Raw genomic sequence first — 122,935 nt, 5'->3', positions numbered from 1 at the left:
GTTTCGAAGCCAAGATTAACAGCACACAAAGAATGGTGTTCTTTATAAAACTAAAGCTGTGTTGAATGGTTCACCAGAGAAACTCAGTTTTGGCAAGCAATTATTTCCAAGTTTAATGACTTCATAGGAATAATGATTATAAAGGAAACTTGGAACAAGTGCTGGAAAATCATGTCATCAAACCAGCAAAAACCTTGAATACTTCAATTTCTGCATGTGACCAGAATTAATGAAGAAAATAATATCTAAACATATATATATATTTATATATATATACTAATAGCCATATATACTAATCATATATAGTAGATAATTATATATTACATATATGGGATGGTGGTACTGAAGACTGCCCCTTGACAGCTTTGAATTTCTCATTATAAAGGTAAAATAAGAAACAAACAGCCTATTTTTAAATAAAAACACGGTTCACAAGAAGAGTTTAAAGAAATTGTTTTAAGTCTGAACAGACTTGAGCTCACTATGAATGAGCGATTACATTGTTAAGGGATAAACGGAGGAGATACTTGTGTTAGCAGATACCTTGTGCTAACTCATTGACACCATGTATTAACTGAAAAGACATAATGCTCTCATGGTTGAGAACCTTTCCCACACACAAGCTTCTCTATCAAAGTGTTTTTGGAGACTTTTGTGGCCATATCACTGTTCAGTGGGAATGTAGCAACTCATCAAGAGTTTTCCAAGAACAGTTTTCCAATTTCTAACATTTAGGTGATTCTTCTTAAACATTATCTGGCTATTATGATCACATTACTTATTTGTATAGTGATGTGTCCGAAAGAAGCAAAATGAGAAATTGTAATCATTGGAAAGGAAAATTTTTCCTCTACCATTCAAGGTTTTTTTTGGCTGGTCTTAAGAATTAAATTGATATGAGACAGCTAAACAGGAGAAAATGAAATTTAATTATGTACATACGGGGACTCTATAAGATTATGAGGCCCACAGGCAGTCAGGCATTTGAGCTAAGAAGCGGGAAGGGGTCTGGGGCTGCAAAGGGAAGAAAGGCAATTCATAGGAAGATGAAAAAGTCAATGTTTGGTAAACAATATTTGCTGAGCCTTCCAGAAACAATAGGACGATAGAGGACTTGGCTCAAACAAGACTAGCTAGGTTCCTCCCTGTCTATCGCACCTAGTTCATATTATATTATAGTTATCTGTGGTGATAGCTCTCTCTGGGAGCAGATCCTCTGTCTCTGTCTAAATCCTTTCAAGCAGTTATGGAAGAAGCAAAAAAGAAAAACTCCTTGAGTTGTCTGTTTCTTAAAAACAACCAGCCTAAAGTAATCCACAGGCCAAAAGACACATTTGAGGAGGAAAATTTTGCTTCCCTAAATAATAAAACATTTAACACTTACGATAATGAAAATTATGCTTCTCATTCAACTCCACCCTCTGAATGCTGTTCACTGTTGGAAAAAATTTGGCATAAATTTGACACAATATAGAAATCCTTATGGAGGTGTAATGTTTCATATAAAATTTTCAGTTATATTTTCTGAAGACCTTGATATTTTTAAATGCTCCTCAATGAAGCAGAATTTTGGAAAAGTCTATTCTCAGGGTATTTCTGTGCAAGCCTCAATATTTAGAACATCTTTCTAGCCAATTTTCAAGACATGGAATACTTTGAATTACTTTCTCCCATTTCTTCAGGCCTGTATAAAATTTTTTCCCTATCTGTGTCAAAAGTCAATAAACATTAGTACATAATTTGGCCAGGCCTTTGAGCTTTAGCAAGTTCAAGTATGATCCTACACACCAGGATCCAACCTCCTACTGCCAATGATTGGATAACATTTTTGAATTAGAAATGTTCTAGAAGTTGAAGCAAACACTAAGGCTTCTCATGGCCATTCAAACCAAAAGCACAGTTTGGCTTCAATTAGGTTTCTTTGGCTATTGTGCTGTTTGGACAGGGAAAACACATGTAACATGCTATTTTCCTAAACTAAGGCTGGTTTTGTTTTATTAGTATAAATATGTAAAAATTTCATGCATTTATATGCTTAGAATGGTTTTCATATTATCTATTTTGGAACTAGAACATTTTTAGATTTACAACTTAATAGAAATACAAAGTTACAGTTAGAGTAACAACTGGGGGAAAATATCTATAGGAAAAGGAGATCAAACAGCTAGATCTTCCAAGTCTTACCATTTAGTCATAACTACGTGGTATAAGACTGTGAAGGTATGAAAGCAGAAAACGGACAGGTTGGTGTAACTGATTAGCTTTGGAGTGTGTGCTCCACCCATAATGATTTTTTTGAGAACAGTGGAGGACTTGGCAGGCGGCCATATTTGCACCACATGATCCTGCACCCCTGGTCAGAGGTAATTACTGCAGAGATGGTTCCTGCCTTAAGCTAGCCTCCTCTGTTTCTCTTGCCCATTAATTTGGAATTGGTCTCTGCATGTAGCTAGTAATAAAATGCATAAACCATGGGGTTTTGGGGTATGTGTGCAGGGATGCAAAGAAAAACTGCAGAGAATAAAGGAATGAAATAGATATTCCGAAAGAAGCAGTCAAGAAGGACCATGTAAGACCCAAAGAGTGGGAAAGAGTATCAGATCCTAGTAAAGTCAAGCTGCTTGTGTTCCATGAAATACTCCCGTGTCCTTCCAATAATTTCCTGGTTTTTTTTTTTTGTTTTGTTTTTAATTAATTAATTTATTTTTTCAGCGTATTTATTTATTTTCATTATTTTTTATTTAATTAATTAATTTATTTTTTCAGTATTCATTGTTTTTGCATAACACCCAGTGCTCCATGCAATACGTGCCCTCCCTATTACCCACCACCTAGTTCCCCCAACCTCCCACCCCAGCCCCTTCAAAAACCTCAGGTTGATTTTCAGAGTCCATAGTCTTTTATGGTTCGCCTCCCCTTTCAATTTCCTTCAACTTCCTTCTCCTCTCCATCTCCCAATGTCCTCCATGTCATTTGTTATGCTCCACAAATAAGTGAAACCATATGATACTTGACTCTCTCTGCTTGACTTATTTCACTCAGCGTAATCACTTCCAGTCCCATCCATGTTGCTACAAAAGTTGGGTATTCATCCTTTCTTTTTTTTTTTTCTTTATAAACATATAATGTATTTTTATCCCCAGGGGTACAGGTCTGTGAATCGCCAGGTTTACACACTTCAGAGCAATAATTTCCTGTTTTGATTAAACCAGTTTTGTTTGGAACCAATAGAACTTCTGTTAGACAAAGCACCATCATTAGAGGGTTCAATATGTAGGTTGTGCTAAATGTCCAAAAGAGAACTGGGAAGATTTCTTGGCACATTTCCCATCTCAACCCAGGGTGCCCAACACTCCATTTCCCTGTCAAAATTTACTCCCACTTGTCTCATTCACATTACAATGCCTCATTCACAGTATAATATAACTCAGTGAAAAGATTTTAATGTAAATTCCCCCTTCTCTGTATATATATTTTCCAGGATCAAAGTCATATGCTAAGGAGGAAAGATCAATAATTATCAGATGGCAGAAAAGCTGCCCTGGAATCTTGGAAGCCACTTACGGTAATTTCTCCCCCATCTTATATCTAGAATGCACTGGCAATCTATATTAGCCCCTAAGAGTTGTTGTGCTGCACAACCCCAGAGAGCACCATTCTCATGTGTTCTCCAAGAATGCCAGTCTTGCTGACTTTGCCTATTTCTTTGAATTTATGGCTTATTTTGGGGATTTGAGACTAATATCTCATACACACAATATATTTTTTAAAATATTTATCTACTTGAGAGAGAGAGAGAATGAGCAGGGGGGAAGGGCAGAGGGAGACAGAGAGGGAGAGCAAATTCCCTGCTGAGCAGAGTCCAATGAGGGGCTTGATCCCAAGACCTGGAGATCATGACCTAACCTGAAGGCAGACACTCAACCAACTGAGCCACCCAGGCGCCCCTCACATGCACACTATTATCAACCAAAGTTTCCATTACCTTTACTGCTGCTTTGGGCTCAGGTGAATCAAGCCCAAGTAGAATCAAGCATTTTGGAGCAAACCCAGTAACAGCATATAGTAAAAGAGTCTACTCATCCAACTTCTCTGGAGATTTGATCTGCATGGCTCCTTAAGCAAGTCAACCTGATGGTTACAGTTATTCTTAAATCATCCTTTGGCTACATAGTGGCTCCAACACATGACAAAGTAGTTATATACAAGCACAGACAACTAAACCCAAGGTCAAAGACTTAATCTATGATACAGATAGTAACAACTTCAAGAGGAGAATTGTTAAAAGAAAGAACATCAGACCAACAATATTTAGGGGTTTACATGACATAATAGAATGAAATTTTTAGTTCTTGGTGCAAAGTATTATAGGCAATCAAATTATCTGTCATCTCCACAGCTTTCATCCAGGGGCTAAGTGATCCACTTTGAGAGGTTTTTTTGTTTGTTTGTTTTATTGGGTTTTTTTCTCTATTTAATTTCAAAATAAGGTTCTATTGATTGATGTGAATTTTAGCTTTGATGGACATTTATTCTGTGACTCTGGATGACAGCTGATGGCCTCGTGCCCTTAAGACCAACGGATTCACTACTGCTGGTATAATATACGATCCCTTCATTCTGTGAACAGTATCTTCAGATTGTCCAGAGAAGCCACATGTACACACAACATGAGACAAAGAGTGGTTCTGACAACTAGTACTATTGGGAAAAGGGCCCCTTAAGACTTAAGTGATAGAAGGCTTCAGGGATATGGTGGGACTTTCTCTGGCCCATTTTAGTTGTTTCAGTATCTGATATCACTAAATATTCTACATCATCATTTTTCTCATTCATTTACATTTCTCAGGCCTTCGAAAGATCCTTGAACACATCTAACAAAAAGTCCAATCCTTTAGCACAGTCTTTGTTCCCTGGCCTGTGCAGCAAAGGCCATTTGTGTTTTGAAATACCAGCAACTGTCCCATTTCCTCGGTCAAGGGAAAATACATGCCTTGGTATTTTCCATTCTTATTTGGATCTAATAATGTGAGGCAAAACAATTTTGCAATCCTGACTCCTTCATCAGGAAAATGACATAAGAATCCACATAACAATCACAGTACAAGGCATTTAGGAGTGCTGTATTTTACACACTATATTTAAATGCTTCAGGAATAAGAATAGAGTCTTAAAAATACATCAGGTCAGGAATTGCTTCCTCCTTTCTCCAGTCGTTAAATGCAAACACATGCATAGTGACAACTCTCAGAAAAATAGCCCTAATGAGAATTTCTCCCTTTCCCAAGGGGTGCCCTCTGCCACCATCTATTTATGGAATAATAGTGGGCTCCCTCCTTCATTCTCAGATCCTACATTTAAAAGAGCAATTTCCATTTTTAAAGTATTGCTGAAAGGAAAGAAGTCATCTTTTATCACAGTCAGGAAAGGTCAGCAAGTCAGTAATCCTCCATTCACTTACTGACAGAAATATCCTTCCCTCCCACAGCAGACCAGATAAGTGATTTATTTGAGATTGGCATTAATACATAAAATGTTCAGTACACCTAGCTATGCCTGGGCAATCCCTTACATGGTCCAGAGGCTTCTTTTATTACCTGCTAAGGCTGTGAATTGAATCTGTTGGAGCAAGCATTGTAGATAGGATTCCCAATATCCTCTTAAGCACTCTTCCATAATATCTGATCCTGTCAAGGCCAAAATATTTTCATAACGAAGATGAACCAAGAAGTGCTTTTTGCTTCTGTGCCCAGATGTTGACCTTTCCTTTGCATTTGGGTGCCCACACACATGGATGACCCTATTTCCAGAAGTTTTTTTTGTTGCAAACTGCATGTTTGTTTTTTAGTCCTCTAAATATTCACTAAGTTTTATTGTGTCTTTAATATGGTCCTAATGTTGTACAACATCAAGGGACATTTCTAAATGTATAATCTGAGACTTCACAGGTCTTCTAATTCAAGGACGCAACACAAGCATTGCACACAGAAACAATAATTTTGCCTCAAATTATGGAATACTTGCAGTTCTCAAAGTAAGTCCACTGATTTTATTACAACCTGAAACTTTAACAATATAGAGTATATAGCAATATTTTGACCAAAATTAATACATGGTTAAACAAAATGATATATGTAAGAGTCAGTCTGGGTTTTCCTGTCCAATTGTAGGCTTAATGTTCTCTTTTGGGAAATCTCTACCTGTGACTTGTATCTTGTACAATCTAAGACATCACTGGTTGTAAGACCTTATGTACCAATAAGAAAGGAAAAACCAAGATTGTATGGAGGAATGGTCTAACAGGAGTCCTCTGATTAAAACTGTGTCTAACCAAAGGCTATAGCTTCAGTATAAAACTAAGCAACTCGAAAGAGTGGCTACAGAGAAAGGACCAGCAAGGGAAACTTAAAATTACAACCTCGACACTGGGTGGCAAATTTGAACGACTAGTCAGTACTCATGCAGGTTTGAGGTCTAAATTCACACTTTTAGTATGGTCCAAGAAAACTCAAGCAGAGAATTTAATTTAAAATGGTCTCAGATGGATTGTGCCTGAAGTCGGCTGGCAAAAGCAAATGAAAATTCTCTCTGGAAGTCCTTAACTTTGACCTAAGCTGACAAAGATTGAGGGTGCACTTGATTACAAGAGACACTCTGATTTCACAGGTGCAATAAAATATGTTTTAGGATTAATGAAATATGGTTATTACTTATTTGTAAGTGATTAAAAGACTTCACCTCAGAATTAGCTCTTATTTATGATTAAAATATCTGAGATTTAAGAAGAGTTATCATATGTCTTAGTTATTATTTTTCAGTGTCTTTAATTTTAGGAGACTTATCTATTCATCTTTTGAGATATGTTTCCAGCATAGCAATCCCAGGCTACTATGTCACTTATTCACAAAATAATAATGGTGAAAATATTAGATAAGAATTTAAGTAGTTCATTTGAAAGATTTGTTCTCTATAAAAGCAAACATTTAAAAAAGTGTGGTGCTTAATGGCAGCTTAGGTTAATGGAATTCAGATAAACCAGAAGATAATCATGTAGGGGTGCTTCCATATGAGATGTTTTAATTAATATTGTTTGTTTTTAAATCTTTATTGTGAAATAAAACATGCACAAAAGTGTACAAATTAATATGTGGAGCTCAGTAATTTATCATGGAGTGAACATCCATATAACCATAACCAAGACCCAAAAAATGAAATTGTCATGCTTCTCTCATCACTGTCCTCCCCATTTCCCCCACTCTAGAGAGTCATCTCGTTTCCTTTTCCAAAAAAAAAAAAAAAATAGCTTGACCATGTAACTATTTCACCCTTATATATTACAGTTTTATTTAGTCTGGTTTCTGAACCCGGGAAGATGGACTCATGCAGTAGTTGTTTTGTTTCTGTCTTAGTTTGTTCAACATTACGCCCTTGAGATTTATCTGTATTGTTGTGTGTAAACTGTAGTTTGTCCACCTCACTGCTCTGTAGTATTCCATTATATGAAGATGCCACAATTTATTTATCCAGTCTACTGTGGTTGGACATATAGTTTGCTCTTGCTTTGGACTACTACAAATATTGATGGTATGATTATTCTCGTATAGATCCCTTAATAAGCTGTACACACACTTCTGCTGTGTATTTATAATTTGGAATATAATTGATGGGTTCTTGGGGGAATTCACAAGTTCAAGTTAATAAGTATTTCCAAACAGTTTTTGAAAGCAGTAGTATCAATTTGTATGCCCATCAGCCATGCAATAACGTGCCAATTTTTTCAGGTTTTTTGTTTGTTTGTTTGTTTGTTTGTTTGTTTTCAGTCGTCTGGCCTGTGGAAAATTTTTTCAACGACTTTTAAGAATAAATAAAAATTTGCATATAGCATTGTTGGATTAAACTGTCAGGATTGAAGACTACTGACAGGCTCAGACAATGAAACAATGACAATAAGGTAAAATTCAGCAGGAATGATACAAAGCTACTTCCTCTGATCAAGCACAATACAAGGAGACTAAGTGTCACAGAATTTCACATGAAAAAGATGGTGGGAAGTTATGAAGGTGTTATGGTCAGTAAAAAAACTGGTATCCAAATCTGCACTAAGCAGGGTCAGTTTTCTCAAAGCAGAGCTTGTATATGCCCAGGCCCTAAGGAAAAGTTATCATTTCTCCCTGTAGATGATTGTTAGTTAATGAATAAGTTGAATGAAGGAATGCCTAAATAGTTTGTGTTCAAAGCTGAATACTAGAGAAAGACACTCAAGAGCAAAGCTCTTCTGAGCATTCTTCTTCTTTTCTATCTCAGAGGACAGACAAAATTAGGTGACAATTATCAGAGGAGAAACAAATGATTAAACAGGAAACAGTGAAATCAAGGCTAGGATCTTTTGGAGACACTGATGAAACAATAGGTTTTGTATAAATCATTTAAGTCTTAGTTATGATTTCTGGAGAACTCCCTTTCCCTGTTCTATTTCATCTATTTTATTTTTTTAGGTTCCTTTTTTTCTTCCCTTTTGTTCTAAGTTCACTTTTTCTTTCTCTCTTTTAAAAAGTGTCAGTTCTGTGTTTTATTTAAAAAAAAAAAAAAAAAAAAGGACTCCTGCAGACAAAAGCCTCCCAAATCAAGAAGTCCGTCTTCTGGTCATACCTTGCTTAACTTAGGCACACCCTTCCACAGACAGTCCTATTTCTCTTCAGTTTTCCCCATTATTCATTTCACCCAGTGTAGCATTCTAGTTTTTTTTTTAAGAAAATAATAAATTTTGTGGGGGAGATGTTTGATATATATATATATAAATGAAAAGTCAAATAGAATTTTAAAAAAAATTCATGCCCATAGAGAATATTCCATGTAAATAAAGTCACAGCTCATAAACTTAATGACTATTAGCATCTCCAGACTTTTCTTTTTTATGTTTATTCCAATTTCTAGGCATAATCAGCTTCTTGTTTTGCACCATTTGTATTTGCATGCCTCCTTGAAGCTGAGGAATAAATGCCTGTATCATTGCTATTTCCCTAGGTTATTTTGGTTCAGTGGTCTGATGTGCGTGACGCTTCATAAAATTAAGAAATATCTTATTAATGCCTTCATTTCCCCTTCAGGTTTTTTTGTCTGTATGATCTATGCTACAGATTACATTTACTGTAAACTTAATCTATTTTTAATGACACTTGCCAAGAAAACCATGGCTTTATTTTTCTGTTTACTTGGTAGTTGCCGAGCAAATAGCAGCGGTCTATCACCGATTCGGAAGGAAGGTGGCGTGCTAAATTTCACCATTTATCAGTTTTCCCTATGTAACTGGCATATCAAAGAACAGTGCATTTTAAATCATCTAGTGCTTGCCTGGGGTTTCTTTTTTTATGAGACAAAGAAAAAACTTAGTTGGAATTTTATAGCATCTTTGAAAAAGAGTTGCAGCTTCATAATAATGACTTATATTTTTAGTGTGTTTTAACATTGACAAAGCACTTTCAGAAAAATAATCTCATTTCATCTTCACAAGAACAAAGCCATTCAGTATACTAGTTAGGATATGGCCTCTGAAGCCCAGCTCCATAATTTCAAACCTTTCCTCTGTCATTTATTGTCTATTAATATGACCCAGGGCAGTTCATTGAACTTTTCTCTGGGTTACAGTGTCTTCTTTTGTCCAGAGAGGATGATAATAGAGCCTATAGATTTATTGTGTGCATGAGATGAGAGAATCATTTATATTTATTAGTTATTGCCGCAATAATATGAGTACTGATATAAATCCTTTAAGGTATACAACTAAAAGTTTATAGTTGGAGGTTGGCTATACTAATCATACCTGGTCTCCTGAATAGGTCTAGGAGTTGGCTGAATGTCAGTTGATCTAGAATGGCCTAGGCTGGAATGACTGGATGTCCTTAACTCTGTCTAGATATGTCTTATTCTCTAGCAGTCTGTCCTGGACAGATTCCCATAGCAAAATAGGGCAAGCCCCATTGCTAAAATTCACGTCAAATCTCTGCACAATCTCACCCATGCTAATGTTCCATTGACAAAAATAAGTTAAGTTGTTGAGCCCAGGGTAGGTCAGCCAACTAGTGATGGGAGGATACTGAAAATATATTTTTGCAAAGGGCACAAATACAGAGAGGGGTAAAACATTGATGCTATCACTGTAATCTACTACAACATGTGGAACATAACAAAGTACTTATATGACAAGATTCAATAAATGTATAACTCTTACTATTAGGTTGATCCAAATGAAATGATCATTTTTATAAATAAAAATGATCAGATATCAGCAATTTTATATGATTCAAGCTCAAATTACCATTACAACTTCCTGTAAAAAAAGAATTACCATCTACAATTTTCAGTGGAAGAATCTAAAGCCTAATTAATTTTCAAGGTTACTCATCCCATAAATTTTAGCCTTTTATTTCAATGTAGTCTTCTGACTCTAAATTCAGTTGTCTTCTCTTACATTACAGCAACATTATGAGATTCTTGGTGATAGATAAATGATTGTAATTATGACATGACTTTATATATAATACAGAGTCATAATTTTCTAATTCTTTTTTTTAAACAGGCTTTAATTCAATTTACTTTTCTTTAAAAAACTCTGTGGTGGCCACATCTGGAACCTGTGTTCTCTGCAGAGAAACTCTGGTGTGAGTCTTTACAAGATGGTCAGTGAATTCCTAATAGGGAGACTTGGTGAACACAATCTCTTTCCAGAGGTCATAGGTGAGATAGCCACAGGTCTTGGAAATGACATCAAAAGAGGCCTTGGTGAGGCTGCCTAGGGTGGCAGTGCAGCACTGGGGTGAGGGGTAGCAGGTGTCAATACCGGCTGTCATCAGCAGCTTCTTGGGCAGCGCCTCTGGGAGCAGGGAGGAGGCGCACCAGCACAGAGCCACAGAGGCCAGTCAGCCTTGCATGGGACAGTACAGGGCTTGCCGATCTTGCTCCACCAGTAGCTTTGCCCCACAGGGACAACGGAAAGTCTGGCCAGGAGGATGGCCCCACAGATGGCAGTGGCTACCTCCTTGGAGCACTTAACATCCAGACCAGTATGTTGATTGTAATCGCCCATGACAATAAATGCCTTGAACATGGTCTGCTGGCCAGCACGGGTTTGCTTTTGCACAGGCATAACCTTCAAAACCTCATTCTTGAGGGATGGTCTCCAGGAAAAAGCCAATGATCTCAGAGCCCTTGATGGGCTGGGAGAAGAGACAGATCACCTCCCAGGGACTTGATTGTCATGCCCTTGATCAGGCGGCTCCGCTTGTGGATGCACTCCTTGTCCTTGGCCTTGCCTCTGAGAGCTCCACCCCCGACCACGGCCAGGACCAGGTCTGGGCTGCTGCTGCCTATTCCTCCAGTGAAGCCTTGGCAGCCTCCCATTCCAGGGCCCCAGGGCCCTCCAGGCCCTCCTGCTGCACCAGCGTCATCTGCTATTTGGTGTTTTCTCAAAGAAGCAGCTAATTTCCCAGCTCTTTATCCTCATAAAACTCATGCCGTGCCAGTGAGTACAGGCATCTGAAACACCTGGTCTTTTGCCAACACTAATCCTGTAGCATTCCATCTCCTGGTTACTAGCTCCCAGAAATAGAAATGAAGTTGGTAGTAGCTAAATGCTATATTGGTACTCTCAGAAAAGCCATCTCAAAAGCATTTGAGAATTTATGAGTTATAGCTAAATACATTATTTCATGCTTATCTCACTTGTATGTTCCTAAACATGCTGGCTATGGTATTTTTTCACATTTATTTCTTGTTTGTATATCTAATTATATTTTAGCCAGTTAAATAGATACATTCTGTATAAATACACATTTGGATTCTTTTTACATATGTGCCTATTACATATTTAACATTAAACTATGCATCGCAGGGGCACCTAGGTGGCTCGTTGGTTAAGCTCTGCCTTTCACTCGGGTTATGATCCCCAGGTGCTGGGAACCTGCCCCAGTAGGCTCCCTACTAAGCAGGTAGTCTGCTTTTCCCTCTCCCTCTGCCTGCTGGTCCCCCTGCTTGGATTCTCTCTCTCTGTCAAGTAAATGAATAAAATGTTAAAACAAACAAACGAAAAAACTATGCACCACAATGTTTCTAGAGATGCTCTGTGCACTTTCACATGGCCTCTATTCAACAAATTGCCTTAGATTAGTAAACAGACGTATAGTTACAATACAACTGATGTCCCTATGTGTGGATTTGGATGAGTCAATTAAATGAACATCTAAATCAAATTATTCTTACATTTACAAATCATGTTTCATATAGCTCAGAAGGAGAGAATATTTGCAAGGAGCAACAAGCTATTAAAGCTCCTCATTATAATATATTGCTGCTGAATTAAGTTTCCTTATCTGTCAGTTAGTATCTTATTTATAATGAATCTAATTTCATTCCTCCCTTTCTACTCACACTAGGGTCAGGATCTCGGAAGGACTTTTCATTCTCTGAAAAACTGGTAATTTCAAGACTCCAAAATTCTGTTACTTAATGCTTTTTAAATTAAATGATTGCACATATTTATTTTGTTGGTGTTGTCAGATCAAGACAGACATATATTTATTACTGGTGTAAACAGCCACAGTATCTTATCAGCACTAGTGATGCACTAAAGACTCACACTTTAAAAAAAATAACATATAATGTATTATTTGCTTCAGGGGTATAGGTCTGTGAATCCTCAGTCTTACACAATTCACAGCACTCACCATAGCACATACTCTCCTCAATGTCCATAACTTAACCACCCTATCATTCCCCTCCTCACCCCTCAGCAACCTTCAGTTTCTTTCCTGAGATTAAGAATCTATTATGGTTTGTCTCTTCCCTGGTCCCATTTGTTTCATTTTTTCCCCCTCCCTTCCCCCCATAACCCCCTGCCCTGCCTCTCAAATTCCTCACATCAGAGAGATCATATAATTTTTCTCTGATTATTTCGCTTAGCATAATACCCTCTAGTTCCATCCACGTCATTGCAAATGGCAAGATTTCGGGGGGCGGTTAGTGATGGCTGCGTAGTATTCCATTGTGTGTATATATATATATATATACCTATATATAGCATGAACTATTGGGACTTCATCAAGATCAAAAGCTTTTGCACAGCCAAGGAAACAGTCAACAAAACTAATCAAAAGACAACTGACAGAATGGGACAAGATATTTGCAAATGACATATCAGATAAAGGGCTAGTATCCAAAATCTATAAAGAACTTATCAAACTCAACACCCAGAGAACAAATAATCCAATCAAGAAATGGGCAGAAGACACGAACAGACATTTCTGCAAAGAAGACATCCAGATGACCAAAAGACACATGAAAAAGTGCTCAACGTCACGCGGAATTAGGGAAATACAAATCAAAACCACAACCTCACACCAGTCAGAATGGCTAAAATTAACAAGCCAGGAAATGACAGATGTTGGTGAGGATGCGGATAAAGGGGAACCCTCTTACACTGTTGGTGGGAATGCAAGTTGGTGCACCCACTTTGGAAAACAGCATGGAATTTCCTCAAAAACCTGAAAATAGGGGCACCTGGGTGGCTCAGTGGGTTAAAGCCTCTGCCTTCGGCTCAGGTCATGATCCCAGCGTCCTGGGATCAAGCCCCTCATCGGGCTCTCTGCTCAGTGAAGAGCCTGCTTCCCTTCCTCTCTCTCTCTCTGCCTGCCTCTCTGACTACTTGTGATCTCTGATGGTCAAATAAATAAATAAAATCTTAAAAAAAAAAACCCTGAAAATAGAGCTACCCTATGACCCAGCAATCGCATTATTGGGTATTTACCCTAAAGATACAAATGTAGTGATCCGAAGGGGCACATGCACCCGAATATTTATAGCAGCAATGTCTACAATAGCCAAACTATGAAAGAGCAAAGAAGACTCACACTTCTTAAGCATCCTGTTTTCTGCAGGGGGCCCGAAAAATGTGTGTGCATGGAACACCTACCATATGCCATCTAAAGGAAGTATGAGGAGAAGGGGACACATCACAGTGTCTATAGTTGATTCCTATTTCTGTCTTGTACTAATTGGGTGACTATGGGAAAGATATTTAAGCTCTATATTCTCTAATATTTGAATAAGCTGTAACACACAGTGTTAAATGGTATCATATGAGATCTTGTGTACACTTAAGTGCCATGCAGTAGTTGGTCAAGCTATGAACTGCAGAATCCAGAGTCATCTGAGAAATGGAGGCTGATATATCTAGTAAAGGAGAAAATGTAAAACAGCCCACACAGCCTCTAAAGCTGAGGAAGTTACCCATCAAATCTTCCAGTTATGGTACTTTATTTTAGGGGGATTCTTTTTTTGCATATTATAATTACCACAGATTATTTTGATTTGAGAATGTAGACTGCAGTGTTTTTTTTTTAATTTCTCTTTTACTGTGATACAGCAAGAAATGCATTTTTATTTTAGATCATTATATACATGCTGCATACTTATATACACATCTGAAAGAAAAGTTTCATGAACTGTTGCTACCTGCATTGCTGCCTAATATTTTCTACTCTGCCTTGTTCTATTGTAATTTAAAAAAAATTTTTTTAAAAAAATGGCTGATCAGTATCCCAGCAGCAATGTGTCACAACATATGTTTTAAAATACTTTGAAGTAGGACAGATCAGAATTTAAATCCCAAATCATCCACTTACTAGTGTAGTGACTGTGAACAAATTAAACTCTCAGATTCCTCATTTGTAGAATAAGAGTTATAATAGGAATAAACCTTATCTCATAGAGACATGGTGAGGATTATATCAGATAATTAATATAAAGCACAAAGTATAGTATGTGCTCATTATTTGGGGTTTTCAAATCACTATCTTTAATTGCATTAGAGATAAAGTTTTAAAAATGTATCTGACTAGGGGTGCCTGGGTGGCTCAGTGGGTTAAAGCCTCTGCCTTCGGCTCAGGTCATGATCCCAGGGTCCTGGGATTGAGCCCCGCATGGGCTCTCTGCTCCGCAGGGAGCCTGCTTCCTCTTCTTTCTCTGCCTAGTTGTGATTTCTGTCTGTCAGATAAATAAAATATTTAAAAAAAAGATTTTTTAAAAAAATGTATCTGACTATATTCTATTAAATTCAGAAAGGTCAAATAATAATCTGGACATTTCAGATCTCAAATTTCTTACTCCCTTGACTATGTCATATAGAGAGAAATCAAATATTATTTTAGGAGGTTTAATATCCATGAAGACACCAACTTAATATCTAAACACCACTGACCTAGTTTGCTGGGAAAGGGCATGAATGCTTTGGAAGCATCATTCTGGAACTTGACAAGTGCCTCACTGCACAAAGCCATTCAGGACACTGGCCTGGTATAATTTAACTCTGTTCCTGAAAGCTCTAAATCCAGGCCAACATTTGTAAACACCATCGCACGACTGATTGCAGTGTCACCCTGGTCTCTCTTCTCCCTCCTTACCCTCCTTCATTTCCCAGCACGACTCAAAGTTTAAATTTATCTGAACCTTCCAAGTGTGTCTAAGAAAAGTGTATCATTGTCTAAGCCCTCCCTGGGCTTAGAATACTTGGCCAAACCCAAATGTCTTATTTCATACCAGAACTCTCCCCGTTCACTACTAGTGCAAGAAGCAGAAATTCAACTTAATTTAATTTGTATTTTCTCCCTAATTTAGTAATGCAAATTATTATTTTCTGCCTTGTAGATGCTATAATGCACAATGCAACTGAGACCCTGTTGGCTAGCAACCCAAATAAGTGAATCGGTGGAGATGGCTACAGGGAAGCAAATGACATGCTTACTTAAAATTCATTTCTCTTTAATGACAAGAAAATTTAATTTCAAATTGCAATCTACAGGTGTTTGCTAACAGACCTTTCCAACCATTATGTCATTTCTTTTTTTTTTTAAAGATTTTATTTATTTATTTGACAGACAGAGATAACAAATAGGCAGAGAGGCAGGCAGAGAGAGAGGAGGAAGCAGGCTCCCCGCTGAACAGAGAGCCCGATGCGGGGCTTGATCCCAGTTCCCTGGATCATGACCTGAGCTGAAGGCAGAGGCTTTAACCCACTAAGCCACCCAGGCACCCCCCCCATTATGTCATTTCTTATCATCCACCCTCTTTTGCCATGCCTTGTAAATACTGTTGACAATGGGTTTCAAAACATTTTGCTGGTATATTTCTAAGTCCTATCGATTGCTTATCATGTCCTCTTGATATCATCTGAAACAATGTGTTTTTATGAGGAAACTGGATGATTACTTAATTGCAGTGTTTCTGTTTTCACTGTACATGCTACTGAATAGAAATGAGAATAATATAGTCTCCTACATAAAATTCCCTAGCTAAGCTAGAAATCTGATTTTCATATCTCACTCATCAGGTAAATATAAGCCAAAAAAATCCTCCATCTGAATGGAAATATTTCATGCCTGGTCTCTGATGGAAAGAGAAGCTTATTTTGATCCAACCTATTTCAGTTACTTTTCCATTAAAAAATCCTTAAAAATATTTTTGTGACCTGTAAAATGTTCAGGCAGCCTTAAAGATGAAATAAATTTAAACTAGCAGGAAATCTCCTTAATAAAATCACTTAAGTGTTCTGTTTTTAATTATAAGAACTTTGGGAAAAAAATCACTGTGGAATGAGATATAGTCAGATTTCAGTGAGAGAAATTTTAGGATTTGGTATCTTAATAAATTGAACCTCAGGAAAAATATGGGAAAGGTTTATCATTCACAAAGTAGTGTCTTCATTATGTGTAGGCAGTCTGTATTTTTTATTATTTTATTACATCTTTGTACCCTTATAAAAGGTGCTTAGTTGCAGGGTTTCTGGTTCAATGGTAATGACCCGTCTCTGCTTATCTATTGTATCGGGTATATTTTGGGCCTGTCACTTCAGTGATGCTGCGAGTATGCTGTTGAAATGTGTGTGTGATCTGGGGTGCATGGTTGGCTCAGTTGGTTAAGCATGTGCCTTCGGCTCAGGTCATGATCCCAGGGTCCTGGGATTGAGTACTGCATTGATCTCCTTGTTCAACGGGAAGCCTGCTTCTCCCTCTGCCTGCTGCTCCCCCTGCTTGTGCTCTTTCTCTGACAAATAAATAAAATCTTTTAAAAAAATGTATGTGTAATCTTAAGCCACTCCAGTTTGCCCAAATACAATGAAAATGGTCACATCAGTTCTAAGAACTAGAATTTGGCCCAAAGGACCAAACAAACAAACAAAAAAAAAAGCCTAAATGGATGAAACGGATATGAACAGAGTCATGAACACAAGTACCTATGTGCCTGCCAAAATAACATAAATGAATGAGATTGGTTGTATGAAAGACACATTGGAGAACGGCAGGGTCTCTGTGCCACTGGGATTGTAAGAATTTATTTGATCCTAAGCCCAGCTGCTAGGCTTATTTGAAAATGTGGTTTCAATGTTTCCAGGTCTTTCTATTTTCTATAAAAAGTTAGAAACAGATTCCTTTTTTAAAAAAGATTTTATTTATTTATGTGTGAGAGAGAAAGAGCACAAGCCGGGGGTGCAGCAGAGGGAGAGGGAGGAGCTGACTTCCCGCTGAGCAGGGAGCCTGACAGGGGACTCCATCCCAGGACCCTGGGATCATGACCTGAGCCAAAGGTAGATCCTTAACCGACTGAGCCACCCAGACACCCCAGAAACACAGACTTCTAAGTTGAAAATATTGGCAGCCATTTTAAAAAATTACTTAAACATTAATTTATAATAACTTTTGTTAAGGTTTTTTTTTCAAATTTTATTCTTTTCATTTTGGTACTTTAATTCAGAATCCAAATAAGGTCCACATTCTGCAGTTGTTTGATAGAGCTCTTAAGACTTTTTGTTTTTTGAGTAGCCCCACACTGGTCGTGTGACCTCACAACCCTGACGGAGAGTCGCACACTCTCCCGACTGAGACAGCCAGACTCCCCAAATTTTGTTAGTTTTTTTTTAACTTAGAGTCCTCATTCTTCCAAACTTTTAGATATAATTTACATATATTATTTATAGAGATTTTAAATACATACTATGATAAATTTTGATAATGCATATACTCATCTAACCTTTACTCCAAACAAGTTATAGAATGTTTCCTTTATCCAAAAAAGATTCCCTATTCTCAGTTCCAATCAATTCCCCACCTGACAGTTAAGAACAGTTTTGATTTCTAACACGATAACTTAGATTGACCTTTTCAAAAACTTAATATAAATGGAATGACACAGCCAATTTAGGTTTGGCTCTTTTTGCTCAATATGTTTTTGAGATTCATCCATGCTGTTACATTTATCAGTGGTTTGTTGTTTTGAGTTGCTTAGTAGTATCACATTCTATTCATCTCAAAGCATTATGTAGTCCAAGTCTCAAGATAGACTTGGCCTACAGGAAAATGGTAGGTTATTTCTGGATTGGAAAGAAGATAATGGGTGAAGGCAAAAAAAAAAATGCAGAAAGGATGAAAGAATAGATGATTATCGTGCTAGGGGAGTGTTCAAATAAAACAATGTAAAATAGTGGAAAGAGAAGGACTGGACAGGAGAAGAGAACAAAGGACTCCGTAGGTAGGCATTTCAAGAATCTGGGTGTGAGAGGGACATAGAAGCCACAAAGGAAGTGGAAAAAATAGCTGATTCTGTGATGTGGGTATTTTCTTGTTTGCCCAGTGTGTTGAAGTTGTTGAAGAAGCCAGTTTCTGGATTTCTTTTATAGAGAATTGCTCTGTGTGTAGCTGTAGATTCTATGTGTTCATTAGAGGAGGTGAATTCAGGAGCCTTCTATGTCACCATCTTGTACTGGAATCCTTCTTATGGCTTCAATGGTACCCTTGACATTCTGCTACATGGATGACAAAGATTGTGCTTTTCTTTTCTTTCTTTCTTTCTTTTTTTTTGGGGGGGGGTTCTGTTTCTTTCCTATCTTCCTCTCTTCTGATCATCTCACAGTAGCCTGACTCTTTAATGATTTACCAATGATTATCATTTTCCCAACTTGTGAAATTTAAGTTCACATTGTAAAATTATCTTTGTATTGATGATAGTTTAAGCACAGGTCATATTTTTCCTATTTATCACACTTAAGAGAAATAATCTCCATTCTGTTCTTCATCAGGATCTCATGCTCTGTCTTCAATGAAATTGAATCACAATTCCCTAACAGTGTAGAGAACTTCAAACAAGGCCATTGCCATATATGATCATTCAATAGTCATAGAGTAGATATAATAGAAATTACTTCTCCTTGAATCTCAATATTCTAAAATTACTATACTTCAGTCCAATTCTCTTCAGTTGATAATTGTTTGCCTCTATGTTCTGTGTCTGTGTGTGACAATTTAATACTTGAGGCTTTTTCAGTTCTGAGGTATTCCATAATTTAGAGGATTTTGGAATCAGTCTCTCAGCTATCAACAATGCTATCTTCTTCCATTCCTAGAGATGGCTTGGTAAACCCCTTCTGAATTGGATTACATTATATGAACTAAAATGTATTCAGTTATTTTCTGTTGCTAACAATGTGGACAAGAATCATTTTAGCCTAAAACTCAGTCCAACAACAAAATATTTTACTATGGATCAAGGCCAGAGTAGATAATGACATACTTCCATGTTGTTTAGAAGAATAGTTTTTGATAAGAAATACTAAATTAAACTTTCGTAAACAATAAGGAAATATATTTTCTTGCATACCAGGAAGACTAGAGGTAGTACAGGGTCAAGTATAGAAACATCGGTGATTCACCGATTCAGTAAAATATCAATTTCTTCTTTGCTTTCCTTAACAACAACTTCTTTTCAAGAAAATGCCAACAGCAACGGGGGTATTTATTTTCTTGTTTAGTAAAACAAATAAGAGTAACTTCTCTTCAAAACATGGAATAAAATTTATTCTGATGTGTCTAACTTAGGTCACATGACCTTTGTGGAGCAAGAATAATCAGAAGAAATTCTATGCTCTTATTCCTTTGGCAAATGGGAACTCCCTCCGGAGCAGGAAATGAAGTACATACCTAAACAAAACTGAGGTTCTGTTAGGAAGGAGTTAAGTGTGGCTTCAGGTATTTTCCATTCTGCTTTATTTTCTATTCTAATATCTCCTGAGATTTTGTTTATAACACATGGGCATTTAACAGCTATTCATGCCATTTAATGTGTGAAAAGGTGGGAACTGAAATTGCATTGGAGTCTAAGTACATAGTGGCTCACAAAATGCAGACACTGAACTTTTACACTGAAGAAATTACTCATAACTTTCAGAAACAAAAATCTTTCCAAATTGTTTATTGTAATTGGGTGTGTTTCCTGGCTGCAGAAATAAATAAAAGCTTATTTTAAATTTGTGCAATATGTCTTCAAACACCAGAGATGTGCTGAGTCATTGATAAATAATTCACGTAGCCTGGCAACAGATGAACCAATTTCTGATAGCTGCAGACATCTAAGTTTCCCCATACTTTTCCTTTTTGAGATTATCTAGAACAGATGAATGATGGGATTCTAATCAGGACCAAAAAAGGTCAGCCTCTTTAAATTTTCAGCAACCTGCTACGGTGAATTACAATGTCATGCCTAATCATATTGTTTGTGTCAAGAGTCCTCTGGTCTGCTGCATCTAAGTGCCGCAAATAGTTGCAAATAGTTGATATTTCCTCCAGAAACAGCTCCATTTGCAAATTAACACACCTCCTAAAGGAGAAGTGATAAGCTGGAAAATAGGATAATTCTACTCCAACTAATTTAAAAGTAAGTTTGAATTCATTTTATCCAGACCACTAATGTAGTTTGTGATTTTTATCTAATTTTTATCCAGCGCTGCAGATTAAAAGGTATTTTAGGGAGCATTATTCAATAATCTACCTGGTGTATTCTCCAATATCCCTGAGCAAAATAAATTAATCTCCCCACTCCCCTTGCCAAAGCCGATAACTTAGATTCGCAGAAATAACAGTTGTTATATGGTTTATGCAGATTTGAGTTAAAAGTTGACAGGGTGCCTGGGTGGCTCAGTTGGTAATGCATCTAACTCTTGATACTATCTCAGAGTTGTGAGTTCAAGCCCTGTGTTGGGCTCCATGCTGTGCATGCAACCTACTGAAAAAAAATTTTTTTTAATTAAGAGAAAAATAAAAAGATTTAAGAAAAGAAAAGCTAATGTTGACTGTAGAGTCAATAAATGTGCTTTGGTGACCTTGAATAACTCTTAAGAATAGAGCCAGAGAACAGAAGGTTGTTTTCACTGAAGTTCCACAGGTATATATCATAAAATATTTATAGGTCAAACAAACTGGATCAGAAAAGAAAAATAATCACATGACGAGCCATTGTCCCCTTGTATTATTCAGCTTAAATATCTTTTCTCAAAGAATTAATGTAAAAATTTTTTAAATTGCTGAATTAAATTTATATATAATGAAATAAGCATTAATGCAAGTACACAATTCAATGACATTTAATTGTAAATGTGCTTTATTTTTTATTGCTAAGTATTATTTCATTATATGAACATATCACTTTACTATCTTTCTAATAGACTTTGGGTTTATTTCCAGTTTTTGGTTATTACGAATAAGACTTCTATAAACATTCTCATATAAGGCTTTGTGTAATCAATATTTTTAACTTCAAGTGAATACCAAGAAGTGGGAAAAAAAACACCAAGAAGGGGAATCAATGGATTATAAGGGTGATGTATATTTAATTGTTTGAGGAATTGCCAACCAGTTTTCCAAGTGATTGTACCACTGTGGTTTTAATTTTCATTTTCATGATGTCTAATAACATTGAGAATCTTTTCATGTACTTATAGGTTATTCACATATCTTCTTTCAGGTAGCATTTAAGTATTTTGTCCATTTTTTATTAGCCATTTTTGAGAGATTTTTATGTATTCTGGGCACAAGTCCTTAGATATATGTGTTGTTAATATTTTCAACCTCTGTGTTGCTTGCATTTTTTTCATAAAGACAACAATTGAAAAACAGAATTCTTTTTTATTTCAAAGTCCAATTTATCATTAAGTTCAATGTTTTTTTGTGTGGTTGCTCTAAGAAATCTTTGCTGATTCTGTATTTGCAAAAATATTCTGCAATATTTTTTAAAGCTTTTACAGTTTTAACTGTTACATTTAGATCTGAATCTACCTCAAATTACTTTTTGTGTATCATGTAAGGAAGGAGTCAAGGTTAATTTTTTCCCCATATGGTTATTATACCCAACTTGTAGAAGATATTTTCCTTTTTCCTTTGAATTATATTGAACTCTTCCTTGAAAATCAGTTGAGTGTGTAAGTGTGAGTCTTTTTCTGGTAGATCTATTCTGTTCCTCTGATGTATTTGCATATCTATTTATAATACCACAATACCTCAAAATTGCAGTATTATAGAGAGCCCTGAAATTAGGTAGTCCAAGGACTTTAAAATAGAAATTTAGTCATTGATTTTAAATCTTATTTTTAAAATAAACATGTGAAGGTATAAATTTCCCTCTATATATCACTTTAGTAGCACCCCACAAACTTTGGCATGCTGTTTTCATTTGAACTTAGTTGGATATATTTTCTAATTTTCTTTGTGATGTATTCTTTTACCCATGGATTCTTTCAAAGTGTTGATTAATTTCCAAAGTTTGGGGAATCTCCTAATTACCCTACTATTATTGATTTCTAATTTATTTCTGTTGTTTTCGAAGAACATACTCTGTGAGTGTTTAGTCTTTCAGATTTATTGGTACATATTTACTGCCCGATATATTGTCTATCTTGATAGAAATTTTATGTGCACATGAAAACTACGTTCAGTAATTGTTGAGGTGATCTATAAATGTCAATAAGGTTGAGTTAGTTGATAGTGTTGTTCAAATAGTCTACAGCCCTATATGATCTTTTGCCCACTTGTTTTATCAATTACTGAGAGAAGGGTAATGAAGGCTACTAGAAGGCTACTATGTGGCCTTTTGTGTTTATTATAGTTCTGTCAGCTTTTATTTCATCTATTTTATAGTTCTCTTATTTGATCCATTCACTTTTAAGATTGTGATGTCTTCCTAATGAATTGGCAGAGTTTTATATTGTTTCATTTAAATCTACCTTCTAAGCTATTTCTTTTCTATTTGTCCCTTACATTTTTTTCAGTCCTCATTTATTGTTTCTTTTGTGTTATTTGAATATTTGTAGTCTTTTATTTAATGTCCTCTATTGGATTTTGATTCTTATATTTGTCCTACTTGTACTACTTTCTCTTGGGATTATAATATGCATCCCTAATTTATCACAGTCTACTTAGAATTACTATCATACTACTTCATGTAAAACTTGAAACTTTTAAAAGAGTATGATTCACAGGGTGCCTGGGTGGCTCAGCTGGCTGAGTGTCCAACTTCTGATCTTGGCTCAGGTCATGATTTCGGGGTTGTGAAATTGAGCCCTGTGTTGGGCTCCATGCTGGGGGCATGGAACCTGCTTAAGATTCTCTCTCTCCCTCTCCTCCTATTTTTCCTTTCAAAAATAAATAAATAAAAGAGTATGATTTTATTTTCCCTCCTATACTTTGTGCTATTTTGTTATATGTTTAACTTCTACATATATTAAAAATACCAAAATATATTATTTATGCTTTAAATATCAGTTTTTTCTTAAAGAAATATGGAGGCTAAAAGAAAAAGAGACAGCCTTTATATTCACCCACATATTTACCATTTCTATTACTTTTCATTTTTTTTTGTTATAGATTTGAGTTTTCTTCTAGTGCCATTTCTCTTTAGCCTGAAGAACTTTCTTTATCATCTTCCAGAGGTTAGGTCTCCTGGCAACAAATTTCCTCAGCTTTTGTTTATCTGAAAATGGTCATTATGCCCTACTATTTTTCATTTTTAAAGTACAAATTACATAAGGTAAAATTAATCTTTTTTTTAAAAAGATTTTATTTATTTTGAAAGAGAGAAGGAGAGAGAGCTGGGGAAGGGCTGAGGGAGAGGGAGAATCTCAAGCAGACTCCACATTGAGCACAGAGCCCAATCCCACAACCTTGAGATCACTACAGAGCTGAAACCAAGAGTTGGATGCCCAACAAACTGAGCCACTCAGGCACTCTAAATCTTTTTTTTTCTTATATAGTTCTGCTAGCTTTGACAAACTCACATAGTCAAATGTCTCCTTAATCAAGATATAGAACAATGTCATCACCCAAAATATATTCCCATGTGACCCTTTAAAGTCAACTCATCCACACTGAGGAGGGTATGTGCTATAGTTAGCACTGTGAATTGTTTAAGACTGATAAATCACAGACCTGTACCCCTGAAACAAATAATACATTATATGTTAATAAAAATAATGAAATAAAAAATTCTTGATGATTAAAAAAAAAGTCAACCTATCCACCTACTACCAGTCAAAAGCAACCACTGAACTACGTTCTGTCCCCATAGTTTCACCTTTTCCAGAAGATCATATAAATGAAATCATGCTCTATGTAGCCATTTGATGCTAGCTTCTTTCACATAACAAAATACATTTGTGATATATCCAAGTCATTACATATATCAATAATTCATTCTTTTTATGCTGAGTAGTATTTCATCATGTGGACACACCACAATGTGCTTATCCATTCTGCATTTGAGGAACATTTGTGTTGTTTCAAATGTTGGTGACTATGCATGCAGAAAGCCAATATAAACATATGTGAACAGATTTTTGTGTGAACAGATTTTCATTCATTTTGCTTGTGGAAATACATGGCTTGTACACTGAACTGTATAAGAAACCACTAAACTATTTTCCAAAGTGGCTGTACCATTTAGCATTCACTAATGATGTATTTCCAGGTGTTTCACATCATTGCCAGTATTTATCAGGATTCTTTTTTTTTTTTTGTCATTCTAATAGATGAGTAGTGATACCTCATCACGATTTTAATTTGGATTTCCCTAATGATTAATAATATTAAGCATCTTTTCATGCACTGATTTGTCATTTGTGTATTTTCTTTGGTGAAGTTGTTTGCTTAAAATTTTTTTCCATATTACTGATTTTGGTTAATATATTCTGGACATAAATTCTTTCTCAAATATGTGACTTGCATATATTTTTCCCTGTCTTTGGTTTGCCATTTTATTGCCTCAACAGTGTCTTCTGAAGGGCAGACATTCCAATAACGACCATACCCTCCCACACACATACACATTTGCTTCTGAAGACACCTAATCTAGAGTTTCACTTAAATTGCTAATTGAAATAACTTTCACGCTCTTCCTTCAGCACCACTTCTTCTTATAAATATTTAAATTATCATATTAAAAAAGAGAGACATAAAGAGAGGGAGAAAGTGTATGTAGTTAAAAAATTTTTTAAAGTGGATACTTAAGAACTCATTCCAATACTATGCACTACCTTGACATAAGGTAAAAGTAGGAGAGCCTCAAATGGGGTGGCTGTGAGTTCTCTTTCCCACTCTGCTCTCATGGAAAAGATTCCCTAGCCAAATAACACTCCCTATCAGATAGATCAAGTTAAGTTCCCATTTATTTCAGAAATAAGGTTCAGTTCACTGCCAAGTGGCAGAATTATTCAAAGGAGCCAATGACAACCAAGGTGCACTCCACCCTTTTGATACTACAAAGCCTGTCTCCCCACAGCCTCTGTTTTTTCACTCTATTTCCAAATGCAACCTCTTTGTGGTTCTGTATAGCATATGAAATCCTCCTTCCCTTGCCTGTGAGTGCATGTGATAGTAACAAATTATTGCTCTCAATCTAAAAAAAAAAAAAAAGCAAGCATTCCTTATTTTGATAAAGTTCAACTTACCAGTTTCCTCTGTTTTGTATTATGCCTTTGGTGTTATGTCTGAGAAATCTTTGCCTAACTCAGGGTCACAAATATTTTTCTTATATTTTCTTCTATCATCCTCTTTTTCAATGGATATAGAATTCTGAATTTATAGGTTTTCTTTCTTCTCTTTTTCTTCCAGCATTTAATTTTTTTTATTTACTTTTTTTTAAGTAAACTCTATGCTGACGTGAGGCTCAAACTTATGACCCTGAGGCCAAGAGTCACATGCTCTACTTACTGAGAAAGTCAGGTGCCCCTCCTCCAGCATTTTAAAGATGTTGTTCCATAATGTTATGGCATCAACTACTTTTGGCGAAAGGTCAATCACCATTTGTATTGTTTCTCCCATTAGTCTACTTAGGTTCCAACTTCCTTTTCTATCTCCTCAGAAGTGGCCCCAGATAAAAAGACAGATTGAAAAGCGACTCACCTCATGTGGTTCCTTCTCTTAAGTATCAAAGTTTTGAGCTATCTATGCTCAATACTTAGACATTATTACCACAATAATTTGTGAAATGTTATAGTACTTCATGATAAGAGGGTAAGTCTGACACCTGTTACTCCATAATGGCTATATGGAGAATTCCATCTTACTCTTATTTCTTCCATCCATGTATGAAAAAATCAATAATATATTTTTGGATACCAACTATGAGAGTGTGCTTATTATTAAAGAGGCAAAGACATGGTCCCAACTATTAACTAGCTTATAATTTTGTAAGCATATATATTTTTTAATTATTTCATTTTTTAATTGAAATATACTTGACACACCATGTTATATTAATTTCAGGTGTAAAACATAATGATTCAACAACTCTACACATTATGCTGTGCTCACCACAAGTGTAGCTACCATCTGTCACCATACAATGTTATTACAATACCATTGACTATATGTCCTACGCTGTACCTTTCATCCCTGTGACTTATTCATTCCCTATTGAAGGTTTATACTGAAAGAGAAAATAGGGCATAAAATACAAGTTTTTGCAAACTGTTCTTGAAACTCAAATATTTCAAAATTTCCAGAGTCATGGGTAGATAACTCTATAATAAATGTACAATTTCAAACCTCATTGTTGCTCAGCATTACCTTCCATTATCACCAGTTGAAGCCCTCACCCACTTCTCACAGTAATAATTCTTAAGTTGATCTCTCTAGTGCTGAAACAGTTAAAAGTCCTTACTATAGATCCACTCACAGATAGTATGATTGACCGTATTCACAGATAACTTTTCTTGCTCAAATTCAACCCAAATGTGTATATTCAGACCTGCATGAAACTGGCCAATTGGGACCATTCTCTAGCTCATAAGTATCAATGGAAGGAATGTACTTATTTGCTATTTGGTTGAAGTATTGCTAAAAGGATCTCCAGAATTTTGTTATTTGTCTTCCTTTTACTTTACTCTTTGAAAGACTGTTTGAGCTTGGAAATAATTCTTGAACACCTATTTAACTTTCATAACAAATATTTCAAAGGAATCAACACTTGTATTTATGGTTTTAATCACTCAAAGAGAATAATCAGGAAAAACCACTTTATTCTAGGTCATGTGCTAGACCTAAGGGGGCAGAGCACAAACATGAGTTAAGACTCATTTTTTACCCATGAGGAGTACACAGCTTAGAATGAGAGAAGGACACGTTAACAAATTTTGTGAATATAATTAAATTATAGTGCAATTATAGTGTTCTTTTGTGAGAGAGAGGGAAGAAGAGGGAGAGTGTTAGGGGTTTGGGGAGGTAGGAACATGTTCTCTATCTTGGTGAGAGACTAACTGGCCTTTTGGTTTAAAAAATGTGTAGAAGGAGGAGTCAAAATGGCGGAGAGGTAGCAGGCTGAGACTACATCAGGTAGCAGGAGATCAGCTCGATAGCTTATCTAAACATTGCAAACACCTACAAATCCAACAGGAGAGCGAAGAGAAGAAGAACAGCAACTCTAGAAACAGAAAATCAACCACTTTCTGAAAGGTAGGACTGGCGGAGAAGTGAATCTAAAACGACGGGAAGATAGACCGCGGGGGGAGGGGCCGGCTCCCGGCAAGCGGCGGAGGAACGGAGCACAAAATCAGGACTTTTAAAAGTCTGTTCCACTGAGGGACATTGCTCCAGAGGCTAAACCAGGATGAAGCCCACGCGGGGTCAGCGTGGCCCCAGGTCCCGCAGGGTCACAGAAGGATTGGGGGTGTCGGAGTGTCAGAGAGCTCGCAGGTATTAGAACAGAGAAGCCGGCTGCAGAGACAGAGCCGATGACTGAACTCTCAGCTCGGGGTTACCTTGAACTGGTCGCGGGCTGGGTGAGCTCGGAGCGCGGCTAGAGGCTGGGGATACGGGAGTGATTGGGTGCTGTCCTCTGGGGGCGCACTGAGGAGTGGGGCCCCAGGCTCTCGGCTCTTCCGGGAGACTAGGAGGCCGCCATTTTCATTCCCGTCCTCCTGAACTCTATGGAAAGCGTTCAGGGAACAGAAGCTCCCAAAAGCGAACCCGAGCCGATTACTTAGTCCGGCCGCCGATAAGGGCAGTGCAATCCCGCCTCGGGCAAAGACACTTGAGAGTCACTACAACAGGCCCCTCCCCCAGAAGATCAACAAAATATCCAGCCAGGACAAAGTTCATCTATCAAGGAAAGTAGGTTCAATTCCTAAGACAGCAGCGCAATTCCAGAGGAGGAGAAAAAAGCACGGAACTCATGGCTTTCTCCCCATGATTCTTTAGTCTTGCGGCCACTTCAATTTTTTTTTCTTTTTTCAATTTTTTTCTTTTTTCTTTTTTCTTCTTCTGCTAAATTTTTTAAAACTTTTACCCTTTTCTTTTTTAACGTTTTTTGACTAGTTTATCTAAAATATATATTTTTTCTTTCTTTTTTATATTTTTTCTTTATTTGTTTTATTTTTTAAATTTTTTTCTTTTTTTTTTCTGAACCTCTTTTTATCCCCTTTCTCCCCCGCACAATTTGGGGTCTCTTCTCATTTGGTTACAGCGCATTTTTCTGGGGTCTTTGCCACCATTTTAGTATTTTATTTGCTCCTTCATATCCTCTTATCTGGACAAAATGACAAGGCGGAAAAAATCACCACAAACAAAAGAACAAGAGACAGTACCGAAGGCTAGGGACCTAATCAACACAGACATTGGTAATATGTCAGATCAAGAGTTCAGAATGACGATTCTGAACATTCTAGCCGGGCTCGAAAAAGCTTGGAAGATATTAGAGAAACCCTCTCTGGAGATATTAAAGCCCTTTCTGGAGAAATTAAAGAACTAAAATCTAACCAAGTTGAAATCAAAAAAGCTATTAATGAGGTGCAATCAAAAATGGAGGCTCTCACTGCTAGGATAAATGAGGCAGAAGAAAGAATTAGTGATATAGAAGACCAAATGACAGAGAATAAAGAAGCCGAACAAAAGAGGGACAAACAGCTACTGGACCATGAGGGGAGAATTCGAGAGATAAGTGACACCATAAGACGAAACAACATTAGAATAATTGGGATTCCAGAAGAAGAAGAAACTGAGAGGGGAGCAGAAGGTCTATTGGAGAGAATTATTGGAGAGAATTTCTCTAATATGGCAAAGGGAACAAGCATCAAAATCCAGGAGATGCAGAGAACCCCCCTCAAAGTCAACAAGAATAGGTCCACACCCCGTCACCTAATAGTAAAATTTACAAGTCTTAGTGACAAAGAGAAAATCCTGAAAGCAGCCCGAGAAAAGAAGTCTGTAACATACAATGGTAAAAATATTAGATTGGCAGCAGACTTATCCACAGAGACCTGGCAGGCCAGGAAGAGCTGGCATGATATATTCAGAGCACTCAACGAGAAAAACATGCAGCCAAGAATATTCTATCCAGCTAGGCTATCATTGAAAATAGAAGGAGAGATCAAAAGCTTCCAGGACAAACAGAAACTGAAAGAATTTGCAAACACCAAACCAGGTCTACAGGAAATATTGAACGGGGTCCTCTAAGCAAAGAGAGAGCCTAAAAGTAGTAGATCAGAAAGGTACAGAGACAATATACAGTAACAGTCACCTTACAGACTAATAATGGCACTAAATTCATATCTCTCAATAGTTACCCTGAATGTTAATGGGCTAAATGCCCCAATCAAAAGACACAGGGCATCAGAATGGATAAAAAAACAAAACCCATCAGTATGTTGCCTACAAGAAACTCATTTTAGACGCGAAGACACCTCCAGATTTAAAGTGAGGGGGTGGAAAACAATTTACCATGCTAATGGGCATCAGAAGAAAGCTGGGGTGGCAATCCTTATATCAGATCAATTAGATTTTAAGCCAAAGACTATAATAAGAGATGAGGAAGGACACTATATCCTACTCAAAGGGTCTGTCCAACAAGAAGACCTAACAATTTTAAATATCTATGCCCCTAACGTGGGAGCAGCCAACTATATCAACCAATTAATAACAAAATCAAAGAAACACATCAATAATAATACAATAATAGTAGGGGACTTGAACACTCCCCTCACTGAAATGGACAGATCATCCAAGCAAAAGATCAACAAGGAAATAAAGGCCTTAAATGACACACTGGACCAGATGGACATCACAGATATATTCAGAACATTTCATCCCAAAGCAACAGAATACACATTCTTCTCTAGTGCACATGGAACCTTCTCCAGAATAGATCACATCCTGGGTAACAAATCTGGTCTCAACCGGTATCAAAAGATTGGGATCATTCCCTGCATATTTTCAGACCACAATGCTCTGAAGCTAGAACTCAATCACAAGAGGAAAGCTGGAAAGAATCCAAATACATGGAGACTAAACAGCATCCTTCTAAAGAATGAATGGGTCAACCAGGAAATTAAAGAAGAACTGAAAAAATTCATGGAAACAAATGATAATGAAAACACAACAGTTCAAAATCTGTGGGACACAGCAAAGGCAGTCCTGAGAGGAAAATATATAGCGGTACAAGCCTTTCTCAAGAAACAAGAAAGGTCTCAAGTACACAACCTAACCCTACACGTAAAGGAGCTGGAGAAAGAACAAGAAAGAAACCCTAAACCCAGCAGGAGAAGAGAAATCATAAAGATCAGAGCAGAAATCAATGAAATAGAAACCCAAAAAACAATAGAAAAAATGAAACTAGGAGCTGGTTCTTTGAAAGAATCAATAAGATTGATAAACCCCTGGCCAGACTCATCAAAAAGAAAAGAGAAAGGACCCAAATCAATAAAATCATGAATGAAAGAGGAGAGATCACAACTAACACCAAAGAAATACAGACAATTATAAGAACATACTATGAGCAACTCCACGCCAACAAATTTGACAATCTGGAAGAAATGGATGCATTCCTAGAGACATATAAACTACCACAACTGAACCAGGAAGAAATAGAAAACCTGAACAGGCCTATAACCAGTAAGGAGATTGAAACAGTCATCAAAAATCTCGAAACAAACAAAAGCCCAGGGCCAGACGGCTTCCCAGGGGAATTCTACCAAACATTTAAAGAAGAACTAATTCCTATTCTCCTGAAACTGTTCCAAAAAATAGAAATGGAAGGAAAACTTCCAAACTCATTTTACGAGGCCAGCATCACCTTGATCCCAAAACCAGACAAGGATCCCACCAAAAAAGAGAACTACGGACCAATATCCTTGATGAACACAGACGCAAAAATTCTTGCCAAAATAGGATTCAACAGTACATTAAAAGGATTATTCACCACGATCAAGTGGGATTTATTCCAGGGCTGCAGTGTTGGTTCAACATCCGCAAATCAATCAATGTGATAGAACACATTAATAAAAGAAAGAATAAGAACCATATGATACTCTCAATAGATGCTGAAAAAGCATTTGACAAAGTACAGAATCTCTTCTTGATCAAAACTCTTCAAAGTGTAGGGATAGAGGGCACATACCTCAATATTATCAAAGCCATCTATGAAAAACCCACCGCAAATATCATTCTCAATGGAGAAAAACTGAAAGCTTTTCCGCTAAGGTCAGGAACACGGCAGGGATGTCCATTATCACCACTGCTATTCAACATAGTACTAGAAGTCCTAGCCTCAGCAATCAGACAACAAAAAGAAATTAAAAGCATCCAAATCGGTAAAGAAGAAGTCAAACTATCACTCTTCGCAGATGATATGATACTATATGTGGAAAACCCAAAAGACTCCACTCCAAAACTGCTAGAACTTGTACAGGATTCAGTAAAGTGTCAGGATATAAAATCAATGCACAGAAATCAGTTGCATTTCTGTACACCAACAACAAGACAGAAGAAAGAGAAATTAAGGAGTCAATCCCATTTACAATTGTACCCAAAACTATAAGATACCTAGGAATAAACCTAACCAAAGAGGCTAAGAATCTATACACAGAAAATTATAAAGTACTCATGAAAGAAATTGAGGAAGACACAAAGAAATGGAAAAATGTTCCATGCTCCTGGATTGGAAGAATAAATATTGTGAAAATGTCCATGCTACCTAAAGCAATCTACACATTTAATGCAATCCCTATCAAAATACCATCCATTTTTTTCAAAGAAATGGAACAAATAATCCTAAAATTTATATGGAACCAGAAAAGACCTCGAATAGCCAAAGGAATATTGAAAAAGAAAGCCAAAGTTGGTGGCATCACAATTCTGGACTTCAAGCTCTATTACAAAGCCGTCATCATCAAGACAGCATGGTACTGGCACAAAAACAGACACATAGATCAGTGGAACAGAATAGAGAGCCCAGAAATCGACCCTCATCTCTATGGTCAACTAATCTTCGACAAAGCAGGAAGGAATGTCCAATGGAAAAAAGACAGCCTCTTCAATAAATGGTGCTGGGAAAATTGGACAGCCACATGCAGAAAAATGAAATTGGACCACTTCCTTACACCACACATGAAAATAGACTCCAAATGGATGAAGGACCTCAATGTGAGAAAGGAATCCATCAAAATCCTTGAGGAGAATGCAGGCAGCAACCTCTTCGACCTCAGCCATAGCAACATCTTCCTAGGAACAATGGCAAAGGCAAGGGAAGCAAGGGCAAAAATGAACTATTGGGATTTCATCAAGATCAAAAGCTTTTGCACAGCAAAGGAAACAGTTAACAAAACCAAAAGACAACTGACAGAATGGGAGAAGATATTTGCAAACGACATATCAGATAAAGGGCTAGTATCCAAAATCTATAAGGAACTTAGCAAACTCAACACCCAAAGAACAAACAATCCAATCAAGAAATGGGCAGAGGACATGAACAGACATTTCTGCAAAGAAGACATCCAGATGGCCAACAGACACATGAAAAAGTGCTCCACGTCACTCGGCATCAGGGAAATACAAATCAAAACCACCATGAGATATCACCTCACACCAGTCAGAATGGCTAAAATTAACAAGTCAGGAAATGACAGATGCTGGCGAGGATGTGGAGAAAGGGGAACCCTCCTCCACTGTTGGTGGGAATGCAAGCTGGTGCAACCACTCTGGAAAACAGCATGGAGGTTCCTCAAAATGTTGAAACTAGAACTACCCTATGACCCAGCAATTGCACTACTGGGTATTTACCCTAAAGATACAAACATAGTGATCCAAAGGGGCACGTGTACCCAAATGTTTATAGCAGCAATGTCTACAATAGCCAAACTATGGAAAGAACCTAGATGTCCATCAACAGATGAATGGATAAAGAAGATGTGGTATATATACACAATGGAATACTATGCAGCCATCAAAAGAAATGAAATCTTGCCATTTGCGACGACGTGGATGGAACTAGAGCGTATCATGCTTAGTGAAATAAGTCAATTGGAGAGAGACAACTGTCATATGATCTCCCTGATATGAGGACGTGGAGAAGCAACATGGGGGGTTAGGGGGATAGGAGAAGAATAAATGAAACAAGATGGGATTGGGAGGGAGACAAACCATAAATGACTCTTAATCTCACAAAACAAACTGGGGGTTGCTGGGGGGAGGTGGGATTGGGAGAGGGGGAGGGGGCTATGGACATTGGGGAGGGTATGTGCTATCGTGAGTGCTGTGAAGTGTGTAAACCTGGCAATTTACAGACCTGTACCCCTGGGGATAAAAATACATTATATGTTTATTAAAAAAAAAAATTTGGAAGGGGAGGCAAACCATAAGAGACTATGGACTCTGAAAAACAACCTGAGGGTTTTGAAGGGTCAGGGGTGGGAGGTTGGGGGAACAGGTGGTGGGTAACAGGGAGGGCACGGATTGCATGGAGCACTAGGTGTTGTGCAAAAACAATGAATACTGTTACGCTGAAAAAATAAATAAAATGGAAAAAAAATGTGTAGAAGAGCTTAACCCAACTCATTTACTTCAGGAAAAACTGGGCTGAGCATAAAACATTGACAAAACCTCTTCTGGTCAACATTTGAACCTATAATATTGATTGCAACAGTGACTCTGAATTTCTGGACCCAGAGGTTATAAATCTTTTTGCCAGCAGGATGCAGTCTGCACTTTGACATGTGAGCACCGCCATCTCATGGCAGGGAGTTATTGATGGAAATTGCCTGATCCAGCCTCAGATGTGGCCCAATGCAAACAGGCCAGAGACATGACATGGATGTGCCCTATGCCAAGAAATATGCAATTTGGAGTAAGATTCTTGAAACAGCCAAAGCTGAAGTCGGCAGGTGCTATGTCAAACAAACCTGAGCTTAAGACTAGCAAAATCCAAGGCAGAGGTGGCAGCCAGGCAGCAAGGCAAGGTTTGAGGCAGAAACACCAGCAGGTTTTAACCGAGGGGTCCCTTACTGAGTGTGACACTATGGGAGGCTAGAGGCCTGACGTGTCAGTCAGCAAAGGGAAGGACAGTCATGTCATTGAATAGGACTGATACAAGATTGTCAGTGTAAATACCAGTATTTTGTAGCTTATAAAGTGATTTCATCCACAGAGAAAACCTCCAATCCCAACAGCTGTGTTGCAGTTTTAATGGAAGCTGGTCTTCTACCACGGTTCCTAAGGAAAAGGCAAATTCTATTAAAAATTCAACTTGCTTCTCAGAAGAGTGACCAATGCTAAGATAGGAAGGCAATACAAGGCCACACATTTTCAATGCAGATTGTATCATAACTTTGGATGCTTAAAGGAAAGCACTTAGTTTCTCAAATTACTGCACAAAGTAATCTATGAAATGAAAATCCTTGCAAACACCAAGTGCACTCCGAGAGCACTTGAGATACTTGGCAATCATTCTGAAGCTCTTTATTAAAACCCTAAAGCTCACTAAACCCCGCACATCAGATGAAAAAAAAAGTCATTTTGAATTATTCGTGGAGGTCAAGGGGATTGCTTTTGTTGATACTTTTTAAAGCTTTCCTCTCTTCCCTGCGTTAATGACTATACCGGACAAAGATATTATTGTCCACAGATTGGTGTAAATGATTTGGTTTTTGCAAAATACTTCTGCTAAAATAGTCTCAAAGAAGGCATGAACTTCTCAAACATATAGGCAAAGTTTTTGCTCTCTCTCCAAACTTCAATGCCCTTCATACGTAAAATGAGGATATTGAGGGAAAATTGGAAATCTGTTCTAGTGACATAATCCTTCTACATATGGGGAAATGATTATACACTAAAAATGTCCATTGTCACTTAATATAAAATATTAGTATTTTGAAAAAATCTAAATATCCAAAACCAAGTGATGGTATAGTTGTTCAATGCATTATCATGCAACTGTATAGGATCACATTCACAAAGGTCTCTAATGGCATGTGAAAGTACCTGTGATACAGTATGATATTTTTTAATTAGGAAAGAATATCTATTTTTTTCTTTTGTTGCTTGTGCTTTGATTTTGGTGTCATATTTCAATCTTTTTTTTTAAGATTTTATTTATTTATTTTTGACATAGAGAGAGAGAGCGTGCAAAAGCAGGGGCTGCTGCAGAGGGAGCGGGAGAAGCAGACTTCCCGCTGAGCAGGGAGCCTGAGGTGGGGCTCCATCCCCGGACCCTGGGATCATGACCTGAGCTAAAGACAGACCCTTAATGGACTGAGCCACCCAGGTGCCCCGTGTCATGTTAATTTTTGTATAAATTTCATGTAGAGGCTGGGGGAAACAGGTACTGTCATAGATTGCTGGTGGCAAAGACACCAGCTTTGAGAAATGGAGGAGAATTTGGTAATATCGAACAAAACCACAATGCATTTATCCTTCAATTTGGCAGTCCCAGTTCTCAGAATTTACCCTAAACATATGACTCAAACAATGTGAAAACACATATGATCAAGGCTATTTATTGGGATTACATATAATTGCAAAATATTGGAAACGCCTAGATGCCTGAGCTTAGAGATAGGTTGAATAAACTATGATATGTATGCATGAGGATTATACAGTTGTGAAACATAATGAGGAAGATCTCTGTGAACTGATAAAGAGTGATTTCCAGGGAGATGATATTAAGTAAAAAAGGCAAAGTGCAAAAGGGCATAAATGTATGCTACCATTTGTGTGTATAGAAAGATGGAGATAAGAAAACGTGCATATGTCTGCTTATCTTTACAAAAAGAAACACAGAAAACAATGAATCATTACACATATGGAGGAATAGGGTGGGAAAAATACAGAAGGGAATGAATGACACTTCTCTGAGTGCATCTTTTTGAATATTTTTGACTTTTGAACATATGCTAATGTTTTACATATTCAAAAAATGAAATTAAATCAGAATGAGGAAGGAAAAAAATCTAAAACTGAAAGCAAATGGAAATAAATCAACTTTATTTTATTTCAAATGATTTTCATATCTACATTGAGGAGAAAGGCAGAAAGGACTAATACAATTAATTTAGGAATGAGGCATTTGATTATATAGTCTTAGTCTTGGGCAAGGTTGTGGGGAGGAGAGGAGATTTGTAAACAAATTTTTATTTTTTTTGAAGATTTTTATTTATTTATTTGAGGGAGAGAGAGTGCAAGAGAGCATGAGAGGGAGAAGCAGACTCCCCATGGAGCTGGGAGCCTGATGTGGGACTTGAGCCTGGGACTCCAGGATCATGACCTGAGCTGAAGGCAGTCATTCAACCAACTGAGCCACCCAGGTGCCCAAATTTTTATTTAAAAAAAATTTTTTTTTAATTTTATTTCTTTTAAAGATTTTTTTCTTTTTATGTATGTATGTATGTATGTATGTATTTTTGAGAGAGAGAGAGCACAAGCAGAGAGTCGGGGAAAGGAGTAGGGGTTGAAGGAGAAGTAGACTCTCCAATGAGCAGGGCTTGATCCCAGGACCCCATGATCATGACCTTAGCTGAAGGCAGACGCTTAACCACCCGGATCACCAGGCACCCTGTGATTTCTTTCTAAAAGATTTCTTTATTTTACTGGTTTGGAGGAAGCAACTCTTAAAGTAGCATATGAGCAAAAGTGATGATGTTGAGAGGCAGTGTTCTCACTGTGGAAGAAGGGACATTAAAGTATAGAATGTGAGGGAAGAAAAGCATGAAATGTGGAAAAGGCAACAGAAAGCTCTGTGGAGATGGATTAGATTTGGAAGTGTCACTGAGGATCCATGATTTCTAAAATGTGCATATGTGTGTGTGTGTGTGTGCACTAATCCATGTGCATGTGTGTATGTATGCATGTTTGGTTGTATATTTAGATACCTGTGTATAGACAGGCATATTTTCCTCGCTACCCAGTAAGAGGGCCACAGAGCAAAGTTACTTCAGGGGCAATGAGCACATATGACACCCAGATCTAGATCTCCAATACCATTTCTCATGAAGGAGTCAGGATTTCTTGGAGAAATGGTTGAGTCCAGGAATGAGGCAGACAGATACAAGATAAGCCTAGAGCATCTTGTTCCGTCTGAAAGTAACAAAGAGTAAAGAAAAAGTTGGTAAGTCAGTTGATAAGAGCATAGGAATTACCTGACAGGGCTCCTATTGGTCAAATCTAGGACAATTTGAGCAACAAAGTAATTAAGACCCATAATGAACCACTGATAAAATAGAAATTCAAGGGTTCACAATCATAATAAATAGATAAATAAATGAATGGGTGTGAGGTGGGGCAGGAGAGGCTTTGCTTATATTGGAATTCTTTCTTTTTCTAAGATTTTATTTATTTATTTGCCACAGAGACAGAGAGAAAGAGCACAAGCAGGGGGAGAGGCAGGCAAACAGAACCAGGCTCCCCACTGAACAAGGAGACAGACATGGGGCTTGATCCGACGACCCTGGGATCATGATCTGAGCCGAAGGAAGACGCTAAACCAACTGAGCCACCCAGGTGTCCCTTATAGAATTCTGTGGATTGACTGGTAAATGAGAAGGGAATTACTGGAGTTGGAAAATCATTATTTTGTAACTATAATGATAAAAATGGGGTCATTTAAGAATCATCAATAGATACTAAATCCAGGGTGAAGTTTAAATGAGGAATGGGATAACTTCACAGCCTTCAAATGCTTACTCACAGATTGCTTATGAATTTCAAGGTGAGAAAAATACTAATTACACACTGAAAAAATTGATAAACCTTTTGCAGAGTGATCAAAATTAACATTACCAATGTAGGGCAAATGGAAAAGATATGATACCCTGTGAAGGCCACAAACTGGAACGTGATCATGAGGAATACCAGACAACGCCAGGTAAGGAAGAATTCATATAAAAAGATGCATGGATAGGAAAGTTCATAATATCTTATAATAGCCCTTAACTGGATATAACTGAAATGGTCAACAGTGAGTGCATAAAGAGTGTGGTATAGCCGTACAAAGGAATACTATTCAGTGATAAAAAGAACAAACTGCCAATATATTCAACAATGTGGATGAATCTAAAAGTATTCTGCTGAGTAAAAGAAGTCAGACATAAAAGTGTACACACTGTATAAGACCATTATATGAAATCTGAGAATAGGAGGTGGTTTATGGAGATAGAAAGTAAATGAGCATTGCCTGAGGCAGGAGTAATTGTGGAAATTGACTGTAAATGTGCATAAAGGAACTAGACAGATGTAATGAAAATACTCTATCTGGAGTGGATGGTGGTTACATGCATGTATATCGTGGACAAATGTATCGCACTGTTTACAGACAAATGATGTATTCTATTTTGTCTAAATTATACCTCAATAAGGCTTGTTTAAAAAGGTGAAGAGGAGGAGTAGTCAAGGGAAAAAATCTGCAAGGAAACAATAAAATAATCACACTGATGACTGGGTGGTTTTTATTTTCACTTTTATGCTTTCCTGCATTTAATATGTCTAATGAGAGAAATCTTAATATTTATGGTAAGGTTGTGTTTGTGTCTCAAGGCACTGTGTTTTGTTTTGTATATGGCAATAGTGTGTGGCATTTCAGATTCCTTCATGTGAGGTGTGCTGTAGTGGCAAACATACCACTCAACTGAGAGACTTCACTGCTGTACATTTTGTGAAGGTCATTTGATCTCTCTCAGATGAGTTTCTTTATAAAATGAAGGAAGTTGATCTACCTGGCTCAAAATTTTCATACTTTTGGTACCAACTTAAGAACATAATATGTAAATCTTCTTAACTGGAATTCCCAATAGTATCAGCAATACATTTGCATATTCAAAAATCCTTTGAACTTTGCATGTGTTACATGTTTCTCCTGTAACCTATTAAAACACGAATACCCAGAGGCTAATTTAGAGGGTCTTCTAAATCCTTGACAGAAAGTATAACTCACAATCATCTTCAGTTTATTGCTATATTAAGGTGCTACTGATTTTGTTTATTAAAGAAGAAAATGAGTCTTTTTTCTTTAGTATTTTCTCTCGGCACTGAAAATATTGCAAGCCTCTGTTAAACACAGTAGTAAACCTTCATATGTATAATCACATTAACAACCTTTTTCCTTCTCCAGTGAAAGAACCATAGGCTATAAAAGTTCCATATCCACTTTTTCTTTATTGAGTGAAACTGGCTTTTGATTCCTCTGATTACATGATAATTGAATCAGACGTCTGGTTCTAAGCGATATGTTTCCTTTGCTTTTCCATTTGTTTATTGTTGTTTACATTGCTGCAAATGCATTAAAACTGAACGCTGATGAAAAGAGTTGAATTCTGACTGTCAGGTGGGAAGAACAAGTTTGCTGGCTGCAGATGCCATTTTAACTGTGTCTCTCAAGTGTAGATTCTTCTATTTGTCTGTAGCTCATTCTCTAAGACACTTTTTTCTTCAAATCAGAACGTCTTTCAGAAGGTATAGAAAATGAGAGAAAGCTTTTTTCTCTCCATCACTGCTTATATCAGACGGCTGTATTAATGCCACAAAATAATAGGGAAAAGTTCTAAATTGGTTCTAACAGCACTTTATGTCACATAAAGTAGAGTTTAGCTGGATTTTAATGATTTCATCAAGAACTAAATAATGTAGCCAATATTCTAGATATTGTATCTATAATATTCTACACTTTATTTACATTTCACAATGCTGGCTAAAGGGCTTGTTCTGCAAATTACTGAAGGAGCCAGAAAGAATATGTTTCAGTATTTTGTTATGTTATATTTTCACAATACTCATGTACAAGACCCAGGAATCTCATTGATGTGACAGGAAGTGACTTAATAAGTCCAACTCCTAATGACAATGCATTCCGGGAAATGTACATTCAACTGTGATCTTTACCTTCAACAATTTACAAATGAGTTTAATATGCCCGAGAGTGCTGTTCTCTATTGACAATATGTGAAGACAATTGTTCAGTGTAAGAAAACGGAAGCATCTGGTACTATTGTGTATGCTTCAGATCACAAGAAAATGAGAGTATATCCTGTTTCCACCTTATCCAGAAAATCTCTATTGAATCTTACAAAATTAGGAATCAAATTATTTTTGAACACTTTTTGTTTCTCCCATTGTAATGAGATATAATACTTATGACTGAAATTTATTTCATTTCTAGAGATTCCTGCAATTTGGGAAAACTGGTAAGAAAGCATTATTAAGACAAAAACAAAATGTGGCAATGATTTGAGCTATAAAGTCATGGTTCTCCTACCTTCTCTTTTAGTGAATCACAGATGTTACATTTGCAGCAGACGTTCTGTGGTTAATGTGTTTGAGAATAAACACTGGCAGTTTCACTGAAACTAATTTACCTGCTTTTGATTAGTAATGCTTAGCATTTTAGAGCCTGGGAGGAAAAAGGGGAAAAAGCAATCATCCAATCACTGTTACTTCATGGACATAGCAAGGAAAATTACTAAAAGGTCTATGCCCAAGTCCGTTCTTACACCTCCCAGATTTCTTAGCGAGGCACTTCAACCCAGCTAAGGAAGTAATCTGGTGTTTTTGTTAAGTACCTACTCTTAAGAGCCAGAAAATCCACAAGAGCTGCTTGACAGCTGGTGAATTATTGCAAGAAGATGTAGAAAGAAAAAATAGGGTTAATATTTTAGTATCAATTTTTTTTTAAGTAACTCTATGCCCAACATGGGTCTTGAACTCACAACCCCGAGCTCCACCGACTAAGCCAGTTGGTCACAACTTGCATCAGTTCTTGACAAAATCCAGCATGTAGCTGCAGTCTGACTTTCCATTCTGAGTCAAAAAAGGATAACAGCAACTATTTCTAGGTCAGAAAGCTGGCAGAGAAGGTTAAAGAAAACATAGGTAGTGGAAACAAAGTTAGACTTTCTGAGTTACATCAGATAAAATAGAGTTACTCAATCCTAACTCCACATTTAGAAACACTTGGAGAGTTGTTAGTAATGTCTGGACCTTGGTACAGAAAAATAAATCCATATATTTAGAGGTGGTCATGGACATGTGCAGCCATGGTTGAAAATCACTGATTTAAATGATCGTAACTTTTTTTCTAGCATATTCTTGTGATAGGCAAATTTTAAATCAAGAATATTTAATTAATTATTTAAAACTATTTTTCTTGAGGCACCTGGGGGGTGCAGTTGGTTAAGCATCCGACTCTTGGTTTCAATTCAGGTCCTGATCTCAGGGTTATGAGATCAAGTCCCACATCAGACTCCATGCTCAGCACAGAGTCTGCTTGGGACTCTGTCTTTCCCCCTCACCTCCATGCTCTTGCTGTCTCTAAAATAATTTTTTTTAAAAATCTGTTTTTCTCTACTCATCATTTGCATCATTTGAGGGTACTTAGTAGAACAATACTATGCTAAAACATATTTAAAATATGATCATCTTGTTTTGGTATATGATATAAACTCAATAAATGTTAGTTTCTTTTTTGTTTTTCCAATGAATCTATGTATTTATAGATATGTTCACATACACAAACAAACATACATATATTTACAGGACACTAAATAAGTACGACAATATTTTCGTGGAAATATGGAATCAATCTTATTCTCCTTTAAAAATATATATTTATTTATTTTAGAGAGAGAAAGAGAGCAGGCACACATGCACAAGACGGAGGTGAGGCAGAGGGAAAGAACTCAAGCCAACCACGCCACTACACCTCTGCTAAGTGTGACGCCTCATGAGGGTTTTGATCTCATGACCCATGAGATCATGACCTGAGCCAAAACCAAGAGTCTGCCCCTCCACAAACTGAGCCACCTAGGTACCCTTCACTTTCTGTTATTATTTGAATGACAACCAATTGTTTTCCCACAAAGAAAAAATCCTGATTTGAGTTTTAGCCATCTTTTCTAAAAGATTTTCTTATTTGCAGTTACAAAAAGAGTAAGACATCTGTATCAGAATATTTTTAGTTGCAAGTAACAAAAAATCTTTGACACAGATGACATGTATTGGCTTAATTTTCTGAAACTTCTAAAGGTGTTTATACTGTAGGTTGGTGTGAATGGCTTCAAGTTAGAATTAATTCAGCAAAGAAAAAGTGTCACCCAAAGCAAATTTCTCTCTACTCTTCTTTTTGCATGGGGTTGGCCTGTTCATGAGGTTAGTTTCCCTAGCTCTTTCAAGATGGTTTCCAACACAAGCCATGCCACAGACTCCCTAGTTCTTATTCAGTGAGTATGTGTAAAATTCTTTTCTTCCAATCATAAAACAGAGTCCCATGGGGCACCTGGGTGGCTCAGTGGGTTAAAGCCTCTGCCTTCGGCTCAGGTCACGATCCCAGAGTCCTGGGATTGAGCCCCACATCGGGCTGTCTGCTCTGCAGGGAGCCTGCTTCCTCCTCTCTCTCTGCCTGCCTCTCTGCCTACTTGTGATCTCTGTCTGTCAAATAAATAAATAAATCTTAAAAAAAAAAACAGAGTCCTGGTTAACAGTTTACTTAGACCAACTAGGTCATACCACATGCTCATCCTTAACCAATAATTGTCCAAACGGGAAAGGGTTATGTTGATTGGTTTGGGTAGACCCAGAACTGGAACTAGAGGGATAGGTAGGGTGGGGTGGGGATGGCCAGCCTTGCTCAAATGACAAGATTGCCTCCTGTGTATGTATCGTGTATGTGTGTGTTTGTTTGTGTGTGTGATGGTAAGTAGGTAGATTCCAGGGAAATTAATCATCAATGTCTACTACACTGCTCAAAATAACATATTTAAACAATTGATCAAATAAGCATTAATAAGTCAGAATTCATGAATGCATATAAATATTTTTGTTTATCAACATGTATGGCTATAGTATTAGATGGGGTTAAGATGTAACAAAAGTTTTCCTTTTTAAATTCATGAAGAATGTAAGGTATCCAGCATAATACTATCTTATATACATTTATAAATCCACATTATCTATAATTTTGAGTAAATTGAAAAAACTTTTCCACTATAACATCCCTTGTCTTATTCAAATATTACAGTGGAAATCATATGTATAGTGTTTATATATATATATATATATATATATATATATGAACTTTCTCACATCAAGATGCTCTTAGTGTTTAATAATATTTTCATGTGGGCTCCTAGGCCAAAATAAATATGCTAGAGTTCTGTTTATTGGATTGTTAGATGCAAACAAACATTTTTGTACTAATGATTTAGTAACCATTTGCAAAAAAATAATACATATAAATTGAAAGAAAAAATATAACTTTTATTTCATTCTTAAATAACCACAATTTGTATTTGCCTGTTGGGCACAGCACATCTCAAATCTTGGAATCACTTTGGATACCATCACCCTCATTTCTTGTTCTATATTGACTTGCGTATAGTGCTTGCTTCTTATCATGGCAACTGCCAAGATCCAGCCTCACAAAGACACAATCTAATCAAAGGGAATTTCATATGATCTAATGGTAGAACTGTGAACTACTTTGGCCTAGTAGTGCAGATCATATCTGATAGATGTTATGATAAATGTTACTGAACTTCTTTTGAAAATTTAAAATATCTCTTAGTGTCCTAGGGTACCTTCATACACAGTTTGGGAACTGCAGTGACAATTGTTAAACAGAAGACAAAGTAAAATTCAGAATTAGAAAGCCAGGTTCTCCAATTAAAAATATGAGGAGGTGACAGGTAGTATTAAAAACAGGAAGTTGCAATATAAGTCTTTCAATATCTTCTTAAAAAGTTAAATATTTGATCTGTATAACATATTTTTTATTTATATGCTTTTTACCCAAAAACACATTAATGGAAAAATTACATTATAAGGTATCAATTAATCTTTGGAATTTTAAAAACTACTTCAATGAATTAGCATTCTATGCTCAATATTACCATGGATTACAAACTCATTCTCATGAAAAATGGGGAGAGGCCCATCTAAGAAGAGATAAAACCTCATATTAATGTAGATTTAAAATTTTGGTACACTTCTAACTAAAACAGAACCAGTACCCATGGCAATAATTGCTGGGACCAGTCGATATTCTGAATCTATTGGCCTTATCAACTTACCTCACATTTATGCCTAGGGAGATATTAGAACATAAAAAATTCATCCCCTCTGTTTTTCCTTTTACAAGGGCTGACTGTCACAGAATTAGGGTGGATAGAGTACGATTTTTTTAATCCTCCTAAAAAGAAGACCAGTAAAAACTCATAGGCTAATGTATCACAGTAAGATTTTAGAAGGAGAAAAATCAATTGTCAGTAAGATACTTTGTGATAAATCTTATAGAAGTGACCTTGTTTGGCTGCTATATACTGCAAAAAGAAGAGAAGCCAATCAAAATGGCATGAATGATTAATGCATTTCATACAAAACCCACAATATCCTTAGAATATATTTGCTAAGATGCTGCAGTGATAAGAAGGCAAACAAATGACAGAGCTCAAGTAAGGAGCTTCAGAAAGAGTTCTTAACAAAGACACATGCAGTTAATTTCTTAGTTTCTGTTGATTGTACAAACCAAAGTACTACTACCAGAATATATGTTGTAAGGAAAAAATGACATTCAGATACTAGGTTAAAGGTGTGAAAATGGGGCTATATAGTAGATTTGATTATTGAATAATCCTATAAGAGGATGATGCATTCTGTTCTGCCAACATAAGGTTAGTCATATGATTCGGTTTGGCCAAATGCAGTGTGTCACTTTTTAGCACAAATTTTAAAACTGAATATGTGGTTCACCATATGTTCTTACCTCTGCAACAATGACCAACACTATTCCAGGTTAAGGCTGCTCCATCAAGGTTGAGCAGAGCTGCATCTAACCCCGGCTGGGCATGTAAAATGATGGAGCCACTGAAATATTCAGTGTTTGTCCCTGCAACATAATCAAAACCATATTGACTGATGCAAGTTATTAGCCAATAGTATTAGCAAAAACTAAATATGAGTATATAGAAAAAGAAGAACAATAACACAAAAAGCAATTGCTTTCATAAAGGGTATATCAAAATTTTATAAGCACCTGAAAAAGTCAGACCTTGGAAATGGAGAAAGGAGGAAAGAAATCCTTGGTAATAACCCCATTGTTAGAATCCATGGCCTGTAGTGGACTGTGGTGGTCAGAGCTCTCATGACTATCCTGGAACAGCCACTGACATATATTTTTTCTAAGCTCAGAGAGTTTCAATTGCTTTCTTGTGGACACACAGCTAATAAGGGACAGGCCCAAAATGCTTTGCTTTCAATTATATTACACTGTCACCTGAGTACCTGGCTAGGTGTGGCAGCTTTGAGGACTACAATAAACACAACCTCCAGTTGCAGGGCTTTCAGGATTCCAGATTTGCTAAAGGCATTTAAAGCTAAGATATACTCTCCCCAAGAAGCCCACGACCTGCCAATGACTGAGCATGACAAGGGTATTTGGGTCTGGCCATTTCTGCCCAATGCAATGTCTTCTTTATGGATAGTCTTCATTCTGGGGCTCCCTGTTGGAATGCTGGGGTTTTCTCAGAGCTGCACTGTGGTCTGAGGTTTTTCCAATCTCCTCCTCCTAGCTGTCCCCCTCCCTTCACAGCTGTCAGGCCTGTATCATGATCTGAACGCTTTCCCTGCCTATTCCTGCTCTCCTAGCCCTTATCTTATATAGATTTTGCCTGTGTAACAAATATTAGTCTGACACTTGTTACAATGGTAAGGAAGACTTTATTCATGATCTTTGCGATAGATGTCAACACTATCATACAGGGGAGAGAGTTCAGGTTCAACTTTTAATATAGCAAAAATAGCTGTGAATTAGAGCCAATGAACAGAATGAGGGAAGTTAGTGGTTAGAAAATTACTAAGATGAGACATCACAGCTAGGAGGTTTCTTGCTAAATTGACTTAATGGGATTCTTGCTGAAGGCAGGTCAGGGTGATCAGATCAACACGGGGAGGTGGGAATTCTCACTCAACTGTCTTAGCAGGATTCTTACTAAAGCTGGGATGGGCAGGCAAAAGTCAAGGCCCAAGGATGAGGTGTAGATGAAAAGTTGATTCAGACGAGACTATCTAAAGTTTAGTCAAGAGTCTTCGTCATGTGCCAATAAATCTCTTATACTTAACTCCATCTTTGCACCTACTTCCTGGAGGTTCTGAATTTTCACACTAGATGAACTGGGAAATCTGATCTGTACCCTGTTTTGTGCCAAAATATGTAGACCTTTATGCCTAGATTACTATGGCTTGAAGGATAAAGTTCCTCCTGTTTAAAAAGAGAGAGAGAGAGAGAGAGAGGGGCTTGAGTGCTGGTAATGTGCTGCCATCTATGGGCTATTTTCTTTCTTTAACATATAATATATTATTTGTTAACATATAATATATATATTAACATATAATATATTAACATATAACATATAATTTAACATATAATTATTAACATATAATTAACATATAATATATTATTTGTTTCAGGGGTACAGGTCTGTGAGTCGTCAGTCTTATACAAGTCACAGCACTCACCATGGCACATACTGTCCCCAATGCCCACCATCCAGATATTCAATCCCTCCCACCCCTCTCCCCTCCAGCAACCCTAAATTTGTTTCCTGAGATTAAGAGTCTTTTATGGTTTATCTCCCTCCCTGGTCCCATCTTGTTTCATTTTTCCCTCCCTTCCCCTATGACCCTCTGTCTTGTTTCTTAAATTCCTCATATCAGTGAGATCATATGATAATTGTCTTCCTCTGATTGACTTATTTTGCTTAGCATAATATAGGCTATTTTCTTTTTGTTAAGCACTGAAGGTAGGAGTTTATACAGATTGAATGCTCTTATAATGTTGCCAGTTAGATATTATGACTATTTTTATTTTATACATGAAGAAACTGAAGCTTAGGTGAAATGATTCCATAAGATGTTCCTTGCAATGCATGGCAGAGGAAAAATTGAGGCACACACCTGTCATATTCTAAACTATTGCTATTTACCCACAGTTAAAATCTTAGTTGATAAATTACTGTTATGCAGGTTTGCTAAGTATGGGGAGAGGTATAATATTTGGAGTTTGATTTATGGTAGGAAGGAATTGAGAGGTATAAGAAGTTTGTGAGTATAACATTTTATGCACAATGTTCCCATTGTTATGCCTAGCCCCTGGAGAATAAAACCTGTTGGGAGAGTCACAATTTGGGTATACAACTTCTTGAATGGGGAGTTCTACAGCTAACATAAATCTGAGAATTATACAACAAAATAGAAAACAGAGAAAAAAATAAATAACTCTAAATTCATGTTACATTCAAAGATCTTTTCACTTCTTTCAGATAAAAAGAATCTGAGAATACTTGGCCATGGACCCAGATTGTGACTCCCAGACCTTCAGATGAGGAAATGCTTGTACCAAGTATTATTCTTTCTTCTGTACCTGCTCCTTTACAACACCTGTTCTAACCTAGCTGATAGTGGAGAATGGGGAGAGTTGCTGATTATGTAATGGAAATTGAATAAGGATATAACATATTAAGAGAGATCAATGTCCATAGTCTAACTGGTATTGCTTGTTTTTCATTCCTACCTAAACCCTGACCTCTAGCCCATTGGTTCTTGATGCAACCTATTCCAAGTGTACTGCCTTGGCCTGAGTCAAGAATGGATCATTCATTCTTTAATTCATGAAACAAAAATTAGGTACCATACCTGATGATAATATCATTGCTGTGTCCAAATCCATCTGATTCCATTTTACCAGATACATGTGTACCTTTGTACACTTTGTTGGGCTTTTGCTTCCAACAGCCAGCAAATTTGGGTCATTTCCACAGGATTGCCCTTGGGCTACTGGTGCCTCTTTGTTTTAGTTCACACACAGAGCTGGAAGTACCTGGGGATGTATAGTCTGTTTGACTGGCAAGGCAATTCCTTTTCTTGGATCAAGATAACCAAGAGACTTAACTTTCACTTCAGAGTTACTCTACGGGATCAGGTGATGTTTTACTTTCCACAGGAATTTCCCTGAAATCACATCCTTGCTTGACTTCCTCCCTTTGCCTGTCCTGCTTGCCCCACTCCCCTACTAGTTTCCTCTGAGTCAGACACACTACCTTAATAAATCACTTACATCAGGATTCCTTGTCCCAGAGTCTTTTTCTAAACCTAAGAAAAGCACCTGCTAAGTCTAAGTCATGATGTGAAGTAATAACAATAACTCTTGCCTTCAAATGTGTAATTGAATGACCACAATATTTTATGCTATAACACAGGAAACGTATATTATAAAAATGATACTACTGGTAAGAGGCAAGATGGTGGAAGAGTAGCAGACTGAAATGACATCAAATCCCAGGAGTTCAGTTAGATAGTTATCAAACCATTCTGAACACCTACAAACCCAACAGGAGATTGAAGAAAAGAAGAGCAGCAATTCTAGGAATAGAAAATCGACCAGTTTCTGAAAGGTAGGATGTGCAGAGAAGTGAATCTGAAGCCATGGGAAGATAGACCTCGTGGGGAGGGGCCGGCTCCCAGCAAGCGGCAGAGCAGTAGAGCACAAAATCAGAACTTTTAGAATTCTGCTCCGCTGAGGACATCGCTCCAGAGGCTAAGTGGAGGTGGAGCCCTCCCAGGGACAGTGTGGTCTCAGGTCCTGCAGGATCACAAAAAGTTTGGGGGTGTGTGAGTGTGGTAGAGCTCCTAGGTATCGGAGCCAGGAAGCGGGCAGTAAAGATGGAGCCAAGGAGTGAGCTTTCAGCTTGGGGTTACCTTAAACCATGATCCATGGCACAGTCAGACCACTGTTCTTTGAGCAGGGACCCCAAAAGTGGCAGATCTGGAGAGACTCACCTTCCTGCTCGGAGAGGATCAGCACGGCAGGAACCTGCTAGGTTTGGAGACTCCAGGTGGGGCCTTGTGCCAGAGATAGAAACGCTAGGTCATAGGCCAAGTGAGCTCGGAGTGCGGCCAGAGACCAGGGAGACAGGAGTGATTGACTGCTTATCTCTGAGGGCGCACTGAGGAGTGGGGCCCTGAGCTCTCAGTTCCTCTAGCTGGAGAATGGGAGGCTTCCATTTTCATTCCTGTCCTCCAAAGCGGTACAGAAAGCATTCAGGAAACAAAAGCTTCCATAGCGAACCAGAGCAGATTACTTAGCCCAGTCCCTGGCAAGGGTGGGGCAATTCCGCCTCAGGCAAAGACATCTGAGAATCACAACAACAGGCCCCTCCCCCAGAAGATCAGCAAGAACATCCAGCCAAGACCAAGCTTACTGATCAAGGAGAACAGCAGAATTCCAGAGCTAGAGGAAAGCAAACAACTCATAGAATTCATGGCTTTTTTCCCCATGATCCTTCAGTCTTGCAGAGTTAATTTTTTTTTATTTTATTTTTTCCTATCCTGTTTTTTTAAAACTTTTCCTCTTTCCTCTTTTAATGTGTTTTTACCTAGTTTATCTTAACAATACCTTTCCTAAAAAAACTTTTTAAACCTTCATTTTTATAATTACATTTTATCCCTTCATTGTATTTAACCTTATTTGTGTGTGTGTGTATATATATATATATATATATATATATATATAGTTTCCTCTTTCCTCTTTTAATGTGTTTTTAACTAGTTTATCTTAACAATACCTTTCCTAAAAAAACTTTTTTTTTGTATATATATATATATATATATATATATATATGTGTGTGTGTGTGTGTGTGTGTGTGTGTGTATATATGGTTTTTTTCCTAAAAAATTTAGGAAAAAATTCCTTCTAATAGATCAAAATATACCCCAATCTGGGACATTCCCTGCATATTTTTAGACCACACTGCTCTGAAGCTAGAACTCAATCACAAGAGGAAATCTGGAAAGAACCCAAATACATGGAGCCTAAAGAACATCCTACTAAAGAAGGAATGGGTCAACCAGGAAAATTAAAGAAGAATTGAAAAAATTCATGGAAACAAATGAAAATGAAAACAAAACTATTCAAAATCTGTGGGACACAGCAAAGGCAGTCCTGGGAAGAAAATATGTAGTGATATAAGCCTTTCTCAAGAAACAAGAAAGGTCTCAAATACACAACCAAATCCTACACCTAAAGGAGCTGGAGAAGGAACAGTGAAGAAAGCATAAACCAACAGGAGAAAAGAAATTATAAAGATCAGAGCAGAAATCAATGAAATAGAATCCAAAAGAACAGTAGAACAGATCAACGAAACTAGGAGTTGGTTCTTTGAAAGAATTAATAAGATGATAACCCCCTAGCCAGACTTATCAAAAAGAAAAGAGAAAGGGTATGTGATATGGTGAGTGCTGTGAAGTGTGTAAGCCTGATGACTCACAGACATGTACCCCTGGGGCAAATAATACATTATATGTTAATAAAAATAATTAATAAAAAATAAAATAAAATGATATTACTAAGAAGGGAGTGGTTATCATTAGCAATTCTCATTAGAGAAATTAATATTTAAACAAGTTCTTGCAGGGTGAATGAATGAATAAGTATCCACTAGGATGAAAAGAAACGAGGGGCATTTTAAGCAAAAGAAACAGATTCTACTTTGATAACAGTTTCCCTGGAAAGGGATTTGGTAGGCTATTTTATTGTGGGAGAAGAGCCCCACTGTGAACTCTGAGAAGGGAAGGACCCTTCCTGAATTACACAGGTTATATCATTAGCATCTAATACAGGATTTAAGACAGTGTTTAAAATATTTTTAAACAAATGAACCCATTTCCAGAATGCATTTTATCCTTTCTCCATTTTCTCCCATCTGCCTCAAATTTAACAATAATAACAAGAGAATCCTTAACCCATAAAAAAAAATGATTACGAGTGATTTAAATTTCCCAGCCTGCCTGCATGTAACAGGAAGCTACCCTTTCATTTAATCACTCTCACTTAATATTTTTAAGTCCCTACTGTGTTTCAGAGACTCTGCAGTGTTCTGATTTTTAATCATAGTCATTAGGAATTTAGGATTTAGAATTTGGGTTTTAATACATATTCAGCTGCTTATTTATATGCCTTCAAGCAAGTCATATAAAATAAACACAGTGAAAATAAACATAGTGCCCCCCGTAGGGTGTTGTGAAAAGTCTATGAGTTAATGCATGGAAAATTCAAATCACCGTGCCTGGCATATAGTAAGTGCTCAGTAAGTGTTAACTGTCACTGGTGTTGGTATTATGGCTGCACTTGTTGTTTCTGTTATTCTGTCATACACCAGATTTGCATAGGTTCTGTGACTTTTCTGATGTAGAGTCAAACCGTTATTGTGTTCCCTTCTTCTGAAATATTAAAAAGAATGGATGATTGCAGCATACATTCACAGAAACCTTGACATACCAATCAGCTACAGAATGCTTAGTATCCTCATTCATCTCAAAAACTAAATGATTAACTCTATATTTTGGCAAGATAAATTCATATGTAAACAGTTGGCTTCCATTTAGTGAATGACTAAGACTATGTAGATTTTTAGTGTAACCAAAGGCACTGTGGTGTGCTGAAACTTCTCCCCCAGCAAGCAAGGAAAAACAAATGTTTTTTACATAGTAAAAAACCCCAACTTTGAAGATGTTCAGTTAAATAACTTATAGATAGTTAGATGTGCATCAGCCATTGTAAACCAATTAGGAAAGATCAGAAGTTTTTAATTTCAAAGTTAGAATGTATGAATTTTGAACATCTGATTCTGTTCTGTGGTGCTAAAAATCATTGTTCAACTTATTTGAAATAAGTAATCAGTTATGGGGGTTTTTTGGTAATTTTTTAGAAATACAACTCCCCTTTTAATATGTTTCAATTATTTTCAGATTAAAATGTCTAATTTGACAAATTAAAATTAGGACCTCATAATCATTATTTATCTAAGACTTTAGTATTAAATATATGAGCTAAGCATTTATTTTATTTGGGATAACTGATATGTCAGTCACTTGCCAACCACTTCAATATAATTTTCTGCACATAATAACTGGAAGAAGACACTGAGAATTTTAAAAAGATAATTTGAATTTCAAGTCCAGTGAGGCCTGTCATTTCTCATTGCTTGGTTAAGTAAAACCTGTATAAAGACTTAAATGTGAAAAATCATATGCTCCTTGACACCTATACTTCAGACATAATAAAGCCATCAAAAGAATGGTTATTAAACCTGGGAGTTTTTGTCTCAATTCATTCCTTTATATTTACAGTTGAAAGAATATAATTAAAAACGAGGTTTGATATTTTACAGTACTTTTATGCGCTTAGCTTATTCCAAAATAAAAATGATGTACAACACATAAAACTTTTATTCAGCTCTTCACTGTGGTATAGGAAATGGTGTTTGTTTTTTAGTATAAATTTGAAAAATGGCTCTGACAAGTTTCCAATACTGTTCACACACTGCTTTGAAAATTTTCTTTAAGGGTCTTCAAATCAATATTTTTTCATTTGGTTCTAGCAAAGATAGCCCTCCCTGCTATTGTGAAAATTACTTCCCTTTGCAAGTAGAATGGCAAAATCTAAACCATGAACATCAGAAGTTCATGAATTTCTAATTTACATCGGAAAGCCCTAAAATATTCTTTACACATTGAGAAAGCTTTGTAATTCAAACAGCATTTTTAACAAAGTTAAAATATCACCAAAATTGTTCTTGGAATTCTTGGCAAAGTGTTATGTGAAATTGTACTGCAATGCTTAAGTACTTTATTGAATTGTGTCCTCAAGAATCACCAGTTTTTACAAGTCATCTGAATAATTTCTTATACTATCAAGCAGTCTTACCAACAGATGTTTATTGACCCCAAATTTCTTTAAATGTTGTATACAGTGCAAAATAAACAGAAGATATAGTTTTTACTTTTAGGAAAGTTGGTTCTTATTTGGGAAAATACACTAAATGGAAATAGTTCTATTAGAGAACTGTTAAGCAAAAATTTGTGTGGTAAGTTTAATAGGTTATAAAAGAGAAAGGTCATTAAAGTCTGACATTTATGGAAAAGTCTCCAGGGGAAATCTGAGCTCACAACTGGATTTGAAGAATGACTAGGATTTGAGAATAAAAATAAGTGACTATCACCATACTCCTTAGGTTTTCATCTAAAAATGTCTTTTTCATCTTTAGAGAAAATATTAGATTGTTAATGAAGAAGAACAGAATTCGATACCCTAAAATATGCCATTTTGGCATAAGGATTATCTTGAGCTGTTTTTTTTAAAGATTTATTAATTTATTTGGGGGAAGGAGGTGCAGAAAGAGAGGGAGAGAGAGTCCCAAGCAGACTGTATGCTGAGACAGAACCCCACAGTGGGCTTGATCTCAGGATCCTGAGATCATGACCTGAGCCAAAACCAAGAGTCAGAAGCATAACTGACTGCACCACACAGGTACCACTGGAGCTGGTTATTTTTAAGAAATGGCAGGCAAAGGAGAAGCTCTGAAAACAGAGTAGAAGTTACCCTTTGTTAGAGACACTTTATTTTAAAGGGAAATCTGTTTGTTTGTTTGTTTGTTTGTTTTAAAAGATTTTATTTATTTGACAGAGTGAGACAAAGCAAGAGAGGGAACACAAGTAGGGGGAGCGGGAGAAGGAGAAGCAGGCTTACCGCCAAGCAGGGAGCCTGATATGGGGCTCGATCCCAGGACCCCAGGATCATGACCTGAGCCAAAGGCAGATGCTTAATGACTAAGCCACCCAGGCACCCCGGGAAATCTGTTTGTAAGGGTGTCTTAACAGGAGGATGACTCTAAATCTCTTGAAATTTGATCAGTAAAAAAGGCAAAACATAAATCTTCATAACTATACCATTGTTAATGAGGCTTTTCATGGTAACCTCCCATAACTGACACCTCCACCCCCCCAACATGTTCTTTTGTCTTTAGTTGGAGTTAGTATTTAAGGGGAGTTACTCAGTTTTCCTGGGTCTCTCCCATGTTTACATGAGGTATACATGTTATTAAACTTCTGTTTGCTTTTCTTCTGTTAATTTGTCTTTTATTATGGGATTGTGGGAGGGAATCTCTGTAAGAACCTAGAAGAGTAGAAGGAAAATTGCTTTTCCTTCCCTACATTGGTGAGTAGTATAAATACTAATGAAAATATGTGCCTTGGAAAACTGGAAGTTTGTATAGACTTTCAATAAACACTATTAAAAATACAAAAAGATAATTTATACATTGTGTCTGTTTTTTCATATCAGACTACAATTCTTTTAGTGGTCTATGGATCGGCTATGCAGTCAGACAGATCTTGGTAAAAATCCTGCCTCTGCAGTTTAACAGATATTTGATTTGGGGCCAGTTGTGGATCTATGTTTCTCCATCTATAAAATGAGGGTAACATCTAAAATCTACTCCCTGAGTTTCTGAGTAAAATTTTTTAAAAATGTAGACATGTACTCCATCCATAAGACCCTACTAAATATTCTACTTATGTTAACTATTAGTATATTCTATTTTTATGTATTCTGCTCTATTTCACAAAGGATTTGGAATGATGGCAATAATATATAGAATAAAATAACAATAATATATAAATTGAATGATTCCTCTAAAATTAAGTCAAGGGAGGTAAGTGGGAGGATGGGGTAATTGGGTGATGGGCATTAAAGAGGGCACTTGATATAATGACCACTGGTGTTATATGCAAATTCTGAATCACTAAATTCTAACCATGAAACTAATAATACACTATATGTTAACTATCTTAATATAAATAAAATCTTAAGTAAATAAGTAAATACATAAATAAAAATTAAGTCAGATTATTTCAACTCACCTTCTCGAACCCTTCAATGGGCTTGCATTTTAATCAGTAAAACCCAAATCTTTTTTTTAATTTTTTTTTAAACTTTCTTTTTTTTAATGTGCTTTTTTTTTTTAAAAGATTTTCTTTATTTATTTGACAGACAGAGATCGCAAATAGGCAGAGAGGCAGGCAGAGAGAGAGAGAAGAGAAAGCAGGCTCCCTGCGGAGCAGAGAGCCTGATGTGGGGATCAATCCCAGGACCCTGGGATCATGACCTGAGCCGAAGGCAGAGGCTTAACCCACTGAGCCACCCAGGCGACCCCCCAAATATTTATAGGGACTAATAACATCCTCTAATTTCTGGCCTGTAATTCCTTTTGATCTTATCTCCTACTACTGTCCTCAGAATTCATTCCAATATAGTCCTACTGACCTCAGCAATGTTTTTAAGTGTGCCAGGAAAATTCTTACACCAAGGTTTTGGCCTTTTAATGTCTCCTCTGCCTTGCCTATGCATCCTCCAGCTATCCACAAAGTTCCCTCCCTCATATTCCCTCTGTGTACTCTTCCCCGGCCAACCTATCTAAAACTGAGTAACTCACTCCTGGCCAAGTATATTTTATCCTCTTACTCTGTTTTTTCTCTATAACACTTGTCACTTTTTTTTTTTTAAAGATTTTATTTATTTTTTGACAGATCACAAGTGGGCATAGAAGCAGGCGGGGGGGGGGGGGGGGGCGGGGAAGCAGGCTCCCTGCCGAGCCGAGAGCCCGATGCGGGGCTCAATCCCAGTACCCCGGGACCATGACCCGAGCCAAAGGCAGAGGCTTTAACCCAGTGAGCCACCCAGGCACCCCACTTGTCACTCTTTTATTACAATTTTTTTTTTTTTTACTTTTTTCTTGTTTGGCTTTTCTGCTAGAAGGTAAGCCCCATAAGGGTAAGAATTTTGCCCTTTTCATGTGTTGTTGTATATATGGCACAAAGAACATTCCTGTTGCTTAGTAGTGGCTCAATAAATATTATTTCTGTTCATCTAATTATGTCAGTAAGTCTCTTGCTCAACTATAGACCCCAACAATTGAAACCAGAAATAGACAAGACCACTTAACTCATGCTCTAATTGAAAACCATTGTGCTTATTTTTTATTGTACTCCCTTGAGGCACTGAAGAAGATGTTTTGCAATGACCAGAACATTCCAACCACCAGGCCAGAAAAACCTTGACAGCAACAAGGCCTAGAAGACCACACTCCACACATCCCTTTTCCTGCCCATGATGAACATGCCTGTGCTGAACACATACTGCTCCTTAACTACAATCATGCACTCTTTACCTTCTCTCTTGCCTGTACCCCCTGAAACTCTCCCTTTAAAACTCTAGGTGTCCATCTTGCTGACAGAGAGATCAGGTAGTAAAGCCTGAGCCTACCAACTTCTCTAGCTGCTGGCACCTAAAATAAATTTCACCCTTTTTCTTTTCCAAACTCATCTTGAGTTATTGGCTTCTCCTGACATGAGTTTATCTGAGTTTGTTTCACAACAGTATTGGCAAACCCAGCCAGGAACTATGATTTTGACTTTTCCAGCCCCCTCAGGATTCCCCAGAATGGAACAGTTGGCTAAGGCAGTGTGGCAGGGCTCACCTATTTGGTTCCTGAATTTGAAGCTATGATAGATCAGTTAACAACTACTTGCAGATTCTATGACATGCCATTTTGTTTCAAATAAAGCTCTTTTTTTGATATTGCCTTTTGTTCAAGAAATGTATTGCAAATAAATAAATAAATAAATAGAAATGTATTGCACATTTATTATTGCATTTAATCTTCATAGCCACCTGGTAAGCTAAGTAAAATAGGAATTAATATTCATTTTCTCACACACTAGGAAATTAAGAATCCAAAAGAGGAAATGACTGGTTTAAAGTCATACCATTAGTAAGATGCAGAACAAGGCTAAGAGGTTATTTTCCTTGGCTAAGTTTCCTTCATTTGCTGTTTCCAGAGTTAGATAAATGAATGAAATAAAACTTAGGTTATACATCCATGCTGTTGAAATTGATCTAACATTTTAGATTCACTGGGAATTAAGTATTTTAGGGCTTTCTTCAAGCATCCTTCAGTTAGTTGCAGAACTCTGTTTTTAAGGAACTCGTGAATTTTTTCACTTACTGCCTGAAAATATTTTACAGATTCATCATCTTAAAGAAGTGTACATCTGTATAATAATGAATGCTTACTGCCTGCCTAACATGCATAAAAATCTACTTGTTCCTGTACAGACTATTGCTGTTTGCTCATTCTGGAATGCTCTTCCCCAATCTGAGTCCTTATCATTACTTGGGTCTCTGCTCAAATGCCATATTCTTAGAAAGGCCTTTGTTGAATACCTTATCAGAAAGATCCCAATCTTTCTCCTTTCCCCCTTCTAATCCTTCTGTGTTACATTTTCTTCATATCATATGTCACATTATAAAAGGGTTATTTATTTAACAAATATATTTGTTAATTAATTATTATGAGCCTTCCTTAATAGAATGCTGGGTACAGGAAGGTAAATTTTTGGGGGTCATGTCTCCAGCATTTAGTATAGTGACTGGTACATAGTAGTAATTTAATAATAAAGGGGAACAGAATTTACCACCCCCAAATATGTCTCTTTGACACACAGATTATCTTGAACTGTTTTTTTTTGTTGTTGTTGTTTGTTTGTTTGTTTTTAAGAAACAGCAGACATGGGAGAAGCTTTGGAAAACCAAGTAGAAGTTACTTGTTTGTAGGAGATACTTATATTTATAGAGGAAATCTCCATTTGATGGGTGTCTCCTTCTCTGTACCAAGAAGAGAAGGATGACTCTAAATGTCTAGAAATTCTTACCAATGGAGAAGACAACATTAATCTGCAAAACAACCATAACCCTTGTTTACTGTGCTTTTCCTGTAGCCTCCCATAAGTTGGCTCCCCCATCCCCAAACATCTTTTGTTTTTAGTTGGAGACTGTATTTAAGGTGGTGACTTGGGTCATTTCGGAGAGTTACTCAGTTTTCCTGGGTCTCTCCCATCTATATGGAAGGTATACATATTATTAAATTTCTGTTTGTTTTTCTTAGTTAATATGTCTTTTATTATGGGGGTCTCAGTCAAAAACCTAGAACAGTAAAGACAAAATTGTTTTTCCTCCTTTACAATAAAAATACATTGATTAAAAGAATACTCATAATGTACTTTTATGCCCCAGAGCATCCATTTACAATTGCAATTAAATAATAATTGTGGAGTTAATTGTATACTTTTATCCATTCTCCCACTGGAATATAAAATTCATAGAACATGAATTGTATGTTTCTTGTTCATTGCATTTTAGTTAAATGGTTTGAATACCACAAAATTCTATTGCTTACTCTCAAGGAATCTAGCAATTTATTCTCTATGTGGAAAAAAATGAGTACATGAAATGACAATAAAAAAAATTTAACAGATCAAGGTAACATAAAAGTAAGAAATCTGATACATGATTGGCAACTGCAGTGTAATATTAATCTATTATACATAGTATGAGATTAGATACTAAATAAATATTTAGCATATGTGTTTTTAGACGTGTTACAAAAACATTAAAGCGTGGAGAGACCAAAAAAGAAAAAGAATTCAAATGTTAGATGTTTTAAAGTTAATAACTCTTAAAAGAGAATAGAAAAATTATGAGGAGAACATTGGGATAGATGAAGCTAAGGGTTTCCATTGCGGGTAAGTAGTGAGAGATAAAGGCCAGAAATTAGGCTCCCAGGGGACTTGAAATACAGTTTCAGGACTTAGACTGATAAAATTAATTTGTATATCAGGACCTACAAGATGGAGGTGCCCCTATTGTCCTGGCCTATAATCACAAATCTAAACCTAAATCAGCCTGCACTTAAAAAAACACCTGTGGCATTAAAAGTATAGATTGCTCTAGGCAGTATAGACATTTTAACAATGTTTATTCTGATCCAAGAGCATGGAATGGTCTTCCATCTTTGTGTGTCTTCTTCAATTTCTTTCATGAGTGTTCTGTAGTTCCTCGAGTACAGATCCTTTACCTCTTTGGTTAGGTTTATTCCCAGGTATCTTATGGTTCTTGGTGCTATAGTAAATGGAATCGATTCTCTAATTTCCCTTTCTATATTTTCATTGTTAGTGTATAAGAAAGCCACTGATTTCTGTACATTGACTTCATATCCTGCCATGTTACTGAATTGCTATATGACTTCCAGTACTTTGGGGGTGGAGTCTTTTGGGTTTTCCATATAAAGAATCATGTCATCTGCGAAGAGAGAGAGTTTGACTTCTTCCTTGCCAATTTGGATACCTTTTATTTCTCTTTGTTGTCTTATTGCTGTTGCTAGGACTTTTTTTTTTCTTTTCAGCGTAACAGTATTCATTGTTTTTGCACCACACCCAGTGCTCCATGCAATACATGCCCTCCCTATTACCCACCACCTGTTTCCCAAACCTCCCACCCCCTGCCCCTTCAAAACCCTCAGGTTGTTTTTCAGAGTCCATAGTCTCTCACAGTTCATCTTCCCTTCCAATTTCCCTCAACTCCCTTCTAATACTATGTTGAACAAGAGTGGTGAGAGTGGGCAACCTTGTCATATTCCTGATCTCAACGGGAAGGCTGTGAGCTTTTTCCCATTGAGGATGATATTTGCTGTGGGTCTTTCATAGATACATTTTATGGAGTTCAGGAATGTTCCCTCTATCCCTATATTTTGAAGCATTTTAATCAGGAACAGATGCTGGATTTTGTCAAATGATTTTTCTGCATCAATTGAGAGGACCATGTGGTTCTTCTCTCTTCTCTTATTGATTTGTTCTATCACATTGATTGATTTGTGAATGTTGAACCATCCTTGTGACCCAGGGATGAATCCCACCTGGTCATGGTGGATAATCTTTTTAATGTGCTGCTGGATCCTGTTTGCTAGGATCTTGTTGAGAATCTTAGCATCCATATTCATCAGTGATATTGGTCTGAAATTCTCCTTTTTGGTAGGGTCTTTGCCTGGTTTGGGGATCAGGGTAATGCTGGCTTCATAAAAAGAGTCTGGAAGTTTTCCTTCTGCTTCAATTTTTTGAAACAGCTTCAGGATGTTATTTCTTCTTTGAAAGTTTGGTAGAATTCCCCAGGGAATCCGTCAGGTCCTGGGCTCTTGTTTTTTGGGAGGTTTTTGAACACTGCTTCAATCTCGTTACTAGATACCGGTCTATTCAGGTTGTCTATTTCTTCCTGGTTCAATTTTGGGAGTTTATGGTTTTCCAGGAATGCATCCATTTCATCTAGGTTGCTTAGTTTATTGGCATATAACTGTTGATAATAACTTCTGATGGTTGTTTCTATTTCCTTGGTGTTAGTTGTGATCTCTCCCTTTTCATTCATAATTTTATTAATTTGGTCTTTCTCTCTTTTCTTTTCTTTTTTTTTTTTAAAGATTTTATTTATTTATTTGACAGAGAGATCACAAGTAGAGAGGCAGACAGAGAGAGAGAGGGAAGCAGGCTCCCTGCTGAGCAGAGAGCCCGATGCGGGACTCGATCCCAGGATCCTGAGATCATGACCTGAGCCGAAGGCAGCGGCTTAAACCACTGAGCCACCCAGGTGCCCTCTCTCTTTTCTTTTGCATTAGTGTGGCCAATGGTTTATCGATCTTATTGATTCTTTCAAAAAGCCAGCTTCTAGTTCCATTGATACATTCTACTGTATCTCTGGTTTCTACCTCATTGATCTCTGCTCTAATCTTGATTATTTCCCTTCTTATGTGTGGAGTTGGTTTGATTTGTTGTTGGTTCTCCAGCTCTTTAAGGTGTAGAGACAGCTGGTGTATTCTGTATTTTTCAGTTTTTTTGAGGGAGGCTTGGATGGCTATGTAATTCCCCCTTAGGACTGCCTTTGCTGTATCCTACCTTACACCAGTTAGAATGGCCAAAATTAGCAAGACAGGAAACAACGTGTGTTGGAGAGGATGTGGAGAAAGGGCAACCCTCTTACACTGTTGGTGGGAATGCAAGTTGGTGCAGCCACTTTGGAGAACAGTGTGGAGATTCCTCAAGAAATTACAAATAGAGCTTCCCTATGACCCTGCAATTGCACTACTGGGTATTTACCCCAAAGACACAGAAGTAGTGAAAAGAAGGGCCATCTGTACCCCAACATTTATAGCAGCAATGGCCACAGTCACCAAACTGTGGAAAGAACCAAGATGCCCTTCAATGGATGAATGGATAAGGAAGATGTGGTCCATATACACTATGGAGTATTATGCCTCCATCAGAAAGGATGAATACCTAACTTTTGTAGCAACATGGACAGGACTGGAAGAGATTATGCTGAGTGAAATAAGTCAAGCAGAGAGAATCAATTATCATATGGTTTCACTTATTTGTGGAGCATAACAAATAACATGGAGGACATAAGGAGATGGAGAGGAGAAGGGAGTTGAGGGAAATTGGAAGGGGAGGTGAACCATGAGAGACTATGGACTCTGAAAAACAACCTGAGGGTTTTGAAGGGGTGGGGGGTGGGAGGTTGGGGTAACAAAGTGGTGGGTATTAGGGAGGGCACGTATTGCATGGAGCACTGGGTGTGGTGCAAAAACAGTGAATACTGTTATGCTGAAAAGAAATAAAAAAACCTAAATTAAACAAACAAACAAAACAAAACAAAACAAAAAACACAACACCTGTGGAGGAATCCAAACCTGTACCAATCACAATCCTCCAACTCAGCTTTAGTTAGCTTATCTTCCCCTAGAAAATAGGACCTGGTAGTCTTATAAGAAAATCCCTGATCTCCTGCCCTGTTGTGCACTTTTTCTGTATTATCTCTCTCTCTCTCTTTTTAAGATTTTATTTATTTGACAGAGAGAGATCACAAGTAGGCAGAGAGAGAGGGGGAAGCAGGCTACCCGCTGAGCAGAGAGCCCGATGTGGGGCTCGATCCCAGGACCCTGGGATCATGACCTGAGCCAAAGGCAGAAGCTTTAACCCACTGAGCCACCCAGGCGCCCCCTGTATTATCTCTTTAATGCTCTATAAAACTCAGTCTTGCCACAAATCCCTCAGAAACAGTACTTTACTGGTAGTGAGGCACTGTATTTCATCAAATTATGGGTTTTTCCCCTAAATAAGGGGCACCAAACTTGTTACCAAGTTGTTTATTTTGTCACTTGACAGGACTTAAATTTCTAACAGTGAGTGGTAAGAGAGCAAGAAGTCTTCTAAGCAGCTTAGTAAAAATATAAAAATGATATTTTTGAGATAATTTAAGAGATGTATATAATAGTAGAAATTGGACAAAGGAAAATTGGATAGTAGACTAGTGATGATGTAAGTAGCAAACACTTCCAATAAAAACTAAAAGGAAAGTGATGACGTAAACATATTTTCCAATCCAGATTGTGCCCCCCAAATAATTTCTGACTTGTGACACAAAGACAACTGATCTGCTGTACTCAGAGCAGGTATCCTTCATTTGCTTCTTCTAATTGAATCACTTGTCTACATAGTCCCAAACTATTATATTCTCTATATTGCCCAGGATTATCCAGATAGTTCTCTTAAGAAGAAAGTAGGGATATCAGAGCAACAACATCATTTATTAGAAATGAAATTTCTGTTTATGCACTTCTGGTCAGCAGCACTTTTCTTACAAAAGCATGGTAAGCAGTGACCATCTGCTTAGCTGTTTAAAACACTCTTGTTCCTACCTTTAGAAGGGAAAATTCCCTCTCTGATACATGTGCAAAACTCCAATTAGAGTTACTTGGGATTATATGTGAAAAACACAATGAAAATTATTTCCAAAGAATGAATAAATGTGCACACGTTCATGACCATTTATCATTCTCTTTTAAAGGAAAATAAAAGCCAAGCTTACATATTATAACTTACAAATATATTAGACTATCTTCAAAAGAAGAGAGGCATCTAACCTCTCTCAAAGCCAAAAATGAAATATAATGGGAGGTCAAATAAAAGGACTTGTTAAGATCTATTCAATTCTGAAAATGGTATCTTTTGGCTATAATTGATGGTATAAATATATTTTATTAAACAGGAAGAACTTAAGAAGAAATGATCCCAACTACTCTTCTAATTTATGTTAAAATTGGGCCCATGAATCTAAGGATATTACTTAAGTTGTAATTTTTGCAGAGATTAAGGTTATGTTACATGGCAAATCACAGACTAATTCAGCCTTGTTAGGGTATGATAGTAAATGCCAGTAGAACAAAAGGATAATTCACTTCTTGAGGTAGAGTTTGTAATTCCACAGGAAGAATTTAGCAATTTAGCCTAAAATAATGTACTACAATGCCTTTTATTATTATATGGCTGCACCTCTCCTTGTCATAAATTTTGCTCTAAGGTAAAACATCCCAAAGATCACAATTATTTTGAGTAGCTTTGTTAAAATACTCTTTGGAAGGAAAAGGGAAAAATTCACACTGACAGTAAATGTTATTATATTAAAAGCAGTGGCTTTTTGCTAACTGCAAAACTGAAAGCTGAATCCATTTGCTTTTAATTATTATGAAAATTATGTTCCATTTTTGTAAAAAATTACTTTATTCTTTTAAAATAATAATTATTATTTATTATTATTTTAGGAAGATAGTAGAAAGGTCTCCTGCTTTATGAGTTTATTACAAATTAATGAAACTTCAGTTCCAGAGGTTATGGAACAGCAAAATCATCTTAAGGAAAAGGAAAGTGCTAGAAGAAATTGTTTCCTTCTGGTTTTCACCTGTTTCTTGCTACTCATCCCACAATATTTGGTAATGGGAAACCAGACCCTTGTTTCTCTGAATGTCTGAAACTAGTTAAATGGCTTGGAGAAGAATAAATGAAACAAGATGGGATTGGGAGGGAGACAAACCATAAGCGACTCTTAATTGCACAAAACAAACTGGGGGTTGCTGGGGGGAGGTGGGGTTGGGAGAGGGGGAGGGGGTTATGGACATTGGGGAGGGTATGTGCTATGGTGAGTGCTGTGAAGTGTGTAAACCTGGCGATTCACAGACCTGTACCCCTGGGGATAAAAATACATTATATGTTTATATAAAAAAAAAACTTATTTTATCTTCTGCACTCTGAGAAGATGAGTGATGAAGAAACAGTTTTGACATCATTTTCCCTTGGTGTTTGGTTAATATTTCTTTGAGAATTGTGTTTTTAATGTTGACAAGCACATGCAGATTTTCATATTTATTCCAAGAGGTCATAGTTTTTTATAGCTCTATAAATCCTCCAGGCCAGCCTATTTTTATTATGCTTTCCAACTTTCGAGCCATTCCTCCTGCCTGTATGAGTGGATAGGTGGCCACTTTTAACAGAGGCCAACACATTTCTGATTATTTAACAATACTTTCCCTACCTTATTAGGTTACAAATGATAAGGGAATTTTCATGAATGTGTGACATAATATACAATATCACAGAAAATTGCAGGAAGCCTTACACAGATGTTCATGAGACTCATATGATCCAAGGTATTTGTCTCAGAAAGGGGAAAGGAATTTTTGTGGAATGTTCAGTACATTCCACAATAGCTGGATGAATCATTTCCTGTTTGTTCCTGGGACAACTATGACCTTTATTTCCTGTAACATAATTAGGACATGGTTTTAGAATGTGCTTAAGAAAGGCGTAAGAAAAAAAAAGGCATAAGAAATAATGTTAAGCAAGTTTGGTTAATTAATTTTATAAATTATTTCTATAATTCAATCTATACCTAGTACCTTTTTCCTTCTCCCTCCATCCCCCTGAACAGATAATAAAAGCAGGTATTTCTATGTAATTCTGTATAGACTTCTAAATATTCTGAACAAGTAGGTTATAGTTAATTATGGTATGTTTCTTTTTACCTTTTCTATACTGTGATTTGTGAAATTACATAGATGTTCTTTTTTTGTCTGTTTTTTTTGGCTATTGGGAAGCTCAGAGGTAGATTTCAGTTTGATCTGTGGCAAATATGCAGGAGTCAATGATTTTTAATTACTTTTTTGAGATGTAATTTCTATACAACAAAGGCCACAAATCTTGAGTGTATAGACTGGGGGATTTCTTTTTTAAGATTTATTTGACAGACAGAGATCACAAGTAGGCAGAGAGAGAGGGTTAAGCAGGCTCCTTGCTGAGCAGAGAGCCTGATGCGGGCTCGATCCCACGACCCTGGGATCATGAACGGAGCTGAAGGCAGAGGCTCTAACCCACTCAGCCACCCAGGTGCCCCAGGTTGGGGAATTTTTATGTTGTGTGAGTTTTCATGCACATGAATTCACCACCTCATTCAAAAGTATCTTTTCAGCACCCCAGAATATTGCTTCCTTTCCCTATCTATACTTCACATAAGGTAACCACTATTCTGACCACTATATGTTATATTTGTATAAGACATGTCATACTACATGAACTATTCTTGTTTTTGGTTTGACTTTGTTTTTCTTCACCTACCTGTAAATTACATTTTCTTGACTTACTTTATTTATACCTAAAAGACATCTTGAATTCTTAACTTGGACCAAGATGAGTCATCAAATATCCTTACAAAAGTGTTAAATAATTTGTAAAACTACTCAGGAAGTGAGATTGGAATGAATATGTAAGAACTTGGGAGATAATTATTGATACACTTGTTCAAAAGAAAACCACAGGCCAAAAATGGAGTCACTTATGTTAAGAGACCCATGTCAGTAAATCACGATTTAATACCTAACCTAACTATAGTTTCAAGTCCCCTAAGCATGTAACTGTTAACCTGTCAACCAAGAATTTCCTGGTCAGCACTAGGAAATTTACTGATGGACTCATTCCATTCCCCTAAGGAAAATGACCTTGCCTAAAATAATGCATTCTTTGCTAATAATTTCCTTTTTTCCATTCCCCTCTCTGCCTTTAAAACTCTTACCTTTCCTGCAACTCAACTGCACTCCTTTCTATTTGTTAGAGGTGATGCTGCCCAATTCATGAATCATTTAATAAAGCCTATTAGATCTTCAAATTTACTCAGTTGAATTTTGTTGTTTAACACACTTTTAACACTGCTGACTTTAAATTATGAAGCTGAAATACTAATATAATCTTGTCTTTTAAATTTCAAAAGACAACCCTTTATCCAAGCTCTTCCCCTTATCTTCCTTAAAAATATTATTAGATTCAGGGACACCTGGGTGGCTCAGTTGGTTAAGCAGCTACCTTCAACTCGGGTCGTGATCTTGAGGTCCTGGAATCAAGTCCCACATTGGGCTCCTTACTCAGCAGAGAGTCTGCTTCTCCTCTGCCCCCCGCCACTTGCGTGCTCTCTTTCTCTCTGATAGATAAATAAGTGAAATCTTAAAAAAGATATTATTAGATTCAATGTGTATACTAAAAATGTGATTCTATAACCAAGAGTGTCCCTGATTAAACAATAAATCATTAACAATAATTCATGTGAGAGACTTTTACTTTCAACCAAGATGGAGTAACAAAGATTAGACTTACCCTTCTTTCTGAAAAAATAATAAAACGGGTAGTTATATTAGAAATATCCAATGTATTGGAGGTATCTAAAAATGGAAAATCTTGGCAATAACCAAAAAACCTGGAAATAACAAAAATATAGTGTAGAGAGGGGGACCTAGGTAGAGCCCAGAAGACTCCCTGAGATGAAGAGGCAGATAAGAATTTTGGGAAATCAAAGAAGCTGGAGTTCATAGGACAGATTCCCTGAGAGGAGAGTTGAACAGAGAGAAGCCTGGAGATCCAGAGAGTGGCCTTCTCAACTATTTAGCTGAGGATGGATGTGCACATGTGTGAAGAAACTATACAAGGCCCTATATATTTTGTGGCTCTCTACTCTGATCTGGGCCCCAGAGAGATTCTCCTCACAGACTATATCACCCAGCCTTCTTTGCCCTTGGCTTTGGTTGCATTTAAACAACAGGAGTAACTTCTAGAATGTGGGCAGAGTAGAGAACGAGAGACTGGTGTGCTTATTCTTCCCATTTCTTCCCTGCCTCCTTGTGGTTCTATGATGATTGAGTAGCTAGGCTCTTGTTATTTTCAGTAGACCATCAGCATCAGCATCACCTGGGAACTTGTTAGAAAACACATAATCTCTGGCTAACCCCAAGCTTGCTGAATCAGAATCTGCATTTAAATAGAATCTCTAGGTATTTTATATGCTCATAAATAGCACCCCCTCTTCCAAGGCTCCAGATTTCACTAAGATAACACTTTATCCTCCTCTTGTCTCTTCTGGCCCAGGAGCCATAATGGCTTTCTGTTGTCACTAGTCCCTTGTTAGGTTATTTAACTGTACACATCTCCATAAATAAACTCTTAAAATCTATTTTCCAGTTAAATGCTTTGGAGTATACAATCTGTTTCCTGCCATACCTTAATGATATAGTAATATATTACCTATATTGATATCTATATATCTGTGCTGATAAATATATACATACAGGGGCTCCTGGATGGCTCAGTCGTTGGGTGTCTCCCTTTAGCTTGGGTTATGATCCCAGGGTCCTGGGATGGAGCCCCGCATCGGGCTCCCTGCTCTGTGGGAGGCCTGCTTCTCTCTCTCCCACTCCCCCTGCTTGTGTTCCCTCTCTCACTGCGTCTCTGTCAAATAAATAAATAAATAAAATTATATATATATATATATATATATATATCTTTTTGTATCTCTGACTTTATTGTCTCTATCTTTAAAATTTTTTCCTAAAGCACTGGGTGTTGTGCAAAATCAATGAATACTGTTACGCTGAAAAAATAAATAAATTAAAAATAAAAAAAAATAAAAAAATTAAAAAAACCAAGAATAAAAAAAAAATTTTTTTTCCTAAATATCTCTTCCTAAAATTCCAGTCTTCATGCTTTTCATAATTACAGCTCAGTGATATCAAATTATGTACATGATTTCCCAAAAATGCAAATTCAGAGTTTCCTATGCAGAAAAATATATTATTCCTAGTTTATTAGCAAATTTTCTGAATCTGGAGAAGAAAGCGTCAGTATGCTAGTGTGGTGAGTAGCCTCTAAATTGGTTCCCCAAGATTCCTGCCTCCTGGTATTCACTCTCTTGTGTAATCCTCTCTCCTTGAGACTTGCTAACTTACTAACTCACTTGTAATAAACAGAGTGTGGAAGAAGTGATAAAGTGTGACTTCTGGTATTAGGTTATAAAAAAAATGACAACTTTTGTCTTGGTGTTGCATCTCACTTTCTCTCATATTGCTTACCCTTGAGGAAGCCAGCCATCATGTTGTAAAGAAGTCTCACGGGAGACCTACCTGGAAGGGGACTAAGGCCTACCAATATCCACATGGGGGCGAGGGGGTTGGATATCGATCCCAACCCTCACACCATTTAACACTGCAGATGAGTAGACCAACCAAAAGCTTAACTGTAGCCTCTTAATGAAACTTAAACCAGAGGTAACTAGCAAAACTCTTTCTGCATTCTTTCCCCTCAGAGACTCTGAGATTATAAATTTTGTTGTTTTTAGCTCTTAAAGTTTTAGCTGCTAAATTTATGTACTAAATTAGCTGGAGTAATTTATTATATAATAATAGATAACTAATGTAGTTAGATTCATTTAAAGCATAAAAATAACCTGAGAATTTTGTTAACAAAAACAAGATATTTTATTTAGTGTTTTTTTTTCTTTCAAAACTTACAGATTTTATTTACTCTTCTCCTATCCCCCTACCCCCCCATGTTGCTTCTCCATGTCCTCATATCAGGGAGATCATATGATAGTTGTCTTTCTCCGATTGACTTATTTCACTAAGCATGATACGCTCTAGTTCCATCCACGTCGTCGCAAATGGCATGATTTCATTTCTTTTGATGGCTGCATAGTATTCCATTGTGTATATATACCACATCTTCTTTATCCATTCATCTGTTGATGGACATCTAGGTTCTTTCCATAGTCTGGCTATTGTAGACATTGCTGCTATAAACATTCGGGTACACGTGCCCCTTCGGATCACTATGTTTGTATCTTTAGGGTAAATACCCAGTAGTGCAATTGCTGGGTCCTAGGGTAGTTCTATTTTCAACATTTTGAGGAACCTCCATGCTGTTTTCCAGAGTGGTTGCACCAGCTTGCATTCCCACCAACAGTGGAAGAGGGTTCCCCTTTCTCCACATCCTCGCCAGCATCTGTCATTTCCTGACTTGTTAATTTTAGCCATTCTGACTGGTGTGAGGTGATATCTCATTGTGGATTTGATTTGTATTTCCCTGATGCCGAGTGACGTGGAGCACTTTTTCATGTGTCTGTTGGCCATCTGGATGTCTTCTTTGCAGAAATGTCTGTTCATGTCCTCTGCCCATTTCTTGATTGGATTGTTTGTTCTTTGGGTGTTGAGTTTGCTAAGTTCCTTATAGATTTTGGATACTAGCCCTTTATCTGATATGTCGTTTGCAAATATCTTCTCCCATTCTGTCAGTTGTCTTTTGGTTTTGTTAACTGTTTCCTTTGCTGTGCAAAAGCTTTTGATCTTGATGAAATCCCAATAGTTCATTTTTGCCCTTGCTTCCCTTGCCTTTGCCGTTGTTCCTAGGAAGATGTTGCTACGGCTGATTGGGAGGGAGACAAACCATAAATGACTCTTAATCTCACAAAACAAACTGGGGGTGGCTGGGGGGAGGTGGGATTGGGAGAGGGGGAGCGGGCTATGGACATTGGGGAGGGGAGGCGAACCATAAGAGACTATGTACTCTGAAAAACAACCTGAGGGTTTTGAAGGGTCAGGGGTGGGAGGTTGGGGGAACAGGTGGTGGGTAATGGGGAGGGCACGTTTTGCATGGAGCACTGGGTGTTGTGCAAAAAGAATGAATACTGTTACACTGAAAAAATAAATAAAATGAAAAACAAGAAAAAAAAAGAAAAAAAAATTTAAAATAAATAAAATAAATAATCCTTTAAAAAAAAAAACTTACAGATTTTAAAACCTTAATTTTGAAATATATTTGGAGTCACTTTTTAATCCAAATCAAGTTTTTCAATAAACTGAAGTCCTGGAAATGAGAATTTAAATATGAATAGTTGAAGAAGGGGAAAATTAACATAGTTTTAGTTAAGATAAGATCTTCCTGAGAAAATGTTAATTTAACTGGAAGCAATATATGTCTCCAGGAAAATAGGGAATGACTTATGTGTCATTTAAGTACAGAGAATGGAATTTTATAAACTGGGTTTCCACTTAGATACCAAGATTTGCCTTTCACACTTTAAGAAAGTATCTTGATAAATAAAATGGAAAAAAAAGTATCTTGAGAGAAAAAAATGTATATGAAGGAATAAAGAGAAAGCAAAAAAATGAGTGATACTAATGAGCTGACAAACATTTATGGCTGTAAAGATAGCACAGTCATAGTTGCTTTAGTAGCAACAATAGAGAATACAGCTTTCAAGTTGAAAGAACTTCAAGTATCTTTTTCAAATTCAAATAGTTTCCAAACAGTTCAAATAGCTTTTTTTCAATACTTAAAAAACATAAAATTGAAATGAAAATTCTATGTATGCAATAATAGATATCCTCATTTGTGAGAACCATCAATTTTTCCTTCATTTTTAATTTCCTTTCCCCTTGCACCCACTATTCCCTTTTTAGGAGAAAAGAGAGAAGTGATTAAGAGTTGTGGAAACAAAGAAGCGTCATCTCCAGAATCATGTACTTTTAGAGGGTAACATAGACTTTGGATATATAGAGGTCTGGACTCCAGTGTAAATAAACATTATTATCTTGAGGAAGTCTCTTGATTTCTTCTTTTCTGGATGTGTGAAATGGTAAACTGGTATACATCATAACCAAAGAGGTAAAAATAGAGCTTTAGTGCTAAGTACTCTCATGAGCACAGGTAAGATTCTCCAGACCACTGGCAAAGATGTATGAGGAGAAAGGAAAAAATATAAGAAAAGGCTTTGAGACTTATTCTTTACCCCTTTGACAGTTGAGTGCTGTTAATGCTAATCTATTGTTTAATAGATTAAACAATAATAGATTTAAACAATAATAATTGAACAATAGTAGTTTTAAATAGATTAATAATAGTTTTATCAATTAATATATTGTTTATTTATTTATTCATTTTTTAATATTGTATTTATTTTTTTGACAGAGAGAGAGACAGCCAGAGAGGGAGCACAAGCAGGAGGAGTGAGATAGGGAGAAGCAGGCTTCCTGCAGAGCAGGGAGCCCGATGAAGGGTTCCATCCCAGGACCCTGGGATCATGACCTGAGCTGAAGGCAGATGCTGAAGGACTGAGTCACCCAGGAGCCCCTAATCTATTGTTTAATACCAAATCTATAATCTGGGGAGCCTGGGTGGCTCAGTGGGTTAAAGCCTCTGCCTTTGGCTCAGGTCATGATCCCAGGGTCCTGGGATCAAGCCCAGCATCTGGCTCTCTGCTCAGCAGGGAGCCTGCTTCCCTTCCTCTCTCTGCCTGTCTCTCTGTCTACTTGTAATCTCTGTCTGTCAAATAAATAAATAAAATCTTAAAAAAAATTACCAAATCTATAATCTATTGTTTAATACCAAATCAAAACTCTCTCTTTAAGAGGTAGGGGGTCACAAGTTGAATTCATTAGAATGTATCTAGTACACTACCAAATAATGGAAATTCATAGCTTAAAAAAATAAAAAAAGAAAGGTTTTGAGAAAATTACAAACACAAGTTTTGATTTAGTAGAATCCCCAGTAACAATACCGCTATTGAAAACATCTTGATTTTCACAGGAATTTTCACAGGAAACGTTTTTAAAGAATAATTGGTTTACTAATATTATAAAATTGACACATGCTTTATAATATAAATATTTATATTATACTTATATTTATAATATAAGTCATTATAATTAATTATATTTTAAAATTTAAAATTTAAAAATTAGAAATTAAATTTAAAAATTTTTAAGTTTTAAATAATTAATTATAAATGAATAAATTAATATAAATATAAATGCTTATAAATAATTATTTATAACATAAAATTGACACATGGTACATAATATATTATAAAATTGACACATGCTCAATAATGATTCAAATATTAGATAAAGATGAAAACAGAAATGTAAACTCAAATTCAGTGATTCAGAAATAAACATTACCAGCATTTGGTAAATATCATTGCTTATATTTCTATGTGAATTTTGGTAAAAATTTAGATTCATAACTTTAGAAATATTGGATAATTTAATAATGCTGTTTTTAGGGATGCCTCAGAGGTTCAGTGGGTTAAATGTCTTCTTTCAGCTTAGGTCATGACCCCAAGGTCCTGAATCAAGTCTCCCATTGGGCTCCTTGCTCACTGGGGAGCCTGCTTCTCTAACTGCCTGCCACTCCCCCTGTTTGTGCTCTCTCTCTCTCTCTGACAAATAAAATAATAAAATAAAAAAATCTTTTTAAAAATGCTGTTTTTAGTTAAAACCTTTTCTGGAAGACATTCTTTTTTTTTTTCTTTTAAAGATTTTATTTATTTATTTGACAGACAGAGATCACACGTAGGCAGAGAGGCAGGCAGAGACAGAGAGAGGAATGGAAGCAGGCTCCTTGCTGGGCAGAGAGCCTGATATGGGGCTCGATCCCAGGACCCTGGGATCATGACCTGAGCTGAAGGCAGAGGTTTAACCCACTGAGCCACCCAGGTGCCCCTCTGGAAGAAATTCTTAACTGCCTAACATCTTTTCACTTCTTATTCCTTCTTGATAAAACCCTGACATTTTTTTCCCCTTTATTCCAAAACTGACAAATACCCCACCAAAAAGGAGAATTAGAGACCAATATTCCTGATGAACATGGAACCAAAAATTTTCATCAAGTTACTAGCTAATAGGTTCCAACAGTACATTGAAAGGATTATTTCCCATGACAAAGTAGGATTTATTCCTGGGCTGCAAGGGTGAGTCAACATCTGCAAATCAATCCATGTGATCCACCACATTAATAAAAGAAAGGACAAGAACAATTTGATCCTCTCAATAGATGCAAAAAAGCATTTGACAAAATACAGCATAACTTCCTGATTAAAAACCCTCTGGAAAGCAGTGAGAGAAGGAACATACCTCAGTTTCATAAAAGTCACATACAAAAAAACCACAGCTAATTTCATCCGCAGCAGGGAAAAGCAGAGCTTTCCCCCTAAGGTCAAGAACATGACTGGGATATCCACTCTCACCACTGTTGTTCAACATAATACCGGAAGTCCTAGCCTCAGTAATCAGAAAACAAAAAGAAATAAAAGGCATCCAAATCAGCAAATAAGTCAAACTTTCACTTTTCACAGATGACATGATACTGAATGTAGAAAACCAAAAGACTCCACCAAAAAATTGCTAGAACTGGTACAGGAATTCAGCAAAGTCACAGGATATAAAATCAATCCACAGAAGTCAGTTGCATTTCTATCCACTAACAATGAGGCAAAAGAAAGTGATACCAAGGAATTTATCCCATTTACAATTGCATCAAAACCATAAGATATCTAGGAATAAATTTAACCAAAGAGGTAAAGGATCTATACTCTGAAAACTATAGATCACTTATGAAAGAAATTGAGGAAGGCGCAAAGAAATGGAAAAACATTTCATGCTCATGGATTGGAAGAACAAATATTGTTAAAATACATATAACATCTAAAGAAATCTACAAATCAATGCAATCTCTATCAAAATACCATCAACATTTTTCACAGAGCTGGAACAAAAAATCCTAAAATTTATATGGAACCACAAAAGACCCTGAATAGCCAAAGGAAACTTGAAAAAGAAAAGCAAAGCAGGAGGCATCACAATTCTGGACTCCAAGGTATATTTCAAAATTGTAATTATCAAGACAGTATGGTACTGGCATTAAAAACAGACACATAGATCAGTGGAACAGAATAGAGAACCTAGAAATGGACCCTCAACAACATGGTCAATGAATCTTCAGAAAAGGAAAGAATATCCAATGGAAAAAAAGTCTCTTCAACAAATGGTGTTGGAAAAATTGAACAGCCACATGCAGAAGAATGAAACTGGACCACTTTCTTACACTATATGCAAAAGCAAATTCAAAATGGATGAAAGATCTCAATACGAGACAAAAATCCATCAAAATCCTAGAGGAAAAAGCAGCCAGGCAACCTCTTTGATCTCGATTGCAGCAATTTCTTCCTAGACACATCTCCAAAGGCAAGGGAAACAAAGGCAAAAATAAACTATTTGGGCTTCATCAAGATAAAAAGCTTTTGCACAGTAAAGGAAACAAAACTAAAAGGCAACCTACAGAATGGGAGAAGATAGTTGCAAATGTCTTATCGGATAAAGGGTTAGCAACCAAAATCTATAAAGAACTTATCAAACTTAACACCCAAAAAACAAAAAGTCTGGTCAAGAAATGGGAAGAAGAGGGGCACCTGGGTGGCTCAGTGGGTTAAAGCCTCTGTCTTCAGCTCAGGTCATGATCCCAGGGTCCTGGGATCGAGCCCCACATCGGGCTCTCTGTTCAGCAGGGAGCCTGCTTCCTCCTCTCTCTCTGCCTGCTTCTCTGCCTACTTGTGATCTCTCTCTGTCAAATAAGTAAATAAATAAAGTATTTAAAAAAGAAAAGAAATGGGAAGAAGACATGAACAAACATTTCTCCAAAAAAAGTATACACATGGTCAACAGACACATGAAAAATGCTCAACATCACTCACCATCAGGGAAATACAAATCAAAACCATATTGAGCCACCACTTTACACCCATCACAGTGGCTAAAATTAACAACTCAGGAAACAACAGATGTCTGTGAGAATGCGGAGAAAGAGGAACAGTCTTACACTGTTGATGGGAATGCAAACTGGTGTAGTCACTCTGGAAAAGAGTATGGAGGTTCCTCAAAAAGTTAAAAATATATACCACATCTTCTTTATCCATTCATCTGTTGATGGACATCTAGGTTCTTTCCATAGTTTGGCTATTGTAGACATTGCTGCTATAAACATTTGGGTACACGTGCCCCTTCGGATCACTGCGTTTGTATCTTTAGGGTAAATACCCAGTAGTGCAATTGCTGGGTCATAGGGTAGTTCTATTTTCAACATTTTGAGGAACCTCCATGCTGTTTTCCAGAGTGGTTGCACCAGCTTGCATTCCCACCAACAGTGTAGGAGGGTCACCCTTTCTCCACATCCTCGCCAGCATCTGTCATTTCCTGACTTGTTAATTTTAGCCATTCTGACTGGTGTGAGGTGATATCTCATTGTGGTTTTGATTTGTATTTCCCTGATGCCGAGTGACATGGAGCACTTTTTCATGTGTCTGTTGGCCATCTGGATGTCTTCTTTGCAGAAATGTCTGTTCATGTCCTCTGCCCATTTCTTGATTGGATTGTTTGTTCTTTGGGTGTTGAGTTTGCTAAGTTCCTTATAGATTTTGGATACTAGCCCTTTATCTGATATGTCATTTGCAAATATCTTCTCCCATTCTGTCAGTTGTCTTTTGGTTTTGTTAACTGTTTCCTTTGCTGTGCAAAAGCTTTTGATCTTGATGAAATCCCAATAGTTCATTTTTGCCCTTGCTTCCCTTGCCTTTGCTGATGTTCCTAGGAAGATGTTGCTGCAGCTGAGGTCAAAGAGGTACTATGCAGCCATCAAAAGAAATGAAATCTTGCCATTTGCGACAACGTGGATGGAACTAGAGGGTATCATGTTTAGTGAAATAAGTCAATCAGAGAAAGACAACTATCATATGATCTCCCTGATATGAGGACGTGGAGATGAAACATGGGGGGTTGGGGGGTAGGAGAAGAATAAATGAAACAAGATGGGATTGGGAGGGAGACAAACATAAGTGACTCTTAATCTCACAAAACAAACTGAGGGTTGATGGGGGGAGGGGGGTTGGGAGAGGGGGAGTGGGGTTATGGACATTGGGGAGGGTATGTTCTATCGTGAGTGCTGTGAAGTGTGTAAACCTGGCGATTCACAGACTGGTACCCCTGGGGATAAAAATACATTATATGTTTATAAAAAAAAAAATTGGAAGGGGAGGTGAACCATAAGACACTATGTACTCTGAAAAACAACCTGAAGGTTTTGAAGGGTCGGGGTGGGAGGTTGGGGGAACAGGTGGTGGGTAATAGGGAGGGCACGTATTGCATGGAGCACTGGGTGTTGTGCAAAAACAATGAATACTGTTATGCTGAAAAAAATAAATAAATTTAAATACAAAAAAAAGAAATGCAGGAAAAATAAAACTGGAAGGATTATATTTAAATAAAAGTTAAAAATAGAGCTACCCTATGACCCAGTAATTACACTACTAGGTATTTATCCAAAGGATACAAACATAGTGATCTGAAGGGGCACATGCACCCCAATGTTTATAGCAGCAATGTCCACAATAGCCAAACTACAGAAAGAGCCCAGATGTCCACTGACAGATAAATGGATAAATATGCAGTACACACACACACACAGAGGAATATTACTCAGCCATCAAAAAAATGAAATCTTACCATTTGCAACAGTGTGGCTGGTACTAGAGGGCATTATGCTAAATAAAATAAGTCAGTCAGAGAAAAAACAAATACTATATGATTTCACTCATATGTGTAATTTAAGAAACAAAACAGGTGAACAAAGGGGAAGGGAAGAAAAAATAAAATAAGAGGAAAACAGAGAATGAGGCAAACTATAAGAGACTCTTAAATGGAGGGGAGGTAGTTGGGGGGGATGAGATGACTGGGTGCTGGGCATTAAGGAGGGCACTTGATGTAATGGGCACTGGGTGTTGTATGCAACTGATGAATAATTGAATTCTACCTCTGAAATTAATAATATACTATATGTCAATTAAATTGAATTTAAATAAAAATTTTTTTTAAAAACCTGGCACTTTTTTGCACCTAGACTCAAAGAATGCTAGATACTAATTTTCTACTGTACCTTTACTAGAATAATCTTTTGGATCATGAAATCCAAGACAATATTTCTCTGAGCCTTCTGAAAAGATTTTGTCTGCTGGGTAAAATTTTTGTTTTCTCAGGGAGAAGTCCTATTACCCTTCTGCATTACTTTATGTTTGCGATGTTGTTATGAGAATATGATGCCTAGAGTTGCAGCAGCCATATATGATTGTAAAGTGGCAAATCTGCATATGGTGAAAGTGGTAGACTGGAAGGATGAAAAAGCCATTTTCTGTGGTTATATGGTTGGTTTGCTAGCAACTCCTATAACTCCTTTTATCCAGACTTCTGGGTAAGAAAACAAAGAAACTTTCTTTTTTTCAAAGATTTTTTCAAAGATTTTTAAATATATTTGACAGAACAAGAGAGAGCGCACAAGTAGGGAGAGTGACAGGCAGAAGAAGAGGGAGAAGCAGGCTCCCTGCTCAGTAGAGAGCCTCATGCAGGGCTCCGTCCAAGGACCCTGAGATCATAACCTGAGCCAAAGACAGATGCTTAACTGACTGAGCCACCCAGCCGCCCCACAAAGAATGTTCCTAATCAGGAAAACATTTCTAATTAATACAACCTTTAATTTAATTTACTTGAATTTAATGGAGGAGGAGGAGGAGCTAAAATGTAGGTTGGAATAATTGTTAAATTTAAGATTATGTGTCTTTCACTATAAGGAGATAATAGGTCTAAAAGATTTCCATAGAGGGGTTCTTGGGTTGCTCTGTAAGTTAAGCATCAGACTTTCTTTTTTTAATAAAGTATTTTTTTAAAGATTTTATTTATTTATTTGACACAGAGAAACAGACCACAAGTAGGCAAAGCAGCAGGCAGAGAGAGAGGAGGAAGCAAGCTCTCTGCTGAGTGGAGAGCCTGATGCAGGGCTAAATCCCAGGACCCTGAGATCATGACCTGAGCCAAAGGCAGAGGCTTAACCCACTGAGCCACCCAGGTGCCCCCAGAATTTTTTTTTCAATGATTTTTGACAGAGAGAGAGAGAGAGCAAGCGCACATGCAGGGGGTATGGGAGGAGGGAGAAGCAGGATCTCTGCTGAGTAGGGAGCCCAATGTGGGACTTGATCCTAGGACCCTAGGACCATGACCAGAGCCGAAGGCAAACGCTCAACCAACTGAGCCACCAAGTTGCCCAAGCGTCAGACTCTTGATCTCAGCTAAGGTCTTGATCTCATGGTTGTGAGTTTGAGTCCTGCACTGGGCTCCACACCAAGCATGGAACCTACTTTAAAAAAAAAAAGGTTTCTATAGAGAGTATTAGAGGAAGGGGAAAAGATTGTCTTTTTAGGACTTTGTATCAGTATTTAAACATATAGTAAGTGTAATAAATCAGTTACAGAAGCACAAATGCTACATGATTCCACTCATAGGAGGTATTTAAGTAGCCAAACTCAAAGAAGCAGAAAATAGAATGGTGGTTGCCAGGGACTAAGGGGAGAGGAAATGAGAGCTGCTGTTCAATGGGTATAAAATTTCAGTTATATAACATGAAAAGGTTCTAGAGGTCTATTGTACAACATTGCATTTACAGTTAACAATATGTTACTGTACAGATAAATATTTAAGATGGTAGATTTCATGGTATGCAGGTTTTTTTCACCACAATAAAAAATAAACACTAAAAATTTGAGTTTTATCACATAAATTTAAATCTATGACCCACTTTGAGTTAATTTTTGTGTATGGTGTGAGATAAGAGATAACTTCTTTTTTTTTTCTTTTTTCACTTGTGGATATCCCATTGTCTCAACATCATTTTTTTTCTCTTTTTAAAAATTTAAAATATAATTCCACTACTGTGTATTTACCATCCAAAAACTAAAGTCACCAATTCAAAAAGATATATGCACTCCTATATCCTCTGCAGAATTACTTATAATAGTCAAAATATGGGAGCAGCCCAAATGTCCATGGCCAGATGATAAAGAGATGTTGTGTATATATATATATGTATATATATATATACATATATATATATGTATATATATATATACATATATATATATATATACACACACAATGGAATATTACTCAGCCATAAAACAGAATGAGATCATGCCATTTGTGACCACATGGAAGAAACTAGAGGATATTATGCTAAGTGAAATAAGTTAGAGAAAGACAAATGCCCTATGATTTCATTTGTATGTGAAATCTAAAAAATAAAACAAATGAATAAGCAAACAACCAAAAATCAGAGTCTGACCTATAGAGAAAAAACTGATGGTTGTCACAAGGGAAGGAATGGGTGAAACAGATAAAGGAGAATGGGAGATACAGGCTTCCAGTCATAGAATGAAGAAATCATGGAATAAAAAGTACAGCACAGGGAATATGGTCAATGTTATTATAATAGTCTTGCATAATAACAGATAGTAGGTACACTTGCGGTGAGCAGAGCACAACATACAGAGTTGTTGAATCACTATGTTGTATACATAAAAATAATGTAACTTTGTATGTCAAGTATACTCAAATACCAAAAAAAAAGTATAATTGATATAACATTTTATTAGTTTCAGGTCAGCATCATCTCCTAAAAAAGACTATCCTTTCCTCATTGCTTTCATTACTACCTTTTTTGAAAATCAATTGACCATAAATGTAAAAATTTAGCTCTAGACTGTTAACTCTTTTTCATTAAACTATATGCTTATCTGTGAAGCAATACCACACTGTCTTGATTACTATGGCTTTACATAAGTTTTGAAATTGAATAGTGTTTTATTCTTTTTCAATTGTTTTGGCTATTCTAGATCTTTTGCTTTTCCACATAAATTTTAGAATCAGCTTGCCAGTTCCTACATTAAAGCCTGCTGGAATTTTGAGAATATCAATTTCAAAAGTCAAAGAGTCAGTTATTTTACCAGCAAAATGGAATTATTTGGGAATAGCAGCAGAATTATAATTTGGGATATAAGCTATTAAAAACCTCCAGCAAGTCCAGAGATCAAAGGAGAGGAACATCAGTTTATAGAGAAAAGGAGAAAGTTGGGAAGTGCTGCTTTGAAGGAAAGTCCATTGGAGGAAAGCAAGAGCTCAAGGTGGTGACGTTTTTCACACTGGCTGAATTGTGGTATTTTCTTATTGGCTGAGCTTATTGCTGGGCAAGGAGAAACTCTTCCTTCCTCCCCCTGGAGGAGTAAAGTAGGCTTCTTTCTGTTGGTGTCTCCAACTGATGATGAGTGGTTGGGGGAGAGAGCTCCCCATTCTAGCTTCCCGACACCATTTTAAATGAGGTTTTCTTTATTTGGTTTCACAAGGAGAATTGGAAGAAATTAATAGATCAATTTGGGGAGAATTACCATCTTCACAATATTGAGTCTTCTGATTCATGACTATCTCCATTAATTTACTTGTTCTTTATCTCAGAAATACTTTAGTTTTCAATATACAAATCTTATACAGATTTTGGTAAATTTACTTCTAAGTTTTTTATCCTGTTTGATATTTTGCAAATTAAATTGCTTCTTCATTTCATTTTTGGAGTGATCATTGGTAATATATAGAAGTACAATTTATTTTCATAGTTGGATTTTATATACTATGTAGGGAAGAAAAACAATTTTCCCTTTTCCTTTCTAGGTTTTTGGCTGAGACCCCTTATAATAAAAGATAGATTAAAAGGGGGGGGGCGGGAAGCCAGAAGTCTGATAACATGTTAAACATGGGAGAGACCCAGGAAATTGAGTAACTCCCCCAAATGGCCCAAGCTACTACCTTAAATACCATCTCCAGGTTAACACAAAACAAGATGTTGGGGGGGCAGCTAGTTATGAGAGATTATCAGGCAAAGCACACTAATGAAGGATAAGGTTGTTATGCAGAATTAAGTCCATGCCCTCTCCATCATCAAAGTTTCTAGAGATTTAGAGTCATTCTTCTCATTCTGGTACAGAAAGGGAGACACACTTACAAATAAGGATTTCTCATAAATGTTAATGTCCCTTGCAAAAGGATAACTTCCACTTGGTTTTCATATTTTTTTCCAGTGTCTGCTATTTCTTAGAAAATAACCCCGTTCAAGATAGTCCTTATGCCAAAGAGACATATTTCATAGTGGCAAATTCTGTTCCCCTTCTAGGAAAAATGGCTGATGGCCTGAAGCATACACACTTTCCTTTAACTCTCCTCCCCTGTGGTTCTGTATTATAATCTGCAGGGACCTCTTCGGCCTTTCCTGTGACATTAGATCTCAATGTGTTCTAACCAAAGGAACACTGGCAATACCTTTTAGGATATTGGTCCTTAACTTTTAATAGGTCTATGGTGGCACTGGTAACCTTCATCATTGTTTCAGTTCTGACTTCTCACTCTTGGTCATATGGGGTTGAGGAAATTATTTGTTGTATTGTTTATCCTTCATTTTGTTCTCTCTATTTTCCTTTTGGAGATTTGGGAGTGGATATGTAGAAAAAATTTTCCTACTTCATTACATGTTTAACCCATAGTCCTAAAGTATGTTTTATTTTCACACTTGCTTTCTGAACTACTACCATCCGTAAGCAAGCTGGGAAATAAAGAATACAGAGATTAAATCGTTTACCTAAGGTAATACAATTAGCCATGAGGAAAGGGGAAAAAATGCATCTAGCTCAAGGGTCATTTTTGGCTAACCTACTAATTACTTTATAATCTTGGAAGTTAATTCTTATAGAAATGATTGCCACAACATGACAAGGAAGGCAAAGCAGAAAAAAGGAAGATGTTTAGTATCAAGAAAAGTTTTTTCAAGAGTCAACAGAAGCTGGGGCAAATGAGCCAAAAAGAACAGTTAATGTAAGTTTATATCAAAGTTTAAACCAGTTTTTTAAAACTTAGATTTCATCTTCCAATCTTTTCCCCACATAACACAGATACTATTTAAACTCTTGGATACTTAGCCTAAATGTATGTCTAGGGTTGCCACTCTCAGGTGGGACTTCACAATCCTAAGAAATTGCCCAGAAGAGGTAGCTAAAGTATAATAGCCCCAAAGCAATCAATGGGCTTTAGATCTCAAGTATTTTCTTTCAGGTTAAATAGTATTCAAATGCTTTTTAAAGAAATAGTTGCCACGGTAACCTCAGTCATCCACCTTTTGAGATTTACACGATTTTTTTTCATGCTATACTTCTGGTGAATTTATTGTTCCTATGAAACAGACAGTGGAGGGAAGTCGGGGTTAAATGCTATGATTTTATCTTCTTACTTGGTGGTTCCAAGTGAGACTAGAGGAAATTATCTTCTGCCATGTAGAGTTTGTTTTTTGGGGTAAAGGAGAAGTCTGCCCTTATACTCACACAGCTGCAGGCTATTAAAATCAAACAGAATGCAATCAAAATAAATTCCAACATCAGAATGCAACACTTTTAAGTTATTCTTTAGCTGTGCCTATTCATACACAACTCTTGGAAAATCAAGCATAAGATAAACTGCTCTAACCAATAGTTAGTTTTCAAACAATATGTAAGTAATCGATTGATTGTATTCTACTATTGGTTCAAAGGGACATGTGTGTACTGGCCTAGACTTTGTTAATAATTCATAGAAAACAGAGAGGATTCCCTAGCTTTCTGAGTTGGTATTCTTAAATGAATTTTTAAAAACCTACAGAATTTCTCATAATGACTCTTATCCAGATGCTGCTTCATAAATGAATCTATGTTTCTCACCCTCTCTTCATCTCTCTTTAAAAAGGTTTGTACAGGGGTGCCTGGGTGGCTCAGTGGTTTAAGCTGCTGCCTTCAGCTCAGGTCATGATCTCGGGGTCCTGGGATCGAGTCCCGCGTCGGGCTCTCTGCTTGGCGGGGAGCCTGCTTCCTCCTCTCTCTCTCTCTCTCTGCCTGCCTCTCTCCCTACTTGTGATCTCTATCTGTCAAATAAATAAATAAAATCTTAAAAAAAAATAAAATAAAATAAAAAGGTTTGTACAGGGGCGCCTGGGTGGCTCAGTGGGTTAAGCCTCTGCCTTCAGCTCAGGTCATGATCTCAGGGTCCTGGGATCGAGCCCCGTATCGGGCTCTCTGCTTGGCAGGGAGCCTGCTTCCTCCCCTCTCTGGCTGCTGCTCTGCCTACTTGTAATTTCTCTCTCTCTCTCTCAATCTGTAAAAAAGAAAAAAAAATTTTAAAAAGGTTTGTACAGCTTTTTTGTTCCTCAAAAATTTTATGATTAAATTCATTCATTATTTCCAAAGAATTTAAAACTGAAGATTTCCTTTATGCCATATCTAAGTGTGAAGCCCTAAAAAGTTACAACAGGTAAAATGTGACTATGGAGTGTACACATGTAGTGCTCACAAATGGAAAATGTCAGAAAATCACAAGACAGTTGGATGTTTTCGTGACATGCAGCATACCTATTTTCCCTCAAAATAGCATTTTTCCCCCAATCTCTCTGTCCATACACAATCACGATGAGAACAGAAAAATCTACTTCACATTCCAATTACAGTAATGTATATATCCATTTTTAAATGATGTCCTTTGAGTGGATGATGTAGGGATCATTTCCACTTTTATTGCAAATATACTATAGGTCCCAAACTTTTGTACTTAGAAAATTAAATCATGTGTTTCATTTGGACTTGTGTACAGAGTCACTTGAATTTTTCTACATATTTAACTAACTATATTTTCATAAGTTGATCTCACATTTTTATTACTATTAGAGTTTAACTTGAAAACATGACCAATATCAAATTTGAAATATATGCTCATTTACACTGAAAATTTTGCTTTCAAATTCATTGGTAGGGTGAAAGGAGGGAAGAAGAAGACTATCAAGATAAATACAAATCATATTAAAATCAATTAAAAAATACTGGCATACACTATGGATATGAATAGATCAATTTTCATTTTATAAAGTTATAATGCAGGACTTTTTCCAACTATTCACAAGAATGTTATTCTCATTCAATTATTATTTTTATTAATAATGTTGAAAAACATAATTATTGATATTGAGTTCTATTTTTAAATGTTTTATTAATGCCCCACTTTAAATTTTTTTTTAAGATTTTATTTATTTATTAGTCAGAGAGAGAGAGAGTGAGCACAGGCAGACAGAGTAGCAGGCAGAGTCAGAGGGCAAAGCAGGCTCCCTGCTGAGCAAGGAGCCCAATGTGGGACTCGATCCCAGGATGCTGGGATCATGACCTGAGCTGAAGGCAGCCGCTTAACCAACTGAGCCACCCAGGCATCCCAATGCCCCACTTTAAAATGTTTTTTTTTTCCTTCACTTCTTTTTGAAAGGTACATCCATTCTTTGATTAGGAGAACAACACAATTTTCTATTATTGCAAACTTTTGTTTATTCAAAATTTTAATAAACTAACATTTGTAATTCTAAAATTTTCTATTAAGTTCTTTTGTATGTGCAATCTATTTATAAGTGATTCTTATTAAGATCATATTCACTTGTAAGCAATAAATGTTCATTTTTAAACAGGAACCAAACAACATTTCTTAATATAGGATTTTATAGTCAGTTATTATAAATATGCAGTAATGTTCTCTTCAAAATGACATTTCCTTTATGGGGAGCAAGGGTAAAATTACCCACTAAGAGATAGCAGCACTCACTAAACAATAACTGTTCTATAAAACTCTGACCTAATTTAGGTATTGGAAAATAAGGACAAATATTCCTACTTACAGGCTTTGTCTATTATAGTCAGAGCTCACTACTGCTAAGAATGTATGCCATAGTTTTTCTGAAAAGGTAAAATTGATATTTTAATAAAGTGCTTTATAGCAAGATTTTACTGTGCTGAAAAAATGCTTATGAGAGAGTTCTGAAAATGCACATCTACACTGAGCTTCAGAAAAGCAAATATGGGGATGTGTTATATTCTCAGAAGTGCTTTGCTTATCCATTATCTAGCATGTTTCAGCTGAAGTGTCAATATTTGCTAATTCAGTGAACTATAGATAGGTAAGGACTTAAAAATTCTTTCCCTCTTCTGATTTTCGATGTGCCTGCATCTCTTTCCCTATCCATTATATCATGAAGAATATTAAATTACTGGTCTAGCTACAAGGTGGAAAAAGAGGAAATTCACACAAGTTTTTTGTTTTGTTTTTACTTAGTTTGCTAGTTTCTTTTTTTTTAATTTTTATTTTTTATATTTCTTTTCAGTGTTCCAGAATTGTTTATGTACCACACCCAGTGCTCCATGCAATACGTGCCAGTTTGTTTCTTTCCTTTCCTCTCTCTCTCCTCCTCTTCCTCTTCTTCTCTTCAAAAGTATATGTATATCAAGTTCTGGATTTTAGTGGGTCCCAAAGGTTTAGGAGAGAAATAATGTGACTGAAGCATTATTTCATGGGAGTATGCCTAAGAATTGTGCAGAATTCATGAAAGATCATAATCCATAAATTCAATAAATCCAATGAATCTCAAAGCAGATAAATAAAATTTTAAAAACCCCACAAAAAGTAACAACACAGTGAAACTTCAGAATTAAAGAGGCAAATACAATACAGTAAAACAACGTAGAATAAAAGATTGTCTTCAAATGAACAGCAGTTGCACTTATAGCTGATTTTTAAAAGTAATTGAAGTTGGAAAAGAATATAATAATATCAAAGTGCTAAAAAATATACTACATATCAAAATCTTTGGAATGTTATTAAAGCTGTAGTTTGATGGAAATTTAGAAACTTAAATGCATATATGAAAAAAGAAAGGTTAAAAACTAATAAACTAAATAACCACATCAATACTGTGGGGCAAAAATTAGCAAAATAAGCCTAAATGATTCAGAAGAATGTAAATGGTAATGATAAAATCATATATTAATAAATATAAAATAAACATATATTAGAGATCATGAACAAGCCAAAAGTTGACTCTTTGGGGGCGCCTGGGTGGCTCAGTGGTTTAAGCCTCTGCCTTCGGCTCAGGTCATGATCTCAGGGTCCTGGGATCGAGCCCCACATCGGGCTCTCTGCTCCGCAGGGAGCCTGCTTCCTCCTCTCTCTCAGCCTGCCTCTCTGCCTACTTGTGATCTCTCTCTCTGTCAAATAAATAAATAAAATCTTTAAAAAAAAAAGTTGACTCTTTGAAATAACTAACAATTTGAAAAAAATTGGTGAGGACTAAGAAATTCCATATGTAAGACAACACAAATAATTAACTACAGGAATGAAAAAGAATGCATCTCTACAAAGCCTCCAGTTATTAAAAAAATAAGAGAATATGTGAAAAATTTTATGGCAAAAATTTGGACAAAAATAAAACTTTCATTTAAATATAGAATAGCAATTACCTAGGAATATATCTAAACAAAAGGTATCTAATATGTCTACATGTAAAACCATATAATTTCAAAATTCATTAAGGGACTAGACATAAATGGAGAGGTATATCATGTTTATGGATTGGGAAGTTCAGTAATATAAAGATACCAATTGTTCCCAAATTTATTTATAAACTCAATGTAATTCCAGTCAAAATCCCTACAGAATTTTTATGGAATTTTATAAGCTGTTTTTGTAATGTACCTGGAAAAAAAGGGGATACATACAGATAAGTGATTTTGGAGGTAAAGTTAAGTCATTTGGACACAATGATATATTAACAGAGAAAGGGAATGGACTAAAAAGACCCAAAATGACTGTTATATGTCAAATGGCCTCTTGATTCATGATAGATATAGTTCTTGCATAAAAATGGCAAAAAATGGTCATTTTAATAATTGGTTTGGAGAAAACTGTTTATCCTTATTAAATAAAAGTAAATTGGATCTTTAATTTGCATAGTACACAAAAATCAATTCCACTTAGATATAATGCTCTAAAATGTAAAGTCTAAAATAACAAAGGTTTTAAAAGATAATATAGTAGGATATTCTTCAGAATTCTGGGAAGGACATATATCTTAAGTAAGACACATTTGCACCAATGATTCAGAAACAGGACTGATAAATTTGAAAACGTTAAAATTAAGAACTTTTGTTTATTAAAAACAAACAAAGAACAAAAAGATATCTTACAGAGTAGGAAAATAGACTTATCATATATACAACTGGCAAGTGACTTAAAGAACTCTTACAAATTAATTAGAAAAAGACAGATATCTTGATAGAAGAAAAGACAGGAAAAATATTGAACAGGGGTTAATGAAAGAGTTGCTGGAGAAAAGGTAAACTTACAACGTACTTCCATATTGCACAGTTTGTTGAAACAATTAAAAGCTATGACATACCCAAGTGATGAGAATGGTATAGAACAATGGAAATTCTTATAAACATATAAACTGCTGTGTGGAATTTAAATTGTAAACCATTTTAGAACATAGTTTGTCATCAAATAGTAATTTTGAAGATGCATGTAGCTGATGGTTTTGCAATTATATGCAAAACACTTTAGAAAAACATGCACATAAGCACCAGGATTTCTGTACAATATTTATTTCAGTGTTTGTTTAATAGTCTGAAGTAATCCTGGATATCAACCCTTTGTCTGTACTGTCATTTGCAAATATCTTCTCCCATTCCATAGGTTGCCTCTTTGTTTTGTTGACTGTTTCCTTTGCTGTGCAGAAGCTTTTGCTCTTGATGAAGTTCCAAAAGTTCATTTTCGCTTTTGTTTCCTTGGCCTTTGGAGACATATCTTGAAAGAAGTTGCTGTGGTTGATATCGAAGAGGTTATTGCCAATGGTTTCCTCTAGGATTCTGATGGATTTCTCTCACGTTGAGGTTTTTTATCCATTTCAAGTTTATCTTTGTGTACAGTGTAAGAGAATGGCCGAGTTTCATTCTTCTACATATAGCTGTTCAATTTTCCCAGGACCATTTATTGAAGAGACAATCTTTTTTCCACTGTATATTTTTTCCTGCTTTGTCGAAGTTTGTTTGACCATAGAGTTGAGGGTCCATATCTGGGCTCTCTAACTCTGTTCCACTGGTCTATGTGCTGTTTTTATGCCAGTAACATGCTGTCTTGGTGATCACAGCTTTGTAGTAAAGCTTGAAATCGGGTAACATGATGCCCCCAGTTTCCATTTTCTTTTTCAACATTTCCTTAGCAATTTGGGGTCTCTTCTGATCCCATACAAATTTTAGGATTATTTGCTCCAGCTCTTTGAAATATACCGGTGGAATTTTGATTGGAATGGCATTAAAAGTATAGATTGCTCTAGGCAGTATAGACATTTTAACAATGTTTATTCTTCCAATCCAAGAGCATGGAACAGTCTTCCATCTTTTTGTGTCTTCTTCAATTTCTTTCATGAGTGTTCTGTAGTTGCTCGAGTACAGATCCTTTACCTCTTTGGTTAGGTTTATTCCCAGGTATCTTATGGTTCTTGGTGCTATAGTAAATGGAATCAATTCTCTAATTTCCCTTTCTGTATTTTCATTGTTAATGTATAAGAAAGCCACTGATTTCTGTACATTGACTTTGTATCCTGCCACGTTACTGAATTGCTGTACGAGTTCTAGTAGTTTGGGGGTGGAGTCTTTGGGGCTTTCCATATAAAGAATCATGTCATCTGCGAAGAGAGAGAGTTTGACTTCTTCATTGCTGATTTGGATACCTTTTATTTCTCTTTGTTGTCTGATTGCCATTGCTAGGACTTCTAATACTATGTTGAACAAGAATGGTGAGAGTGGGCATCCTTGTCATGTTCCTGATCTCAACAGGAAGGCTGTGAGCTTTTTCCCATTGAGGATGATATTTGCTGTGGGTCTTTCATAGATACATTTTATGGAGTTCAGGAATGTTCCCTCTATCCCTATACTTTGAAGCGTTTTAATCAGGAACAGATGCTGGATTTTGTCAAATGTTTTTTCTGCATCAATTGAGAGGACCATGTGGTTCTTCTCTCTTCTCTTATTGATTTGTTCTATCACATTGATTGATTTGCGAATGTTGAACCATCTTTGTAACTTCCCAAACTCAACACACACAAAACAGATAATCATGTAAAAAAATGGGCAGAAGACATGAACAGACACTTCTCCAGTGAAGACATACAAATGGCTATCAGACACATGAAATAGTGTTCATCATCATTAGCCATCAGGGAGATTCAAATCAAAAGCACAATGAGAAACCACCTTATACCAGTTAGAATAGCCAAAATTAGCAAGACAGGAAACAACGTGTGTTGGAGAGGATGTGGAGAAAGGGCAACCCTCTTACACTGTTGGTGGGAATGCAAGTTGGTGCAGCCACTTTGGAGAACAGTGTGGAGATTCCTCAAGAAATTAAGAATAGAGCTTCCCTATGACCCTGCAATTGCACTACTGGGTATTTACCCCAAAGACACAGAAGTAGTGAAAAGAAGGGCCATTTGTACCCCAATGTTTATAGCAGCAATGGCCGCAGTCACCAAACTGTGGAAAGAACCAAGATGCCCTTCAATGGACGAATGGATAAGGAAGATGTGGCCCATATACACTATGGAGTATTATGCCTCCATCAGAAAGGATGAATACCCAACATTTGTATCGACTTGGATGGAACTGGAAAAGATTATGCTGAGTGAAATAAGTCAAGCAGAGAGAGTCAATTATCATATGGTTTCACTTATTTGTGGAGCATAACAAATAACATGGAGGACATGGGGATATGGAGAGGAGAAGGGAGTTGAGGGAAATTGGAAGGAGAGATGAACCATGAGAGACTATGGACTCTGAAAAACAACTGAGGGTCTTGAAGGGGTGGGGGGTGGGAGGTTAGGGGAGCCAAGTGGTGGGTATTATGGAGGGCACGTATTGCATGGAACACTGGGTGTGGTGCATAAACAATGAATTCTGTTATGCTGAAAAGAAATAAAAAAAGTCTGAAGTGAACGTAATGTAAATGTACACTAAAACTAAAATGGGTAAATTGTAGTGTATTTATATGAGAGAACAGTATCATCGACAAAATCAAACAATTTACAGCTGCATTCAACAAGTTTTTTTTTTTAAATTTGTTTATTTTCAGCATAACAGTGTTCATTCTTTTTGTACCACACCCAGTGCTCCATGCATTACGTGCCCTCCCTATTACCCACCACCTGGTTCCTCAACCTCCCACCCCCAGCCCCTTCAAAACCCTCTGGTTGTTTTTCAGAGTCCATAGTCTCTCATGGTTCATCTCCCCTTCCAGTTTCCCTCAACTCCCTCTCCTCTCCATCTCCCCATGTCTTCCGTGTTCTTTGTTATGCTCCACAAATAAGTGAGACCATATGATACTTGACTCTCTCTGCTTGACTTATTTAGCTCAGCATAATCTCTTCCAGTCCCGTCCATGTTGCTACAAAAGTTGGGTATTCATCCTTTCTGATGGAGGCATAATACTCCATTGTGTATATGGACCACATCTTTCCTTATCCATTCATCCGTTGAAGGGCATCTTGGTTCTTTCCATAGTTTAACGACCGTGGCCATTGCTGCAATAAACATTGGGGTACAGATGGCTCTTCTTTTCACTACATCTGTATCTTTGGGGTAAATACCCAGCAGTGCAATTGCTGGGTCATAGGGAAGCTCTATTCTTAATTTCTTGAGGAATCTCAACACTGTTCTCCAAAGTGGCTGCACTAACTTGCATTCCTTGCAACAAGCTTTTTATTAAGAGAAAGAAACCAAATATAAAAGTATATGAGTTGTATTTTTTTTTTTTGCTTATAAGGATTTCAAAAACAGGTAAAGAAAAGAAGTATATTTTCCAGAAATATATGATCAAACTTTTAAAAAAATGAAGTATGAGATAGATAAGAGAGCCTCTGGGAAACTGGTCATGTTATACTTGACAGGCATTCACATTTTCTACTTTCTCTATCTCTGTTGCATTTATCTTTTAAAATATTTTTTTAATTATGACTTAGAGACCACATGATCTTTTTTTTGGTAAAATCTTCACAGCTACACTGCTGACATACCTTTAAATATTACTTGCTAATAACAGAAGTAGATCTGCTAGCAATAATGGAGAAATGAGAGAGAAGATTGTTTCTGTCCCAGTCAAGCTCAAATTTCTTTTCTAGCATTGAACTTGAGAGCAAGCAGTCAACAAATTCTCTGCCTCTTTAGAAAGATGCAGACATTCTGATGATGATAACTTGGTGGTCACTGTTACAACCTTTTCTTGGGAAAATATATAAAAGAATGTGACAATGATGGGCTTTTCTCAAAAACACTCAATAGAAGATCACAAAGAAAAGCTATTCAGAAAAAAAGAGATTATGAAAAGAGAGATAATTTAGGAAATGTGAATCATGGAATTATTTTGAACTATAGCAAGAGGTCAAATTGGTGAAATCAAAATTGAATATCTGTCAAATAATTTAGGAAGGGGAGCAATATGGTATGTCTTTTTAGCATGCATATAATATGTGTCAGTGAAAAAATTATATTCTGAATTGCTTATCCCAGATTTCCCTTAAAATCAATTATCCCCTTTTAGGAAAACTTCATGATAAGGGCTCTGATGTTAGCATCACCCAAGAAAACAAAGTAGATTTACTGCTTTACTCACTAGTAAGGCAAATATGTGCATGTGTATTAGTATGTCTTCTCAGAAAATAGTAGGAAGCTAAGGACTAGGTGGAGTGAAGTAACCAGTCAAAATTCTGTGGCAGTGATATGGCGAAGGATATTTTATAAATAAGGATGATTAATGTTTAATGCATAGTGTAGTACATTGATGTAATGCATTTATTTGGTCTCCTCATGCCCAGATCTGTCTCACTCATGGATACTTCGTGTATGTTCACTAACTAAGGTCACTATGACCCAGGCCAACCATGAAAAGCTAGATTCATGGACACTACTTGAACTAAAAACAACAATAACATGTATTATTAATATGACTACCACAGCAGTGTGTGCCTTCTTCATAGTATAGTCCAGAGAAGTAAATGCACTTTCTCAAGTCCTACTTGCCATGAGTCACATTAGAGTCACTGCTCTTTGAACATAAGTCTACCATTTTTACCCCATGCAAAGATCCCATGAACCATACAAGTTATAGAACAGCTTTCTGTTCTTCCACAATTATTTTATAATGTGCAGTTCTTCACCAGTGAAGTGCATCAGAACTGCACACTCATATTGTCCAGGCGTATGCAGGCCTGCAATTATTTGAAGCACACATATAAGGACTGTAATCCCAAATCTTCTAGGGCAGTAATTCTAAAAGTGTGCTTCCTGGGCCGCAACATCATTACCTGGCAACTTTTTAGAAATGCAAAACTTTTGGCCCCACTCCAGACCTATTGAAGGAGAAACTCTCAGGAATGGAGACCAGGAATCTGTGTTACAAGTTCTTCAGGTGATTCTGATGTATACTTAAATTTGAGAACCACTGATCAAGGTGGTTGGTAATAATGATTAAGTTTTCTGTTCCTTCTGAGAGCCACACATTTTTGAAACCTATTTCTCCAGAGCAGCTGAACAAAAACAAGAGCAGACTTGTGCTAGCACAATGCTTACATTCCAGATCATTCTCTAGTTAGGCTGCCATGACAATATAACTTAACATAATAAAGATTTTATATCTTGGAAAGTGATTCTGGACATTATTTCAAAGCACAGACTATGAAGCTTGTCTGTGTGGGTTTGCTTTCTAGTTCTGACTGTACTAATTGTGTTGCCTTGAGCAATTTACTTAACCTCTCTATTCCTCTTGGGCTCCCTGCTCAGTGGGGTTACCAATGTAACATTATTTATAGGATTATATGAGATTAAGTAATATACATAAACTTTTTAAAACAATATATGGATTGACAGCTTTATATAAATTCTTGACATTATTAATACTAAGGAGAATGTTAGAAAGAACAGACAGCTGACATAAGAGAAAACCAGGTAGGAAATTTGTTGAAAGAACAGACAGCAGTTAACCTGGACAAAGGAAACTAAGAAAATACATTATAACTGTCTTTACAACCTGTTGCACCCAATAACAATGTTATAAACAAAAAGTGGTCATAAGAAGGCAATCTTTGGTTCAACATGAATGTATGCCATATGTTAAAGTGTATTTCAGATGTTAAAATATTGAAATAGGGTAAAACTCAATGATAATGTGTACTGGATATAGCATGATTAGTGATTGCTGTCCCCGATCTCTCTCTTGTCTAACATGCTCTTTTTTTTTTTTTTTTAAAGATTTCATTCATTTATTTGACAGACAGAGACAGTGAGAGAGGAAACACAGGCAGGGGGAATAGGAGAGGGAGAAGCTGGCTTCCTGCTGAGCAGGGAGCCTGATGCAGGGCTCAATCCCAGTACTCTGGGATCATGACTTGAGACGAAGGCAGACACTTAACGACTGAGACATCCAGGCGCCCCTATAACCTGTTCTTAAATGTAACTGGGAAAAGTTCTTATATTGGGAATGGGAGGGTGTGAGAGGATTAGGAAGTGATAACTACTGTATTTTTGGGGAATTTCTGACTTCAGTATACAGTCAGTTATGTAAAGCATAAGCTTCATTCTCTTTGCTTTTGTGCTTTTGACAGTACAGGCTGTTTGAAAAACGTACTCTTTTCTTACACTCACAATACAGGGACCCCACATTTTATGGGATTAAAATTTGGAAACCATATAGTATGTTATAGTGGAATTTTAAGGAAATCCTATTTAGATTACTAAAGAGACTCTATTCTAAGCCCCTCTGAATGGACCCCGCTGTCCGGACTTCTGAGCTTCACTCCTGGGACCACTCAAACCTTTCCATGATCAAGAAACTGCCCAGCAGGTCACCTCAAACATGCTGCTCTAAAACAAAGTTTGTTGTTCATTTGTCTAATCTGATTTGTCAATGAATTGCTAAAGATATTGAATAGCACCCAAAGTCCCATGTACTTCTTTGTTTTTCCTTATGGCACTTCTCAAAAGATACTTACCTACTTGTTTATTTAGCACCAAAAGGGCATAATCCTGTTCTGTTTGATTTATCACTGTAAACTCAGTACCAAGAAGAGATACAGCATGAACAAGTACACTAAATAGGTATTGAATTAATGAACAAGTAAATAAATGAACATATATATCTTCTAAGAACAGATGACCACGTTTTAAATAATGTACTATATCTAAAATCTGCCAGGGAATTACCAACAAAATTGAATATATACAATAAATTTAGTGTTATGTACATTTAATAAACATCATGAACAGACTTAAGATATTAATATTTGCATTTCACTGATATTAAAATTCATGTCATTTTCCTCATAAGAGATGAAAAAGCTCACTCCTTACTTTACCAATGTTAATTATAATGTAAAACACATTTTAATGTCATAATGGATGAGAAAATTAATCTCTGCAAACTGGTGAAGCATTATTTAAATTACTAATTGGATTTCAATAAGCATTTAGTAGATTATCAATGATTTTAACTCCGTGTAATGAGTGATTGGAAGCCTTATAAAATATGGCATATTAATATCAAAGAATCTGAATAACAAAAACAACTCAGAAGTATGAGATTTTAGGGATGTGTTAAAAAGTCATTCAAAGTTTAAGGACATGGAGCTCATGTAAAACAACCAAAGTCTACTTATCTAACATGTAGATAAATATTTGATTATAATAATCATTTTTCAGAATGCAGAAAAATGCAGAAACCTAAGGAAAATTATAACTTCAGGGAGAGAGAGCAACAGAAGGAATAATTCGCTGTGGAAATGATACCGGTGTTAGAAATTCTAGAGGCAATATGAGTTAGTGATTTGGCATCAGCTTGAATTCAGATTTGACTCTACCCCTGACAAGCTGAAAGACTTAGGCAAATTATAAAAACTTTCTAAGCCTGTCCACCCCTTTCAATACATATCTTCCTTTACTTATGATGGCGTTACATCCTGATTAACCCATTCTAAATTGAAAATAACTTAAGTCAAAAATGCATCTAATACACTAACCCACGAAATATTGTAGCTTAGCTTAGCCTACCTTAAACCTGTTCAGAACCCTTGCATTAGCCTACAACTGAGCAAAATCATAACAGAAAGTCTAATTCATAATAAAGTGTTGAATAACTCATGTAATTGATTAATCACTGTACTGAAAGGGAAAAGCAGAATGGTTGCTAAGTGTATCAGTTGTTTACCCTTGTGATCACACGGCTGACTGGGAGCTGGGGCTCACTACCACTGCCCAGCATAATGGGAGAGTATTGTACAGCCCCAGGAAAGGATTAAAATTCAAACTCTGAGGTAATACATATAATTTTCATATCATTGATTGAAAAATCTTAAATTGAATCATTTTAAGTTGGGGATTGTCTGTATTTCTCTTTCCTCCTTTATTTTTCCTTTCTCTTTTCCCCTTTGCCTCCCAGCCTCCCCTGCAACCATCTTCGTTCATATGCCCACACACAGAATTTGTGTTTGAGAACTCCAAATTTCTTTCTTTATAAATATAGTACATTTTTTAGCAGTATTATGACCATAGAATCTCATTGCTTAATCCATGCATAAGACCTATTTTCCTTCTGTGGGAGGGGGACATGTTCTCATTACAAAAGGCTGGTAAACAAGGACAGATAGAGTGAAGACCAAATTTAGTGCAGAGAAACATTTTACTCCAACTGAAATAATGGACATAAGTGTTGTAATTTTTTTAGTCTGTCTTTCTTTCTTTCTTTCTCTCTCTCTCTCTCTCTCTCTCTCTCTCTATTTCTTTCTTTCTATCTTTCAGAGGGAGATATAGAGAGAGTTAGAGCAGGGTAAGGAGCAGAGGGGGAAAGAATATCAAGCAGACTTTGAGTGTAGAGCCCAACATACATCTCTATCTCATGACCCTGAGATCATGACCTGAGCTGAAATCAAGAGTTGGATGCTTAACCAACTGAGCCACCCAGATACCCGGTATTTTAATTAGAAGTAATGGGGTTCAGGGGCGCCTGGGTGGCTCAGTGGGTTAAAACCTCTGCCTTCGGCTCAGGTCATGATCCCAGGGTCCTGGGATCGAGCCCCACATCAGGCTTTCTGCTTTGCAGAGAGCCTGCCTCCCCCCCTCTCTCTGCCTGCCTCTCTGCCTAGTTGTGATCTCTGTCTGTCAAATAAATAAAATCTTTAAAAAAAAAAAGTAATGGGGTTCAACAACAAGGATTTCTGTAACAAATATGAATATAATTAACAAGATGTAAGACACCTGAAGTTACAATTTAATGAAACATTTAACTCCTAGAGTAGATTTTCATAGTCTTCCGAGAATGACATGAAAGTTTTCAAAGATTTATTCAAATAACCTCCCTTCCTACCCCAACAATTATCACACATTCCAAGCCAGATATTCTTTTTGTCAAGAAGAGGGATAAAAAATGTTTTGTCTCAATGGCCTTCAATGTTTTTCTTTTTTTTTAAGATTTTATTTATTTACTTATTTGACAGAGAGAGAAAGAGAGCACAAGCAGGGGGAGTGGGAGAAGTGGGCACCCCTCTGAGCAGGGAGCCCAATGCTGGGCTTGATCCCAGGACCCTGGGATCATGACCTGAGCTAAAGGCAGATGTTCAATTGACTGAGCCACCCAGGTGCCCTGGGCCTTCAATGGTTTAAAACAAGCATCGATTTCTTTAGAAAACTACCACAGCAATTGGAGCAACACTTAGCTGTACTTTTCAAGGAGTTATTTACTATACTTATTCTGGTTAGAATGAGCCACAAGGATAATTTTAAACCAAAAACTGAGGTCTGGCTTCCATTTTAGTACTGGACAAACTAACACTGGTGCAGGGAAGAGGAGTAGGGTTTTTTTCTTTTCTTTTCTTTTGTCATGCCAATCATTTCAGCTCTGTTTTACAAACTATTTCTGGAAGTACAGTGAAAATTCATGGGCTCAGATAAGTCAGAAATATCAACTTACCTAAGGGAGATTTGACCAGTTGGTTGAAAATTAATAGGAATGAGATTGAATTATCTGTTATGGACCAATGGAGTATGTTCTGTTCTACAGCCTCAGGCTAATTCTTGAAATTTAGCCAATCACCTCAGCATTGCATACCGGACTGAACTGGATGAATCAGCAAAATTATAACTCCATGACTACAAAAATGTCTAAAATATATGCCCTACTCTTCTGAATTAGTATCATTATGTTAGGATTTGGAGAGAAGAAATGGATTTGATTACAAACTAATAAACTAAGCTGAGCCCATCTCCCAAACTTCCTCTGATATCAATTATCTTTAAGTTTTAAATTATACCTGTAAGTCAGAGTGAGATCCAGCACAAGGAAAAAAAAGGCAGGATAATACTTGATTAATAAGGTCTCCCTGTCTGGAAATGATTAATTCTAGGATGTAGCTCATGCTAGACTGAGAGCCCATATTTATGATCAAGTCTCTCAAATTCCACCAGCATCCCTAGCATATCCCAAGCACAAAAGAGACATTTATTCAGTGACTGATAACATGTCAAAAAACTTTGGTTGAGCATTTTGTCAAGGATCAACTCCCAAAAGACCACCAGAAATAACTGTTGATCAAGCAAGTCGAAGTTTACTGGATATACTATAATTAGACAGAACACATTAACAGGCGGTTAGCAGCATCTCAAAGTGAGGAAATTAGGGAAACAACTTTATAGGGTTTTGGGGCCTCGGATCGATGATTTTAAGGCAGGTCTTGCAATGTAGGAAATTGACCAGGAATGGACAAAGTTTATAACATAATAGCTTTCAATGAATTGATAGGCACAGGGAACCAAGGGCTTGAAATAGTCTGGATGTTAGTCTTCATAAAAAAGTTTATTAATTGGCTTATAATTTTACCTTTGGGGAGTTGGTACTTCTTGGTGCAAAAGCTAAGGCATTTTTTCTTGCTATTGGTATAATTTAATATAGGGAAAGAACATATGCCTGTATCCCAGTATTGTTTAACATAGAGACAGGAAACAATGCTGGTTTTAGGTAATTATAAATTAAATGAAAAGTAATTAAACCTTTATAGAACCACTTAATGACAAAAATCATCGTCATGAATTAGTCACATCTACCTAATTGCAAAGAAATTACTATCTCAGTGTAAAGAATTCAGTAATATATTCTTAGTTAATTCTTTCCATGTTTACTCTATGTCTTCCTGAAAGTAACTGGACAGACTGGTAGAGTAATCACCCCTTTTCTGAGGTAGTCAATGCTTTGTATCAATTTTAATTAACTATTTTTGATACTCAAGAGTTTTTGCCTCTGTACATCTGCCTAACTTATTTTTCCATACTCCATGTGGGAGGCATTAAAGGATAAGAGAAGACTTTGAATTTTTTCATATTTCTGGTAATTAATATTTATGGCATTTCTTATTTTTTTCCCATTTTATTTATTTTTTCAGCATAACAGTATTCATTCTTTTTGCACAACACCCAGTGCTCCATGCAAAACGTGCCCTCCCCATTACCCACCACCTGTTCCCCCAACCTCCCACCCCTGACCCTTCAAAACCCTCAGGTTGTTTTTCAGAGTCCATAGTCTCTTATGGTTCGCCTCCCCTTCCAAATTTTTTTTTTTTAACAAACCCCTGGCCAGACTCATCAAAAAGAAAAGAGAAAGGACCCAAATCAATAAAATCATGAATGAAAGAGGAGAGATCACAACTAACACCAAAGAAATACAGACAATTATAAGAACATACTATGAGCAACTCTACGCCAACAAATTTGACAATCTGGAAGCAATGGATGCATTCCTAGAGACATATAAACTACCACAACTGAACCAGGAAGAAATAGAAAACCTGAACAGGCCCATAACCAGTAAGGAGATTGAAACAGTCATCAAAAATCTCCAAACAAACAAAAGCCCAGGGCCAGACGGCTTCCCAGGGGAATTCTACCAAACATTTAAAGAAGAACTAATTCCTATTCTCCTGAAACTGTTCCAAAAAATAGAAATGGAAGGAAAACTTCCAAACTCATTTTATGAGGCCAGCATCACCTTGATCCCAAAACCAGACAAGGATCCCACCAAAAAAGAGAACTACAGACCAATATCCTTGATGAACACAGACGCAAAAATTCTCGCCAAAATACTAGCCAATAGGATTCAACAGTACATTAAAAGGATTATTCACCACGATCAAGTGGGATTTATTCCAGGGCTGCAGGGTTGGTTCAACATCCGCAAATCAATCAATGTGATACAACACATTAATAAAAGAAAGAACAAGAACCATATGATACTCTCAATAGATGCTGAAAAAGCATTTGACAAAGTACAGCATCCCTTCCTGATCAAAACTCTTCAAAGTGTGGGGATAGAGGGCACATACCTCAATATTATCAAAGCCATTTATGAAAAACCCACCGCAAATATCATTCTCAATGGAGAAAAACTGAAAGCTTTTCCGTTAAGGTCAGGAACACGGCAGGGATGTCCATTATCACCACTGCTATTCAACATAGTACTAGAAGTCCTAGCCTCAGCAATCAGACAACAAAAAGAAATTAAAGGCATCCAAATTGGTAAAGAAGAAGTCAAACTATCACTCTTCGCAGATGATATGATACTATATGTGGAAAACCCCAAAGACTCCACTCCAAAACTGCTAGAACTTGTCCAGGAATTCAGTAAAGTGTCAGGATATAAAATCAATGCACAGAAATCAGTTGCATTTCTGTACACCAACAACAAGACTGAAGAAAGAGAAATTAAGGAGTCAATCCCATTTACAATTGTACCCAAAACTATAAGATACCTAGGAATAAACCTAACCAAAGAGGCTAAGAATCTATACACAGAAAATTATAAAGTACTCATGAAAGAAATTGAGGAAGACACAAAAAAATGGAAAAATGTTCCATGCTCCTGGATTGGAAGAATAAATATTGTGAAAATGTCCATGCTACCTAAAGCAATCTACACATTTAATGCAATCCCTATCAAAATACCATCCATTTTTTTCAAAGAAATGGAACAAATAATCCTAAAATTTATATGGAACCAGAAAAGACCTCGAATATTTATGGCATTTCAAATGTTGGTATTTTATCATGTATAGGTAAAACTTTCATTTTTTGAGTTAATTATTTCAGGTTCTGATTGGAAGATTAATCTCTTTGGCTTCGTTACCTTCCATGAATGTTCTAGATTTTTGCTTCCTCCACTTTGCTTCACTAGCCCATAACATTCTAACCTGCAGGAAACTTGTAGAAATACATTTCCACTTTCTCTCAAATATAATTTTCCTATTATTTTCTTGTGTTACTGTTGTTTAACGAAGTTTTAGAAAGAAAAGGAGAAAAGAGTGCATACTTGGTCTGTCATTTTCACCGAAAGACTTTTTAGTTGATTTTGTGCACTAATTTGAATATTTGTTTTATTTTATAAAAAAATATTTATTTATTTAGCTATTTATTTTTATTGTTGAGATGGCAAGTCATACACTGATACCAACTACCATAATATAACCTTGGTATATGATATTGTTCCCTGGAGTCTATCAATATTTTTTTTTCACATTTTTTAAATTTCTTTCAGCGTAACAGTATTCATTGTTTTTGCACCACATCCAGTGCTCCATGCAATATGTGCCCTCCATAATACCCACCACCTGGTTCCCCAACCTCCCACCCCCTACCCCTTCAAAACCCTCAGGTTGTTTTTCAGAGTCCATAGTCTCTCCCCTTCCAATTTCCCTCAACTCCCTTCACCTCTCCATCTCCTTATGTCCTCCATGTTATTTGTTATGCTCCACAAATAAGTGAAACCATATGATACCTGACTCTCTCTGCTTGACTGATTTCACTCAGCATAATCTCTTCTAGTCCCGTCCATGTGGCTACAAAAGTTGGGTATTCATCCTTTCTGATGGAGGCATAATACACCATAGTGTATATGGACCACATCTTCCTTATCCATTCATCCTTTGAAGGGCATCTTGGTTCTTTCCACAGTTTGGTGACCGTGGCCATTGCTGCTATAAACATTGGGGTACAGATGGCCCTTCTTTTCACTACTTCTGTGTCTTTGGCGTAAATACCCAGTAGTGCAATTGTAGGGTCATAGGGAAGCTCTATTTTTAATTTCTTTTTTTTTTTAGATTTATTTATTTGACAGATAGAGATTACAAGTAGGCAGAGAGGCAGGCAGAGAGAGAGAGAGGAGGAAGCAGGCTCCCCGCTAAGCAGAGAGCCCGATGCGGGGCTCGATCCCAGGACCCTGGGATCATGACCTGAGCTGAAGGCAGAGGCTTTAACCTGCTGAGCCACCCAGGCGCCCCTCTATTTTTAATTTCTTGAGGAATCTCCACACTGTTCTCCAAAGTGGCTGCACCAACTTGCATTCCCACCAAAAGTGTAAAGAGGGTTGCCCTTTCTCCACATCCTCTCCAACACACGTTGTTTCCTGTCTTGCTAATTTTGGCCATTCTAACTGGTGTAAGGTGATATCTCAATGTGGTTTTAATTTGAATCTCCCTGATGGCTAGTGATGATCAGCATTTTTTCATGTGTCTGATAGCCATTTGTATGTCTTCATTGGAAAAGTGTCTGTTCATATCTTCAGCCCATTTTTTGATATGATTATCTGTTTTGTGTGTGTTGAGTTTGAGGAGCTCTTTATAGATCCTGGATATCAACCTTTTGTCTGTACTGTCATTTGCAAATATCTTCTCCCATTCGTGGGTTGCCTCTTTGTTTTGTTGACTGTTTCCTTTGCTGTGCAGAAGCTTTTGATCTTGATGAAGTCCCAAAAGTTCATTTTTGCTTTTGTTTCCTTGGCCTTTGGAGACATATCTTGAAAGAAGTTGCTGTGGCTGATATCGAAGAGGTTACTGCCTATGTTCTCCTCTAGGATTCTGATGGATTCCTGTCTCACATTGAGGTCTTTTATCCATTTCGAGTTTATCTTTGTGTATGGTGTAAGAGAATGGTCAAGTTTCATTCTTCTACATATAGGTGTCCAGTTTTCCCAGCACCATTTATTGAAGAGACTGTCTTTTTTCCATTATATATTTTTTCCTGTTTTGTCGAAGATTATTTGACCATAGAGTTGAGGGTACATATCTGGGCTCTCTACTCTGTTCCACTGGTCTATGAGTCTGTTTTTATGCCAGTACCACGCTGTCTTCGTGATCACAGCTTTGTAGTAAAGCTTGAAATTAGGTAACGTGATGCTGCCAGTTTTCTTTTTGTTTTTCCACATTTCCTTAGCAATTCGGGGTCTCTTCTGATTCCATACAAATTTTAGGATTATTTGCTCCAGCTCTTTGAAAAATACCGGTGGAATTTTGATCGGAATGGCATTAAAAGTATAGATTGTTCTGGGCAGTATAAACATTTTAACGATGTTTATTCTTCCGATCCAAGATCATGGAATGGTCTTCCATCTTTTTGTGTCTTCTTCAATTTCTTTCATGAGTGTTCTGTAGTTGCTCGAGTACAGATCCTTTACCTCTTTGGTTAGGTTTATTCCCAGGTGTCTTATAGTTCTTGGTGCTATAGTAAATGGAATCGATTCTCTAATTTCCCTTTCTGTATTTTCATTGTTAATGTATAAGAAAGCCACTGATTTCTGTACATTGACTTTGTATCCTGCCACGTTACTGAATTGCTGTATGAGTTCTAGTACTTTGGGGGTGGAATCTTTGGGGTTTTCCATATAAAGAATCATGTCATCTGCGAAGAGAGAGAGTTTGACTTCTTCATTGCCGATTTGGATACCTTTTATTTCTCTTTGTTGTCTGATTGCCATTGCTAGGACTTCTAATACTATGTTGAACAAGAGTGGTGAGAGTGGGCATCCTTGTCATATTCCTGATCTCAACGGGAAGGCTGTGAGCTTTTTCCCATTGAGGATGATATTTGCTGTGGGTCTTTCATAGATACATTTTATGGAGTTCAGGAATGTTCCCTCTATCCCTATACTTTGAAGCATTTTAATCAGGAACGGATGCTGGATTTTGTCAAATGCTTTTTCTGCATCAATTGAGAGGACCATGTGGTTCTTCTCTCTTCTCTTATTGATTTGTTCTATCACATTGATTGATTTGTGAATGTTGAACCATCCTTGTGACCCAGGGATGAATCCCACCTGGTCATGGTGGATAATCTTTTTTTTTTATTTGTTTATTTACAGCATAACAGTGTTCATTGTTTTGGCATCACACCCAGTGCTCTATGCAGTACGTGCCCTCCCTATTACCCACCACCTGGTTCCTCAACCTCCCACCCCCCCCCACCGCCCCACCGCCCCTTCATAAACCTCTGGTTGTTTTTCAGAGTCCATAGTCTCTCATGGTTCATCTCCCCTTCCAGTTTCCCTCAACTCCCTCTCCTCTCCATCTCTCCATGTCCTCCATGTTATTTGTTATGCTCCACAAATAAGTGAGACCATATGATACTTGACTCTCTCTGCTTGACTTATTTCGCTCAGCATAATCTCTTCCAGTCCCATCCATGTTGCTACAAAAGTTGGGTATTCGTCCTTTCTGATGGAGGCATAATACTCCATTGTGTATATGGACCACATCTTCCTGTGGATAATCTTTTTAATGTGCTGCTGGATCCTGTTTGCTAGGATCTTGTTCAGAATCTTAGCATCCATATTCATCCATGATATTGGTCTGAAATTCTCCTTTTTGGTAGGGTCTTTGCCTGGTTTGGGGATCAGGGTAATGCTGGCTTCATAAAAAGAGTCTGGAAGTTTTCCTTCTGCTTCAATTTTTTGAAACAGCTTCAGGAGAATTGGTGTTATTTCTTCTTTGAAAGTTTAGTAGAATTCCCCAGGGAATCTGTCAGGTCCTGGGCTCTTGTTTTTTGGGAGGTTTTTGATCACTGCTTCAATCTCGTTACTAGATACCAGTATATTCAGGTTGTCAATGTCTTCCTGGTTCAATTTTGGGAGTTTATAGTTTTCCAGGAATGCATCCATTTCATTTAGGTTGCTTAGCTATTGACATATAACTGCTGGTAATAATTTCTGATGATTGTTTCTATTTCCTTGGTGTTAGTTGTGATCTCTCCCTTTTCATTCATAATTTTATTAATTTGGTCTTTCCCTCTTTTCTTTTGGATTAGTGTGGCCAATGGTTTATCGATCTTATTGATTCTTTCAAAAAACCAGCTTCTAGTTTCATTGATATGTTCTACTGTATCTCTGATTTCTACCTCATTGATCTCTGCTCTAATCTTGATTATTTCCCTTCTTGTTTGTGGAGTTGGTTTGATTTGTTATTCATTCTCCAGTACTTTAAGATGTAGAGACAACTGGTGTATTCTGGATTTTTCAATTTTTTTGAGGGAGGCTTGGATGGCTATGTATTTCCCCCTTAGAACCGCCTTTGCTGTATCCCATAGGTTTTGGACCGAAGTGTCTTCATTCTCATTGGTTTTCATGAATTGTTCAAGTTCTTCTTTGATCTCCTGGTTGATCCAAGCATTCTTTTTTTTTTTTTAAATGATTTTATTTATTTATTTGACAGAGATCACAAGTAGGCAGAGAGGCAAGCAGAGAGAGAGAGAGAGAGAGAGAGGGAGAGAGAGGAGGAAGCAGGCTCCCCGCCAAGCAGAGAGCCCGATGCGGGACTCGATCCCAGGACCCTGGGATCATGACCTGAGTGGAAGGCAGAGGCTTAAACCACTGAGCCACCCAGTCACCCCTGATCCAAGCATTCTTAAGCAAGGTGGTCTTTAGCTTCCAGGTGTTTGAGTTCCTTCTGAACTTTTCCTTGTGACTGAGCTCCAGTTTCAAAGCATTGTGGTCTGAGAATATACAGGGAATAATGTGAGTCTTTTGGTATCAGTTGAGTCCTGTTTGTGACCGAGTATGTGGTCTATTCTGGAGAAGGTTCCATGTGCACTGGAGAAGAATGAGTATTCTATTGTTTTAGGGTGGAATGTTCTGTATATGTCTATGAGGTCCATCTGGTCCAATGTTTCATTCAATGCCCTTATTTCTTTATTGATTTTCTGCTTCGATGATCTGTCTATTACTGAGAGAGACGTGTTAAGATCTCCTACTATTATTGTATTCATATCAATATGACTCTTTATCTTGATTAATAGTTTTCTTATGTAATTGGCTGCTCCCATATTGGGGGTGTAGATATTTACAATTGTTAGATCATCTTGGTGGATAGACCATTTAAGAATGATGTAGTGTCCTTCTGTATCTCTGACTACAGTCTTTCATTTATAATCTAATTTATCTGGGGCGCCTGGGTGGCTCAGTGGGTTAAGCTGCTGCCTTTGGCTCAGGTCATGATCTCAGGGTCCTGGGATCGAGTCCCGCATCGGGCTCTCTGCTCGTCAGCGAGCCTGCTTCCCTCTCCCTCTCTCTCTCTGCCTGCCTCTCTGTCTGCTTGTGATCTCTCTGTCAAATAAATAAATAAAATCTTTAAAAAAAATCTAATTTATCTGATATGAGAATCACTACCCCTGCCTTCTTTTGAGGCCCATTGGCATGAAAGTTGCTTCTCCATCCCTTCACTTTCAGTCTGGGTGTATCTTTAGGTTCAAAATGGGTCTCTTTTAGAGAACATATGGATGGGTCCTGTCATTTAATCCAATCTGCAACCCTGTGTCATTTTATGGGCGCATTTAGGCCATTCACATAGAGAGTGATTATTGATAGATATGTTTTTATTGACATCGTGTTACCTTTGAAGTCTTTCTGTCTGTAGATTGTCTCTATATTTCTCTATGTTCAATGACATTCTTGGGATTTTTTCTCTTTTATAGAACCCACCCCCCTTAATATTTCCTGTGGTGTGGGCTTGGTGGTTGCATAGTCTTTTAAGCCTTGCCGGTCTTGGAAACTCTTTATCTCTCCATCCATTTTGAATGTCAGTCTTGCTGGATAAAGTATTCTTGGCTGCATATTCTTCTCATTTAGTGCCCTGAATATATTTTGCTAGCCCTTCCTGGCTTGCCAGGTCTCTGTAGACAGGTCTGATGTTATTCTAATGGGCTTTCCTCTGTATGTAAGGAGCTTCTTTGTCCTAGCTGCTTTCAAGAGGGTCTGCCTACAATCGTAATTCTTCATTCTAACTATCAGGTGTCGTGAGGACTTTCGAGAATCTAAAATCTTGGGGGGAAACCTTTCTGCCTCTAGTACATGAACGCTGGTTCCATTCGTGAGATTGGGAAAATTTTCATAGACAACTTGTTCCACTATATCTTCTAGACTTCTTTCTTTTTCCTCCCCTTCAGGGATTCCAATAATTCTGACATTGGAACGTTTCATGGCCTCATTTATTTCCCTGATTCTGTTTTCGTGGCTTCTGACCTGTTTGTTCCAGGCTTCCTCCTGATCCTTTCTATCTGTTTGTCCTCTAGATCACTAATTCTATCTTCTGTCTCGGTTACCTTTCTACCTTTCTACCTTTTAGAGAATTTAGATTAGATTGGAACTTATTGAGCACATTGTGAACATCCTCCTTGGTGGCTTTCAGTTCTGCCCTAATCAATTCCGTTTAGTCATCCATGGCTTTCTCCAACCTAGCTATTGCCTGGATAAGTGTTAGCCTGAACTCCCTTTCTGACATTTGTCTATGTCAATGGCTATTAGCTCTTTTTCAGAAGGTCCATCCTCTGTATTCTTCTTCTGTTGGACATTCCTCCTCCTAGTCATTTTGGTGAGAGATGACTGAACGGATGTAGCTGGATGTATCAACTGTGGTACAGTCAAGGTGTACCCTGGAACGCTTCTGTGCAATCAGGATTCCCCACCCAAATGAGAGAAAAAAGAAAAGAAAAATAAAAAGAAAAAAAAAGGGAGAGAGGAGAGAGAGAGAGAGAGGAAAAAAAGGGAAGATAAAAGAGAAGGCTCAGCCCAAATGGGCCCCAAGGTAAGATTTATGAAGTATACCAACAAAAACAGACAAACAAAAAGACTGATAAAAGTATATGACAAGAGAAAAAAAATATGCAAAAAAAGGAAGAACCTCGTCAAAAAGAACCCCAAGTGTAAGATTTATATACTATCAGGACAAACACAAATATACAGAAACACTGGTGGAAGGAAAAGATGAGAGTGGTTATAAATGCTCAGTGTGGTTGAGGAAGGTTATTTTGATTCTTCCTGGATGTATCTTGATGTCTTTGTTAAAGGACTCAACTTTCCTAAGATAAAGGGGGATTAAAAATTGGTTTACCTATAGGGGTAGCATTGATTGGGGAAAGGGGATTACCTTGAAGTTTAACTATATGTATATTAGAAAATAAAAATTAAAAAAGAATAAACTAGACTGAACTAAACTAAAATTTGAAAAAAAATTTAAAAAATAGAAAAGCAAAAGAAAAACACAGGTGTATGTATCAAAAAGTTCAGGTTAGAAGGTTATTAAGGAATTTGATGTACTGGACATCTCACTGTGATGGTAAATAGGTTAAAAAATTATCTATATGTATAAAAAAATGAACCAGAATAGCGGTAACGAGTTAAAAATAAAAGTTGTATTTATGAAGTAGTGGTGGTTGTTCTCTTGATGTCTTTTTTTTTTCTTCCTTCCTGGTTGGTTTTCTGGGGGAGGGGCCTGCCACGTGGGTTTTCAGTCAATGATGTTCCCTGAGTTAAGTCCTCCCGCCCCTCTCAAGGGGGTGGGCTCTGAGGAAACTGTTTTCTTCAGGCTTTTGTTCTCTGCAGGTTTTTATGTTTGTTCATCTGTTTTCTCTTGCCTTGACAGCTTTTGATGGTTTTTGGAGGTTTAGAGGACAGCAAATTGCACCCCGACCTCCCTCTCAGAGAGAAGCCTCAGAATGCTCTAAGGAGCTGCTGGCAGAGTAGGTTCCGAGTCACCGTCCCTAGGGATGCAGATCTCCTCCTTGTACCCAAAACCACAACAGTGGCAGCTGTCTGGGCAGCTCCAGACCGCCAGAGAGGTTCCAAGCAGCAATCGCACACTGAGATTTTCCCGCTGGCCCGGGCTTAGAGTGCCTGGTTTTTCCGGGACCCAGAGCTCCCGGCTAGCGCCTGTGAGCACCTCTCCCAGGGGAGGGTGTGGGTCTCTCTCGTCTCAGGCTCTGATCCCTCGATGGGGGTCTAAGAGCTCCAGGCTAATGCCTGCCCGCACCTCACTCGGGAAGTGCGTGGGGGAACGCGTGTCTCTGGAACGCCGTCTGGAGAGGCTCCCAGCCCCTCACGGGAGCCGGACCCCATGCGTTCTCAGGCGCGCTGGCAGCTCAAGGACCAGGACCTGGTTTCTCCGCCATACTCTCTCTGGCTCAGCACCAGGTGAGGCTGTCCTGGGTCCGGGGACTTAAGCCCCTGTCCCTAACCGCCCTGATTCCCACAATTTCTCCCCGCGATCCTTTGCTCTTTTTTTGAGTGCTTTCAACCAGACTCCAAGTTAATGCTGGTCCCCAGACGCAGGGCACTCTTGTATTGGGGTATTACTTTAATTGGTCACCTCTGGTGGCTCCTTCCCCCTTTTATCTTCCAATATCAGTCCGACATTCCCACTCCGCTTTACCTGCCCACTGGCATCTTCTGCTCCTGTAGAGATCCAGACGTGTATAATTCTGATCTCAGGCTGATTTCATGGGTGAGCAGAGTTCTTTGGTAAGTAATCAGCTCACTTTAGGGTACAGGTTGAAACGGCGCCTCCTCCTACTTCCCTGCCATCTTGACTCTTGAATATTTGTTTTTAAATGGTTATTAGGCAATGAAATCTTACTATTCTAAAATATACATCTTAAGGGAAAACAAAATAGAATGGTGAAAAATAACTGTAGATTGAGTTAATCTAGTTCTAGTTCCAGTTTTGATGATTCTAGATTTATGAAGTTGAACAAGTCACTTAACCTTTTTGATTTCAGTACCTTCATCTGTGAAACAATTGAGTTGTTTTGCATGCCCTTCTAAGTTTCTTCTAATGCTAATATGCTGATTCTATTTAATACCAAGACAAGATATCTAAATCAACTGTGTTGGAGTACAGAACAATTTGATTATTTTAGCACAAATTTTATGACCATTAAATCTCAAATCCCAGCTTTTTGGTCTCAAGTCTCAGGTCTACATGCATTAAAATATTTTAATACATTTGTCAATATAGACATAGGGCAACTAAATATACTACAATTCAATTCAATTCTGATACTATCTGATGTTAGTATCAGACTTCACAGGTATGAGAGCTCAGTCCCACAAGACTGCCTCCACTTCAGATGCCAGTCCCAAGTATCAGGTCCTGAGGTTATCCTCATTTCTGTCAGACTTGACTACTAAGTTTGAGGTTCTCATCACCTACTTCAAGTTTGATAATTTGCTTGAATGAATCATAACTCAAAAGTTGTACTTACTGTTATTTTTGTTATGAAAGATACAAATGAACATCCAGATAAGAGGTACATAGGGCAAGGCCTGGAAGTATCCTGAGTGCAGGAGCCTCTGTCTTGTGAAGTTGGTATATGCCATTCTCCCAGCACATGGATGTGTTCTCCAATCCAAAAACTTCCCAAACTCCTTCATTTAGGGGTTGTTAAGGAGGATTCAAGACATAGGCATAATTCTGGCCAGTGGCAATTAACTCAGTCTCCAGCCCTTCTCCACTCTCCAGAGGCTGTGTGTAAGGGTGAAATTTCCAAGGTCCTTATCAAGGCTTGATTCATTCTGGAATCAGTCCCCAACCTATAACTATTTATTGGCCCAACATGACTTGCCTCATAAGAACAAAAGATATTCCTATCACCTTTATCATAGGAAATTCCAGTGGTTTTAGGAGCTCTGTGCCAGGAAACAGGAACAAAGATAAAATATGTTTTTATTATAACATATAATATGTATGTATATTTGCACATACAGAGAGAAATTTAATGCATATTTCCTTCCCATTTTATAAATCAGTAAAAATATCTCTTAAAAAAGTCTTGGATTTTGATTCTTTTCTTTATTAAAGAAACTTTTATGAGACTGATTAGACTACATAAGCAAACAATATATAGAATTTTACCCACATCCTCAATTTGTTTCATCAGGGGCATTACTACTCCCTTGTGGTATATTAGATACTTAAGGAAGCTATGTAAGCTCTTCAAGTCACAAGAGCACCATTTCGTAAATTGCAACTTCAATGGATTATTAACTTTTTACATAATATATTTCAATTAAAACAAAATTGGATCTCAATGAAATCAAATGGTTGATGCTACGTTTATTCTATGAGCAGGAGAGTGAGCACTGGAAATGTTGCTTGAAGACATATTACCTACAAGAAATCCAATCACTTTAGAAGTGAGCTCACACATATTTGACTGCAGGCAACCACACAAAATGAGTGGATATATATCTGAACACTTCATCTTCCTCAGAAATTCTCCCAGATATTATCTCCAATATAAAGTAATCCTCATCTGAATACTACAAAAATAACCACTTTTAAAAATCCAGCTTGAAAGGTCTTGGTAGTAATTTCCCCTCACACAGTTATTTTGAATAAGTTAGAACTCTTCAAACCTACTATATTTGTAGACCTAGATTGTTTCTGTGCACTTAAACTACACTCTGATAATGACAGACTCATATTCGAAAGTAGAAATAACTATTTATTGCCCACTAAGGGCACATCTGAGTGCACTGAAGAACAGTTATTAAAACCCACATCACCTGCACTTTCATAAACTGGCTAATTTTTGAATTATAATTTAAGGCCTTAGTAGAGTCACTGGATTCTATAGAAAGAAGAGACATTTTGACATTTATTTATAGCATTTATTTATTGATTTTTGATATACTACTTTGTAAGGTTTTTACTATCCACTCCTGTTAGTGTTCCAATTGGCCTGTATATACAACCCACTGAGAAATGAGTCCATTAAACTGTGTTCCTATTAGTATAATGCAAGTTCTGTATCATGCCAGCTTAGAGTAAATATTTGATGGAACATTTCTTTCTCTCTTGAGATCTTTTGATTTTATCCTCCACCCACACACATCTGTGCTTCTAATTTAAATAAGTTGGCTTAGTACTTCCTTATTCTGACTGAATTAAGTCTTTTGATACCTATTTCTAATGTAGCCAAGTTTTTAGTTCCATCCTTTAAAAGTATATCTCCTGGTTCTGTCTGTAAGCAAATCTTGATAGAACGAATATTTCTAAGTTCCTAAGGATAATATTCCCTCTTTCCTTCCTTTCTTCTGCTCTGTTTAAAAAAACAAGAAACAAACAACAACAACAAAAAAAAACCAAGTGAAATTTTTATTTAAAAATTACTGCTCCAGGGCACCTGGGTGGCTCAGTGGGTTAAAGCCTCTGACTTTGGTTCGGGTCATGATCCCAGGGTCCTGGTATCGAGCCCCACATCGGGATATCTGCTCAGCAGAGAGCCTGCTTCCCCTCCTCTCTCTCTCCCTGCCTCTCTGCCTACTTGTGATCTCTGTCTGCCAAATAAATAAATAAAATATTTTAAAAAAATAAAAATTACTTCTTCATCATTTGACCATTGTGGGTATATTGCAATTTTTCTCACTTCATGGAGTAAATGAACTAGTTTCTAATACATGATGAACTTGAAAAAACTCAAGTCAGTTTAATATAACTTTACTAGATGAAAAAGGCCTTTCAGATATGGGATACCAACTGATCATTTGTAGCTAACGCCTCCTGCAGCATGGCTTTTCTAATGTAATGGAGAACACCCATGTTATATAAATGAGCCAAAATGGCTTCTGTATGTTGTTTATTTCTTCACAGCAGGTTGAGACCCATTAGTTTAAAGGTCCACTGAAGCCCACCTCAAATATTTCCACATTCCCGTTATTATTTCTTTCATTAGGATATAATTGACATGTAACACCATCTATGTTTGAGGAATACAACATGTTAATTTAATACATTTACATATTACAATCCAGGGGGAGGAGTCAAGTTGGCAGAGCCGTAGCAGGCTGAGATGACATCAGGTAGCAGGAGATCAGCTAGATAAATTTATCAAACCATTCCGAACACCTACAAATCCAACAGGAGATCAAAGAGAAGAAGAGCAGCAATTCTAGAAACAGAAAATCGACCACTTTCTGAAAGGTAGGACTGGCGGAGAAGTGAATCCAAAGCGACAGGAAGATAGCCCACGGTGGGGAGGGGCCAGCTCCCGGCAAGCAGCAGAGCAACAGAGCACAAAATCAAAACTTTTAAAAATCTGCTCCACTGAGGCTCATTGCTCCAGAGGTAAGGTGGGGTGAAGCCCACACAGGGAGAGCATGGTCTCAGGTCCCACGGGGTCACAGAAGGATCAGGGGTGTCTGAGTGTCGCAGAGTTCGCAGGTATTAGAGCAGGGAAGCCAGCTACAGAGACAGGGCCGAAGAGTGAGCTCTCAACTTGGGGTTACCTTAAACTGTGATCCATGGCACAGTCAGGCCACTGCTCTGTGAGCAGGGACCCCACAAGTGGCAGATCTGGGGAGACCCCCCCCCGGAAGAGCAGTAGGGATCTGTTGGGTTTGGAGACTCCAGGCAGGGCTGTATGCCAGAGACAGAGGCTTGGTTGCAGGCCGGGTGATCTCGGAGCTCAGCTGGAGGCCAGGGAGACGGGAGAGATTGAGCGCTTTTCTCTGAGCACACATTGAGGAGTGGGGCTCCCGAGCTCTCGGCTCCTCTAGGCCAGAGATTGGGAGGGCGCCATTTTCATTCCCATCCTCCAGAACTCTACGGAATGTGTTCAGCAAACAAAAGCTCCCAAAGCAAACCCAAGCAGGTTAGTTAGCCCAGCCCCTGGCAAGGGCGGTGCAATTTCTCCTCAGGCAAAGACACTTGAGAATCACGGCAACAGGCCCCTCCCCCAGAAGATCAGCAAGTGAGATAAGCTCACTTATCAAGGAGAACAGCAGAATTCCAGAGGAGGAGAAAGCAAAGCATAGAATTCATGGCTTTCTCCCCATGATTCTTTAGTCTTGCAAAGTTAATTAATTTTTAAAATTTTTTTTCTTATTCTAATTTTTTAAACTTTTATTCTTTCCTCTTTTAACGTTTTTTAACTAGTTTATCTTAACAATACTTTCCATAAAAAAATCTTTTTGAACCTTCATTATTATAGTCATATTTTATCCTTCACTGTATCTAACATTATTTTTTGCATACACATTAGGGTTTTTTCTTCTAAAAAAATTGGGATACAACTTCTTCATCAAAATATATCAAAATATACCCTAAATCTAGCACAGGGCTTTGTTCTAGTCTCCAGCCTGAGCAAATTCTCTCCACTTTCTTTTTCTTTTTCTTTCTTTTCCCAACCAACTTATCAACTCCTTTTTTAGAATTTTTTTAAAAATTTTCATCTTATAGTCATATTCCATCCCTTCATCATGTTTACCCTTATTTGTGTGTGTGTGTGCGTGTGTATACACATGCACACACACACACACACACACACACACACACACACACATATATGTTTTTCTTTCTTTGGAATTTTGGTAAGTAGTTTCTTCTAAGAGACCAAAATACTCCCAAAATTAAGTGGGTGACTCTGTTCTATTCACCAGTCTAAAATATATCTATATTTTCTTTTTTTTAATTTTTAAAAATTTCTTTTACATATTACAATCCAAACAAGCAAATTTTCAACTTTTTAGAGCATGCTTGGTTTGCATATTTCAGAAAACCACACCCAACATATGCCAGCTATAGGTAAGGGAAGCTTTGTTAAAAGATCCAAGCTGCTGCTATCCATTGGAACTCTCTGACCCAGGGACTTCCTGCTGTGCTGGTGAATGATATCACCTTGATATTTAGGCACCTTTTCTGAGAGCTCCTGGGAGTTCTCATGCTTTCTGCCCCTTCTGAGTAAGGACAATGCAGGTAGCCTCTAGATAGCCCAGGACCCTGGGATCATGACCTGAGCTGAAGGCAGTGGCTTAACCAACTGAGCCACCCAGGTGTCCCTTTTTCTTCCATCATTTTAATGTGCCCTGCCTTTCTTCTATTTTTTTTCTCTGTATGAAATTTACTATGCATATTCTATGTAAGCAGCACTATGTCAAGAGCCATGGGGTATACATAGATTAAAAATATACAATTCACATTCTCAAATTTTCAGTATAAATAATTTTAAAATCTTTTATTTATATAAGATATAGGAAAGGATTATAGTTTCATTTACTCAAACACAATGGTTCTAAGAAATTTATTTTATTTGAAGCAGTGGCTATAAAAAGAAGTATTTGAAGAAATATCTCCCAAGCAAAGGGGAAAAGGCCCAAATACTTAATTTATAAAGAAAAATGATTTTGGAAATTGAAAAGATATTTGAAATTTACGTTATTTCAGGAAGAAAAGGACAAAACAGAGAAGAAGAAACAAACATCTCTTCAACTCTATGTCAATTTTGGTTTACTTCTACACTTAGATTAACTTACACATTCATATATTGCAAAATATATATGTACACATTGGCATTTGATTTTGTAAATTGAAAATTTCTGCTACCTTCTGAAATTTAGATTCATCTTTAGCAACAATTGAGTGTCTCCCATGCACCAAGCAGAGTTCTAAAAAGCAGGTTATGTTAAACCAGGGCAATGACAGTTTTGAACAGGTCTCCAGAGAAAACAAGAGAAAGTGTCAGTATAATGGGAGTCTCTGACATTCCTTGTAAAATAAGGACTTCCCCCCCAAAATAAAACTTCATCATCCATTCAAAGTGCTTTTGTAGGAGCTGTGGGATTCCAGACCACATACCAAGGAACCTGGGACGCCTGCCTAACTGTGTTGGGTAATAGGCAGACAGATCTCAGTCACAGCTGTGGAACCTTCAGCCCCTCTCAGCCACAGTGTAGGCACTCCTGGGAAACACTCTTAGACAGTTGCCTATGGACAAGAGAACATTTGCAGAAATTCAGGTTTCCAGAAGAGAAGTCCTAGCACATTGCTGGAACAAAAACATATATTTGGACATAATGGAATGGGTAAGAGAACCGGCTTGACTTTGCATCATCCCTACCCCAAGGCAACACAGCTATGGCCTAGAAAGGTCTCCTAGCCCATCATTTCTCTTGCAGAGGAAAAGGAGAGTGTGTACATGAGCACCTGGCTTTCCCACTGGTACAGGAACTGCCAAAGGAGTTCATTTCTCTTTCATCCCATCCAAAGTACTAAATTGTGAGCCACATGACTAGAGGATGAAAAGAAGCTGTGAGAGCTGCAAATAGGACTCTCAGAAAGCATTCAAGGTACACGGATCCTCCTAAGTGCTTCACAGATTTCATCAAGGAGCCCATCCACGGACAAGTAGGAATGCTTCACTTACGGATTCCCCCATCCCAGCTGGCCCACAGGGAAGCCCAGTGTGCAGTGTACCTCATGCACACACCACTCCACCCTGTGACTGGCTCTCTGTGGAAGCTCCTCATGGTGGTGCTGAGAACAAGCTTTGGCAGATGGAAGAGCTGAAAGCTGGCCCAAATCTGCAGGCCAGAGAGAGAACATAATTGTGAGCTTTAGCTCCACCTTTGAGAAAACTAGAGAGGTTGTCAGCACTTGTCCTGGTGCCTAGCAGGATACTGAGAAAGCATACAAGCTTAAGAATTCTGCCACAAGAGGGAGCAAAAAGCATGGAACAGGTGTACCCATAGAAAGTTTGAGATATGGGCGCCTGGGTGGCTCGGTGGGTTAAATCCTCTGCTTTCCGTTCAGATCATGATCCCAGGATTCTGGAATGGAGCCCTGCATCAGGCTCTCTACTCAGCAGGGAGCCTGCTTCTCTCTCTCTCTCTGCCTGGCTCTCTGCCTACTTGTGATCTCTCTCTGTCAAATAAATAAACAAAAATCTTAAAAACAGAAAAAAAAAGCTTCAGATAGCCTCAGAATCTCTAGAAGGGCTGACAGAAGTTATCTGTCTCCCAAAAGCAGATAGTAAAGACTTGAGGAAGTGACCACTACTTCAAATGGAGAGTAACACAAACTTCATGAGAAATCAAGCTAATATGACATCACCTAAGATCACAATAAATTCTAGTAATTGAACCCAAAGACATGAAGAACTGTAATTTACTTGACAAGGAATCCAAAATAGCTGTCTTTTTTTTTTCACCTTTAAAAATACATATTTGCAGGAACAGTTCCCCATTCTCTAGGACTCTTAGAAAAAAAAGATCCATTTTGGGGGAAGTAAAACAAACAGTGGACAAGAATGTAGCACCATCCCCCCAATCACCAGCTCTCAGGTCCCCGGGCTTGGCCAGTGCTGACGGGAGGTGAGCCCAGGAGTCCATCGAACCTACTCTCTCCAGCCTGGAATTCATACAGGACAGGCTTTATGTCTACCAGTCTTCTCTCCAAACTCCAGAAACACTTAAAGGGTCCTTTGTACCTGCCCACAGGAAACTAGGAAGCTGGGAAGGGGGAGCTGAAAACACACATTTGGTATCAAAAATAGCTGTTTTGAGAAAACTCAGTGAACTATCAGAAAGACAATGCAAGGAAACCAGGAAAACAATACACAAAAAGAGAAGTTAAGCAAAGAGATAAAAACCATATAAAAGAACCACACAAAGATTCTGGAGCTGAAGAATACAATGAAATAAATGAAAAATGCAACACAGACCATGAAGATCAGGATGAATAAAGCAGAAGAAAGAAGGAATTACAAGGAATTTTGAGTTACAAGGAATTTTGAAATTATCCATTCAGAGGAGAACAAAGAAAAAAGATCTGTGTGATACCATCAAAAGTACCAATTTGCAAATTATTAGAGTTCCAAAAGGAGAAGAGAAGAAAGAAGGCAGAAAGATTTTTTAAATGAATAACGGCTAAGAACTTGTAAAATGTGGGGAGATATTTGGATATCTAAGTTCATGAAGCTCGTAGTCAACAAAAAAATCTGCTTAAGGAGATCCTCTTCAAGACACATTATAATAAAATTGTCTACCAGAAACTCACTTCAACTTTAAGGACACACATAGGTTTAAAGAAAAGGGATGGAAAAAGATATTACAAGAAAACAGAAACCAAAGAAAGCAGGGTAAATTATACTTACATCAGTCAAAATAGACTTTAAGCTAAAAAGAGTAACAAGAAACAAAGGTCATTATATAATGATAAAGAGGTCAATTCACCAAGAGGATAAAACAACTATAAATTTAAATGCACCCAACACAGGAGCACCAAAATGTATTAAGCGAATATTAGCAGATATGAAAAAAGAAATAGACAACAATGTAATACTAGTAGGGGATTTCAATACCCTACTTTCAGCAATGGATAGATCATCCAGGCAGAAAATCAATAAGGAGACTTTGGACTTGAACTATACTATTAACTAAATAAAACTAACAAATATAATATAGAACATTCCATACAACCGCACAGAATACACATCTCAAGTGCACATGAATATTCTCAAGAATAGATCATATGGTAAGTCACAAAACAAGTCTTTTTTTTTTTAAAGGTTTTATTTATTTATTTGACAGAGATCACAAGTAGGCAGAGAGGCAGGCAGAGATAGAAGGGAAAGCAGGCTCCCTGCTGAGCAGAGAGCCCGATGTGGGGCTTGATCCCAGGACCCTGAGATCATGACTTGAGCTGAAGGCAGAGGCTTAACCCACTGAGCCACCCAGGAGCCCCAAAAACAAGTCTTAATAAATTTAAGAAGATTGAAATAATACCAAATTTTTAATTTTTTGGTTTTGACCGAACTTTTTATTTAGTATTCTATAGTTGCTTAACACACATTTAAATGGTTTTATTGAGGAAAGGGAAAGGGAAGGTTCCTGTAGATTCCTAGGAAATGTCAGAAAGGCAAAATATGGCCATCATTATCCATTTGCTTTATTGAATGTACTGGGCCAAATAGCACTCTTCTTACATAAGCATCTACTCTCAGGTTTTTTTATACTAAGGACACTGAGATATCAGTTTGAAGACACTCTGAAATCCTACTCCTACCACCCTCTAATAGCTAGCTTGTGGGTATAGGCAGAAGGATTTCCCTTGCCATTTTAGATAACTAGATGTTTGTGGAAGGTCTCAAAATTGTTTGCATCATTTACTGGGAAAAATCAGATATAGAAAGTGGCCTTTGGGACAATTTTTTTTTTGGAAAATTAAAACACTAGTACACAAATCAAGTCTTAACACATTTAACATTTGGTTGTCGAAAGCAAAGTCATAAAGTCAAGTAGGGTTAAACAGGTTTTATTTTTTTCCCCTCACAAGAACAGAAAAATTATGGTGGGGGAACTTAACAGGAAATTTTTAAAAGGTAACACAATTTTTTCTTTTAGTAGTCCTTGGGTCTGACAGAAAATGTTTAATTTTTTCATTTGTTTCCTTGAATGGGGATTTTGGTCCAAAGTTTTGTTTGTTTTTATATCTGCTTCTGCCTCTCCTCTGTCAGATCAGCTTCCTCCACAGCTTCCACCTCTGGGTGCTCTGTGACATGAAGTGTTGTAGGAATCACATGGAGGAGGATACCTTCTTTTCCACAGAAGGGGGAAGGCCTCTTTCTTGTCTGCCAGCCAGATCACGACCACTTGAGTAGAGATCACTTCCACTGCCTGAGTAACTGTCTTGATTTCCACCATAGCCATCATATGAGCTGCTGTAATCATCACAGCGATTGCTTCCCCTACAAGATGGTAGGGGCCCTCATGTAGTTAGAGCACTAAATGAGTTACCGTAACTCTCATATGAATCTCTGTAGGAACTTCTGCTTGTATGATCTAAATAGTTAAGATCAGGACCATAGTCATCTCTAATACTACAGCCTCTTGATGGGTAATCATCATGTGAACTGGAATGACCATAATCACAGTAAGTATAATCTTCTTGGGGTGGTACTTAATCTCTGGTATCACAAGAACTTGGGAAGTCTCTCCTTGAATAACTGTCTTTAGTAGAATACCCATCATCTTTTGGAGACAAATAAACATCCCTATGAGAGGGCAGGGGTTTCTTTCAAGGTTTGCCTCCCTAACTATCTCTTCCATGTTGTACAGGAGGCTTTTCCTTCTATTCCATTGCTGCTATGAACTGGTCCTGAAGGGGCAGATCTTTTAGGAGGAGGACAGCCACTTTGGGGTAGTGGTCCCCTTTTTATTGGAAGTGGTCTCTTGGAAGAATTTATGTTAAAAATCATGGAATAGCCACCATGATCCATGGTGAACCAGGAACCCCTGGTTCCTCCACTTCCTCTTCTTCCACCTCTAAGACCTTTTGGAGGGCTTCTGCTTCTTAGAGGTGAAGGTGGTCCATATCTACCACTTTCAAATGATGGTTCAGTGGCTTGTTCTACCTTAATGGCTTTTCCATCTAAGGACTTTCTGTTCACATCTTTGGCTATATCCTTAGCTTCAGCTGGGCTTTCAAAAGTGACAAAAGCAAATCCTCTTGATTTGTTAGTTTCATGCTCTTTCATCAATAGAACTTCTACTATTTGTCCATATTTGCCAAATATGACTTCAAGGGCTTCCTTATTTGTTTGTGTATTCAGGCCACCAATGCAGAGCTTTCCTGGGAGATCTGGTTCAACTATTTTCATTCCCTGATGAGAGTTGGAAGGGTGGTTGTAGTTTCAAGCTCTTATGAGCTTACCATCAGGGGCTTTGTAGCAACTTGGCATGAGAGAGAGCTGATGGTTCTGAGAATGGAAGAGGGAAGCTTCTATTGCTACTACACAACAAGGGTGAACCTCATACCAAATTTTAATTCAGTAAGTTAACTGACTATCTCTTTGACTTTATGACGCTGCTTTCAATAAGCAAATGTTCTCCCATCCAAGTACTAACCAGGCCCGACCCTGCTTAGCTTCCGAGATCAGACGAGATCGGGCGCGTTCAGGGTGGATGTTAAGTGTGTGTTAAGACTTGACTTGTGTACTAGTGTTGTAATTTTCTAAGTAAAAGATGAAAACTCTCCTATAACATAGAAATTTCATCTGTTATAACATAGGAGAAAACAAAAACACTTTGGCTCCAAGTACAATACTGAATTTCATTGTTTTGGTATAGCTTATCTGATTAACAGGATATATATGGATATGCAAAATTCCATTAACTTTGCTAACTCAATACTTACATCCATATTTCAAAAGAAAAATAACAATCTTACTGTTTTTGAGATAAATATAGAAAGACATTAAACATATTCTCTTGATACACAATAAGTAAACATATTTTTAATTGTGATATTTCTTTCAAGTTAAATTTATTAGAGTCTAGATATAAAGATAATTTACTTAATGTCATACTATCATTTTCTCATATGGACTGTAATGTATGGATGTATATTGTATATGGAATGACCAAAATACTCTTCAAAAATGATTGATTTTTATGAAGAAAAAAATATGTTCAAACCTCAAACAAAATACTGGAAATGAAAATGGTCTGTCATATTATGCTGGCATATGGCCATGTAAAGACATCAGGCTTTTCCTATTTTATCAAGGTACCCAATACTTTTAGGTAAATTTATCTTATAAAAGTCAGTCAATGAGTATTAAATATTACACATAAGCCCTGTGAAATTTTTTCTTGTAGGTGAGTTTATGGCTTTATAAATAATTATACAAGTTGCATTCTATCAGGGTGTTCAAAGCATAATTGGGGAGATTAGTTGGTCTTTCATATGTTACTCAGGAAAGATATTTTTCTTTCTTTATTTTTAAAATGTAATATATGAAATATACTGTAATAACCAACACCCAAGATGGCTCCCAAAACTCCATATTTTAGATATTTATGCCCTTGTGTGGTTTCTTCCCATACTGAATAGGTGTCTGATGGTGTGTGACTTTCAAAGCTAGGTCATAATAGGCATTACAGTTTCCACCTTATTTTTTCTTGGATCACTTCTTCTGTGAGAAGCCAGCTGACACATAGTAAAATATTGAAGCAGCCACTGGATAGACAAAGTAGGGAAGAACTGAGTCCTCCTTCCTAAAGCCAGCACTAGGCATGTGAATGAGGCACCACAGAAGCAGATTCTCTAGCTTTAGTCAATTCTTAAGATGTTGGCAGCCCTGGCTAACATCTGAACATCATGAAAGGCCCTAAGCCAGGGGTGCCTGGGTGGCTCAGTGGGTTAAAGCCTCTGCCTTCAGCTCAGGTCATGATCTCAGGGTCCTGGGATCAAGCCCCGCATCGGGCTCTCTGCTCAGCAGAGAGCCTGATTCCTCCTCTCTCTCTCTGCCTTCCTCTGCCTGCTTGTGATCTTTGTTTGTCAAATAAATAAATAGATAAAATTAAAAAAAAAAAAAAGAAAGACCCTAAACCATGTCCGTCCTGCTAGGCTGCTCTGGAATTTCTTCCCAGCTAAGATTTGAAGTAATGTGCACCACAGATAGACAATATGCCATAAAAAAGAATATATGTAATGTACACGTTATTATAAAATAAGCACCTATAACACTCCCCCAAATTTATAAAATCCAACATTATTAAATGGTTGCATCCATCTCACTTGTTGGCTTCTATGTTAGTACAGCACTTTAAAATGACTACTGATTGGTATTATCTCATTTTCTAGTAGAGTATGTGCCTCCTCCAGCTTTTGTTTTCTTTTGTAAGAATGGCTTGGCTACTTCTTTTGCCATTTCCTATACAGATTATTTTCAGTTACCATAAGCTCAAGATCTCAGGATCCATGAAAGGCAACTGAGATATTTGTTTGAATGGCATTTCGGACAATTGAGTATTTGACACTGAATCTGCCTATCCATTACCTCTATTTGTTTAGATCTTACAGTAAATTTTCATAATATTCCTTATACATGTTTCACACAAATTTTGTTTGATTTTTTTTTCTTGGCCACCTTATGTTGCCATAAAAGTTGCTCTTCATTAGCTTATTCCATTTACATTTAATTCCTAATTTTCATTGGCTTAATTGACCCAAAAGTATGAACATATATATCATTATTTAATTTTTTAAGAAAAATAAAAGCATTGGGGCTCCTGGGTGGCTCAGTGGGTTAAAGCCTCTGCCTTCAGCTCAGGTCATGATCTCAGGGTCCTGGGATCGAGCCCCACATCGGGCTCTCTGCTCCGTGAGGAGCCTGCTTCCCCCCGCCCTCTCTGCCTGCCTCTCTGCCTACTTGTGATCTCTCTCTCTGTGTCAAATAAATAAATAAAATATTAAAAAACAAACAAAACAAAATTAAAAAAAGCATTTATTCAACATTTTATTTTCTTAACCAAAACATATTCCATGTGACTCATGTCCCCCTCGCCAAGGTGAGCTTAAAATAATGTAATCTATGACGTTTCTGACATATTGCCAGATATGATGGTTAAAATACAGTAATAAAACTACATAAGCTAGGGGGGCCTGGGTGGCTTAGCCGGCTAAGCATCTGACTTTGGCTCAGGTCATGATGCCAGGGTCCTAAGATGGAGCCCCACATTGGGATCCCCACTTTTCACTCTCCTTCTGCTCCTCCCCCTGCTTGTGCTCTCTCACTCTGTCAAACAAAAAAATAAAAATCTTTAAAAAAATTACATAATCTAAATCAGAAGGAATCAACCAAAGTAATACATAAAATATTATGTATTACTGAAAACAGCATTTCGGTGGCTATGTTCGATATGCTTTACCATCTATTTCATTATTGTCCTGGTACATTTAGTTATTTACTACTGAAAAGAGATAAATACCATTCAGTCAACTTGTGGATACTACCTGTAGAATATGCATGTATCTTATCTATATTTTGCTTAAGGAAAAAAAATGGTTCACTTATATAACAATTGCTCTGTGCAGAGTTAATAGTAGTCAACCTGAAGTTCAATTCTATTTTCAGACCAACCATGAAT

General features: G+C 37.2%; 2 pseudogenes; both read right to left on the bottom strand.

The window, feature by feature from the left end:
* Positions 1–10,589: 10,589 nt before the first annotated feature.
* Positions 10,590–118,732, bottom strand: LOC123934585 (annotated as a pseudogene).
* Positions 118,733–118,769: 37 nt separating this feature from the next.
* LOC123934584 lies at positions 118,770–119,661 on the bottom strand (annotated as a pseudogene).
* Between the last annotated feature and the right edge of the window lie 3,274 nt (positions 119,662–122,935).

This window comes from Meles meles, chromosome X (assembly GCF_922984935.1).
Source record: "Meles meles chromosome X, mMelMel3.1 paternal haplotype, whole genome shotgun sequence".
Taxonomy (NCBI): Eukaryota; Metazoa; Chordata; class Mammalia; order Carnivora; family Mustelidae; genus Meles; species Meles meles.
The sequence above is the reverse complement of the archived record's forward strand: the minus strand, read 5'-3'. Positions and strand labels throughout refer to the sequence as shown.